At 39.3% G+C, this 124,875-nt stretch overlaps 12 protein-coding genes and 3 long non-coding RNA genes across 26 annotated transcripts; 8 read left to right on the top strand and 7 right to left on the bottom strand.

Annotated features, from left to right (window-relative positions):
* The first annotated feature begins 1,261 nt into the window (after positions 1-1,261).
* On the top strand, positions 1,262-1,943 carry LOC111567747 (histone H1-like). The gene has a single exon (XM_023269041.3). The coding sequence runs from the start codon at positions 1,288-1,290 to the stop codon at positions 1,891-1,893; it is 606 nt and encodes a 201-aa protein (XP_023124809.2). The 5' UTR covers positions 1,262-1,287; the 3' UTR covers positions 1,894-1,943.
* Positions 1,944-3,519: 1,576 nt separating this feature from the next.
* Positions 3,520-3,971, bottom strand: LOC111567749 (histone H2B). Its single transcript, XM_023269043.3, has one exon. It carries the CDS (start codon positions 3,927-3,929, stop codon positions 3,555-3,557), a length of 375 nt encoding a protein of 124 aa, XP_023124811.1. The 5' UTR covers positions 3,930-3,971; the 3' UTR covers positions 3,520-3,554.
* Positions 3,972-5,465: 1,494 nt separating this feature from the next.
* On the bottom strand, positions 5,466-8,476 carry LOC118470200 (histone H1-like). The gene has a single exon (XM_055010312.1). The coding sequence runs from the start codon at positions 8,444-8,446 to the stop codon at positions 7,841-7,843; it is 606 nt and encodes a 201-aa protein (XP_054866287.1). The 5' UTR covers positions 8,447-8,476; the 3' UTR covers positions 5,466-7,840.
* A 1,720-nt stretch (positions 8,477-10,196) lies between these two features.
* On the bottom strand, positions 10,197-11,232 carry LOC118470201 (histone H4). The gene has a single exon (XM_035947588.2). It carries the CDS (start codon positions 11,218-11,220, stop codon positions 10,909-10,911), a length of 312 nt encoding a protein of 103 aa, XP_035803481.1. The 5' UTR covers positions 11,221-11,232; the 3' UTR covers positions 10,197-10,908.
* A 3,130-nt stretch (positions 11,233-14,362) lies between these two features.
* Positions 14,363-14,878, bottom strand: LOC111567742 (histone H2B). Its single transcript, XM_023263121.3, has one exon. The coding sequence runs from the start codon at positions 14,852-14,854 to the stop codon at positions 14,480-14,482; it is 375 nt and encodes a 124-aa protein (XP_023118889.1). The 5' UTR covers positions 14,855-14,878; the 3' UTR covers positions 14,363-14,479.
* A 1,133-nt stretch (positions 14,879-16,011) lies between these two features.
* On the top strand, positions 16,012-16,356 carry LOC111567741 (snaclec VP12 subunit B-like). Its single transcript, XM_023269034.2, has one exon. The coding sequence runs from the start codon at positions 16,012-16,014 to the stop codon at positions 16,354-16,356; it is 345 nt and encodes a 114-aa protein (XP_023124802.2).
* Positions 16,357-22,050: 5,694 nt separating this feature from the next.
* Positions 22,051-29,318, bottom strand: spcs3 (signal peptidase complex subunit 3). Its single transcript, XM_023263124.3, has 5 exons — positions 29,056-29,318; positions 27,004-27,077; positions 26,444-26,520; positions 25,320-25,435; positions 22,051-22,307 (listed from the first exon to the last, which is right to left on the bottom strand). The coding sequence occupies exons 1-5, from the start codon at positions 29,196-29,198 to the stop codon at positions 22,175-22,177; spliced, it is 543 nt and encodes a 180-aa protein (XP_023118892.1). The 5' UTR covers positions 29,199-29,318; the 3' UTR covers positions 22,051-22,174.
* A 7,289-nt stretch (positions 29,319-36,607) lies between these two features.
* Positions 36,608-45,804, top strand: LOC111563849 (ankyrin repeat and SOCS box protein 5-like). The gene is made up of 7 exons (XM_023263117.3): positions 36,608-36,776; positions 38,507-38,586; positions 42,395-42,502; positions 42,626-42,779; positions 42,934-43,068; positions 44,300-44,491; positions 44,602-45,804. The coding sequence occupies exons 1-7, from the start codon at positions 36,656-36,658 to the stop codon at positions 44,730-44,732; spliced, it is 921 nt and encodes a 306-aa protein (XP_023118885.1). The 5' UTR covers positions 36,608-36,655; the 3' UTR covers positions 44,733-45,804.
* A 151-nt stretch (positions 45,805-45,955) lies between these two features.
* Positions 45,956-72,267, top strand: galnt7 (UDP-N-acetyl-alpha-D-galactosamine: polypeptide N-acetylgalactosaminyltransferase 7). Of its 3 annotated transcripts, XM_023263114.3 has the most exons (16): positions 45,956-46,630; positions 48,858-48,969; positions 49,382-49,700; positions 52,522-52,688; positions 55,547-55,677; positions 55,894-55,973; positions 59,567-59,749; positions 59,991-60,173; positions 63,242-63,359; positions 63,462-63,584; positions 65,578-65,693; positions 66,729-66,831; positions 66,931-67,029; positions 67,524-67,649; positions 67,835-67,865; positions 70,546-72,267. In XM_023263114.3, the coding sequence occupies exons 1-16, from the start codon at positions 46,508-46,510 to the stop codon at positions 70,650-70,652; spliced, it is 2,121 nt and encodes a 706-aa protein (XP_023118882.1). In that variant the 5' UTR covers positions 45,956-46,507; the 3' UTR covers positions 70,653-72,267. The 3 variants fall into 3 exon arrangements, with proteins under 3 accessions (XP_023118882.1, XP_023118883.1, XP_023118884.1); XM_023263115.3 differs by lacking the exon at positions 59,567-59,749; XM_023263116.3 differs by lacking the exon at positions 59,991-60,173.
* Positions 72,268-77,263: 4,996 nt separating this feature from the next.
* saraf (store-operated calcium entry-associated regulatory factor) lies at positions 77,264-87,921 on the top strand. Its single transcript, XM_055009617.1, has 7 exons — positions 77,264-77,423; positions 80,224-80,398; positions 82,280-82,478; positions 83,912-84,181; positions 84,327-84,474; positions 84,598-84,692; positions 85,627-87,921. The coding sequence occupies exons 1-7, from the start codon at positions 77,353-77,355 to the stop codon at positions 85,650-85,652; spliced, it is 984 nt and encodes a 327-aa protein (XP_054865592.1). The 5' UTR covers positions 77,264-77,352; the 3' UTR covers positions 85,653-87,921.
* Positions 87,922-89,550: 1,629 nt separating this feature from the next.
* On the bottom strand, positions 89,551-97,185 carry c4h4orf47 (chromosome 4 C4orf47 homolog). 2 transcript variants are annotated; one of them, XM_023263132.3, is made up of 8 exons: positions 97,115-97,185; positions 96,888-96,987; positions 94,649-94,868; positions 93,742-93,879; positions 93,221-93,296; positions 91,369-91,554; positions 91,082-91,245; positions 89,551-89,851 (listed from the first exon to the last, which is right to left on the bottom strand). In XM_023263132.3, exons 2-8 carry the CDS (start codon positions 96,985-96,987, stop codon positions 89,797-89,799), a joined length of 939 nt encoding a protein of 312 aa, XP_023118900.2. In that variant the 5' UTR covers positions 97,115-97,185; the 3' UTR covers positions 89,551-89,796. The 2 variants fall into 2 exon arrangements, with proteins under 2 accessions (XP_023118900.2, XP_054865594.1); XM_055009619.1 differs by lacking the exon at positions 97,115-97,185 and having other exon boundaries at positions 96,888-97,087.
* A 387-nt stretch (positions 97,186-97,572) lies between these two features.
* Positions 97,573-109,746, top strand: LOC111563859 (zinc finger protein 239-like). 9 transcript variants are annotated; one of them, XM_055009614.1, is made up of 7 exons: positions 97,579-98,102; positions 99,232-99,336; positions 101,129-101,195; positions 101,484-101,568; positions 103,662-103,722; positions 104,097-104,371; positions 108,124-109,746. In XM_055009614.1, the coding sequence occupies exons 6-7, from the start codon at positions 104,366-104,368 to the stop codon at positions 109,231-109,233; spliced, it is 1,116 nt and encodes a 371-aa protein (XP_054865589.1). In that variant the 5' UTR covers positions 97,579-98,102; positions 99,232-99,336; positions 101,129-101,195; positions 101,484-101,568; positions 103,662-103,722; positions 104,097-104,365; the 3' UTR covers positions 109,234-109,746. The 9 variants fall into 9 exon arrangements, 8 of the variants coding, with proteins under 8 accessions (XP_054865589.1, XP_054865587.1, XP_054865588.1 ...); XM_055009612.1 differs by having other exon boundaries at positions 103,040-103,722; XM_055009613.1 differs by having other exon boundaries at positions 101,484-103,231.
* A 1,609-nt stretch (positions 109,747-111,355) lies between these two features.
* Positions 111,356-115,212, top strand: LOC118469799 (uncharacterized). Its single transcript, XR_004846766.2, has 3 exons — positions 111,356-111,627; positions 112,399-112,460; positions 112,980-115,212. It is a non-coding gene; the product is annotated as an uncharacterized LOC118469799 (long non-coding RNA).
* Positions 115,213-115,617: 405 nt separating this feature from the next.
* On the top strand, positions 115,618-117,213 carry LOC129348684 (uncharacterized). Its single transcript, XR_008601319.1, has 2 exons — positions 115,618-116,932; positions 117,037-117,213. It is a non-coding gene; the product is annotated as an uncharacterized LOC129348684 (long non-coding RNA).
* A 2,797-nt stretch (positions 117,214-120,010) lies between these two features.
* LOC129348685 (uncharacterized) lies at positions 120,011-124,863 on the bottom strand. The gene is made up of 2 exons (XR_008601320.1): positions 124,723-124,863; positions 120,011-120,087 (listed from the first exon to the last, which is right to left on the bottom strand). It is a non-coding gene; the product is annotated as an uncharacterized LOC129348685 (long non-coding RNA).
* Positions 124,864-124,875: the final 12 nt, after the last annotated feature.

Below are 124,875 nucleotides of genomic sequence, written 5' to 3'. Positions count from 1 at the left end.
GACCTTTTTTCGTTCCTGTTTCTGACTGATTTTATTTTTTGTTTATTCTAAATATAAAATAAAAGTCAAAGCATTTTTAAAATTTCGTACATCCGTTTTTGATCATGAAGGGAAAAACGCCTTGTATTACAATTTTAATTTTTGTACTTTAAAATGAAGATCAAATAACCAATTGATTTTTGTTTTTTAATACCCGTTTCAGAACTGAAAATCCAATTGCCAGATAAATACACGGACTTATGTGCCATTATTTTTTAAAAATTTATTTTTATTTTTTATTTTATTTGTTTATTCATTTTTTTTTTTTTTTACAGTTTCCGCTCATTGTATTCAGTCGATTAATAGTTTCTTGCATCGCTTCACAAAACCAGCCCACAATAACTAAATGTGTCGATCAGGATTAATAGAAAATTAGTAACTGTAAATTAACAGGAAATCTCAGTGTCAGTAATTCCATACAAGATCTATATATTATGTGGTCCCTCATAAATGTATGGAAGAAACATGAATGTAACTAAAAGATTTCCGAATCCATGTATTTAAACATACAAATGATACCATAAGACGATTTCTACACTTTATAATATATACACACATTTAGAAAGACAACGTGGATCTGAATACAGAATACAACAAAAAACTTCTAAAAAATCCTAAATATTCAGAGAGAAGATGTAACGTTAGTTATATCAGAGATTTATTTAAGTGTCGGTGCTTCTATAATCCAGCATTTAGTCCAGACAGAGTTTCAGCGGATCATTCAGACACCAGCAGACCCCGAGCACCGGCAGCGTCCGTGTGTTTACCGGCGGCCGAAACTCTCCGTTTCCAGGCTAACAAAACAGCGCAGCGCCGCCGTTTTCCTTCCACTGTGTCCTCACATGTTTCTGCTAAACGGAACACCGATGTTCCACCGGAGACGAAGAGCTTTTAGTCGTTTTAGGAGCACAAATGTGCAGAAAAGTGTCAACGAGCCGCCCTCGGTCACCGTGTGTCCGACAGCTTGGAAGCCTCCTGGAAGCGAGAGACAAAGAGCTGGAAGCCGAACATGAGCCGAGTGTGGAGGGACACGCGTGTCGTCGGCGTGGCAGCGACCGTGGAGTGTGAAAAGATGATTTTGTGCGTCTTTTGTGTCCAAAACGTAACGGAGAAAACACAAATGTGGCCACGTTTGAGGAGGCGGCAGCCCGGTGTGGTGTGTTGCCTCTTTATGGTTCTCATGGTGTTTATAAGTCCCGCCTCCTGTCTGCAGCTCGAACACTTTGAGACAAACAGGGACAGAGAAACATGGCAGAAGAAGCTCCAGCAGCTGCACCGGCTAAAGCCCCGGCCAAATCCCCGAAGAAGAAGGCGGTCCGGTCCAAGACGGACGGACCCAGCCTCCCGAAGCTGATCGTCGCCGCTGTGGCCGAGTCCAAGGAGCGGAAGGGGATCTCACTGGCTGCGATCAAGAAGGTGCTGGCGGCCAAGAAAGTGGATGTGGCGAAGTCCAACAAACGCATCAACACCGCCGTCACCAAGATGGTCACCAATGGGGTTTTGATCCAGACTAAGGGTACCGGAGCCTCCGGTTCCTTCAAGCTCGCCAAGACGGAGCCCAAAGTCTCCAAACCGGCCAAGAAGGTGATCAAGAAGAAGGCTCCCGCTAAAGCCAAGAAACCCGCCGCCTCCGCCAAAGCTAAGAAACCTGCCGCGGCCAAGAAGGCAGCAGCTAAGAAGACAGCGGTCAAGAAGTCCCCGAAGAAGGCAACGGCCAAGAAAGTCGTCAAGAAGACGCCGAAGAAGAGCCCCAAGAAGCCTGCCGCTAAGAAGCCCAAAGCTGCAACCAAGAAACCCGCAGCCAAGAAAAGTGCAGCCAAGAAGCCTGCAGCTAAGAAAGCTGCAAAGAAGTGAAGCTGCTTCATCTCCACTCACTCATCAGCAAAGGCTCTTTTCAGAGCCACCACAGCCTCCACTAAAGAGCTGCTGCCTCACTCATCACTACATCAGCACTCTCACAATACATTGATTACATTTATGGATCAACCTTTAGTCACAGAAAACATAATACATTTTTGTGAAAATTTAGTCGTATTAAGTATACAAAATAGGAACCAGACAGATGCTCATTGAGAGTTTGCCCAAATCGCTTTCCAGGCTGATTTTAAACTAAATAAATGGTGACTATCACCATGGATGCTGAGCTCTGCTAGTGAACGTGTGTGGCTCTGAAAAGAGCCGTTGTGCCAGGTGTAAAGTGAGTGCTGTGGGTCTAAGCTCTCTCTCCACGAATGCGGCGGGCCAGCTGGATGTCTTTGGGCATGATGGTGACCCTCTTGGCGTGGATGGCGCACAGGTTGGTGTCCTCGAAGAGACCGACCAGGTAAGCCTCGCTGGCCTCCTGCAGAGCCATGACAGCGGAGCTCTGGAAGCGCAGGTCCGTCTTGAAGTCCTGAGCGATCTCTCTGACGAGGCGCTGGAAGGGCAGCTTGCGGATCAGCAGCTCTGTGGATTTCTGGTAGCGACGGATCTCTCTCAGAGCCACGGTACCGGGACGGTAACGGTGAGGCTTCTTCACGCCGCCGGTGGCCGGCGCGCTCTTACGGGCAGCCTTGGTGGCCAGCTGCTTCCTGGGAGCTTTTCCTCCGGTGGATTTACGAGCGGTCTGCTTGGTTCTGGCCATTCTGCTTCCTCTGTCTTCACTGGTTCAACAATAAAATACAAGTGGAGACTGAGCGGCAACAGCGAGCTTATATGGAGAGCGGCGGAGCAACGGAGGCTCTGATTGGTCCAGAGGGGTGCAGCACGTACAGTATCCGAGCGTGTATTGGATGGAATGAATGTGACGTTTGAAATAAACTCCTCCTCCACAGCAGCCGCCATGTTTCATAAATCCTGATTTACACTCGTCTCTTATTTTATACTGAATAATTTGAATGTATTTTATTTGTTCGAATATTTTATTCTATTTTCCTTTGAAAAAATAACTCACTGTGGAAATTTTCTTGGCTCATAGAAAACAAGATAAAGACAACGATAAAGAAGGAAGTCTGTGTTTAAAGGAAAGTAGTTTTGTAAAAACGGGAATATTCAAATCAATGTCTAAAGTTTTGCTGCATAAAGGAGCTTTAGTGTGGTGTGTAGTGAAATCCTGTGTGCTTATACTAGCTTGTTGCTTTTTGTGTGAAATGCTTCATGCTAGTAGAACAAGGAATAGTTTCAAGTTTGGTCGTAAAAGAAAACAATAGTAAAATACACATATAATCAGCTATCAAATACGTATTTAGTAATTAAGTATTGGAAGTACTAGTATTGGAGTTAACACTGCTGTCTTTCAGATTTCAGTTATTGATGTTTTCTGAAGAAGATGTGTGTAATGAAAAACCAAGACATCTGTCTGCTTATATTTATTTGTTCTTCTGAAAGATAATTTAACGGAGAAAGAAATGATTCAGACCATTATGTTTAGTTCTATAGATCACATAGTGTGGACACAGCTGAAAGTGGATCTAAAGCTCTGCAGATCAAGTGTGTGGCTCTTAAAAGAGCCGTTGTGTGTTGGATGATGAAGGTGTTTACTTGGAGCTGGTGTACTTGGTGACGGCCTTGGTCCCCTCAGACACGGCGTGCTTGGCCAGCTCACCGGGCAGCAGCAGTCTGACGGCGGTCTGGATCTCCCTGGAGGTGATGGTGGAGCGCTTGTTGTAGTGAGCCAGGCGGGAGGCCTCGCCGGCGATACGCTCGAAGATGTCGCTGACGAACGAGTTCATGATGCCCATGGCCTTGGACGAGATGCCGGTGTCGGGATGGACCTGCTTCAACACCTTGTACACGTAGATGGCGTAGCTCTCCTTCCTGCTTCTCTTCCTCTTCTTGCCGCCCTTTCCGGCGCTCTTGGTCACCGCTTTCTTGGAGCCCTTCTTCGGGGCGGACTTGGCTGGTTCTGGCATCTTTCTCCGTCACTGTAATAACAACTGAAGTAGAGAGCAGAGAGAGGCTCTTCTTATACAGGCCGCATGGAAATACGACTACGCAGCCCCCCGTCTGTCATTGGCTGATCTGCTCAGCTGGTTGGAGTCTGGTTTCCATGGAAACGACACAGAAAGCTGGAGACCTCTGGCAGTTTCAATGTAGTTCTTCAGATGTGACCACTGTTCCCTCTAAGCTGCGCACTGCTGACACGGTCTCCGCGCACAGAATATCTGCGCTGCGCACAAAAAAAATCCAACCTAAATTGAAAATAAAATAAACACATAATTCATCCTGTGCTATTTTTCAGTGTGAGTCAGTGAGTGATCGGTGACTGGCTGCTCCAGCCAATGATGTGATTTACATCCGTATTTTTGCAGCTAATCAACGTCATTTACAGGCGTATGTGCAGCCACCATTGTTCTAGCTAGCAGAGCGGTGTGGCTGATGTGGAGTGAAGGCCGCTAATGACGCTAAGTGCTGCTTCTGACCCTTTATAATAATGGCAAAACGAACTGGCAGTGGCACATCCCCTCACCAAGCCAAAAAAAAAAGAAATGTGGTTCTTTTAAGATGGAATGGCTGTGAGAGTTAGAGTTGCAACCAGTCCCTTAAAATATGGAATTGTTCTTTATTTGACAATTAATTGGTCCGTGTTTTCATAAATGTCCCATACATGTCTGTCACACACTCATCAAAACTGTGTAATGAACAAACTAAAAGAGGAAATATTAAGACCCGGAATATCACACCCGGAACTCCACCACGTCCAAAGAAGCAAACACATTTAGAAAATTACAGACATGAGTGGGAAGAGTTGAACCCCTGGTAATAGGTACAGGGCAAACTGTGTTTTCTGTTGCTCATGGACTGGCTGAAGTAAGGCAGCATCAGGAGACCAACATGTAAGAAACATGAGAACAGAGAGAACCCAAACAGCAGGTCACAGTTTATCATCCTCAATCATCTCCTGAAGTCGATACGGTAAGGGACATCAGTATCTGGTTGTTAATTTACTAGACAATGCTTTTAATCATGCTGATGTGGTCCAAGACGCAATTTAATGATTTTAATGACTTTAAAGACTCTACAGCAATTTAGAGACTCAATAAATGCCTAAGTTGTTGTTTTGTTGTTGTTGTTGTTGTTGTTGTTTTTTAAATGCTTTTTAGTTTTTAATAAACATTTTTAATAGCCTATATGTGATCAATAAATGGCCTTTGCCTATCTAAAGAAAAACTCACTCAGAACTCTATGTTAACAGTACTAAATAAATCAATAAATACATGCATACACACATATATAAGTTAATACATTAATTGTGTGAAGATAAGATTTAGATTTAGATGAAAAAAAGTCTGTCGAGAATTTCTTTGTACAGTATTCTGCATCCAGTTTTTTATGTTTTTGCAGAATCCAGTATTGTTCACTGGTTGGTCATTACATTTTATTAGTATGGTTTCATTGTTTAAAATGAGGCCACTTCTTTTCAGACAGAACATGTGATCATAAAACAATACAAAATTGTTAGTTCCATGTTAATAAAGCACTTAAAGCTTTAAGTATGGCTAAATGCTTTTTTCAAAATTAAATATATCACTCCTTAGGTGGTAGTGGCCCCAAGTTCAGTAAAGTTGGAAAGATATTCACAGATTCGGACTTCCAGCATCAATAACTCATTAGATATAGGTTGTCAAAACATAAACGGTGCCTCTTTCCCATTGTTGCAAGGCAGACAATGTGCTACAAGCCCAGTTTTATCAAAAGTAGCTGTCTTTCAAGCTACAGGAATAACATTGGTGTCTACGGAGTGAACAGGGTCCGTCTGCAATTTGCAAAACCGCTGCAACAGTAAAGAGAGACAAATATTCAATAACTTCACTCTTATACATTGTAGTGTCACTAAAATCACTGCAGCCTTCAACTGGCTCCTGTTGACAAAGTGTTTTAACAGAAATATAAATGCTGTAATTTGATTCTTTTAATGAACCATGTAACTTGAATGGATGTGATGCTGGTGTGACCACAGTGCACACGTCTGATGTTGCTCACAGTGGTCCAAGGGACGCTCAGGGAGTTTGTGTGTTTGCTCAGACTCATGAAAAGTTAGAGGGAACATTGTTTATAAGATACATAAAGATACCATGGCAATGCATACTGAAGAGAACTAAAACTGACAACATTACAATTACTGCATTTCACAGTCTCATAAAACAGTTCAATAACCGTAGAGCTAAGACTGTTTGATCTTACAAAATAAGAACTGACCGTAGTTTAGAAAAATAAGATAAATTCACACTGTGGCAGTAGCTTAGATTGACTATTTACTGACCACTAACATCATGACCAGAAGATGAGTGTACATAATGCTTTCATGCACCCGATAACTGTTTTGTGCATGGAATCATCTTGTGAACACCTTTAGAGTTAGAGGATACATCAGCAGGAACAAATCAACAAGGTCTGCTTTAGTTTGTTTCATGCAGTTTGCTGCAGTTCCTCCATAGGTCACAAAATCTGGTTTATTGGATGTGGCTGGTCATTGTGATATTTTAAAAACCCTGTTCCTATTTTGCTTATTTTAAAGGGTAGTTATTGTGTTGGTCTAGACTTATCAGGTGAACATCTTCATCTTCCTCCAGATTGGTCACCTCTGCTTCACCATTCAGGAGTCTATCAGACAAATGGCCTGTTTCTCCTCGGTACCTGGTACTCTCTATCTGAGTGGTCACTATCAGTCAACTTTAACTGCATCTTTTTATACTGTAGGAATGACTGTGATGTAGCACATATCAGTTTGGGGATCTTTTAAGTCTAGATGATTCAAAACCTCTGATAGTTTTAAACTGTTTAGAAAAAAAAGAAACATAGGATAAATTGGATAAACAGCCAAAACCTTTGACAAATAGCGTGACACTATGACTATGTATTATGCTAGCAGCAACAAATGTTGTCATGCTTACATTTACTCTCCTTATGATCAAAAGATGCATGCAGGGAGAAAATTCTCATTATATATCAGTAGTAGACCCTTTTAAAAATGTATGTACAAAATATCTCAGTTACATCTGTTAATTAAGGTATTTAAATTCTTCTTGTACAAGTTTGAGGCAGACATCTCCTTCCATCGGTGCAGGCAGGAAGTAAAGAGGCCTAGTCATGTGACCATTCACACTAGTTACATGATGTTGATGCAATTTAGAGGAGACAACCTATTCTTTGATTTTAAAACTTGCATGAACTGTCCAATGCCAAAGCAGCACTTTTAGAGAATAAAAATTAAAAGAAAACTGAGCAGCAACAACTGTTGCCAGTGGGATTAAATGGGATAAGTTTGGACTAATTGTTTAATAGTAATCCAAAGATAATTTTTTTTTTTAAGTTCAGCTTATATTAGTACGCATTTACAGTGTGATAGTGCTGTTGAAAACATGTAGTCAAATTTATTTCTGCTATTTTGACATTTTTTTCTTTCCATTTTTCTTTTTTAGGTTATTGTTCTTTTTGACAAAGACAAATAAACTAGGAGGTAACAGTACCTTCTGAGATGGGAAGAGCTCAGTCCTGCTCCTTTAAAATGGTGAAGATTATTATAAAAGGCATAAGTATTTAACGCAACATAATGGAATTGCAAGTTATTTTTAATTTAGCATATTTAAGTGCTGCTCCTTTAAAAGCCAGCATGTTTTTCACGTTTAACAGACTGATTTATAGTAATTTAGAATTTAATAGTTTAGAGCTGAATGTAGAGTTTCCACCTTGTTGAGCTTTAAAATGTGAGCAGTGATGTTGAGTGCTGATGTAGTGATGAGTGAGGCAGCAGCTCTTTGGTGGAGACTGTGGTGGCTCTGAAAAGAGCCTTTGCTGATGAGTGAGTGGAGATGAAGCAGCTTCACTTCTTTGCAGCTTTCTTAGCTGCAGGCTTCTTGGCTGCACTTTTCTTGGCTGTGGGCTTTTTGGTTGCAGCTTTGGGCTTCTTAGCGGCAGGCTTCTTGGGGCTCTTCTTCGGCGTCTTCTTGACGACTTTCTTGGCCGTTGCCTTCTTCGGGGACTTCTTGACCGCTGTCTTTTTAGCTGCTGCCTTCTTGGCCGCGGCAGGTTTCTTAGCTTTGGCGGAGGCGGCGGGTTTCTTGGCTTTAGCGGGAGCCTTCTTCTTGATCACCTTCTTGGCCGGTTTGGAGGCTTTGGGCTCCTTCTTGGCGAGCTTGAAGGAACCGGAGGCTCCGGTACCCTTAGTCTGGGTCAGAACCCCCTTGGTGACCATCTTGGTGACGGCGGTGTTGATGCGTTTGTTGGACTTCGCCACATCCACTTTCTTGGCCGCCAGCACCTTCTTGATCGCAGCCAGTGAGATCCCCTTCCGCTCCTTGGACTCGGCCACAGCGGCGACGATCAGCTTCGGGAGGCTGGGTCCGTCCGTCTTGGACCGGACCGCCTTCTTCTTCGGGGCTTTGGCCGGGGCTTTAGCCGGTGCAGCTGCTGGAGCTTCTTCTGCCATGTTTCTCTGTCCCTGTTTGTCTCAAAGTGTTCGAGCTGCAGACAGGAGGCGGGACTTATAAACACCATGAGAACCATAAAGAGGCAACACATCGCACCGGGCTGCCGCCTCCTCAAACGTGGCCACATTTGTGTTTTCTCCGATACGTTTTGGACACAAAAGACGCACAAAATCATCTTTTCACACTCCACGGTCGCTGCCACGCCGACGACACGCGTGTCCCTCCACACTCGGCTCATGTTCGGCTTCCAGCTCTTTGTCTCTCGCTTCCAGGAGGCTTCCAAGCTGTCGGACACACGGTGACCGAGGGCGGCTCGTTGACACTTTTCTGTACATTTGTGCTCCTAAAACGACTAAAAGCTCTTCGTCTCCGGTGGAACATCGGTGTTCCGTTTAGCAGAAACATGTGAGGACACAGTGGAAGGAAAACGGCGGCGCTGCGCTGTTTTGTTGGCCTGGAAGCGGAGAGTTTCGGCCGCCGGTAAACACACGGACGCTGCCGGTGCTCGGGGTCTGCTGGTGTCTGAATGATCCGCTGAAACTCTGTCTGGACGAAATGCTGGATTATAGAAGCACCGACACTTAAATAAATCTCTGATATAACTAACGTTACATCTTGTCTCTGAATATTTAGGATTTTTAAAGTTTTTTGTTGTATTCTGTATTCAGAGCCATGTCCCAACTCTTTCTAAATGTGTGTATATATTATAATAAAATGTAGAAATCGTCTTATGGTATCATTTGTATGTTTAGATACACGTATTAATCATCTTTTAGTTGTATTAACGTTTTTCACATTTATTCTTAATCACATAGATCTTGTTTGCAGTTACTGATACTGAATTCCCCTGTTAGATTACAATTAAACTAACTTTTTATTCATTCTGATCAACACATTTATTTATTGTGGGCTGGTGTGGGAAACTATGCAAGAAACTGAAACTGTAAAATTAATTAATTAATTAATAGCACAAGAATTATTTACATCCAGACTGGAACTACATGAGAGGCTCAAATCCTACTGAAATATAATTTACAAAACATTCTGAATCATCTAACATCAGCCTGTTTTTGCTGAGTGGTTAAGAAATCAATGACTTTAATAGAAACAGCAACATGCAGCTGTCACTAAAATAATTTTTGTATCAAAACAGAAAATTCCTTTGTTAATTAAGTATCTTGGCTACATGATAAGATTTTTTTGAAAGTTTGATGAAGACAAAGACTATTAAGAGCTTTATTAACCAATTAAATGATCTGAAAAACAATTCTAAAACAGACAAGTAACCAGATCAGAGACTTTAAAACTTGAGTTTTCCTCCTGGTCTTAGAACCTGTGCTGCCAAGTTTTGAAGTCGTTGGAAAAGAATTATGGTCTTTTTTGGGTTTTCTTTTTAGTAGTTTTACAGAGGACTTATCGCAGTCGGGCAGGATTTTTAAGTGTTAAAATACTTAATTTGGTAGCAATCTTGATCAGCTTGTTAACATTCAGAGTTCAGTTTTTTTTTTCACTTTTCTCTCCTACTTGCTCTTCCTGAGTCACTTTCACTCTGTATTTCTTTAATATCATAGTTTTGTCATCTGATACCAAAATACTCAATTTCAGAGCATTTTTTTTTTACCTCAATAAGTGGTCATTAATACAATTAAGCTGCAGGCTGCTGCTCTGTACACAGATTTATGTAAATACAATAACTGGATACACAGATATGACGTTAAAAATCACACTTCTAGCAACAACTTCACATTAAACATCCTGTAATCAATCAAAATTATTCATGTATTTATAACTGATCAATCTAAGCTTAATAAGAACAGAGAAGCAGATTTAATGAAAACCAAAGTAATATTTTGGAGCATGTTGGTTATTATCAGATAAACATTTTTTGATCCCACAGTGAGGAAAGTCAGACTGGATGGGGAGAGACCAGTATCATGTGTTGAAATTCAAATTGAACTTATTGATCCAGGCTCCATCACCAGGTTCAGGTTCCCTGTTTTTCCCATTGACCTGATTAGGTCTGGACTCCTCTCCAGGTCTCGTTTACTTGTTAGTCATCCACTTTCTTCCAATAGTTGGCCTTGCACTCACTAATCTTTCATTTGCACCCTCCTCAGTTCTGTCCTTGACCTTTTCTCTAGCAGCAAACACAACAGGAATAAATGTGTGCAGAAGAGACTATTATTTAAAAAAAAAATAAATAAATAAATAAATAAAAAGGAGACAGACTATAAACAAAGTTGAAGCTACTGTAACTGACATAGCCGTCACACACGATACTTGCTTGAGTAGCGGAGTTATACTTCATATACATCGTTACTAAACACCAAATGTATTTTGGCAATTTTTTAAAAACGTCCAATCAGATCTATAACGTTGTTGAGGAGCATCAGGCTGCTGCTCTGTAGAGAAGATGTGTGGCCCTGAAAAGGACCTTTGTTTTGCTACATCATCGCTGACTTTAACCTCCAAAGCCGTACAGAGTGCGGCCCTGCCTCTTCAGAGCGTACACCACATCCATGGCGGTCACCGTCTTCCTCTTGGCGTGCTCGGTGTAGGTGACGGCATCACGGATGACGTTCTCCAAGAACACCTTCAACACACCGCGGGTCTCCTCGTAGATCAGACCCGAGATACGCTTGACTCCACCACGGCGAGCCAGACGGCGGATAGCGGGCTTGGTGATTCCCTGGATGTTATCCCGGAGAACTTTACGGTGACGCTTGGCGCCTCCTTTACCGAGTCCTTTTCCTCCTTTGCCTCTTCCAGACATGGTTATTCTTCTGGAGTTTTCTGTTCAATGAAGCCGCTACTGGATTCACGGACATTTAACTCTCCACTGAGGACGTGATAGAAGACAGAGGCGGACCTCCTCCTCTTCTTCTGTGGATTTTCCTGTTGCTTAATAATAAAACTTCTTTGCTCCATCAGCGCCACCAACTGACCAACAGCAGGATAAGCAGCTGCTATTTTTAAGGATCTTTCAGCAGGAAATTCACACATTACAGCAGCTCAGAAGATACAAGGATTGTGTTTAAAACATGAGCACTGTCACCATATAGCACACACAAAACAAGACAACATAAAATAATGTTAACAAGAAAATAAACTACACTATATGACTTAGACACTGATTGTAAAACATGAATCTAGCATGTCATATTAGACAGTAAATGTGTTCAGTTACTGGATCAGATTAGATATTAACATTCATTGTGGTCAGCAGAAGAAATTTTAGTTTTGGTAAAAACAAACATTTCAAAAGCAATTTTTGGTGAAAAATCAACTTGTGGTATTGTGCACAGTGACAGTTGCTCTTAATGGAGCCTAATTTATTTGTTTTACTGATCAATGCAGGGGCATAATTTCTCACCGACAGCTGCACAATAGAACTATTTAACTTTAAACTGTACATATTAAAACATGGAATGTACTGAAGTGCATTTAGGTCTGACAGTGTCCCATAATGCAGGATATTCCTTTAATTTGTCCACAAATCAAAGTGAAATTAATGCTACTGATTGAATATTGTCTGAAATAAATACCAACAGAATAATCTGTTTTCTAATCTGTATTCTACTAGATGATTGACTTGTTCTTGTGTAAAATGCTTCAAATTAACAGAATAAGGAATTATTTGCAGTTTGGTCACAGCTAAAAGTGGATGAGCAGCTCTGTAGTTTTATTTAGTTACTACTTGCGTATGAATATCGTCAGTCATTCATCTGTCGTTACTGAGCCACTTGGTGAGTAACTCTGATATGTGATTTACTAGGTGTAACTAGTCGCAGATCTGCAGTGATTTTTGAAGTGTTTGTACTTTTTACAGTTATGGTATTGCTGACCAAAAGCTGGACACTGTTCACGTTCAGCTGGGTGTGCCTCCACAGTTCTTGCAGCTTGTTATAGTTTTCAGGGCTTCTGCCTTTGTTGCATAGTTTGGCTTGCTTTTGAATTTGTTGCTGTGTTTTATCTGTACAGCGTTGAACACAAGGGAAAATAATCTTTGCTTTACTATTAAGCAATTATTCCAAGCATAAATGTTCTGATTAGGAATTGTTTAGGTCTGAACTGCAAACGTAAGAGAGGACAGTTGGTGGCGGTTTGACTGGGCTGAATCAAACTGACAAACTTTCATTACCGAAACTAACATGTTCCAATAACTGCACAGGTTTACTCTAATAAGGCATGCTAGATTTATGTATTAAAATTAGTGTCAAACTGATCTGCTTGACAAAGTGTAACCGTCCAGCCAGAGCAGGGCTTTGGTCTGCTGCACAGTTTAAAATGAAACAGGTTAACTGCAGTTTAGTGAAACATGGTTTTAGTTTACTTCAAATAGAAACATGACTGGATAGGAACACAAATATATGTAATAGAATAAATCATAGTTAAATTTTAATTGAAGTTTAATCCTGGGTGTTGAAAAAAATACTGTATTTTTCATCATTTCACTATTTAAGTTAAAACATTTTCTGAATGTCAAGTTTATCATCTGTATTCCCTGAAAATCTTGATGACTTACAATAAACATAATGAAAATATTTGGCTTCAGTCACTTCGTGCATGTGTATATTTTATAAATATTCTAGCAGAGCAGCAGAAATAAATCAAGTAAAATACAAAATCAGCTGTTTTCAGCTCCTCTATGAATATGTATAAAACCATTAAACATCTATCAGCAGAGTCTTACTCTCTGGAATCATTACATATAAATAAATATTGTTTAGATTAATCGTAATTACACTGATTGGTCAGTGTTTCATCATTTATCAGTGAGAGTGGAGTGTTCACTGATCAGAAAAGAGGTCACTATTTATTTTACTTTATCAAACATGAAAATACAACTGTAATGAATGAAAGTAAGTACATAACCGCAATCACCATGGATGCTGAGCTCTGCTAGTGAACGTGTGTGGCTCTGAAAAGAGCCGTTGTGCCAGGTGTAAAGTGAGTGCTGTGGGTCTAAGCTCTCTCTCCACGAATGCGGCGGGCCAGCTGGATGTCTTTGGGCATGATGGTGACCCTCTTGGCGTGGATGGCGCACAGGTTGGTGTCCTCGAAGAGACCGACCAGGTAAGCCTCGCTGGCCTCCTGCAGAGCCATGACAGCGGAGCTCTGGAAGCGCAGGTCCGTCTTGAAGTCCTGAGCGATCTCTCTGACGAGGCGCTGGAAGGGCAGCTTGCGGATCAGCAGCTCCGTGGATTTCTGGTAGCGACGGATCTCTCTCAAAGCCACGGTACCGGGACGGTAACGGTGAGGCTTCTTCACGCCGCCGGTGGCCGGGGCGCTCTTACGGGCAGCCTTGGTGGCCAGCTGCTTCCTGGGAGCTTTTCCTCCGGTGGATTTCCGGGCGGTCTGCTTGGTTCTGGCCATTCTGCTTTCTCTGTCTTCACCGGTCCAACAGTAAAACACAAGTGGACACTGAGCGGCAACAGCGAGCTTATATGGAGAGCGGCGGAGCAACGGAGGCTCTGATTGGTCCAGAGGGGTGCACGCGGGGAATATCCGAGCGTGTATTGGATGGAATGAATGTGACGTTTGAAATAAACTCCTCCTCCACAGCAGCCGCCATGTTTCATAAATCCTGATTTACACTCGTCTCTTATTTTATACTGAATGGTTTAAATGTATTTTATTTGTTCGAATATTCTATTCTTTGAAAAAATAACATACTGTGGAAAGCTTCTTGGTTCATAGAAAACAAGATTAACAAAGAATGATAAAGTAAGACGGAAGTCTTTTAATGTATTTAAGTACTGAGGAAAGTAGTTTTGGAAAAAGACGAATATTGACATTTAGTATCTGAAGTTCTGCTGCATAAAGGAGCTTTACGGTGCGGTGTGTAGTGAAATCCTGTGTGTGCTTATATTGAGTTTTGCGTGAAACGCTTTATGCTAGTAGAATAAGGAATTGTTTCAAGTTTGGTCGTACCAATGACAGTGTGGACACAGCTGAAAGTGGATCTAGAGCTCTGCAGATTAAGTGTGTGGCTCTTAAAAGAGCCGTTGTGTGTTGGATGATGAAGGAGTTTACTTGGAGCTGGTGTACTTGGTGACGGCCTTGGTCCCCTCAGACACGGCGTGCTTGGCCAGCTCACCGGGCAGCAGCAGTCTGACGGCGGTCTGGATCTCCCTGGAGGTGATGGTGGAGCGCTTGTTGTAGTGAGCCAGGCGGGAGGCCTCGCCGGCGATACGCTCGAAGATGTCACTGACGAACGAGTTCATGATGCCCATGGCTTTGGATGAGATGCCGGTGTCGGGATGGACCTGCTTCAGCACCTTGTACACGTAGATGGCGTAGCTCTCCTTCCTGCTCCTCTTCCTCTTCTTGCCGCCCTTTCCGGCGCTCTTCGTCACCGCTTTCTTGGAGCCCTTCTTCGGGGCGGACTTGGCTGGTTCTGGCATCTTTCTCCGTCACTGTAGTAACAACTGAAGCAGAGAGCAGAGAGAGGCTCTTCTTATACAGGCCGCATGGAAATACGACTGCGCAGCCCCCCGTCTGTCATTGGCTGATCTGCTCAGCTGGTTGGAGTCTGGTTTCCATGGAGCTGACACAGAACGCTTTGACAGTGTTGTTAGAACTAAACAGAACAGGATATTTCACTTGTGGCTACTGCAGAGAACACTGACTGTTCAAAAGCAGAACAGCAACATATTGCATTACATTCATTTACAGAGGATATTCTTGGGAGTCTAAAAGAAATATTGAACAAGTGTTCACAAAATCATGGACTGAACTTTTAAAAGAAATGTAACAATGCACAAAATGACAAAAAAAAAAAACCCTTGTCAAGCTCAGTAGATAGGATTTCTCCAGTACACTACAATGATGGAAGTTCATTGTCTTTTAGTTTAGTTCACTGCAGCACTGACACACAACAACCACAACTATCCATAGATTGAAACAACTACAAGCACTAGATGAGAGAATATCATCGTAAATCTGTTTAAGATAAAATATAATTCAATCCATTGTTTCCATTTTACTGTTCTCTCATCTTCTTCAGTGAGTCAGTTGTTTTTCTTTTTTGGTTTAAAAATGCAAAAAAATTGGTCTCATTTGTATATACAAAATATATTCATGCAAAGTTCTACCCTAAAGTGATTTAAATGACATCTAGAACAGCAGCCACAGAAATCAGCCTCAGCTTCAGCTACAGAGTCATGACCATGGAAAAATATCATCCTCTTTGTTTTTCTTTATGTTGCTGTTGAGGGAGATATAGGAAAACACGTTTATATCTCTAACAATTTAAACTGGCCTAAAGCTCAGGCTTACTGTCGACAGCATCACACTGATCTTTCTTTTTTTTAACAGCTGGAGTGAGATAGACAAGCTTCCCAAAGCTGCAGGTGGAAAGATTGCTGGTGGATGGATCGGCCTTCAGAGAGATCCCAACAACAAGACTGCTTGGAAGTGGTCAGGAGGAGGACACATTACATACCAGAACTGGAAGGATGGAGAACCAGATAATTATTGTGACAATGAGAACAATGGAGGAATCATTTGGGAGGGAAAATGGTCTGATACCTTGGGCACAAAGTTCCACTATTTTTATTGCATGGATGTGACTGTGGAGGAGGAGAAGATTTCCTGGGAGGATGCTCTGAGCCACTGCAGAGAGAAACAAACTCATCTCCCCAGTCTGCTTTCTGAGACCGATCAGCTTCTGGCCCAGACTGAGATCAAGCCCAACAACATCAGTGAGCAGATGTGGATCAGCCTGTGTTTCCTGGGTGACTGCTGGATGTGGGTGAACAGTGACCCTCTGGAATATGAGACCTGGTCCAGACAAGGAGATCAGGACCACCAGTGTCCAATCAGGAAATGCTGTGGAGCTTTAACCAAAGACGGACTGTGGGAGAACTGGGACTGTCAAGACAAACTGAACTTTATCTGCATCTGACACATTCTGTAGATATACCGCCATATTTGTACTGTAGAGGTAAATCTAAACTGTCGTCTTCTATTTCTTTTTCTGCTGTGATGTGATATTCATTAATTATTTTATGGCTCTTATCCAGGTTGTTTTCTCCTGACTAGACTGTGTTTATCTTAAATGCACAGCACAACAAGGGGCTGCTTGTGATTCGTAATCACTATTGGTAATTAAAACGCTATGTCATTATAATAATTACAGTAATACAATAACTTATTACAATAACACTTCCTCTACTGCCGGAAGTGATACCACTGCATCTAAAAGCATTAGTGCTATTCATGGTACTATTACTACTATTACTACTACTACTACTGTTCAAAAGTTTGGGGTCACTTAGAAATTTCTTTATTTTTGAAAGAAAAGCATTTTTTTCAATGAAGACAACATTAAATGAATGATAAATCAAGTCTAGACATCATTAAAGTGGTAAATGACTATTCTAGCTGGACACAGCTGATTTTTAATGGAATATCTCCATAGGGGTACAGAGGAACATTTCCAGCAACCATCACTCCTGTGTTCTAATGCTACATTGTGTTAGCTAATGGTGTTGAAAGGCTAATGGATGATTAGAAAACCCTTGTGCAATTATATTAGTACATGAATAAAAATGTTAGTTTTCATGGAAAGCATGAAGTTGTCAAACTTTTGGAAGATAGTGTGATGTATCTGCTGCAGATGGATCCTGGAAAGTAGCACTTAAAAACGCACAAAATCTTTCATATGTTTGTCTATTGAACCTGGCTACTGTATGCATAAAAACCTGAAAGATTAGTTTCAAAAATTCTCTTGACGTTCATCAGCTATGGGTGCTCAGGGTAGACTTTTTGTTTCACTGTTCATAGAATATAAAGTGAACCACAGTCAAATAAGTGTTGAACCCAAACAGTGAAGAAGTGAAATGTATTTTGAAACCAAATAACCTGACCAGCAGTAGGAACACAGACTCTTTTTTACTACAGCTGCTTTTACTGCTGTTATAACTAACACTACAACAATTATGAACTACAGCTGTTGTCCTCATCTGGATAAACTCCACAGAGCTCTAATTCATCTTCACCCATGCATACACAGTGGTTTTACATTTTAAAGAGATCCCAGAGGTCTTCCACTGCAACTTCCACTGTAATGTTCCCAACCCACAGAGAGCGACAGCTTCTGGTAGATGGGAAGAGGAGAAGGAGAAGAGGAATAGAGACAAGTGGGTGTGAACACAAAGAGACAAAATAAAGCAAAGATCACAAGAGAAAAATGTGACTGTTCAACAGGTGCTTCTCATACAAAACAAACAAATGTTTTTTTCTTGTGGTTTTCTTACATTTGCATATATTTTACATTATTTCACATGTTCTTAAATGTTATTTCACATCAAATTTGCATAAAGTAGAAGTCCAGTCTATTTTATGCAAATGAGCTGCTGCCCGCTCCAGGTAAACACACCGGATCACAGCTCGAAACACACCGCATGTTGCATGCTGGTCCGGTTGCGGTGCCTTTCCAGTGTTCTTTATTCTAGTGTTTTTATTCTAACTTGCCTTTCAAGATGAAATGTCTGTTCTTGGTCTCAGATTCTGTAAAATAAATTTCCCAAAAAATGTGACTTATGGTCCAGTGCGACTTATATATTATTATTATTATATATGTTTTTTTCTTATTCATGATGCATTTTTTTGACTGGCGCGACTTATACTCCGGAGCGACTTACAGTTCGAAAAATACGATACCTTGAATTTGTTTTAAACTTCTCACATTACACAAGCGAATTGTAGTATTTTTTTTAAGTGCACTTGTCTTTTTAAACCCTCTGTGACGGCACAAGATACTTTGACCACATTTTTACTCAAGGAAGTAAAAAAACTGTTTTAATAGGATTTTGTTAAATCCTGATTTATTATTCTGTTTATTCCCAACCACATTTTATTAGTTCCAATATTCAATGAGATGCATTCAAATTTAGCCTATGTATGTAGCTTAAATATTCTGTCAGAAAACACACAAGCCTTGTATGAAATTAGCACTAGCTGTAAGGATGCTAAAAATGCTCATTCTGAACACACGAATGAGTGTAACCCTGAAATTGTTTTCCAGAAGAAAGAAAGCAGCTGGTAAGGATCTCCTCAATGTTAGGGTTAGGATAGTGTGAAGCAGGGTTTAACCAGGAGAAAACATTTTAACAAGGCCAAAAATGAGACCTGTGGGTCACTCGTAAGTAAAAAAAAAAGTTGTCATTGAAGAATTTACCCACTATGTTTCACAAAGTTATTTTAATTTCATTTTATCCACTCAAGCTTCACACGTCTTCTCGAAAACTACACTAAAACTTTGTCATAGGACAAAACACCATGCATCAATGGAAAGGACTTGGCTAGCGGAGTAAGATTATGTCAGTCTGGAAGTTGCTACTGCTCAGTGATATTGACCTTTGACTTTGGTGCCTCTTTTAAAGCTTCGAATTCAACAATGAAAGAGGCTAGAATTAGGGGACCAACTGTTATACAAAGCTCTTGACTTCTACTACCATGTAGGCTGTGGCTTGAAGTTATCACCAGCAGGGGGCATCACAAAATGTGGTAAAAGTTTGATTTCACCCATATACATCAATTTCATTTGTAAATTCAGTCCAGATGAAGTGTCCCTCATCAATTTAAACCCCCAAAATGCTCTTAAAGTTTTATATTTCACTCTTTCATTGAGGAAAAACAGCCATTTTGAAGAAAGAACTAGAACTTCCAATAGTGTCACAATACAATGTGATTGGGCATGCCATGAAATATGTAGTTCTTCTTGGGGTTTACAAACTAGGGCTGTGTTTTTGTATTAATTAACTAAAATTAACGGAATGAAGTACTGACAAATGTCATACTGTTAAAGTGTAATACGTGTCGCATGAAATAAATGTTAAAGAGCACATAGTATTGTGGCAATTTTTGTGTTTTTGTTACACCAGAAGTGTTTTGGGGGAAATTTACGCTCATTGCTCAGGCAACCCTGTTAGCATCGGTAGCATAGCGTAGCCTTGCCTTGTGTCGCCTTGTGAGGACAGAAACGTCATAAAAATGCTAGTCCCTCCTATTATCCATAAAGAGTGGTGGAGGAAGGACTGTTGCTCAGTACTTCAGTAAAAGTACAGATAACCAGCAAAATATATAATTAAGTAAAAGTAGAAATGCTACATTAACAATCCTACTTAAGTAAAAGTAAATAAGTACTGACTTTTAAATGTAAAAATGTCAAAAGTAAAAGCACTCACTATGGGTTGTCTCTTAATGTCCAGGCCTATATTTCAATTAAAAAAAAAAAAAAAAACATAGTAACCAAAAGAATTATAAAAAAATAGAGTGTGAAATGTATCACAGAGGGTAAGCATAACCTTTCCAATAAACCAAAGTTGTTGCTGTGGCATCCGCAGAGGTATAACAATTACTAGTAGAAACATTTGCATTTTCTAATATCATTCGGCAAAACCAGTAAATAAGACGGTTATACCTTCAAATCATTTACTTTATTGAAAATCTATTCAAAGCACAACATTAGACTCTGTTGGCTGCAGTACAGAAAAAAAAAGTGTATCCAGGGTTGACATGGCAAAAAATAGGCTAGTAACTGACTAGGCTTTTAATCAATGACAATTTTAGTACTGGCAATTAGTTTGACTAATTAGTTTGTGACATTTTAAAAAATAATTCCTCATTGACAGGTAGCTAAATATCTCAGTGCAATAAGAAAACAGAATTTGGGGACATAATGTAAAGCTTTGGACGAGACAGATCATGTCACATTTTTCAGTCATTTATCTGATCAAATAAGGAAAGCTGGGAGATTAGGATTTTGCACTTTTTTAAATTCACAATCACAATGCTACAGTCAAAGTCATTCACTGACAATAATCAGTCTCTGTCCAGGGCAGAAGGGAAAGTTTGGGGAAGCTGCCACTGCCAACATCTCTTCAGGTCCATCATCCAAGCTTACACCAAAAAATGTCCCCAACTCTGGTCAGGTCTGTTTTGATACAGAATTGCTTCACACATAACACTAATTACCTTAATATATGTATATGTGTATACCTGTATGTAGTATAAAATGCAGAATGAAAGGAACATTGTTTATTGAGGTTTTTTTTTTTTTTTTTTTTTTTTTTAAATAAAGCACCACAAATTAAAGTCCAGTCACGCTTTGTCCTTGGGTCTGTCTCTGGACAGACACTATTAGTCCATGCATAACTAATGAAATGTCACAGGAACCTACACCTGAACTCTACAGGTGCAACAGTATGGAAGCAAATGAGACTTGTCAGATTTTGAATTTTAAAAGCTACTTCTACCTTTGAATTTTGTTGCATTGAAATTATGTGTATAATGTTTTTATGTACGATTTTAGCTCACATAACATTTTAACAACTGGTTTTCCCTTTTGTTTTTCAATACTTACAAATTCAAAGTCAAAATTTCAGGTATAAAAATTCAAATCATAAAAACTCAAAGTGCTCAAATTCGACATTTTTTTCTTTTTATCATTAGCATTAACATGAACTCCACGCAATTATCTGACAATACATGATGACTGCAGCTTTTGAGCCTTAATGTTTATAAATGTGTTTTTTGGTTCAAAGTGTCTTCCGATGTGACCAATATGAAGGCAAAAGCAGTTTTAATTCATTTTGTGTGAGGAAATTGACAGGGTAAACCATTTTGCAAAAGTGGACGTTTCAGGCTGCAAAACACTGTTTAAGGTCATAAAATTCATTAAGACTTAGGTTTCTGAACATAAATGCAACCATGTTTTGGCTTCAGAGTATCCTCAGATATGATAAATATAAATGAAAAAGCGGTTTCAATTCATTTTTAGCACTTCCTGTTTCATGGCAAAACATCAAAACTCTGGGCACTGCCCCTAGCTTTCCACTTCTGCAGAAGATTTTAATAACTTTTGATCACTAATAATAATAATTCCTTGCATTCCAAGAGGATTCTCGCACCAATGGTGCTCGGACCCTAATTGTCTTTACTACTGCTCTTGGTCCTCACAATATAAGAGACAGAGGGGATTGTGCTGCCTCACTCAGAAGGTATCGGGCTTTTTTTCCTCAATCATCATTCTGCTAATTTCACACCAAACCAACATTTCTGATATACACCATGAATCCACTCACTCGGATGTCGCTAACAAAAACAACAAACACAGATGTGTGGGACAATGTAAAGGTCCATTGTTAAAAACTGCTCTTTCCAAGTGTACAGTTGACATAACTATTAAACCTGTATTAATCTAAACTTCTCACACACAAACGATATGAGCACAGATTACGAATGTCCATTTTTTTTCAACCTTAACATTGATGGTAAAGCTTTTTCAGTGATTAAACTTGGTATTTCTATGACTATACGTTATACAGGAAATAATGATGCACTTGTACAGTGTCTGCATGTGGGTGATATATTTATCTGTCAACATTTCAACATCAACATCTTTGCACTTTTAAACTTTATTTTTATTTTTTCTGTTAAAAAATTTTTTTCACCCTTGTATATATTGTAAATAAAAGCTGCTGTAACAACGTAAATTTCCCCTGGAGTGGGGAGAAATAAAGAACTTTATCTTTATCTTATCTTATCTTATTTCAACTGCTATTGTGATGTAAAAATCATTAAGACACGGCAATTTCAGTCTCAACTTTTATTACAAACAAAAAACTCATTTACAACACTAGTGCGTGTCTGTGCTAATCTTGTTTTATCAGTCTGAGTGTACAGTTTGTTGAAGCAAGTTGGATGTGTGTGTCTGTCTAGTAACTCTTGGTGGTCTCGTATGCATCCGGAAAAGGTAGGCTGACATGTCCACTTCCAGCCACCAGGGGCAGGATTCCCGCGTTGGGAACAACATTCCAGGACAGCGTTAGAGTGATATTCTTATTGGCCCTGCAGACAAGACAGATAGGACAGTCAGCCAATCATATTCCATAACACATCAACAACATGCAGACCACAAAAATTAGCCCCACTGATTTTAGAATGGTATTAAAGAGCTGTGTGTTTGAAATATGTAGAAAAGGAGCTCTCATTAAGGATGGGAATGAGCTGACTTATGGGAAATGTAAGCTCCTGTACTCAGTGCTGTAATGTGTCAACGTCTGATGCATTGATTCTTATCTTTATAAAATGGTAATACTAAATTGCTGGATATGTCAGGCAGATCATTGAAATCAGAGTTATATTTCTGGAGGTAAAGAATTCTTAAAATTGCTTTCTAGTAAAGATGGTTTTTGGGTTGGTGAAACTTTGACACCGACACCTGCAGAGCTACCTGCAGATGCTGTGAAGAAAGTTTGGGGTTCTTTGAAACTTTATGTTTTTTGCACAAACTGCTCTGCCCCTGGCCTGAATTGACTAGTGTAGCCAGTCTGAGAAAAATACTCATTTTATGAATTTGAAGAACTAAAAAATAAATACCTTTTCCATATGACTGATGTGCTTTTTATTTGTGTAAATGTTTAATACAAAATGTTTATTCTATGTAATTATTTGTTTGATTAGGTCATTGTTATCTGTAGATTCTGTTTCAAGGAGGATAACATGTCCGTTTTTCAAATGATGCTTAAAGATGAATGACAAAAGATGCTGAAAAAGTGCATGTAAACGAATGGAATCCCTCGAGGCTGCAACCTGATTTAATCTGAGGACAGTTTAAGAAGTTAAGAGTTATGCTGTTGATCATGGAGCAAAAAAACATGAGCTAAGAGTGTACACTAAGTGCAATTAGTTTGAAAAGAGTCAGAAAATGTTCTAATACCAGATTTGTTCAAGATGAAACTGAGTATCCACGTGTTGTTTTCTACCAGCAGAGAAAACTGTAAGCGAGTGTGTTCCATCTTTTATGAGCAGAGCCCATTTTTAAATGTAAAGGCCACAGTTCACTGTTTTCATGTAGTGGTTAGAAGCTAAAATCATAATTGTGATTAATAATTATTTCATTTTGCAGCCCTGCTACTGCGCCAGTGGTGACACAAAGAGGGGGTGTGGCCAAATTCAAATTCATACACTGAAATGCCGGTGTCAAAGTTTTATAAATAGTAGCTACGTTGTCTGAGTGCAAGTGAAGGCAGCACTGTAGCAGCAGCTGGTCAGCAGTGCGGCCCAAACATAGGGTGCTGCCAGACCATCAACGGGTAAGTAAGTCATACTGTACTTACTGAGTAGACTTTGTGTCGAACCACCTGCTGGCTTGTCTATGTTGGTGAGCTGATATTAATTAGCTGATATTATGAGCAGCTATTGTTGGATCACTGGCCTCGATTAGTAACTGTGCAGTGGTGCTATGTCACTTTGCAGGCAATGAGGAGAAAGTCCATGGACATGCATTCTTTGTTTAAGAAGAAAAGTAGTGCATGGGAGACGCAGCAGAGGTTTGACATTAGTGAGGACAGAGGAGCAGCATCAGAAACACAGAACAGTCAACTAAACAAACAGCAGAACATGCAGCAACAACTGTCCCAGAGGTTGACCACCAAGCAAAGCAGGACACAGCTATTCAAGCTACTCCTGGACCAACAGGTTATCACAGTGTCCCCCTGATAATGAAATGCTTGGCCAGAGAGTAACTTTACCTGGATAAATGTATGTTCATGACGTTTCAACACCGAGCTATGAACCCTCACATAACAACAGAAAGCTTTTCATTCATGTTTACTGATGGGTGAGTTTGAATAGTCTGAACAGAACTGACTGACAAGAGGGAGCTACTCATGTTGTTGCTACCATTTTAAATTTTGAAGAACTTATTTTCCTCATGTTTTATCATACCCTGGTCAAGAGCAGAGTGAGCCTAAACAGCTTCATATGAACTGGAATCCTCCCAGTTTAACATGTTGGTTTACAGCTGAATAATGCTGGATTGAAACTAATCAGAGACCTCTGTGTGGTGCTTTGAAATTGTTTCCAGTAACTGTTTTGTTCGTATAATATAATGTAATATTAAAGCTGCATATTTGTCTTTTAAAGAAATGGACAACTACCCTATAAGAACAATTCAAAGTCTAACTCATACATAATCAGATACTAAATAAAACAGGCTTGTTGTGGAAGTCAGTATGTTAACACTATCTGTCAAGTAAAAACCTAAGCATACGATTCCATCTGTTACAGCAACGCTTAACAAAAGGCCAAGGTGATCTGAGTGATCTGGTGATCAAGGTGAAAATATACTTAAATGTTGAACAGTGTTTTTGTAGAATGTGTGGGTTTTTTTGTTGTTGTTTTTTTGTACTGTCCTGTCCATGTAAATCAAGCAGAATAGTGCTGTGGAAAAGAATTTCCCCACAGGGACAATAAAGTCAAAGTCTGAGTCAAGTCATAAGTACACGATTCCTTAACTCTCATATTTACAACAGCTTTTCTTTTTGAAACTCTGGCAGGAACAGACTGACAGAGTCAAGGAGGAAATAAAACTTATACTTTCCACCACTATGGCTAACGCACTAGCTGCCTGTGTTGGTTATAGTGACAACGGCTACATGATCATCATTCACTCCAACGAATGTGACCACTTGAAATTTAAACTCCCACACTTTCTAGTCGCAATCTGAAATCCTGCCAGAATAAATAGTGCAGGTGTGGAAATATACATGGAGATGTACGAACAAAGGGAAAGGACCTGAGGCTGGCTGGCAGAGGGGTGTTTAGCAACTTAAAGTTCACTGTCTTGCCTTAGGACACCTAAGAATGGGAAGGACCGAGCATCGAACTGCCAATCTTACAATTAGTGGACAACTAAAAGTGCCCTATTTTCAGTCCAAAGGTGGCTGATTTATACACCCTGCCTTGGTGGAAAGAAACTGATGATGTGAGCCTAATGGTAGGGATGGAAATGAATGTAAAGTCAGTGTAATGTCTTCTGAAGTGATGGAAACACAACCGTGCGAATGTCTATCAAACCTGAGTCCATTCCCATCATCAAAGAAGAAGTATTTGGACTTCATGTCTCGGAGGTTCAGTTTGGTGTTTTCGCCTCGAAGAACAATCTTATCCCACAGCACCACCTGGTTCAGAGACTGAAACACACACACACGCACACACATATAGTCACTTCAGGTTTATTTGTCCTTGTTATTGTGCATTGATCAGCGGACAAACCGTAAATTCCCGATCCGCACAAATATTCAAATTGTTTCTCACTACTCATTTTCTCTTTTTCTCTGGTCTTCCCTGACCCTAACCAGTAGAGGCAGTTGGTTTCCCTCCCAGAACCTGGTTGTGTTGGAGCTTTTGTCCTGCTAAAAGACATTTTTTTCTTTCCACGTTGGCCAAGTGCTGTTTGAGTGGGAATTCCTGGGTTTCTTTCAATAATATACTAAGGCCTTGACCTTAACATGTACTCTGAGATGACTAACATTAGGATTTGGTGCTAAATAATAAACTTGATAAAACAACATAAAATAACATTTCTTATACAATAAAATACATTTGTTAAATGAATATATCCTAACATATAATACATATTGCATTATTTAATATACACTCAGTGGCCACTTAAATAGGTAAATAATAATCAGTGTAGCCTGCTGCTGTGGTCGTTTAACTGTATGTTTACTAGTAAGGTTGCAGTTTGCTTGGTACTGAACTGAACTGTATTGTACCGAGAGGTGTTCCTAACGTTACACTCAAGGTAATTACAAAACAATATTAGAAACACTTTTCAAAATGACTGCAGTTCAGAAAAACAGCACCACAAACTAGAAGTGCAAAACTAAACTAAAATGAATAGGTGTCTCCAAAAAAATTTCTATGGACAACTTAACTTTTGTTGGCCACCGTTCACTATGAATCACAACATGCACAAGAAACCACTTTCCAAATGAAGATATGCACAGAGGATGACAAAATCAAAAGGTAGTTTCAACTGAATCTTTTTCAGAAGCCAGATGATTTCCATCATAATTTCAAGGCAATGTTTTCTTCTGATACTACTGATCCCAGTCACTCAAGCACAGACAGAATTACCTAACCTGCTTTAATGTGCTCTTCTTAATAAAATAACATTTCCGTTGATTTTTACTTACATTGCTCTTTGTGGCATACTCAGCAGACAGATAGAGAAACAGCTGTTTAACATTCCAGTCAAAAATTGGCTGCAAATGTGGCAAAAGTTAAAGAACAAACGAAGAGGCCTGTTTCATGAGTTTAGTTTTTTTAAATAATTCTGTTGAATAACAGTTCAAAAGCAATGTCTGATTTTCATTGGTTAATTTTCATAGAATTTTTATTTATTATTACTTTTGTCAGATTCAAATTATTTCTGTGACCATTGTGGGTTTTTCTTTCATTAACCGAGGGGTACCAACAATTTTGTCCATGTGTGTATGTTTGTTGAAAGGCAGTGCTACATCTGATACGAATTCTTTCAATTGAAGGCAACGGGGAGGAAATTAAGAGAGCTTTTCACCACATTTCAGACTATGTGCATGCATTTACTCAATTTTTGGTTCAAATAACTAACCCTTGATGTACTACAAAACAAAACATACTAGATAAGGGTTTTTGAAACTGAAGTCACATTTGTTTTTTTCACCTTACATGTACTGTTCACCATGTGTAAAAGAGGAGCTATTGCAAAGGATATCAGCAGAGAGGTCAAAGGTAATAAAACCAAGATCACTGCGTTCTCTGGGTCCAGTAAAGTCATCAACGTTCTTCCTGTTAAAAAGACAAAGAAAGGAGATAGAGGAAGAGAAGTTACACAGTTTGCTGCCATTTTATGCAGCACAAATTACATGCATAAAAAGATAGTTTCAGTTCAGTAATAACCTGTAAATTCAAGAAATGTCAAAAAGTCTGTCACATGCACTACGGTTAAGTATTTCACTTGCTAAAATCAGTAGCATTTTTGTTACTTTAAAGGATGCATTACTAGGGTGCAGATTTACTATTTCATTGAGCTGTAAGTTTACACAACAACAAAGGATATGAATCTGCCATGAGAGGAGTGACTCAAGATGTTTATGACGGCGAGAGTTTCTGAGAAGAGATCTAATCACTGCGTTCTAGGTGCTTGATGAGTGGTGTTGCAGATCCCCTCCTCTGTTTAGGTATGGTTATTCTAGTTGACGTAGATGGCTTTCTTCAGGCCTCTCTTCAATCATCTTTAGTCTGTCCAGATGAGCTGCTCTCCTGCGTTGTGCCATGCGCTCTCCGAGATGTTGTTTAGTCTCCCATATATACAAGTGTGTGGACTACTTGCTGCACTGGACTGCACATAAAACACTGCACCACTCCACATCCTCAATGTGGAGTTTGCCCACTGTAGGTGACGCTGAAGAGTCCATTGCACAGCCATACTTCTGTCTCTAGAAACATTTGTCATATTAAGTGAGTGAGTGGTGGTCAGGCAGGGATCCAGGGGAGTCGATGGCTTTCAATTTTTTGGACTGCTGTAAGCAGTCTATGACCTTCTTTTTGTTGCTGTTTGTAGCATCACGTCTCAGGGCCTCACTGGTAGTATTGTTGCTAAGCAATGTTGTGATTTTAGTCTCGTAGTCAGCTGAGTTAACACAGTGATAATGTTGCCTTCACTTAGAGACGCTACTGTCTTCCTTTCATGGGATGTAAAGTTAGAAGGAAGTACTTTAGCATTGCAGAGAGCTGCTGATACCTTCAACCTGGTCCACCACTGGTAAATGCTGCAGCAACATGGCAAAGTCCAGTGTGTTAATGGGCCATTAGCCATGTGAGTTGGAGTCCCTATAAACATCTGAAACTCCCCATCATTCAGTTAGAACTCATGAAGTACTTTGTCTGAGAGATAAAACGTCTTTAACCTTACTCCTGAAAATATTTACTGTTAAACACAGTTGTCTGCGCATGCAACAGGGTTTCTGTAGAAATCAGCCAGTCAAATTTAATGCTTTTTAATGCCATCTTAATGCTATACTGTAAAAATGTTAATGCCATGACCATGAACACGACAAATTACACAGTTTGTTTTTTTGTAAAAGATGATTTTTATATGAAAACTGTCCCTACATTTCACTCTTTCTTAGTCTGACCACCCACTGGCTGTAGTCATTCTCTGAATTCCACGTTTTCTAGCCATTTTTGCTGGAATTTGCATTTCCCCATTCACCACTATCCTCCACCTGGTCCAACCTGCCACCACTTTCCAAACATGCAGTTTTTGACAATTGGACCCGACCGGCCGGAACAATTATCACAATGCTTCCGCATGTTTACGCAGATGCGCATATGTGACGAATCGCAGTCTATAATTACATATTATTATATTATTATTATCAAATAGTTTTCTTGAAAACTGCAGAAAGAATTTTTAATGCGACTGAGAATCAAATTTAATGATTTTTAATGCCATTTAAGGCCTTAATTTTCACAAAATCAATCTAATGACTATCAATGCTTTTTGCAGAAACCCTGTGCAATGTAGGAGAACCTATTGAAAACAACCAACATGTCATATCCGCATATATACTGTGACATTTAAGCAAACAGCAGCTGAAGGCTTCCCAGACACGAGCTAGCTTGAAACACACCTAGCATTAGATAGCTTTGCGCTGTTTCACACTGCATTCTAGTACTCGGTTCATCGCAACGAAGCCGGGATACAGTGCAAAACTAACTGCGAAACCACGTACTGCAAACAGCAGTTACAAATGAACCTTACAGCATGACTTTGGAGACGTGGATGTCCACAGGAACTCTTCGGTCTTTGAAAGCTGTAGTGATAAAGCAGCCGAACGTCAAGGCCGCCATGACGCTCAGGGAGAAAGCGAACAAAGAGTTAGCTCTCGACAGAACAGTATTCATTTTTAGACAACAGCTACAGCTACTGAGAATGCCGAGATCAACAGCAATTCACTAACACACGTATGGCATAAACTGTGCGCGGACGGTGGGTACAAAATCCCGGAAGCCTACGTTTTGCGGAACAAACATACATTTCCCGTTTACACTTTTCAAAATAAAAGTAAACGAGAATCTCAGTTATGTAATGACTGAACACGTGCGCATTAATATACAGACTGTAACATGAACTATTGAAGGTGACACGGATATAATAACTATGACGTCTTAATAATTAAAGTGACATTTTTCTAACTCACTGTCTCAGCCAGTCTCTCCCTGTCTGACGGGTGAAACAGTCCATTCAGCAAGAGATCTGACACATAACAGAAAAAGAAAAGAAACAGTCCACTGCATTTAAGCACAATGGCTACCGTAGTGCTAAGGCTGCAAAATTAACAAATATTAGAAGCGATCACAAATTTGGCTCCCTAACAACACGACAGTGGTATTAAACATCTAAAATGTGTTCAATTCGTAAAAAAAAAAAAATCACGTTGTTTCAAGATGGACTAGTTGAATATTAGAACACCTTGTTTTTATTCCTTTTTCAACTTTTGGTGACTCGCCTGTCTGAGTCATTGACTGTAAGAAAGAAAATGTTTCTACGGTAGTCTGCATGCGAGATGTTTAGGGGACTTCAGTACATTGTAATGTCTACGATCTACCCTGTCTCCACAAAATTACGTCCTCAGACAACTAGAATGCATTATCTATTACGCTGCAACAGAAACGTAATTTGTCCGCCGCTACGTTGATCTGTAACGTATTAGAAATACGTTTGTATTCAACGTAATCCTGCCTTTCATTTTCTTGCCTTCCTCGACCAATACACACGCAGATAGATAGGTAGTTAGATAGACAGACAGACAGACAGACAGACAGACAGACAGACAGACAGACAGACAGATAGATAGATAGATACCTCTCACTTTATATGTGGATGAGGGGTGTTGTGGAGCTAATGTTTGCTTCGTGATCTATTCTAGCAAATCTGCCTTTGTTGTTTTTCTGCGTTGCTCATTTTAATTAATGGATTTATTAAGAATGTGTGTCTATTTTCTTTCTGAGCTATTTGAACAGCCATCCGCAGTTGCCGGGGATAAGTATTAATTTATTTTTTAAAAGATTTTAATTTTTATATGGATGTTGCAGTCACATGTTTGGTCGTGTAATGTCTTATGTCAAGATCCATAATAAAGGAAAGGAAAATAATCCTCCCCTTGCAAGTCCTCGGTGTGTTTTAATAATAATTCTCCTGTGCGGTGTTTTATTGTGACAGTGATATGGCTGTTTCCTTCCATGATATGGTTCCGCTAGCGTTTTTTTACATGACTAAATATACGGAATAATAAGTTTGACATGAAACGAGAAAACTGGAATGAATGTTGCCTCAGTATTCCTCAGTATTTTTCCCCTAGCTGTCATGTCATTCATACTTTAACACTGCGATTTTGGAATAGCCTCTTGGAGACTTCATTCCAGCTACACGGCAGCGGTTTGGATTTCTCATTTACTTTGTGTGTTGCTAACCGGGAACGTTTTCATGTAGGACCGGAAGTTCGTGACTTGACTCCGCTTCCGTCGTTCTTTAGCCAATCAGAGCGTGGCTAAAAACATTAAAGATGTGCAGCAGTGACCAGACAGAACAGCGACATTTCAGTGTAGTGTGTCTACATTGAAATGACATGTTGCTTCTTGAAAACCTGGAGAGCAAAGCTCACGGTGACAGATTTATTCAACCTTCTCAATACGCTTTCTCAAATACGTTTTAGATGCAGTTTGCAGATGTTTAAAACAAGTTTGATTCAGAGACTTCAGCACTTTAAAATTGATCATGTAATCTTTAATAACAATACTAAAGAGTTTTTAAGAACAATTATTTAAGATTTTTAACATAAAAGGATAGTAAAAGTTATACAGAATTAAAACACATCCTATAAGAACTCAAATCAATCAATCAAGCAATCAATCAAGATTTATTTATAGAGCACTTTACAACACTGAAAGGTGACCAAAGTGTTAAAATCAAACAATAAAATTATAATAAAAGCAAATTAAAAGAAAGGAACAATAGAACGCATGTCAACAAATAAAATCAAATAAAATGAGATAAAATAAAATAAAAACAAAATAATAAACAAAATAATCTAGACAAGGAAGAGTTTCCTTCCAGTCAAGGCACCTGAAGTAGATGAATCACTATGTACATCAATTTTGACATTTAGAACATCATCAAATACACCTGTAAATCAAAGTCCAGACAGAACAAAGAGTTCAGGCCTAGCAGCGAAAGATTTTGATAAGCGTGCTTTATTGCAAAATAACATAGTTCATGAACAGCAGGTTTCAATCATGTTCGTCACTGCCACCGAGGTCCTCAAGACTTTCCTGTAGACAAGAGCATTAACTTTTATCATGGTTTGTATCCACGTTTTCAGTCCTTTTATGTGCTGGCAGCAATATAATGTTTGACAATAGACAAGCCTGTATTGTATAATTTCCAACAATATTATACATATTATACAATTAGCAAGGCATGTTGAGACTAAAGTCAGTTTTCAGGGTCACAAAGGTGGCTCTCAATTTAACCTGGTTGGGAGCAGATTATGTTCAGTGTTTGGGATTTAAATCGACTAGACGAAGCGTCTCCCATTAACTGAAGCATTTACTGACAATTCTCTACAAGCAATACAGATTCTCAGCTGAGGATCTATATTTGATGTTGTACCTGCAAACCTGATGAGCTGTATGTCACTAAAGCCACTGAACGAAACCGTGAAGTTACAGTTTCTCACACTGTATGCATTGCATTGTCATAGAAACCCAACGTATATTTAGTTGGTGATGCAGAAATCACATATATTTTTAGGTTTTGTCCTGATTTGCTGCCAAAAGTCTACTGGTATATATTACCAATAATATTTAATCAATAACATTAATTTCACTTTGATTTGACCGATAACTACAGTGACTTCCTGCATTATCAGACCACCCCTGACCAAAGTGCACTTCTTCAATATAATGTCTCAATACATGAAGTTTAAATTTAACATATTTAATGTGCAGTAGCCAGTTAAAAAAAAAAAAGTGGCTACATTGATCAGTAAAATAAATTCTTCACACACGTTTAAGAGTTTTCTACCAGCATTCCTGTCTTGCATCATTTGCAGTACCAGCTTTAAACCATCATAATTTTTCATATTCCTCATAGCTATTTATTACAACAACCTGTTGACTGAAGCAGCCGGCGCATGATAGTTCCATTTTGTGTTAAACGCCCCCTTTTTTGTGACTCACACAGAATCTGAAGCAGAAAGTCTGAGATAATAAAGAAACCTGACAACCACCTTTGTGATACCCATTAACTCTGACTGAGGCTTTAGTTTTTGTCGAGCCGATATACACAAAGTAAGCCTGGCATGTTGAACTTGTGACTCTCTTCAGATGTCAGAGCTCTTCAACCTGTCTCTAAGGCTGAGCCCAGTCACCTTGGGGAGGAAACTCATTTCAATCGATGTATCCATGATCTCTTTCTTTCAGTCACTGCCCAGAGCTTGTGCATAGGCAAGGGTTGGAATGTAGGTCAAGCAGTAAATTGTACATACATAAGAGAATTCAATTCAATGTCAATTCAGTTTTATTTACATAGCGCAGATTCACAACATATGTCATCTCACAGCACTTAGCGTAGTGAGGTACAGACAATACAAGTTATAAACAAAGAAAACTCAACAATTTGCAGAGTCTGCAGAGCCGGAGGCTGCACTGCCAGGGCTGCACAGAGAGGACTGCACTTCTAGCGCTCCACATTCTCCTACAGCAGCATGTTTAGAGGACGTTTTTATAGACAGCGCTAACTAGATGATCACTAAAGTGCACATCTTACGGTTTAAATACACAATTTACGGTTTAAAGGCACAACTTAAGGTTTTAAAGGATGATAACACTCAAAATATACTTAGAATTAAAAGGGTTATTCAAGTTTTCCATTTTCATTTTGGCCCCAGTAAGCATGTCTACAGCGCCGGGGGCTGCATTTTAAGGACCACACCGGGTATTCCACACAAAGTACTACTTCATGTCCTACTTAAGATTTTAAAGGTTTAATTGACCTAAATAATACTTATTACAATACCATAACTTGGTTGCTAAGACTCACATTTGGACAAATTGTGTAATCATTAGGTAAAATAATAAGGGAATCACATGCAATGTGTTAGGTTTTATTTTTTAAGGCACTGCTTGCTGAACACTGGCATTGATATCACAAATGAGTATAACAATATTGATATGAATAACCATTTATTGTGTAATTAATGTATGAATTGTGTTGACCCGAATAGAGGGAGAGCATTAACCTATACAGTCTATGGCTCTGAAAGGTTAAATACATGATGGATACAGACAGGTGAAGCTGGAAATTTACAGCTGCATGCACAGACACACACATCAGTACAAAGAGTTTTCACACATACACACACTAAAAAGATAGAAGGATGGGCTTTGCTTCACAGAATATTCCTATTTCCTTATAAGGTAGGATGAATTGTATGCCAAGAGATATGGACATATCTGTGCACCTGCTAATGGGAGAATTAAGTCTAAACCACGGTTTATTCCCACCTTTAGCCAATCATATTTCAATATTTGAATTACATGTTTGTGTTCTATAACCAATCACATTTCACCATGCTGTATAAAATGCACTGTTCAGATCAGACTTTATCTTTTTCTGGGAGGCTGCTCCAGACAGAAAACATCCTTGATCAAGCTCTTTGAGACACTGATATTAGAAAATAAACAGCTTAATTGGAGAGAAGTAGTTTGTCTTCTATCCAAAAAAAAAAACAAACAAAAACACACTCAACAAATGGCCTTTATGGTGTCTAGATCTCAAACAACACAGTCGGATAGGTTGAAAAACAGGCAATCTCTGATCTCACTACCTCCTGAGAGAGACACACAGAGATAGACATTAACATACACAAGTAGATATAGCACTGATATATCTGATAAACTGTACATATTTCACTTTTTTTACCTTGGTAAAATATGTTTTTAACATTTCATGCCACTAACCCCTTTGTGAAATGAGCAACACCTCCTGACTGAATTGTCTTCTGTCTTTCTTCAGCTGTTTTTCCAGCCCTCTAACAAAATTCTTTCACTTCACTGAAATGGTGGACAGGCAACAAACATCTTTTATGTGTGTGTGTGTGTGTTTGTTAGAGAAGAACCCTGAGAGTGCAGCCGCCGAGTCTGCAGACACATACTTTTGGTTGGACTGGGAATGACAGTTTAGCAGGTGGTGACGACAACTGCTGTAGATTAGGGATGTGTAGCTCCAGATCCAGAGACATCCGTGGAGAGAACAAGCACAGGACTTCAGGGGAAACACAGTTAGTAACATGTAATAGTGATATAAAACAGTACAGAAAAGGTAGAAGAGAGGAGCTTAGTGCATCATGGGAATCCTCTAGCAGTACAAACCTATAGCAACATAACTAAGGGTCAGCTCGGGTGATCCTGAGCAGGCCAAACTATAAAGTTTATCAAAGAGGAAGGTTTTAAGCAGAATCTTTAAAGTAGAGAGGGTGTCTGCCTCCCGAACCCAAACTGGGAGCTGATTCCACAACAGAGGAGCTGATAACTGAAGGCTCTACCTGCCATTCCACTTCTGGAAACTCTGGGACCCACAAGTAAATCTGCAGTCTAAGAACAAAGAACTCTGTTAGGATGATATTGTACAATAAGATCTTTAAGATAAGATGGAGTTTGGTCAAGAGTTTTTTTGATTATAAATTCTACCCTCGATTTTATAGGGAGCCAATAATGAGTAGCTATTATTGGAGAAATATGATCTGTCTTACTGGTTCCTGTCAGTACTTTGGCTGCTGAATTTTGTATGGGCTGGAGCTTTTTAAGAGAATTATCATGACATTCCAATAATAGGTGATTACCACAACATAGGGAATTACATTAATTTCGCTTTGATTGTGCCAAAAACTATGTGATTGCCACTCGTTCTTTATTATTAGACATTGCCAGACCCAGATGCGCTTCTTCATTATCCAGTTTAAATGTATGAAGTTTAAAGTTTAACAGCTCTAAAGCACCACTGTCAAAAACTAGAAAAGCGACTCCGCCAAGGCTGCTCAGTCGTATCATTTCCGACAGCTGAAATCTTTTTTTTTTTTTTTTAAAGTGTATCCAGACTATAAGCTGCATCACCGCAAAGGTCTAATCAATTGGTCCTTATGTCATTTCTGACCTTCCGTGAAAATTTCATCCAAATCCGTGAATCCATTTTTGAGTAATGTTGCTAACAGACAGACAGACAGACAAACCAATGCAGAGCTTCACATAACTCCACCGAGGCTCCGCTGCCTTGGCGAAATAATAAGTAGCTGAATGGTGAAAAATAAATGACTTGCTTGATTAACAGCTTTCTAGCATCATTCCCACATTGCATAACTTGCAGGAACTGTGTGTTGTTTTTTTTTTTTTACAGTAATAAATATTCCCCATTGCACTCCATTGTAACAACCTGTTTCTCTTGACTGAAGTAGGTGGTAGACGATCTGTAACATTCCACTCAGGGGTCATTTTTCCAATGGGAGGTATCTGTTCCTCACCGCAGATACCTCCCACTGTACAGGTGAAAGCCATCATATGCACATGATATTTGTCATTCATGCAAGATTAAGACGCACGAAGAACACCAAATAGCTCAGGACTGATGGAAGAGTTATCCGTCTCCACCATGCTGTTTCTTCTTAGAAAAGTGGCTTCCATCAGGACATAAGTGTTTCACAAATGTGGTCACTCAGCCTTAACCTCAACCCAAGTCAACAAACTGAGCAAATTGAAAGTTGTAGGCTAAGAAAGAAATATAGCATGTGCCTCAACAACTATAGCAGGTGGTGGTTTAGAGTTTTGTTAAATTTCACAAGGAAAACATTATTGGGAGACGGTGCAAACTGAATAAACGAAGACTAACTGATAACAACACTCAAATTTTGAGCACATATTGCCAATGAGTGGATTGTGTCTCCACAAAGAAACAGCTCCTTGTAAGCCATCTTACCCTTGATGATGTGGCACTCAAATGTATTTATTCTGTTTTCATTTAATTACGTAACCCATGCACATCTAACTAAATACATCTCAGCATTGCCAGATATCTTTAACACCTATGCCAGGTTGCGCACAGACCAAAATATAACCTCTCTTCCCACCACACATGGCCGCGCATGTGAGGTGGTGACGTGCCGTGGACGCAACAACAACAAAGCTTTTCAGCCAATCAGAGCAAGCCCAGCACCCTCACACCCCCACCCCCTCTCCGCGAGTTGCGGCTCTGCAGTTCGTGCAGTGCTGTTTGAACAGGAGAGCACCTGAACCACAGCGGAGACAACATGCCAGACGTTCCGTCCGAAGCTCCGGAGGTGTCCCGGAAAAGAGGAGCTGATCCGGGCCCGCTGATCAAGCACGCACCGGAGAGGAAGAGGGCCTGCTGGGGAATACTGACCAGCCAAGGTCGGTGCTGTTGTGCTGTGTTTACAATCACAGGTTCTTCAGGCATTTGTCAAACCTTGGAAAAATAGGACATTCTTGTCAAAAGTCGCAATCAATTAATGTATTCGAATTAATGTAACGGTCCGACCAACGTTACATTTCATACAAGGTCGTAGTCGCAATGTTATATACAACTGGTACTTGATCCTGGGGTCTTTCAGTAATTTGAATCACTATATTTACAACTCCTGGCAGAAGTATTTAGTCCTTGGCTTCCGGTTACTTTGACCACGGCATCGGGGTGTGCTGTGCTACTTGCGGTTAACATAGCGTGCAAAGAAGTGGGTCCAACTGACGGTAACTCCGGTCACATCAATTTGGAGTGGAAAAGTAAAAATAGAACGAATGGGAACAATTTTAGTTAAGGATGACAGTTGGAAACGTCAGACCTGTGCAGAGCAATAAGGACACAGCGACCGTCTTCTAAGTTATACATGAAACAGACATGTTTTATTTTCGTTTTGTTTTCTAATTCCGTTTTCACCATTACAGATTTCTTTTCATAGAGCTGTTTCTCTTCAATTTACGACAAATGAAGAACTCGCATTCATTGTAAAATACTATATAGTACTGAGTTTTCGGGTAGAGAAGAAGCCTCTTGGATGAGAGGTGAAATGTTTTCAAGATACTGAAAAAGTAGTCCATTTGCATTTTACTGAAGCTGTATGATAATTCCTCCCCTGATCAGTTCAGAACTGTGTTGACTTCCAAAATGTTCCAAAGTTGGGAGGATGTTTCGAAATTTGGAGCTTCTGTTGGAAACTACTGTGAACACGGAGTGTTAAATATTTGTTATTCAGACTTCATAGCACCTACATGTCAGGCCCAGGTAGATGTTGGTGGGCATTTTAAAAATTATAAGTCAATATGAATTTCTTTTACGTGAAAATAACACAGGCATTTCAGAAAAAAAAAAGAAAAATGACAATTATTATGAAAACATGCACTATCTGGCCAATAATTTTTATTTTAATATGATTTGCTGCCTCCATCACTGTCTTTCTAAAAACAGATTAGATGAGAAGTATGTTGAATTAAAAAAAAATAAAAATTCTTGGTAGTTAATAGATATCAGTGGTTAAATCACTCAGAAACAATGAATCAGCTGCTTAATAGGTGAATTTGCTTGATACAAATGCAATGAAAATAGTGCTGTGCCTGTGGCAGAAGCGGCCCATCAGTTAACCAGCCAGTTATTCAATGTGTTAGTGAGCTAGATAGTGTTTATTTTTAGTGTTTGCAGTCAGTTGTCAACGTTCAGTGTAGATGGTAAGACGATCCACAATCCGGAACACTCCAGTAAGGTGTGTTGTGCAGTAAGGACAACCAGAGGGAGTGGAGGTCCTTTCACTTCCATCTAATTCAACATGCCATATGTGTACCAGTGGTTGGATGTGCCTTGGGGAGACGGAGATATGGGTATGTTAACGATAAGACTGTATGCATTTATGAGTGGTATGCTGCTTTGCAGTTATTTTTGCTACAGCTGCTGAGAAAGAGCGAACTATCACTAAATATAACTGCACGGAGCAATGCTGAACCGACAGATTGGGTTTCAAGTGGATATTTTTCTTACATTCAAAACAAGTGTGTGTGTGTGTGTGTGTGTGTGTGTGTGTGTGTGTGTGTGTGTGTGTGTGTGTGTGTGTGTGTGTGTGTGTGTGTGTGTGTGTGTGTGTGTGTGTGTTCAGGGTCATGGGCAGATCGTTCTCCTCTCCATGAAGCAGCCTCTCAGGGTAGACTGCTTGCCCTGCGCACCTTGCTGGCCCAGGTAATACCATCACGCACACACTGTGTTCTTTTCATCAATGAGCAACAGACAAATTCATCCCCTAATGACAGAAATCTGAAAATATGAGAAATGTACTCCAGTTACTGTCATTTACTCATAACTGATCAGAGATACTCAAACTCAAGCACATGCAGATTTATTTAAATCATAATACAAAATAGGCACTAGGTTTGCATTTATTTCTGTTTTAAACTGTATTTATTCACTCATTATGTAATTGTTAATATACATAATACTAAAGGAGTAATTGTTAGTAAGGGCTCCACAGTGGTGGGTGGTTAGCACTGTTGCCTTGCAGCTAGAAGATCCCCGGTTTGCGTCTCAGCCTGGGCCTGCATGGAGCTTGCATGTTCTCTGCCTGTGCATGTGTGGGTTTTCTCAGGGTACTCCAGCTTCCACAGTCCAAAAACATACTCAGGTTAATTTGTAATTGTTAGAAAAATTTGGAGGTACGTGACACGGAAATTTTCTGTTTGAGGGGGCGTGACTGCTAAAATCACGTAATTCGTCTGCACAGACCTAGCAGACACATCAAGCATAAAACAAGCCTAAATCAGCTGATGAATCCCCTCGCCAAGAGACTGTGTTGCCCGAGTCTGCTGACAAATACCCTGGCTTAGCGGCTGTCCTGTCAGAGCCAGCAGACAAATTCCCAGGCAAAGAGACTTTTCTGTTAAAGTCAAATGACACATCCCATGTAGGGCCTGACCGATATGGATTTTTTGAGTCCGATGTGGATTCCGATATTTGGCACAAAAAAATTCCAACAACCAATTAATCATCCGATTAATTTAAAAAATAAATAATGAATAAAATAACTTCTTTTTTGGTTCGTTAATGCTTAACAAAGATATGAATTCCAGGCAGAACATTTTACTGTTTTATAATAATTTTTCCTTTAATGTTTGTCTTGCTTTACAACAGAGAGGAATTTTCAAGTACGACACATGCAACAAAGCATTAAACCTCTGTAAAATTATATTACCTTAAAAAAGAGTCAATCTATAAATGAGTTATGAAATACATCCCGTCTTGTACTTTGTGTTGCTGCAAATTAGATGTAGGTTACAGTTCAGGTAGAAAAACTTCTTAAAAACGTTGTAAACAGTTAATTGTGAAGGGAAAGCAACAAAAACACTCAGGTAACATTCGCTTCACAAGCCTCTTTTGTTTTTCTACTCTACAACTTTCAAGAACAAAGAACTTTCAAGTACAAAATAATGTGCAAAACTGCCATAAACATCTGCAAAATAAAATAAAATAACCATATTTTTAAAATGTAAATATATAGATGATTTATGAACTCTGCCTCGTCACATCTACCTTTCAGTCCTAGAGTCTTCTCATTAGTGCAATCAGAAGTAATTTTCAGTGCAGGTAGAACAATTTCTTTTTTAAAAAAATTATAAACATGGGATAATGTGTGTGAGGAACTCAACATATTTTCAATAGTAAAATAAGATTCTTTTCTGAAGCCCCCTGTAGTATTTTTGTATGATTTTCAAGAACAAGAGCAAAAAGCTTTCAAGTATAAAATTATGAACAAAGTTGCATTAAATCACTGGGGAAAAGATAAATAACTGTGCTTTAAAAAAAAGTGTAAATCTGTAAAAGTTATGAAATAAATCTTGAAACATTTGCCCTTCAGTCTTAGAGGCTTTATTGCTGCAAATCAAAGAGATAGATTATAGGACAGGCAGGACACCTTTAAAATGTAAATATGAGGTAGCTTGTATGGGGAAGCAACATATGAACAATACTAAAATAAAACTCTTTTGACAAGCCCCCTTTAGTTTCAGAGTTATTCTTAATACTGCCACTTCAAGGTTGTAGGTGGGTTGTAGTGCAGGAAGCACAGCTTCTCTGAATTCTCTGCTTTGAGAGAGCTGCGCCTTTCCTCGTGTATGTTGCCAATAGCGCTGAACACCCTCACAGAGGAAGTTGGACAGCAGAGGTACTTCCTGTCCAGGGCTGACAGTCCATTGAAGCGGCAACTGTTACTCTTCCACCACTCCAGTGGGTTCCCTTTTTTTCTTTCTATCATAGGCTCCCTAAAGTACCACTCCAGCTCTTCAAGGACCCCTTGAGGTGCCTTGTCCTAACTTGTTAAAGGAAGTATGTTGTCGTAAAGACTGTGGAGTTCGCTGGGATTCTGGCCTCCTCCACCCTTGGTTTTTTGGTCATTATCATCACTAGCAGTTTGTGCTGGCATTGTGTCTGCTTGCACTGCTGCAGGTGTAGTCTCGATCTCTTCGCTGGGCCAGGCTTTAGCTTTGGCCAGTGTCTCTGGTGAGAAGGGCCGCTCCTTGTAGTGCGGATCAAGGAGACATGCCAGCACCACCTCTTTTGTCTTTTGCACATGGGAGAATCTTTTCTCCAGGCTCTCCAGCATGTTCTTCCTCAGTGTTTTGATTCCTCTGCTGCTTGGTCCCTCTGACTCAAGCAGACGCCTGAGCTCTGCTACACATGGTATGATGTAGGAGGCAGAGGAAGCTTCTTTACTCATTCTGCATGTTATTTCTGGTGATGTCAGTGTCTCACCAGCTTGGCAGCCATATCCTGCTCCTCTGCAGTCACAAGACTAGGCTGTGACAGCTCCCTTTTGCTCCAACATCCTGGCAAGCACATGAAGTGTCGAATTCCATCTGGTTGGAACGGCCTGGATGACAGAATGGCGAGAAACACCAACCTTCTCCGGAATAACAGACAGTCACCGCTGTGCTACAACTGAGTGGTTAAAGTGCATGGCTATTCTCTTCGTTTTGGCCAATAAACGTGGACAGTGTGGCCCTATTAGTGTGACAGGTTCACAGTGAGTTGGTCAAGCGTCAGAGAACTGGTTACTGATTGCAGAGACTTTGTCCGTGAAGAGCCGAATACGTTTGCAGTGAGCAGAGTGGAGAGTGGGGGAGGAGGTGGGTGGAGGAGTGAGTTATAAGCAGAAAATATTTTTTGAGCATCTGATGTGACACGGACCTTGTTCTGCTAGAACTTGGTGTTAGTAGTTTTTAAACTGGAAGAGAATAATGTTAGTAGATTTTGATAGTCACTGAGGTCAGTGGGCTCTCTGGATTTGCACCATACTCTCTGATGTGAGCAGATTTTGATGTTTGAGGGCAGAGATTGTTCAAAGGGGAGGGAGTGAAGAGAATATGTTATAAGGAGGCACAGAGGCCAAGACCTCATCAGAAAGCTGAGTTGGTGTGAGGGACCAAAGATTGCAGCAGAAGGAGACCATTTGCAGAAGAACAGGAAAATCTTCCGGTAAGGAGACAGTGAATAGAATAAAATAGCAGTCTGACAGATGAAATGGAGTGATACTCATTTGTTGTGGAGCAGTTTTCAAAAGCAGAAGCTCTCAATTTGGAGTGCCTCTAAAATCTCTCAATGAATTGTCACTCTATCAAGATTTCAGTTCACATTACATCCACATCATCTGTGTTGCATTTGTTAGATTAATGTTTGCACACCTTTTCTATAAATGTTGGTTGTTTCCTGCTGACGTGTGCAATTCCACAGATGCTGCACTCAGGTAGACTTTAATAACAGTGTTGCTGGGTCAGTGCAGCAGCTACATCATAGTGTTATCTATCTATAGTGTTGTCTATGGAAATGAGATAGAGGCCTCCTGGGTTACATTTTGTAATTTGTTATATTTACCCACATTCATGGACATTTTGCAGTTGACACACAGCTTTATTTTGACGTTAAGCCTTGTTCAAACAAGGCAGTGTACAATGCACCTTAAACAAATGTAAGTACAATGTCTATGCTTTTATTTTTTTAGGGTTATTCCGCTAACATTGTGACCATTGATCATGTGACCCCTCTCCATGAAGCTTGCTTGTCGGGACATGTGGCATCTGTGAGATTATTAATAAATGCTGGAGCTAATGTAAGTATTGTTTATTCCATTATCTTTGATCACTGCATGTCCAACCTTTTACATGTCAATGTGTTTGTGTGTTAGGATATATAGCAGCTGTTTTGTACTGCTCTCATTTGTGTTTGTGTCTAGGTAAATGCAGCAACCATCGATGGTGTCACTCCTCTGTATAACAGCTGTGCCTCTGGCAGTGTTGGTTGTATGGAACTGCTGCTGCAAAATGGCGCACACACACGCTCGCCACATACGCACTATCCCTCAGCTTTGCATGAAGCCTGCAAGAGAGGTAAATATGGCCGTAATACGCATACGGCAGTTAAATACTGCGCCTATAAAATAAAGACGTTAGTATAATGTAAATTTAATTAAAAGCAACAGGTGCAATTTGTAATCTATTGTTTAACGTTAGGTTTACGCATGTTGTGTCTGTATTTGTGCAGGAAACAGCCAGTGTGTAGAGTCCCTGCTCGCTAATGGAGCAGATCCTAACTATGAAGTGTCTCACTTGGGCTCTCCCCTCTATGTGAGCTGTCTATACCAGCATACGGCCTGCTCAAAGATTCTGCTGCACAGAGGTGTGTTTCAGTTACTGCAGCTTTCAAATTTCAACCAATACTGTACCTGTGTGACTTCCTGTTCTGTTAGCAGGTGTCCATGGCTTTATGACCTGTTTTGATCCAGAAAAAGAGTAGCGTCACCTAATGTGAATTACTGCAGAGTGGGTTATGATTCTCAATATGTGGTACTAACAAGCCTTTCACATAAAAAATGCTGTATAGTACTGAATGGTCAGCATGATGAATGAAATACACATAATACTAAGCTGATAGTTTTCCTCCTGGCTTGTTCCTTCTTAAAATTTAGCAATGTTTATTTGTTACCTCTCATCACAGGCTGTGGCTTCATTGTGGATGTGAATTGTCAGCAGCATTTGAATTAAAACTTACAGAGATATGTATTTTTATTAACTTTATATATCTTAAAAGATGAACCAAACTTTTGTCACACATCAGGAGCATGGAATTTTCCATCCCATTTATAACGACATCTAGATGTAAAGTGCAATGAACTTTTATGTGAAAGCTATTTTTAAAACATTCATTAGTCACTGCAAATTTGTGAAAATATATTTTGATTTAAAAAATTGATTGACTTATGTAATAAACATAGATTGACATGTTGAATTTTGTTTGCCACCTGTTGATAAGACTGACTGACGGTTTGAGACAACTGCTGAAAATAGGTTCTTAAGAAAATGGAAAAACAATAAGAAAAAAATGAAAAATTGGAACTGAAGACCGATCAAGTAAAGATGCAGATAAATTGAGAGATTAAATTGATTGTAGAATTTTGAAGATGATTATGAAAATGTAAATTTCATTATTAAAGCAGCACCTTGAGGTCAGTGAGTACTATTTATATCTAAATAGGTTGTAAAATTTCAAAGCCACTGGATGCTTCTTGAGGTCTTGAGGTTTTGCTGCAAAAACACTTTTAGTGGAGGAAAAATTGTATTGATAAAAGAAGAATGATAAAAATTACTATTTCCACCATTTTTGCTAATCAAACCTCTAATTACAGTAAAGTTAGAAACTTATGTTTGTGCAACAGAAGTACTTGTTTTTTCTTCCATATCTCTGTGATTATCTTGTGACCCCTCTGAATTATCTCGGGACCCCTGCATGGAGGGCAAATGAATAATGTTTTAGTTTGTTGTGCTATATCTAGACTTTGACTACATTCAATACATTAGAATTTATTGCGTTTTACTCTCCTGTCCATTCTACTTGTCCTTGCCTTGTCTAGGAGCCAATGTTAATGTGGGCAGAGGAGGTGACAGTCCTCTGCATGCAGCTGTCAGACAAGGCAGTGCAGATCAGGTGTCAGAGTTACTGGACTATGGAGCGGATATAAACCTCAGAGACGGTAACAGTCAGCGGCCAGTGGAGCTAGCACCTCTTGGTGGAAAAACACAACAGCTGCTTCTAGCATTTGAAGGTATTGCAATATCTTTTGCTGTAATTACTATCAATATAGATACATGAAACCGCTTGAAATTCAAGCAGAGCTATATTGCAACAGTAAGAACCCGCGCTATATCTCTCCAGTTTCTCCAAGGAGTCTCTGCCAGTTGTGTCGTCTCCGAATCAGGAAGCTGCTTGGACAATCCAGACTGACGTTGCTCCCCCTCCTTCCTCTTCCTTCCAGGATTACTCACTATCTGGAGCACATAGGATGACGGGCACATGCTTTGTGTGAAATTATGCCATTTCTTTAACCTTTTGAGTTTGTACATACTGTACCTTGTTGTTGTTTGTATGCACGTTCCTGTATTAACGACATTTTATGCTAAAGTGTCACTATAGTTACGTTGCTTGAAGGAGTTTGGCCACCACATCTTTACATCAAAGTACTCTAAATATACTACTCTGCCGCACGCTTGATTACATAATATGTTCCCTTTGTATTGCCACAGATACCACACGTAATTGACACAGTCTGTCTTTATTTTAAGTGTTTGTGCAATAGGAGTTCTTCTGTGAGATGATTACCTGTTTGACAGTGACAGCTGAGCCAGACTTTTAACTCACTTTGTCTCTATGTGTTGGTTAAGCAGAAAATGCCATTTTGTGTATATTGGAATGTAATTTTCATTGGAAAGAAAGGTCTTTCAGGTACTTGTATGCACTTGTAAATAACAGTTAATGATATCCTCGGTGTCCAGCCAACCACAGTGAGCATGGAAAGTCCCTTTGTTGGTTCACTTTGTTCACTAAAGAAAGAAAGAAGCCTTGATTTGAAAAAATAAAATTCTCTTTTTGGCATATCCCAGCTTTTTAGGTAGGTGGAGACAGAGTGCAGGGTCAGTCCTGATGAGGAGCCTGGGAGCAGATAGGTTTAAAGGCCTTGACAGCACTGCGCTGAATTAGACTAGAATGGGAATTCCTTGATGAGTCGCAAATGTGGTTGCTGAAAGCTGGTGCACTTGGCTTCCAGTTACAATACCTGCAAGCCTATGACTGAAGGCCAGCCTGCTCTACCGACTAAGCCACAGCCACCACTAAAACAAAATATGGAACCAGTAGATTTTTTGTTTGAAGGCATTTCATTCTGTTGTAACATTTTTTTGCGTATTATATCCGTATGTATTTCCTTCAGTTAAAGAAAGTCTGAATGTTTTAACATTTCCCCTGTACACCCATGACCCATGTTCTAAGTTGGTGTGAAACTAACAATGGCAACACTTTACCATAATGTATTTATTATTCGTAATGCTTTGTTGTTTTTTAAATTAGTACTTCTGTCTGTTACTGGCTACTAGCTGCTTATTCTTATTTTATAATCAGTTATATTTATATTACAAGTGTCAGTCTGTCTTGTTCTCTCTCTCCTCTTTGAGAATCACTGAGGAGTTTTTATCTTGCATATGACCTAGGCATTGCAACAAATGAGCCACAGCCTTTTGCCTACAATAACTCACCTAACCAGACCTTTCTCTCCACACCCAGTAATACCTGCTTTGAACCACCGAGTCCATGTTCAAGTCCTTTTTCTGCACACAAGAACTGGGACTGGTTGAACAGTTTAAAATGGGATGTTAGGAAAAACAGTGGAATATAAGACAACACATAATATGTCAGGCGACAATTTTCATTTGTGTGGCAACTCTCCACAACGTTAGACCGCTGCAGCGTGTACCTTCAGCTGGGCAGAGCCAGTGCGCGGGGGCGGAGTAGCAGCGCCAAGACTCAGAAGCAGCGGTTCAGACAGAGATAACCGTCAAGGAGGAGACGGAAAAAGGAACAGGATAGGAGAACCTTTTCCCAACAGGGTGGAATACAAAAGACAGTTTTATCAGAAATCCGCGTTGAGTCCTTGAGTTAATACCAGCCTCGTCCAACTTGGAACATTAGGAGCTAACGGACTGTTAGCTACCTAGCTATCCTAGCAGCCGACTAGCAGCTAACGTAGCCCAGCTGGTGGCAGCCTGGCTGCCGGGGAAAAGCTTCCAAGATGAGGTTGAAAGTAGGATTTATTCTACGGAGTTTGCTTGTCATTGGGACGTTTCTCGGCTTGGTGGTGCTCTGGTCCTCTCTGTCGCCCAAACTCAACGATGAGAACCCTTTTGGAAAAAGGGTAAGTTAACAGTAGCAAACCAGGTGACCATAGTGTGCAGTACAGGGAATTGCACACACGGTCACCAGTGCTAGCATAACTCGTACCAACATGGCACAGTGCACAGTACGTTGAGCAGTGTAAATTAAGGTGTAGGTGGATGTTGCACAAGTGTGTGTGTGTGTGTGTGTGTGTGTGTGTGTGTGTGTGTGTGGTTCTTATATTGTAAAGCATCACTCCTAACGTGCAAGTGTTGAAACACGGGCTGATTGTACTGTTTAATGTCCCTAGGTCGCTGTACAGAGTAGCTGTAGTGGAACTTGAGCCGTGGCTCCTGTTGATGTACAGCTGAGTCCTCCCTTATATTTATAGCTTCTGTTCCGAGTTGTCATAAGTTCATTCCAGGATGTATATCCGCATAAGTCACACGTTTGATTCATGCCTCTCTCGGACACGGACACGGAACTGAGTTGACGAAGTTAAGAGTTACCCTTGGATTGTTGTCATGTTGTACCATAGTGTTTATATTGAGTATTAAAGGTACTCGGGAATGATGGATATACTAATATGATTCTCATTAGTACACAATTAGCGTTTCATTCTTGCTTTTGCTTGAGGGGAAGCTCATTTTTAACTTCTGTATGGAGCTAATGATCATTTTCTGCTGATGAACTTTTTTTCACAGAATGGCGAGAAATGTTTTCACCGTTAACCAATGCCCAAAGTAACACTAACATATAAAGATAATTTTGTTAATTCAACAGTCAGTCTAAACTGCATTTGAAATTAGCAGGGACAAAAGGTAAATGCGTCAATTTTTACAGCCGCATTGTTGGGTTGCACAGTGAAGTCTGTTTTGACAACTTGTAGCTACTATTCAGTGATTCTGTGAAACCACTAAGGCTGTGGCTGCAGTGTGTTAGAACCACAATCATGAAATCATGGTATTGACTAGTAGCAGGAGATCTGAATGTGACATTATCCCCAAAACCAGAGCTTTTGGTAAATGCACATAGATAAAGCTGATTAATATTATTCTGATAGTTTTGGTGGTGATTTCCATTCCAGGAAATTACAGTGCCACAGCAGTTTCAGAACAGGCACAACACCACACATTTCCTCAAATAGCTTCCATACTAAGTAAGTCAAATAAAAACAATGAATAAATACTAAAAAAAAAATGCAATTTGTTATATTTGTGCATTGTAAAACCTTATAGCAGTTGGTATTAAATACTTCCTGAACCTCTCAGATGTGTGCACTGGTGCAATCAGTCTCTGACTGCTTCAAGTTGGAGATTACTGTACGCATTTTAGTCTGGGCTCATTTCACATAAAAAACAGCAACTTTATGCACCAACATTATCCAAAAGTTGCCCCACCCTGAGTATTGTCAAAATTTGCTACACTGGTCCAAACCTCAAAATTCCAATAAAAAATTGAAGCTATGGAAAACTTACAGGTAAAGGTGGCAAATCTTTGCATTTGAAAAATTAAAAAAGTAAAAATTAAAAATTAAAATCAAAGCACATCACAGGCCCTTGCAGCAGTGTCAATACCATAAATCTCAAACATCATGCAGAGCAGCTTGACTACAGTCACCTTTTCTCTTATGTTGCTTAACTGTACAGTGGATGTGTTTGCCACACATCTTCCAGCAATGCCCTCAACAGGGAGAAATGATGATGGATATGAGGTGTCTGTTCCCTTCAAGTTCCAAACAAGAAAATCTGATCTTAATAAATGTGTGCACCCCTCATGTAGAAGAACCAGGATTTTTTTTACAAATCTCTTTGTTACTCTGAACATATTTAGGGTAACATACACTGATCAGGCATAACATTATGACCACTGACAGGTGAAGTGAATAACACCGATCTTCATAATGGCACCTGTTTGTGTGTTGGATATATTAGACAGCAAGTGCACATTTTTTCCTCAAAGTTGATATGTTAGAACTTTTCTGCTTCTGGGCAAGCGTAAGGATTTAAACCAGTTTGACAAGGGCGAATTGTGATGGCTAGACGACTGGGCCGGAACATCTCCAAAACTGCAGCTCTTGTAGGGTGTTCCCAGTCTGCAGTGGTCAGTATCTATCAAAACTGTTAGCCCAAGGCAAATGTGTTGTATCCTCCTGCTCACTGTCACTCTGGCGAAAGTTGTTCTGTAACTGTATTTGACTGTACAGTTTTGTTATTTTTCATTGATCTCTGTATCTGCACAATTCATTGTACCCTCCATTAATGCAGGAGGACGCTTTGCTGCCCAAAGGAGACCTAGCTGATCAGTTTAAGCCTGTAGTGCCTTGGCCTCATGTGGAAGGGGTGGAAGTCGACCTCAACTCCATCAGACTCCAGCATGGTGAGACTCGCTGAGCTCCATTTGTAAACATCCCATATTCAAACTTAGCCTCCACATACTTTGGAAAAAGACTCAGGCTTTTGTTGACTGGTGTAGCTAAAACAGGTGTAGAGATGACTGACCATTTCCCAAGTTTTGACACGTATGTACAGTACAGGTTGTATAAGTACAAGTTTTAACTGGTTTTAAACCTCTGTCTTCAATAAATGTATACACTTTAAAATATTGTTGATACCTTGGCAGGTGTGACTGATAAAACAGATCTTAGATTGCATAGTTTATAGTATTGTTATTGTCTTAAATATAACATTTTCTCCTGGAAAAAGACAGCAAGCACCAAAAAGGGCACTTTTGTACGCATTTGTGTGTCGTACTACTGTGTCATCTTTTGGCTTTTGGTTCTTGTCACCAGGAAGGCCCAATCATGCCCAAGACTTTAACCAACAGCCCAACCAGAGGCAGGTAATCCAGCAGCAGTATGTCACATTTAGACCTCACACTCATGCCTATGCCAGCCCTGTCCTGAAGAACGGTGTCCTGGGAAACTTTGAGCCGAAGGAACCTGAACCACCAGGGGTTCCCGATGGTCCTGGAGAGGGAGCCAAGCCATTTGTTCTGGGCCCAGAGTACAAAGACTCCATCCAGGCTTCCATCAAAGAGTTTGGATTCAACATGGTAGCTAGTGATATGATTTCACTGGATAGAACGATCAGTGACATACGCCATGAAGAGTAAGTGTTACTCTTTACACTCTGCTCATGTCTGCCATATGCTTTACTCATTTTATTGCTTTTGTTAACTTTAGAATCAGAATCAGAAAGTATTTATTACCAAGAATGTTTTCACATACAAAGAATTTGACTTGGTGTTTTTGTGCGTAACAGTAAAACAGTAACATATAGATTAAAAAGTTTTGCCAGTTATAGGTATTACATGTAACAAGATAAATAAAAAGCGGTCTTGTCAGTCAAATTAGCAGTAAGTGTAATCAAAGGTTTGAATGCTAAATACAAACAAGGTTGCATAGTATGTAATTTAAACAAGAGCTTGATATGCACAACAATAATAATAATAGTAATCCAATTTAAAAGCTGTGAATTAATGCAACACTCAATGTCTCTGGTGGGGGAAGACGGGTAATGTCACAGGGGGTGTCTCTGGACTTACTGAAGAGGGCTACTGTTCCTGTGTTGCGAGGTTATGGTCCTGATGAACAGCAACCTCCTGCCAGAAAGGAGAGACTCTAACAATGTTAAAATGTCCAAGGTGGGAGTGGTCAGCCATAATCTTCCCAGCACATTTTAAGGTCTTGGAGGTGTACAAGTACTAGAAGGTCAGGAGATTACAGCCCTTCACCTTTTCGGCTGAGCAGATGATATGCTGCAGTCTGGTCTTCTCCTTGGCATTGGCAGCATCATACCAGACTGCGATGGAGGAGGTGAGGACAGACTCAGTGATGGAAGAGTAGAAGTGAACCATCAATGTGTTTGGCAGGTTAAACTTCTTCAGCTGCCACAGGAAGTACATCCTCTGCTGAGCCTTTTTGATGAGGGAGCTGATGTTCAGCTCCCACTTGAAGTCCTGGGTGATGATGGTGCCCAGGGAGCAGCAGTGCTCCACAGTGTTCGGTGGGGAGTCACTCAGGGTGATGGGGAGAGTGGGGCTGGGTCTTTCCTGAAGTCGACAATCCTCTCCATTGTCTTTAGAGTGTTGAGCTCCAAGTTGTTCTATGTGCACCAGGTCACCAGATAGTCAATCTCCCAGAGGTAGGCAGACTAATCCCCACCAGAGATGAATCCAATGAGGGTGGTACCATCTTCAAACTTCCGGAACTTGACAGACTGGTGACTGAAGGTGCAGCTGTTCATGTACAGGGTCAGGAGCAGAGGGGAAAGGATGCAGCCTTGTGGTGATCCTGTGCTGATTGATTGAGAGGTGGCGATGGTCTCCTCTGCCCCCTCTGGAGAACATCGCCACCTCCCGCTACATCAGCAGAGCAAAAAAGATCTGGGCAGACAGCACACACCCTGGCCAGAAGCTGTTCAGCCTGTTGCCTTCAGGGAAGAGACTGAGATCCACTGCTTTGATGTTCTCACAAGAGGTTTAGAGAGTTGTAATTCCTGTATGTGGGAATCAGATTGTTTCACATTGTATTCAAGTCCTGTATTGTTTGACTCATGGGATACTGACTGCGTGTACAAGACTGCAATTGGCCATTCATTTTAGGTGTTTGTCCTTTTCTTCTGCTATCTGCATGCTACTGTTTTTAAAATTCTCTGTAACTATGGAGAACGACAACAACCTCCAGGCTAACAACCTACTAGACTGAAATTTTCAAATTGTGCTGAGAATTTAGATTGTGGAGTCAGGAAGCCCTGTGCTCACCTCCTTTTGCGTAAATTAATCAATTTTGAGGGAACATTCGAGCTACATTCCTCGCTTAGCTCTGCCCAAGACCATTTTAGTTGGTTTAAAGAAATGCTAACAAGCCAGTTTTCTTCTATAGCAATAATAGTAAGGTGCAGCTAGACCATTAAGTACAACAGAAAGGACTAGCTAAGCCAGTCTATGCCCTACATTATTGTTATTGGATCACTTAACCAATAAATGATAAATTGCCATACAAATAATTTTTGACTAATGTTTTAATCATCTTTTTCTGTTCATTCTATGCTTCAGTTAGTTTTAAAATGGTTGTATTTGCACCTTTAACAGCCACCCTTTTACTAACTGCTTCCTCCAAACTGTTGGGCACTTCTTTTTCATGTGGCTTAAAATGAAAATGTGCTCAGAGTGGTGTCTTGGTATTTGGTTTTGCAACTAGATCGAGTAGGTGCCATTACACATGGCAGGAGAAAGGGATGCAAACTCTGGAAAACAACTTGGAAATAGTGATTAAAGTATGACATTTCTGTTAGTTTCATCCAGCTGTTTTATACAGGTGAATGGAAATGATTCCAATGTTTTTGCAAATTGGTTGTGGTCAGTTAAAATAACTATGTCAGGCAATTATGTAGTCACTGTGACAGACCTAAATGTTCCATTAGCACTGCACTTGCCAACATTTGTATAGATTGTAGGGTTAGGGTAAATTGAATCACCTTGTTTAGTTTAAGTAATTTAACGCAGCCATTGTCTGAATACTAAACCAGTGTTAATTTTTTGAAAAAGAAGTGGTTTAATATTTATTTTTTGTTTTTCCTGTAACAAAAACGTACTGAAGCATGACTTCAAAAATGAAGTCCATATCTGATCGTGTTTTTCTGTGCTGTGACACCTCTTCTTTATAATGCATACATTTTTGTAATGCTAGAAATGTTATTATTAGTTATTCCTCCTTCTAAACAACTTAGTTATAATGCGTACAAGATATGTACTGTAGTTGTTCATTAACTAGATGCTGCCGTGTTGGCCCAAGTGAGACTCTAATCATAATTGCACAGCAATTTGAAGTTGCATTAGAGAAAAAGGAGCAAGATTCCTTATATAGCCTGTACCATTTCTGAATGAAAACAACTGACATGAGCTTTGCCCTCTGTCTCACCTCTACAGGTGTAAGTATTGGCATTATGATGACAGACTGATGACATCCAGTGTGGTGATAGTCTTTCATAATGAAGGCTGGTCTACATTGATGAGAACCGTCCACAGTGTCATCAAGAGGACTCCTAGGAAATACCTTGCTGAGATCGTCATGATTGATGACTTTAGCAACAAAGGTAGGCTTTCCTTTCTTACAGTGTTGTGTATGGACAAAGACAGATGGATTGGACAAAAGCCATACATATGCCAGCATTGTTAAATTGCAATCAGGTAGGTAGCTTTCATTTTAACTATGCCGGGTCTTGCCAGATGGCAGCATGGCACACAGTCCATGGTGACGGTGGGTGAGGTCATTAATGATGTTTGTAGCCTTCGCCAAGCAGCGTTAGTGTGCAATGTCCTGGATGGATGGAAGCGAGGTCCCAGTGATTTTCTCTGCTGTCTTCACCGGTCTCTGCATGGACTTCCACTCTGAGGCTTTGCAGGCTCCAAACAAGATAGAGATGCAGCTAGTCAGAAAGCTCTCTATGGTGCGAATATTCGGATCTCAAAATAAATATTCGGATACCACCGCCGCGACCGAATATTCGGATATCCGGGTCCAGCCCTTAATCCTACACAGTTAAACAACTACAGACCCATTTCCAAACTCTGTTCTTGAAAGGCTGGTGAATGATCAGATCAAGGAATTCTTGACTTTAAACAGTGTTTTATCTCCTCATCAGTCTGGTTTTAGGAAGCAACGTAGTGCAGTAACTGCTTCAATGAACGTTTTAAATGATGCTGTGGAAGCCTTTGACAGCAAGAATTATTATGCTGCTCTCTTCATTGATTTGTCAGAGGCATTTGATACCGTTGACCATGACATTTTATGTCGGAGACTGTCAGATAAAGCCGTATCAGACCAAGCTGTTGGCTGGTTCTCAAATTATCTCACCAGTCGTAAGCAATGTGTGCAGCTCAGTGGTCTGTCCTCCAGCTTTCTTGGTGTCACAAAATGTGTGCCACAAGGTTCTATGTTAGGTCCCACTGTCTTTACTATTTATGTCAATATGTGGGTCAAAACATGAATGCGTCTGTTCATCTTTATGCTGATGACAATCATTTGCTGTTGCGCGAACACTGTTGCCCTTGTGTTAAAATATCTTCAGTCAGCATTTGACATCATTCAGTCACATCTGTTAAACCTTAGACTAGTGTTCAGTGCTGACAAAACAAAAGTTATGTTATTTTGTTTTCTGGTAAAAAGAAGGTGTCAGAAGTTGTCCCTGGTAATACAACTGCACAAGGCACCCATATCGAGTTAGTGGCCTCTTACAAATACCTCGGCATTGCAATTGATTAAAGCCTCTGTTTTAAATCCACATCGAAAATCTTTTGAAGAAATTTAAACTGAAATTGGGTTTCCTTTTCAGGAACAAATCCTGTTTTTCTTTCAATGTCAGGAAACGGCTTGCTGCTGCCACCTTCTTGCCTGTACACGATTATGGAGATATTGTTTACATGAATGCCTCCACCCGCTTTCTCAAACTGTTGGATGCTGTTTATCATGGCGCAGCTAGTCTTATAATGGGCTGTAAATGTCTCACACACCACTGCATTTTGTATTACTTGGTTAACTGGTCATCACTGTTCATGTGCAGACTTCTCCACTGGTGTAATTTCATTTACAAATCCATCCTTGGTCTGCTGCCCACATATTTATCCTTCTTCAGCCATAGTCTATGTTCCCCGGACTTCATTACTTTCATCCTCCCCTCAGTCCACACAGAGCTTGGCAAAATAGCTTTTTCTTACTCTGCTCCCTCAACCTGGAAGTTACTACAGCAGAATCTGAGGCTGTCCAACTTGATTCCCCTGCGGGACTTCAAACGTGTTTTAAATAATATGGAAATATCATCTCTTAGGACTTGTTCTTAGTGTTTTTATTTTTTAACTTTAGTGCTTGGCGCTTTTGCATATCCATTTTGTGTTGTGTTTTGTCATGAACTTGTCTGTCTGTAACTCAGTGTTAGATTGTATTATTATATTGTCTAGTACGGGTCCCTTAGTGTTAGTCAGTGACTCAATGTTGTTTTGTTATTTGAGAAACAGGTCTCTCAAGAATGAGGTTCCATGTCTCAATGAGAATACCTGTATAAATAAAGGTTAAATAAATAAAATTTAAAAATAAAAATGCTGCATCTTATTGGATTTCATCTTAAAGTTATGATGGACTGTCGTTTCTCTGTACTGAGCTGAGTGGTTCTTGCCATCCTATGGATTCCAGCAGTAGTCAAATAGGGCTATCCACTGTGCACTAAACACATAGAAAATAATTTAAATAAATAAAAATCATTGAATGAGAAGGTGTGTCCAAACTTTTAACTAGTACTATATCACCATAATATATGTATCCAATGTAAAATATAAATACTTTATGTTAAAAATAAATAGTATAAAATAAGATGCAATGCCCAAATAGCTTCAACTGGTTGAGCGAGCGACCAATGTACGCAGCGGCCAGGGTGCGATTCCAGCTCATGGCCCTTTTCTGCATGTCTTCCTCCCATTCTTCTCGCTTCTTTCCTGTCTGCCTCTCGACTGTGCAAAAGATAAAATGAAAAGTTGTGCTGGAAGATTTCTCAAGCTGAAATCTTGCCATACTGCCTATGTCTCTGTAAGTGCACTGTCAGGTCAGCTGAGGTGTAAGTCGGGGCGCGCCTCCACCTCTAAAGTTCTCTCAGCAGCATGGGATGAAACTTAACAAGCAACCAAACTCTATTCCAAAGAAACTTCAAAATCAGCTTTTCTCATTCATGATTAGGTGACTCATTGCCTTAAAATGTCAAAATATTCAAATCACAGTATAGTTATCTAGATATTCTATAAAATTGTATGCTTTATAAGTTAGCGTATTTTTCATAAATATCAAAATATATCAGTGTAATATATATATCTGATCTGAATTCAAAATAACATAGCATAATATGACGTGTGTGTGTGTGTGTGTGTGTGTGTGTGTGTGTGTGTGTGTGTGTGTGTGTGTGTGTAGTCCATCTGAAGGAACGTTTAGAAGAGTATGTCAAGCAATGGAACGGCCTTGTGAAACTCTTCAGAAATGAGAAGAGAGAAGGACTCATACAGGCCAGGAGTATTGGAGCCAAGAAGGCTACGAAAGGACAGGTATTGTCTTAATGCCACTGTTTTTCTGCTGCTGTTGATGCCACTACAGCAACTACTCAACTGCAGCTTTGCAGACACAGTTTCTAATTTTGGGCTATCGACTTAAATTAGGTGTGAAATGCCTACTAATAACTGTTAATAGGAGAGATTAAGCTAATCAAATTGTTATTAAACAGACAGGACAGGAACACAGATATCAAAGTGTCTGTTTTTTAGGTGCTGATATACCTTGATGCACATTGTGAGGTTGGAATCAACTGGTATGCTCCACTGGTTTCTCCTATTTCCAAAGACAGGTAACACATGCATCTGTTCAGCTTCTTATCTATGATAGCTGTCAAAGTTTGTTTTTATAAGAAGTGGCTTTTATTTAACAGAGCCAACTTATTAAGCCATAAATTTCATTTTCAGCACGTTTCTATCAGATAATATCTGCAAGCATTGTGCAGTTTTTTAGTAATGTTGATGTTCACTGACATATTTTTACACATGCCTAACTATATTTGTCTTCAAGCCCATAGAGTAAAAGGTCGCTATACAGCTTTCTATTAATAGGCATTGTGATTGCAATGCTACATAGAGATTTTGTCCTTTTCATACTTATAACATTGCCGACTTCATCGATTGATCTGTTTTGTCAATCTGTCATTCAGACATTGGTCACTTATATGCTAATGTTCCTTGCGGCTTAATTCAATCATCACAAGACATGCACAATATTTTCCATATGTTTGCGATTTAATAATCAAGTGATGTATAATGCGTGAGGAAAGGGATTTTTTACTATAACATGACGGACAAGCATAAATGTATTCCAGAAGAATGATTTCTTAATATTTTTAATGCTTAAGGCTGGGTTATACTTTCCGCACGAACAAGCCGTGCGAGACGTGTGTGCATTTGTACTCCATGTGGCGTCTGCTCCCAAACTGCAGGGGGCAGTGTATCGCCAACACACGTCTACCTGGTCTACTCTGGTACTAAACTAGAGTAGAAGAAGTTTGCCATTGTTTACACCACTTACAACATGGCATTTTACCGAGTAGTTGCATTTCAGCAGTTAGTTATAATTTCACAACATGAATTGTTCATAACCTGGTTGTCACGGTGATCTCTGGGTGATGAATCGTATAAGTGTACGTATTTCTAGACTTCAGCTACGAGTAGGTCCTGGTCCTCTGGCATGTTTTTTCCGTGCGGCTCCGTCCGCGTAGTCAGAAATAATGTGGAGGTGCACGGCACGGAAATTTTCCGCATGAGAAGGGCCGCTCGAGGGAGTGTGGCTGCTAAAATGATGCAATTTTTTCGCACGGAGTCGCACAGACCTCGTGGGCGTGGAAAGCATAAAACAGGTTTTAGGGTACTCTCAAATAATATTTTCATTTGTGAGCACTCGTTGCATACACTGGGATCACGTCAAAGCTTTTAAAGCGTCACTTTCTCGACTGCGTGTTGTCCGTCATACAGAAATGTTTCCTATGTCAGTATGTTGTGATCTTAAGTGCTCCTGTTTGTTAATGTGACAGCTTGCTATTTAAAATTGTGCCATGCTGAAAGTGATACTAAATGTTCCAAGCTCTAACTTAGATAGATTGCAGTTGTGACAGGGTGCTCATTCCAGCATGAATCTGATTCATTCAGATTTTCTTCAGATTAATGAAAAGGCATGCATGTCTGAAAGTGGCTTATTTCCTCAGATGTTTTGTTCAGATTAAGATTTTGGGTTTGTGCTCATTCTTATCTCTGCATAAAATCTGTTGTTGCTTTTCTCCTCTAAAACTTGAAAGGAGCTTTAGAAAAAGTCTATGTGGGTGGCATACCTGTTGCGCTACAGTGTATTTTTACACTTCAGGAATCTGTACCATGCGTACAGTATAAATTTTGCAAGTAAGGTCTGGACTCAGCTGCAAGTATCTTTCAATACCACGTCACAGAGTACAATATTGAAAATAATCATGTGAATTAAGTATCTATCTGTCTAGCTATCTATCCGTCTCTGTCTGCCTGTCTGTCTGTCTTGTCTGTCTAATCTATATCTTCCATTTTCATGATGTCTTCCAGCGTATACAAACCACCCTATGGACATGTTAATGAGGCCATAAATGTGATTTTCACCGGAGAGTAGTTGTAGTAGCAACTGTTCACAGTAAAAGAAACTTGGTGGTGTGCAAACCTTTGCATGCCAATGTATACAGTGCTGTGAAAAAGTATTCTTATTCTTGTAAGAAAAAAAACTTATTTTTTTGCATATTTTCCACACTTGAATGTTAAAGATCATCAAATAAATGTATAGTAAATATCAGACAAAGATAACCCAAGTAAACACAAAATGCAGTTTTTAAATGATGATTTTATTTATTAAGGGATTTTTTTAAACCTCCCTGGCCTGTGTGAAAAACTGAAATCAAGCATTTTCTATAACTGGCAATAAATCTTTCACATCTCTGTGGAGATATTTTGGCCCACTCTTCTTTGCAGAATTGATTTAATTTAGCAACACTGGAGGGACTTCGAGAAAGAACAGTCTTTTTTATCCCTTTAACACCCAAGGGTCAGACAGGTCATGCCACAGCATTTCAATCAGATTGAAGTCTGGACTTTGACTAGGCCACTCCAAAACCCTCATTTAGTTTTTCTCAACTTGCTGGCGTGTTTTGGATCATTGTCCTTCTGCAGAACCCAAGTGAGCTTCAGCTTGAGGTCATGAACTGATAGCTGAACATTTTCCTTCAGGATTTTCTGGTAGAGAGCAGAATTCATGGTTCCATCAATCACAGCAAGTTGTCCAGGTTCTGAAGCAGCAAAGCAGCCTCAGACCATCACACTTCCACCACCATGTTTGACTGTTGGTGTAATGTTGTTTTTCTGAAATGCTGTGTTACTTTTACGCCAGATGTAACACGACACACACCTTTCAGAATGTTCAACTTTCGTCTCGTCAGTCCATAGAATATTCTCCCAAAAGTCTTGGGGATCATTCAGATGTTTGTTTGCAAAAGTAAGACTAGCCTTTATGCTTTTTATGGTCAGCAGTGGTTTTCACCTTTTAACTCTGCCATGGATGCCATTTTTACCCAATCGCTTCCTTATTGTTGAGTCATGAACACTGACCTGAACTGAGGCCAGGGAGGCCTGCAGTTCTTTAGACGATGTCCTGGGTTCCTTTATGACGTCCTGGATGAGTCGTCGCTTTGCTCTTGGGGTACTTTTGGTAGGCGGGCTGCTCCTGGGAAGGTTCACCACTGCTCCATGTTTTCTACATTTGTATATGATGGCTATCACTGTGGTTCTCTGGAGTTCTAAAGCTTTAGAAATGGGTTTGTAACCTTTTCCAGACTGATAGATGTCAATTACTTCATTTCTCATCTGTTCTTGAATTTCTATGGATTGTCGCATTTATTGCAGCTTTTTGAGATCTTTTTCCCGACTTCATTTTGTCAGACAGGTTCTACTTAAGTGATTTCTGGATTGAACAGGTCTGTAATCAGGCTTGGGTGTGGTCAGTGAAATTGAACTTGCTTTGCAAAAAATGTGATTAACCACAGTTGATTCACGATTTAACAGGGGGAGCAATTACTCTGTAACACAGGGCCAGGTAGTTTGGGATAGCTTTTTTTCCCTTCAGACATTAAATGTCATCATTTAAAAACTGCATTTTGTGTTTACTTTGGTTATCTTTGTCTAATATTTAAATTTGTTTGATGGTGTTAAACATGTAAGTGGGGGAAATATGTGAAGAAACAAATAAGAATCTGAGACAGGGGTAAATACTTTTTCATTGCACTGTATATCAGTGGAACACCACATCTCAATACAGAGGTTTGTGTGTGTGTGTGTGTGTGTGTGTGTGTGTGTGTGTGTGTGTGTGTGTGTGTGTGTCTGTATGTAGGACCGTATGCACAGTGCCACTGATAGACTATATAGATGGTAATGAGTACAGTATGGAGCCCCAGCAGGGTGGAGATGAGGATGGCCTGGCTAGAGGAGCCTGGGATTGGAGCCTGCTCTGGAAGAGAGTACCACTTGGCCAGAGAGAGAAGGCCAAGAGAAAACATACCACCCAGCCTTACCGGTATATGTAAAATGCATTCAGCATGTTAAATCTTGTCCCTGTTCTTTTGTGTTTCTCTCTCCCACCCCTTAATCCCACCTGTTCCATCCTACACTGTGTGATGCTCTGTCTTGGTCTGCAACACCCTACCCCATCTGTGCTTTCACTGGCACTGCTGTCTGTATTTCCCCTTCATGTGCTTCACCCCTACACCTCTTCTCCCTGTGTTTCTTGTATGCATGGTCCTCACATACTATGTCAGAACGATCTGTACAGTGCCTCTGATCGACTCCATCCACGGCCAGAGCTTCACCATTCAGCCCCAGGGTGGAGGAGACAGCGATGGTTTTGCTAGAGGAGCCTGGGATTGGAGCATGCTCTGGAAGAGAGTTCCTCTCGGAGACAGAGAAAAAAAACTCAGAAAAACTCAGACTGAGCCATATAGGTACAGAAAACCAATGCTTCCTCACTAATCTGAACACTGTCAACACTGCTGGTGAATATATCCCTACTAACTAGAACCATTTCTTATGATATGTCTGGCATTACAGTTTTTATCAGTCGCTTTGGTACATTTCTCAGATCAGAATTGAAATTCTCAGAGCTGCTTGTTCAATCTTCACATCATTGTGTCGCTTGTGCAAAAAAGCAGTTTCTCATTTCTTTGAACAAGTTGGAAATACTTTGGTAAATCCATGCAAATGAAGGGAAACGTGTGATGGGTTAGGATTTTCTGAAATCGCTCAAAGATGCAAGAGAAGATGTTCATGATGTGGATGAGAATTTGTGGCCCAACAGACAGGAACATCAGGAGGTGTAGGAAGACTGCACTGTAATTCCTACAACACTGTATGTACAGTTTTCCCTGAGGAGATTGTCCTATGTTCACATTTCTGCGTTTTTGTTTTGTTTTTTTTGTGCCATGTAGCGCTGTTTTCCTTTCTGTATCTCAATGACGTGGTCCATCAACAAATTACAACACAAACAGTAAAAGCGTGAATATAAATCTTGTCCAGTCTCCTGCAATCAATCTCCCGCGTACACTAAGGTGTAACTTACAAATTACAATAATTGTCATCAAAGTTCAGCCATAGTTTCCATCAGAACATCCTCCAGAGAACACTGTTAGAATGACAACATGACTAAGCAGTCTGACTGTCTTATCCACACAATAACACAAAGACTTGTCATTCTGATGGCACTGACATGTTCATTGACACAGATATTTACTTTTGAAAGATGAACTAAGGATTTTGAGCAAGAGACTGGCTTTTGCATGTAATCCATGGTGTTTTGCTATTTGTACAAAAAATTTTGAGAAATGCACTTACTGTTTTGCAAATGTCGAGGATGATTCGAGAAATGTACCAAAGCCACTGAGAAAAACTGTAAGACTTGTGCTTTATTGACTAATTTATGAAAAAATGCTTATCTGAAACCAAATCAACTCAGAACTGCTTAACATAACTCAAAAAATAGAAATGTCAAGACCTAAGGCATGTACTGCATAGCAGGACTTGAGGTTATCTAGGTAACTTCAGTTTTAACTGTGGAGTTTCAATACTGCGACAGTGATTCAGTACTTACTGGGGTACATCTCCATGGGACATTGCACTGAATGGCTAACCTGCTCCAGTGCAGGTTATGTTCCAGATAAGAGATCAGCGCCTATATAAGCACTTCCTATTTACCAGTCAGTTCCCTTGATCAATTCACCTCAGAAGGTCCAGCAGAGCTCAGTGCACGGACACTGAGAGAAAAAACTATGACTTTTAGAGAGGCAGTAATCCTAAAACAAATACTGTTCAGAGAACAGTAAAGCCTTATAACCCACTGTTGGCCTTAAAATATTGACAATAACCCTATTTGTCAATTTGAATTAGGATTTTACATTTGTTCTTTAATTGCTCCCAAAACAGTTCAAGCAGCTGAAAAATAAGACTAAAAGTGTCTTACAGCCAAACAAATAAGACTTAATGTGAAGCTACTGAATTCATCCATTTAGGCTGCAGCAGTTATGCTTTTTAGCCTGAATTACATATATATACAGTTACTTTCATAGCCATCTAAACAATATGAGTTAGCCTACTTATCATTTTTTTAAAATATGCTTTCATGTTAATTTTTTATTCACTGTCAGACTGTTTAACACTGTAGGGTTGCAGCTGAAGCAATATAACTGTTACACACTAGAAGAACACATCTAAGCAACATGTTCATTCATCAAAATACATATATTATAGCCAGATCTACTCGTGCCCTAATAAATTGGTGGTGATAGTAATATGCCTGTTCATATTCACACAGTCTGCGGTAGCTTGCTGCTTTCCTTCTGCTTTATCTTCTTCAGCTGTGTTACTTTCAGTCTGTACTATTAGTTTAAAATCTTGGTATTTCTCTAATATTTGCTCTTTGTGAAATATGTCACTCTGGTGCCAGTAGACCTGTCCATGTCTGTGATTGGCCACCTTTTGCCAGCTCTACCTTTTTCATGTGAACACACGTTTAGAAAGATTCACAAACCCTGAGTTAACATATTGAGCTGATAACCAGCTTAGTAAGACTGCTTATACCGATTACAATTGTTTGGTTGAATGAAGCCAGATAACAAAAAGATACCCTGGGTTTGTTTCACTCACTTTGTAGTACGGCCTCTGCTGCCGGGCTGTCAACTGCTATTGATTACAAATTACAAACTCTTCATTTATTCAAATTTGAAAAACTTAAATTATACAACACCAATTTACCGCATATTACAACTAACCAACTAAACCAAAGCTATCTCCCTTTGATAGGGGTTCATTACTTCCCAAACCACTGGTTGCACCTGTTGCTTTCTACTGTTAGAAGTAAATAGTTTTCACCACAGTGTTGTTACACCTCATTTGTTCAGTCTATGGGATTCACACTCAAACGTCTACTACTCTTACTGTGAACTTACTTACATTTCAACCCTCTTGAACTGCAGGGACTTTAAAGGGCTCTGGGGACATGACTGCAATGCTTTGAGTGAGAGATAATTAGATCCTAAACCAAAAGCCATGGAAGTTTATGTTGGGACATTTTGTCAGGTTGACAGGTTAGCTTCTGGTGTGAATCGGGTTCGGACTGGGGCACCATCATCCCCACTTTCCCCCAACCACTTTTTCATTTATCATGCATTGCTGTCACACTTCTCCTTCCTTTGCTTTCACTAATTTTTTCATTTTGCTTTAGGTGTTTCTCTGCCAGTCTGATTGTCTGCTCCCTGGTTTCTCATTATTAATACACATGACTGTGCTTAATGACTGTGTAGATGCCAGTTTTAAGACAGAAATGGACTGAAATTGTTATTGTAGTGTCTCATGTTCAGACCAGTTTGATGGAGTAGATGATGTGATCCATTCATTTTCACTAATAGCTGGAACTCCTGCTAACTTTCAGTGTGAATAATGTCGAGCTGTGCAGTGATGCACCTGTTTGAATGTTTGTATGTCTGCTTGTGGATGTGTGTGTCTGTCTTTATACCTGTAGGTCTCCAGCCATGGCAGGAGGTCTCTTTGCAATAGAGAGAGACTTCTTCTTTGAGCTGGGTCTGTATGACCCAGGGCTTCAGATATGGGGAGGAGAGAATTTTGAAATATCATACAAGGTAGACATAAAATAGTCCAGTTCGTACACACTGATGGCTTCCCACACATCATTCAAATGCTTTAGGGTTTTTTGTTTAATTTTTTTTTCTCTGTTTATGTAGATTTGGCAGTGTGGTGGCCAACTACTCTTTGTACCATGTTCTCGTGTCGGCCATATCTACAGACTTCAGGGATGGCAAGGCAACCCCCCGCCTGCACATGTTGGATCCTCACCCACTCTGAAGGTAAAAGAGTTTCCTTTTTGAAATACCATGAGCCAGATACATAACACTGTGCAGACTTACAACTAAAAATATGTACACAAAAATGCAGAAACATCATTGTCATCACAATTACAGAGCTATGAATAAGCCTGACACTTATACTGGAACTGGATGTACGGACACAAGTCTGACGACTCGTTACTGCTGCCACAGCTGACAACAGAATGTATCATGGTATCATTGTGGGGAAAAATGGCAAAAAGTACAACGGAGAAGTACAATTTTGCAGCACAACAGCATTGCTAGGGCACGCACACACACACACACACACACACAAAGGGCAAAGGAACAAAGTACCTATGGAAAATCAGCTATACTACAACAGCAACAGTAATCCAAGAGATGCTGGCTATAAGACGAACACCATAAACCATAAGAAACGGCATACCTGTGGAGTATAGAACCCAAGTGAAGGTGCACAGAGCAGGCTGAGACTGGTCAAGGTACGAGGTTCAGATTTATTACAAATAATATAAGCAAAACAGAACCAGAGTGGGGAGTAATTGTTAACAGAACTAACTAGGGGCGAAAATAGGGTTAATTAAGAATTTAACGATCTAAATTAACAGTAAGCCTGAATAACTAAGGGAATAAAGGGGAAATAAACTAACTCACAAATGGGAAGGGAGGGGGGTGGCAGGCTTCCGGAGACTGGCAGTCCGGGAGGACACACTGTGACGCTGCAGGCTGCTGGCAGAACTGAGGCAGGCAGGGAGGTTCAGAGGCAGAGACAGAAATTCCACTGACGATCCGGTCCAGTGGGCAGAGGCAGAGCTGGGCAGAGCGGCCAGCAGAACTGTGGCAAGCGAAACAGGACTTAGACAGAGTTCGCATGAAACACACATCAGAATGTGTATAGAGCCAAGCACTAACTGCAGGAGCAGAAGCTACGATCTGGTATGGAGTGGAGTAAAGAGCCGACCTTTATGGCAGAGGTGATCAGACAGGTGTTCTGCGCCACAGCTGCCCAGAGTTTCTGCTCTTTGATTAGAAAGTGGTTACAGCCACATGAAAGAGCAGCACAGATTAGAGCAAGAGCTGAGCGGAGGGGGTAGAGGGATGGAAATACGAGGAAAAAGGAGGGATAGAGTCAGGTGGTTGCAGATGACGGGACCGGGGATAGGACCTTGACAATCCCCATGGAGGACGAAACTGGTGGCCAAGATCAAGGCAACAAGGAGGGAAATTAGCCAGCCTTCAGAACTACAGAAAAATGTGATGAAGAAAGGACTACCCAGGAAATATAACAAGCAAACAAAGGCTCACAACTCTGGCCATCCATCTGAAGAGGTACCCTAGAAAAACAGAAGCCATAATGATCAACAGGATGTTGTTACAATCCAAACTCTCAGGGGGAGGGAAATGAGATGAGAACAGACCCACTCAGGGCTGTGACTGAACAGTACTGGAAAAGTATATGAGAGAAGGAGACTGCATAATGAAAACATTTCCCACAGATCATCGGTTATGATAAAAGAAGAATATATATGTATATATATATATATATATGCGTCATTGTTAGTATATGGGTGTCTATGAGGGTTGGGCACACTTGTGCGCAGGACATGAAAATAGTAAAAGCAATCAATCATTTTTTGTGAGATGAAATTAGACCTACTGCATCCTCATTATGTTTTAGCTTCAAATGCAAAATAATTTCATGTGATTTGATGCATAGTGGTTTAGTTAATCAGCTGTAGATTTCATGGATGATATTTAAAAACCTTTAATCTCATACACAGAGAGGAGAAGTTTTATTTAATGGTTTCATTGTTTTCCATGACTTTTTAGAAATTCATGAAAGCTGTCCTCAAAAATCCAGGAAAGCAATCTATAAATAAATTGTGTCATGATAATTAGATGTATTATTCCATATTATTAGCTAATTTCTATCTGTAGGTAGACACATTTAGTCAGCTAATACTTTTGTGTTACTTTTTGTGTATATGTACAGAACTATGTTCGTGTGGTGGAGGTTTGGTGGGATGAATATAAGGACTACTTCTATGCTAGCCGTCCTGAAACTCTCACGCTGGCCTATGGAGACATAGGTGATCTTAAACGCTTCAGGTACTTACATACTCTTTTTCTTTTGTTTCACTTGATTAATTTGATCCATTGCACATCTACAGTCTGCTGTTCACTGCCATTTTGAAGACTCGGTCTCAGACAGAAAATTACAAAAGAGAGAGCACCGTTTAAGAAACCTCTGCCAATCTAGAGCTTTGGCAACCAAAATCAGTTTGCATCCAAATTCTGACAGTGTAATGAGGTTATAAACAGCCAGTCAGAATATTGCATTAAATGACTGGTGAGCTAGTGCATTGCTTCTGTAAATAACATGTTTATCTCAAACTTGTTTTGCAAAATGTGCTGTCTGTGTTGCCCTATTTTTCCTGCATCGAGGCTCTGAGCTTTCCTCATGCCCGTCAATCTTTCATAGTGAAGAGAACAACTACAAGAGCTGCTTGTTCTACAGAACAACAGACAGATGACATGTTTTGATGATGTGTCTTTGCTTATTTTATTTTTTTTTAAATCTATTTGTATTGTAGTACGATGATTTATGACTATCTGACGAGAAGCAACATGAATGTTGTGCATTCTGACAGACAGTCAACAAAATTATGCTGGAGCCTCTTGTTGGCAAAGAATGAACCTGGAAATTTGTTTTTACACTGTATAGGCTCCACGCAAGGAAAGTTTTAATTGGTAATTGATTTTAAGTGCACTGTAAAAAACAGAAGACTGTCTGCACTGACATTTGAGTATCTACAGTTAATTATTAACTGTCAGGATTGTGTCAAAACATCTAAATTATCATAAGAGAAATGCAGTTTTTGTAGTTCATTTGATTCTCCTGTTCATGTTGGTTGTGAAAATGGTGAAAGTGTACAATATATCCTGTTCAAATTGGCCTTTAGGCGAACTAAAGATTTTCAACATGAGCTGAAACATTCTTACAATTTCTTTCAATATGCAATATTTTTAGAAGTGGCTAAATAATTGATATTGTTAGCTCACTGTGAAAATGTAAGTTCATTGGTTATGAATGAATTGCTTGCTGTTTGTTGGCTGATTTTTTTAATTTTTATTTTTTTTCAGGGAGGAGCATCGATGCAAAAGTTTCCAGTGGTTCATGGAGGAAATAGCATATGACATTCCACTGCACTACCCTCTTCCTCCTAAAAATGTAGAGTGGGGGGAGGTAGGTGCAAACAAGCACATACAAACAGACACACACTTTTACTGTGTCTTATCATTTCCAGACAGTTCATTCTAACGATTACCTTTCTGCTATGTTCAGATTCGGGCCTTTGAGACAAGTTACTGTATTGACAGTATGGGACACACAAATGGAGGAAACGTGGAAATTGGCCCATGCCACAGGATGGGAGGCAACCAGGTAATTTCTCAGTGCCTCATGCAGTGTGTTGCTTTGTGCACTGTAGTTTAGCTAAGTCCTGGTGGAGATGGTCTTGACGTGGTTTGTCACTGTGAGACAGACAGTAGCTGTAGTTTTTACAAAACAGTGACTATGATCATCTTTACAAAGCTGGCCGAATTCTGAGTTTAAACTTGGGTTAAACCGTCACTGAAGACATTCACTCTGTGTTAAAGGTACAATATGGTGAAAATTCACTTTTGTGGTGTATTATCATTATTATTGTGACACAGGTTTTACTTATCCAATGAGCAAAGTCTTCGAGGGGTCTAAGGACCCCCTGAAAATGTAACCAAATGGAGAGGATGAGGAGTTGTCTAGATTCCTGTAGTTTGTGGTAAAGTTTGGCCTCAGGGCATCTAATACGTTGCAAGTCTATGAGATGACATTTGTGGTTCTACATGATTGTGTGTGTGTGCGTGCGTGCGTGCGTGCGTGCGTGCGTGTGTGTGTAGTTGTTCCGTATTAATGAAGCCAACCAGCTGATGCAGTATGACCAATGCCTGACCAGAGGAGATAATTCAGCTGTCATCATCACACACTGTGATCAGAACCAGCACACTGAGTGGAAATACTTCAAGGTGAGACCCAGAGAAGTTCTAACAATCTGACTGCTTGTGTTTGGATGTTGCACTGCTTACCAATGTGTGTGGACACAAAGTGATGAGAGTACACTAATTAGTGTGAGACAAAAAAACAGTAAACTTTTAGCAGTGAAAAATAACTCACTTGCTTTCCCTTTTCCTCTTTGTTCCCCTCTGTCCAGGATCTCCACCGATTTACTCATGTGCCAACAGGTAAATATCTATACTGTTTTTTTTCCCCCCAAAAAAATATTTTACTGTATTTACAAGACTAAATTCTGGTCATCACTGATAACCATTGTGACACCAGTAGAAGGAAGATTAATTTTAATGCTTTATCAAAATTTTGAAAGGGCCACAAGTAGCTTGTGCGCTAATGATTTTCCGAGGCTAGCAGCTGTTTTATAAAGTGAAAGCTTCATTTCTGTTGCGCTGCTGAATACACACACACACACCTGTGATGTAGTTAGATACTTTACATCACAGGTTGAGGACAGAACATACAGTGACAAATATAGTCAGGTCCATAAATATTTGGACATTGACACAATTTTCAGCATTTTGGCTCTGTACATCACCCCAATGGATTTGAAATGAAACAGATGTTTCAAAGATGTAGATAAATTAGATAGATTAAACCTTTATTGGTCCCGCAGCAGAGAAATTTTCAGTGTTACAGCAGCAGATAGAAAAAAAAAACAGTACAAAGAAAAGAGCAGCACTCACTGCCCACAGTGCACAAACATACAAACTTTCTTCTTATAGAACAAATATAAATGTTTTTGTACTTGAAGTGCAGACTTTCAGCTTTAATTTGAGGGTATTATATCCAAATCAAGTGAACAGTGTAGGAATTACAACACATTTTATATGTGCCCTCCACCTTATTAATGGATCAAAAGTAAACTATCATAAACATAAATCAAATTGCCACTTTTAGTATGTGGTTGCAAATCCTTTGTGGTTAATGACAGCCTGAAGTCTGTAACCCATAGACGACATCGCCAGATGCTGGGTTTGGTCCCTGGAGATGCTCTCCCAGGCCTCTACTGCTGCTGTCTTCACTTCCTGCTTGTTTTGAGGCATTTTCCCTTCAGTTTTGTCTTTAGCAAGTGAATTGCATGCTCGATTGAATTCATGTCAGGTAATTGACTTGGCCCATGCAGAACATTCCAACTCTTTGCTGTGAAAATACTCTTTTCTTTCGCAGTATGCTTCAGGTCAATGCTATCTGCACTGTAAAGCACCGTACAATGAGTTCTGAAGCATTCAGTTGAATATGAGCAGATAATATTGCCCGAAACACTTTATAGTTCATCCTGCTGCTTTTGTCAGAAATCACATCATCAATAAATATAAGAGAACCATCTTCACTGGCAGCCATACATACCCACAACATTACACTACCATGAGATGAGGTCGTCTGTTTTATATCTTGAGCAGTTTCTTCTCTTCTCCATACTCTTCTCTTCCCATCGTTCTGGTACAAGTTGATCTTTGCCTCATCTGTCTATAGGATGTTGTTCCAGAACTGCACAGACTCTTTTGCTTGTTTTTTGGTAAACTCTAACCTGGCCTTCCTGTTTTTGAGGCTCAACCAATGGTTCACACCTTGTGATGAACCCTCTGTATTCACTCTGGTGAAGTCTTTTACCTCCTGGAGAGTGTTCTTGATCTGACCAACTGTTGGGAAGGGCTTTTTCTTGACCAGGGAATGGATTCTTCTGTCATCCACCACACTTGTTTTCTGTGGCCTTCCAGGTCTTTTGGCATTGTTGAGCTCTTCAGGTCGTTCTTTCTTTTTAAGAATGTACCAAACAGTTGATTTGGTCATACCTAATGTTTTTGCTATCCCTCTTAACAGGTTTGTTTTGATTTTTCAGCCTAATGATGACTTCCTTCACTGATAGTGACAGCTCTTTGGACTTCATATTGAGAGTTGACCTCACCAGATTTCAAATATGCAATGCAGATACTACACTTGAAATAAACTCTATATCTTTTAACTGCTGTATGTTGTAAATGACATAATGAAGAAGTAACACACACCTGGCCATGGAACAGCTGAGCAGCCAATTGTCCAATTACTTTTGGTCCCTTAAAAAAGGTGGAGGGCACATATACAATGTGTTATAATTCCTACACTGTTCACCTGATTTGAATGTAAATACCTTCAAATTACAGCTGAAAGTCTGCATTTAAAGCACATCTTGATTGTTTCATTTCAATCCGTTGTGGTGGTGGTGTACAGAGCCAAAATGCTGAAAACTGTGTCAATGTACAAATATTTATAGACCTAACTGTAGATGGTAGGTCAGGCAAGGTTTTCAAGCCAGTTTGATTAGTTTAAATCCCTAAAATAGTTAAAATTTTATCCTTGTTGCTTAACTCAAGACTGCTGAAAATGAAACAACCATATCGCGTAATGTTATGGCCACCAATTGTAAATTTATGTCCTTCATTTGGCCTGTCTAAACAGTACAGTACCATGAGGCTTATTTGCTGTTGCTGCCAGAAGCAACAGAATTTTAAAGTGAACTAATTTTAAGATGCAGGTTGTGTTATCAGTTTTCTTGGATGTCTGAGTTTCACTGTGAAGATTGGTGTTTATTCTGAGTTTGACATAACGCAGGTTTTCAATTCTTCTGATGAAAGTAGTTTCTCTGAGCTCCCCCTAAAATCTGATCTGAAGGCATGCACCAGCAGGTTGCAAAAGCAATGCTGACGAAAATTATTATTCAAAGCAGATCATCATAAAAAGCGCTGGACGCTGACATCTATTGCACTTACTACTGTGAAGTAGCATGGTGCAAACAGCTTACTATTTAATGATGCTGTGCTTCTGAATCCCTGTAGCAAACAGGAGTAATGTTCATCTTTGTTCTCCTTACAGGGAAATGTCTGGACCGCTCTGACCTGCTTCACAAAGTCTTCATATCAGATTGTGACACTAGCAAAACCACTCAAAGATGGGAAATGAACAACATAGTGGCTGTGTGAGGGTGCACGGCCGGATTCACTTGCACTGAGAAATAGATCCATACCATAAGTTTACAGAAAAAAGTTTTGAAATGAGCCAGAGTCAGTGCACCTCCAACATAATAGGGTAGTTTAACTGTTGCAATCAGCCAAAACATGCCTTTTTCAATTTTGGGTCAATATAGTCCTGGATTCTGCTGACACTTAGACACTCCAGATGGTAGAAGAACAGGTTGATATAGAGGCTGAAGTTCCTGGTCCTCAGAGTGGCCTTCTGGGTAAACATTGAAATGGAAACATGTTGGGCTCTGTCTCTACTCTATGCTGGTTTTGTTTACAAGGCATCTTTCTATCTGTTTTTTGGGGCTCTCAGGTCTTTTCTAAACCACTACATGGATTTATGAATTTATTACATCAATCAAACTATTTAATGGTCATACTCTTATTAGATCGTTTCAATCAGCTGATTAGCTCACTTACCAAAGAGTCCTATTTCTTAATGGGGGGTTTAATTGCATCATTTGTGTGTTTAGCCAGGTGCAGTGGTTGTACATACATTGGATGGCGCAATGCTTTTTTTTTTAATTGGATATCAAATACAGAACAGTCAGGTGTGAAGCAGGTCTGTTTCAAAAGCAAGAAATGAATAGAAAACGGCAAGGAGATCCACGTGTGAAAATGGGGAGTCTTTGGCAGTGTTGAACTGATGATATTGTGGTAGTGTTCACAAACAAAATTGACCAACGATCAGTATTCTTTTTCTTTCTGTTTTTGTAAAGCGCTAATAGACCGGTATTGTCATTTCGGTGATATACGTTCACCGTCCTCTGGGACACATGCTGAACAGGTTAAAAAGAACATGAAGACTGAATTGTATTTGTTTTTTCTTTGCACTCAGGAGTCTGTAAAAAGCATTTTACATATGAAGAGCCACCTCTAGCTTAAAGCTAATATAGTAATCTATTAGGCAGACTTTGGTTCAACAAGCAGAATTCAATTGATCACATGGTATCAAAAGCCAAACCGTGACTTAAAAAATAGAACACTCCTACATAAAACTTTATCAGCATTTATTTACTACTACTGTCTCCTAGACCAGTTTTGATTCTTCATGTCTGAAAGCACCTTTACTATAATATGCTGCACAACAGCGCAAGTAAAACTAACACACACGCTTTGTTTCCGTTCGCCTTTTTCATTTATTTTCAGAAACTTCTACAGACACTGAGATGCTTCAGTGGACTGATGGTCTGCCTGCCCTGTGACAGACTTAAGGGTTTTAGTAGCCGACCAGTTTACTGTGACCTAGTAACACTGTCTGAAAATGAAAAAAAAAAAAAAGAGGGTGGTTGGGTTAGGAAGGATACTTATGAGAAATAAATAACTTCTGGTGGGGAAAACAAATGAAATAATGAAAACATGACTGCTGTTTTGTTTATTGGGAAAGAGGGTGAAGTGTATTGGTTATAATGTATGCAATGTTTTGTATAATGTAAATAGACTCATTTCTAAAGATGATCATGTTGCATTTTCTGAAGGCCCTTGACTGATGTAAATATCTAACTTATAGCAGAGATTTAATAATATGATTTGAACAGTGGGTGACTGAGGGAATAAAAGCAGATTTTTACAACTACTTCTGTGTTCTCTCTCTTTATATGAGTAAGGTGATACTGCAGTGGTGTTGAACACTCACCAAAGTCTTAAAACAATGAACAAACACTTTTGGTATCCGAAAGCGAGATGGTGGGGAAAGTTTTTGTTGTTGAGTTTTAAAACAACAAAATTGCTAAAATATTCTGAATGTGAAGGTATGACTGTGAGGCCTGACACTTAGAAATGTTCGCTCTGAAGAGCTACACGATAAAAAAAAAACATTAACAAAGTAAATGCACTGAAAGAGCTAAAGATTTAAAAAAAAAAACAGTGTTACATAATGAAGATTGTTGCACCTGAAAGGCTGTGAAGAGAAAAACTTAAAATATATTATTGCCGTGACATGGACATGTTAACCCTCATCAGTACATGTGGCAAAACCTACTTAATCCATACACTTGAGGTCCAGCTGGACCCCAGTTGTATTTAATCTTTTTCACATTTCTGTATCTGTCCATATCCTCTCAATATATATTTTCCTAAAACATGTCTAGAGATACAAATATGAAAGAAACAATGAAATTACTATTGATGATTACTGATGTGTATTGCTTACAATATTAGTGTAAGAACTCCTGAACTGAAATGAAACAAAATGCAACTGAAGCAGTCATCACAAGAGCAACATAACACAAACACACATTAATAAAAGATACACAGTCTGGCTGGGGTCTGGCTGGGGTCCGCATGTACCCCAAATGATTTTTCTATATATACACCACAAACCTGGTTGGAATCTAATCAGCTTTGGTGTATGTGATGGCAACTATGTGGGTGAGAACTACCTAAAGGGACTGAAAAATCCAACTTAAAAATCAAAAAAATATGACAAATTATATGCCTCTGGGGTCTACATGGGCCCCAGGTGTACTGATGAGGGTTAAACAGTCGGACTGCGGAGTGAACAAAGGCCCTGCAGTAACGTTTTTTCCTGTAGCAGTCTCTTGCTGAAAGAGCTGTTTAAGATCCCCACAGTCTCCTGCAGGGCGTGAGAGTTGTCCATGATGGATGTCAGCTTCTCTAACATCCTCCTCTCACCCATGTACTCAGTCGAGTCCAGAGGACAGTCCAGCACAAAACTGGCCCTCCTGATTAGTTTGTTTAATTTTCTTCAGTCCCTATCTGCAGTTCCATATCCTTCGCAGATCACTGTAGCACAAGATTGCAGAAGCAACCACAGTGTCATAGAAGGTCTTTAACAGTGTCCTGCAAACTCCAAAGGACCTCGGTCTCATCAGCAGGTGGAGACGACTTTGGCCCTTCTTATATGGGACATCTGTGTTATGCTTATTATTAGTGTCTGATAAGAGGCATTGGACACCCCTTCTGTTTATAGATGGCTGTTTCAGTTTTTAAAAAATGGATTCCTTAATTCATCTCTCAAACTTTTGAGCCTGGTGCAACACAGGAGAGCTTGCTTCTCAAGTCAAGGTGCATTAGTCCACCTACTTCTGCAGGATAAGAGAACATTTCTGAAGGTTGTGTAAAGGTTTCACAAAGTTACAACGAACCTTCAAGAAATTTTTAGGAAACGTTTCCTGAAGGTGTTTGCTCTGAGTAAAGTGAGTGTTAAATTACACAACAATTACACTGTTGCATACCCTCTCTTCTTGTGTTTTTCTCCTTCATTCCTCTCTTTACTCCTCCCATGCTCTCAGGTGCTCCTCTCCCCAGTAACAGACTGGTGGTTCTGAGCCTTTCTGCTGCCTCAGTTCTCTGATACTTGTTTATTTTTTCCTGCTTCCTTTTGATGATGGCAGTCTCTATGGTTTTGTTTGTTAGGTTAGACAGTTTACTTTTTCAATAGGAATAGCTCATCAGCAAGGAGTTTGTGGAGAACAAGAACTTCATTCATTAGAGACCTGTGGACAAAGTTAATTAGCAGTCTTGTCAGACATGGCGACAAAATGGCTTATTTTGTTGTAACATTTGTATGCAGTGAGACAAGCACTGTCATTGAAATAGATCAATCACTGGTAAAAACAGATTGACTGGCTTACTGCATGATCCATATCTGCATCAAAATTTTAAATTCCCAGCGTGCTGGACTGGCAGCCCAGAACTTGTTGTTTCTTGTAGTCAAGGGGATGTTGAAATTATACTCATTCGAGGTGAGCTGTGCCATGTCTGGAGAGTGGACGAGAACAGCTGGCAGCAGGGAGAGGAGATAAAAGTCCACATTCAAAGACAGATAGTTTCCAGCAGCATTTAGTCTGAAGGGAATCTCACAGAAACAAACTGATTTATTCAAAAATTCTCAGACATACATATGGCACTGTACACAGTGTAAAATAGTTTAAATTATGACAGGGCAGCTTTAAAAAATGCTGTACAGGCGATTTGTGAGCTTTGTTCATTTTATCTAAATTCTCCTGTAAATTAGCATCAGATTAGTTTGGCACTGTACATAAATCAGAAGACCAAACCTGCCCCTCTGAAAACTATGTAAACACAGAGAAAACACTGAAAAAAATGCAAATACAATAGTATAGTATATTAGTATACTAGACAACAGTGTCTATTACTGATCCATCAGATATTCAGACTGTCAGGGCTGAAACTTCTGGACAGGTGTTATTTTAAAGAATTAAATGTGTTTCTATGCTTGAACTACATTTTGTCTGCTGTTTATCATGTGTAATCTGGATGTGTTAGACTCTCTGACTAATAAACATCACCATCAGTCACATGTGTAGAATAAACCTTAAAAGCCAACATATATGAAATTAAAATATCTGTAAAACAACCTAAAGAAAACATTTGTCTCAAGCACCAATCCGCTGTCAGAGAGCCAGATGTTTTCCCATCATACCCTAAAGCCGTGCAGTCATTGGAGAGCAACTGCAGCATTTCATGATATTATTGCTGCTTACGTGTAGAGGGAGATAGACGTTAAGTTAGCTCTCTGTGAGGCAAGGAAAACAGGATCCAGACCTGGGAATTTTACAGCCTGGTGTCTGAAACTTTTGTTTGTTGCAATAGCCTGGACTGCGTGAGGTCTCTGTGAAGACTTCTACCGCCAGGAGTGACCGTGGCTGTGGGCTACTAATGTGGATTCTCCATTCTCAGGCAGGATTGCATGCCTTTCTACACCAGTAAGATTTTTCCATCACGTGTGACTGGGAAGACAACTTCTGAAAGTGACATTGGGCTGAGCTATTGTGCACAACTAAATTAAGGGACTAAAGCTGCAACAAACCTTTTATTCTGGCCAGATTTTTTTTTTATGTTTTTCTTTTTGGGGGGAAATTGAAAAAAATGTATGTGCATTTGGAACATCTCAATAATAATTTTGGTATAACGGAATAGTTGGTTTGAGTCTGTTTGTTATTCTCAGTGTGAAGTCACTCATTTTCTACTGCCTAAGACTAATAAGTTATTCTGTTTAAATATATGGTCTTCACCCTCGAACCAGGACATCACCAACTAACTATGGTAATCCCAGACCTTGAGGTTTATTTTTGCAGTTTTGTAGAGACCCGGTTACACATAGCTAGCCGAAAGAGATTAGTAGTGGGAAATAAGTGATCATCTACAGCATACCTGCATGTGATCCCTTATCTCTTTTCACTCATTGCAGATGAATAAAGTAGTGTTGATTAGAAGGCATAGTATGGTATGTAGTGAAATGAGATGAGCCTCGGAGGGTCAAAGACTCTAATTCAAAACATCTCATTATATTCTGACATGACAGGATTCCAGTTTGAGATATTTTAAGCATCAGTTTAACTTTCCATATTCCAGAAGCAGAATGGGAGGTAGAGACTTCAGTTATCAGCTCCTCTGTTGTGGAATCAGCTCCCAGTTTGGGTTCAGGAGGCGGACACCCTCTCTGCTTTTAAGATTAGGCTTAAAACTTTCCTCTTTGATAAAGCCAATAGTTAGGGCTGCTCAGGATCAGCTGAGCTGCCCCTTTGTTATGCTGCTATAGGTTTAGACTGCTGGGGGATTCCCATGATGCACTGGGCTCCTCTCCTCTACTCTGTCTATACTGTTAAATATCACCATCACATGTCACTAACTCTGTGATTCCCCTGAGGTCTGGAGCTACACATTCCGGATCTACAGCTGCAGCCCTCACCACCTGCCAACCTGCCATTCCCTCCAACACCTCATGATATCCCCACCCCGCTCATTCCTGCTCTCACCCTACCGGTTGAGGCAGATGGCCAGCTTTTTTGTTCTCTGTCTATAGTTCATAAGATGTGTACCTTAGTATGCTCAGCGCTGTGAGATGACATGTGTTGTGAATCTGCACTATGTAAACTGAACTGGATTTGTTATGATTTTAGTTAAAGATATCTACAATGTCATTGTGACTCGTTCAAACTTCAAGTCATAATTCAGATATCTGCAATTCACACTGTGGATACCAGCAGCAGAATCGTAGATATGTGTGACACAAATGATCTTCATAACAAGAATGCTGTGGATATTTGAAATGTTCTTTTTGACTAGGACAACCCGAATTGTGGTTATTTGCCACACCTGTTTAGTCTTGCTGTTAAATGTTAAAGCGGGCATAGTGGCTTGGTAGCATCGTCTCCTCGCAGCTCCAGGATCCCTGGTTTGTGTCCCAGCCCGGGACTGCGTGAAGATTGCATGTTCTCCCTCTGCATGCGTGGGTTTTCCAAAAACATGCTGAGGTGAATTTGTAATTCTAAACTGTCTGTAGGTGTGAATGTGAGTGTGCTTGTTTGTCTCCATGTGCAGCCCTGTGATAGACTGGTGACCTGTCCAGAGTGTTCACTGAATTCGCTATAAGTCAGCTGGGATAGACTCCAACCCCCCACGACCCTAATGAGGACTAAGCGGTGTATAGATAGTGGGTGGATGGATGGATAAATGTTACAGCATACATTTTGTCTCTGCTGCCACCTGCGGTCCAGACCGGGTTTCATATATAGAGCTTGTTCGTGCTGCAATCGTGCATGTTCTCCATTGGTCAACGGCAGCAAAACAGTTGACGTAATACGGAAGTCAAACCGTCTTCTTGTTCTCGCGTAATGACGCAGAGAGAAGACGGACGGATGTCAAAGCCGCACCAGAAATACACAGCAAAGACATGAAAATGTTTATTACAGCTGTGTTACAGCTTTGTTTGTTGGGGTGCGTCAGGAGCTGGGATGACGGTAGGTTTTGTTTCCGTTAACTGTGTTTGTACCTTTTGCGTGTGATGGCTGGAGTTTAAGAAATGCTGCAAACAGCCCGGCGACTTCCGTTCACAGCCTTTAAAATGTATTAAAGTATATTTTAGCTGACCCAATAAATGCCAAAAACGAAATACCAATTTTCAAAAACGAGAAACATCCCGTTTTTAGATTTTCCAGTGCCCATTAACATTGAGAATCAACAGAAACAAAGTAGTTTTGTTTTGAATCCGTGTATGGTTCGCTCATTCGTTTTTCCGTTTCAAAATAAAATCTGAAAACCCAAGAAACCGCCTTGTTTTTTTGTTTTTCAATTTTTAAAACCTAAATGTAGAAATGTATTATTTAACTGATTAAAAAAATACACTGTTGGATTTTTGCTCTAGCTTTTTAAGCCCGAAATACTAAATACGGCGTTTTTTTTGTTTGTTTTTTTTTCTGTTCCAACACCAGAAGTCAACGCAGAAGAACAATTTAGAGCTGGTCGCAAAACCCACGCAGAAATCAACAACAGTTTGCGTTGCCGTGGAGCTCCACGTTGCTCTATCATGAGTGTCAGGACGTTCTGCATAGAGAACAGTTTAAGAAGATCAATCATGAGTCCGATGCTGATTTGGAGAGAGCTGTAATTTGTTCTGTTAACCAGATATGTTGTTTTCAGTGCCATACTTTATTAAGTGTAGAAAGTCACGTTTCACTTTTGTGTGTTTTACAGTCAGGTCCGAACGGTGAGAGGAAAAGATATATATATGTGTGTGTGTGTGTGTGTGTGTGTGTGTGTGTGTGTGTGTGTGTGTGTGTGTGTGTGTGTGTATATATATAAGTGGTGGGACGTGATTAAAAATGTATCTAATTAATTACAGGCTTTGCAATTAATTAATTGTGATTAATCATCTTTGTCAAATAGCAGTATTTGACACAATAAGCAAAGTTTTTTCATATCAAATACATTTTTGTTGACAACTGAATTGAATAGACATATACATGAACTTAAACAACAAAAATGTTTTTGTTTCATTTATATTTCTTTTGTCTATACCAGGACTGTCATAGCTAAAGGTCATGTCTATAGGATCCGTCAATTTGTTGCATCTCATTTATTGTCTGTGTGAAACACACCGTGTTGCATGCTGGTTGCGTTACGGTGCGTTTCGAGCTGCGTTCTGGTGCGTCTCCCTGGAGCTCCTTTGCATAAAGTAGACTTGTCTTCTGCTTTTGCAAATTCGGTGCAGAGAGTGCACGTCCAACACACCGTGAAACTTTCGTTAAACATCTAAACTATCCATCCATTACCTATACAACGCTTAATCCTCATTAGGGTCATGGGGGGACTGGAGCCTATCCCAGCTGACATGAGGCGAAGGCAGGGGACACAATGGACCGGTTGCCAGTCTGAGGCAGGGCTACATATACAAACAGTCACACTCATACCTATGGGCAATTTAGAATAATCACTTAACCTCAGCATATTTTTGGACTGAAAACCCACACATAGGCAGAACATGCAAACTCCATGTAGAAAGATCCTGGGAAGGCCAGGATGCGAACCAGGGATCTTCTCGCTGCAAGGCACAAATGCTAACCACTACTGCACTGTGCAGCCCCACATCTAAACTAACTGTCATTAAACCAAAACAAGGACAGATTCAGAAATTTATTTCCTTAAATGCTTTCAGAAATACATTTTGTTTAACAATTTTCGTAATAAAAGAGAAATCAGGGCCGTTTTTCTTGCGGTACTTTTCCATGCAAGAAAAAACGGCCCTGTGGACACGTAACTTTAGCTGTGGTGCTTGCAGCAACATGTTTTGCATTGAGGTGATACCGTCGGCTTTATATGCTGCAGTGATAAGGAAACTCTTTGTAGTACAGTTTGCACACAACCACACTTTTATCCAAGCTGCCATCGGGAAGATTTTTAAAAGAAAACTTTCTGCCCAGCAAGCCAAGCAATGCGGTCTTGTCTTCCTTCATTGTTCACCAAACTTTCTTGTTCACGGATTCACTCATCTTGTGTATCTTCATCGTGGCTGACAAACAGACTTCAGGTGCATTACTGTCACCTACATGTTGCCGGTGTGCCACAAATGAGGGAACTGAGAAAGGTGCGATTAAATGCGTTATTTTTTAAACTAATTATTTTTATAATTGCTAATTTTGTAACTTATTTTTTTCTGTAATAAATTAATTGAAATTAACGTGTTAAAGTCCCAGCCCCAGTTGTTACATTTTAACATGATCATAGAATCAAACTGTTACTGTGTACATGAAATGGCTATATATAGGCATTTTGGCTTGTCAAAATAGCAAAAATCTGGAACTTTAGCTTGCCATAAATCAAATTCTACTCATGTTAAAGGCTAGTACCACCTTTGTTTGAAAACTTTGTAATTTCTTCAATTTTCAACGGCCAGTAACTAAACATGTGCCTCTGCTGGAGCCATTAACACATTTGGTTTTACTGGAAACATTTTTGCCCGTCTCCTCACCAAATTTATTGATTATGGGAGTTATACTTTTGGAGATTGAACCCTTAAAATGCTTTCCCAGGTAAGGTGTTTCTGGGTGGAAAAAATATGGTCTGAAAACATATGAAGTTTTCTAAATTCAGTCAAAAATATTTTGTAGTACTTAGTCCTGGGCTCCAAATAACATATACATAAACGCTGAACAAAATCTGGGACAGTGCAGAAACATATTTCGGAGTTATGTCAGAATTGACACAGACTAATGCATATTTTTTGTGATGAAAAGCAATCTTTTTCTTCTTTCTCCATCATAGGTAGTGTGCTGCTGCGGGACGTTCAGGCATTGACTCTGTACAGGAATCGCTACACTACAGCGAGGCGTTCCAGCCCAATTCTTCAGCTGAAGTGTATCGGAGGCTCAGCAGGCTGTCAGGCCTTCATCCCACAAGTGGTCCAGTGTCTGAACAAAGGCTGGGATGGGGTGGATGTACAGGTAAGAAAGGAGGTGCTGATGGGCACCAAGGTCCGAGAGATGAGGCGTATTTAGTGTAACATTTGCTAAAAGTAGGGCTGCAACTTTTGGTTTACTGTAGTGGTGAGACACGATTAAAAAAATTTGTCTTATTAGTTACAGATTTTGGAAGTAATTTATTGTGATTAATCACATTTTTGTCAAATAGCAGTATTTGACACAATAAGCAATGTTTTCCAATTCAAATACATTTTGGTTGACTACTGAATCAATGAATAGACATACGTGAACTTAAACAACAAAAACGTTCGTTTCATTTATCTGTGCATTTTTCATCTGTCTGCTGCATTCACAGATTACTGCAAACTTGAAGTCCAATTATAGCAATTACATTCAGCCTTTTAAGACTTTTGGTAACTCTGCATTGTTTGCCAGTACCAGGACTGTCATAGCTAATGTATGGTGTGTCTCTGTAAAGGTCATTTGCATAAAGTAGTTTCATTTATGCTAATGAGGTGCGGGGAGTGGAGGTCTGACACATCACAAAACTTTCACTAAACCTCTAAACTAGCTGTCGAACTAAAACGAGGACAGTTTCAGCAACTTATTTCTCGCCTCAAATACTTTCAGAAACACTTTTTGCTGAACAGTTTTTGTAATAAAAGAGAAATTCTGTGACCGAGCCGCCATGTTGGTGTGACGCATCTACCGAACTGAAAGTCTGAAGGGCTGTCATGTGATCACCTAGTGGCCCAATGCCAACCAAGCGGGTGACATTCATATGCGGCACGTTTATGTGAGAAAAAAAATGGCCCTATAGACACGTAGCTTTAGCTCTGGTGTCCGTGCTCTCAGCAGCATGTTTTGCATTGAGGTGATACCGTCAGCTTGAAATGCTGCAGTGATAAGAAAACTCTTTGTTGAACAATTTGCACACATCCACGCTTTTATCCAAGCTGCCATCAGGAAGTTTTTTAAAAGAAAACTTTGTGCCCAACAGGCTCAGTGCGATCTCATCTTCCGTCACTGTTCACCAAACTTTCTTGTGCGCTGACATCACTCAGTGTGTCCTGTGTATCTTATTCGCGGCTGGCGAACAGTTTAAAACAGAGTTTAGATGCATTACCGCCACCTACTGGACTTGAGTGTGCATCAGTGTTACAGGTGTGCCAGAAATTAGGGAACTGAGAAAGGTGTGATTAAATGCATGATTTTGTCTGTAATTAATTGATCTTAATTAACACATTAAAGTCCCTGCCCTAATTTACTGGCAATTTTTTTTTTTGGACAGTAAATCAAGTCGTTCAATTCAGCTCAGATTTATTTATATTGTGCAAAATAATTACATAGTCTACATCAGCGGTGTCCAAACTTTTTTCGTGAGGGCCACATACCCGAAAATTTACAAAGGACTGAATCACTCACTAGAGGTGAAGCATACTGCCTCACTTCTAACGCATTAATGGTAATAAAATCAATCAAATGTAAATAAATCATGTTTGAAAATTTAACATGTTTCAAGAAAAAACCCTACATCAAAGCTCTCCATTAATGGATTTTCATTGTATTTTTATTTATTTGTTTTTTTTTACAATGAAATGACCTGCCAGAAAGGTTGCCAAGTCATTCTCTTAGTGACAGCTGATGGTGATCCCCCTTCATAGTCCTGTATGAAGGGAGAGACAAGAAGAGAAATAAGGAATGAGGATATTTCGAGCTTGTTAAGCAAATAAATTATTGGGCTTGTTAACACATCAACTTATGTTTGTTAAAATTCTAAATTTATTAAGCAATTGTGTTTATGAACACATGAAAAGTGTGTATATTTTTAACTCACCTGCAATGGAAAGTGTGTTACGCTCAGTGGGAGCAGGTTTTAATTTTGCTTCCTTCCCATCACAGTGGGAGTGCAAGACTGATATGGACAACATGTACCGGTTTGGTCACACTGAGGTGAGCTGTGAGGGCTACAGTCACCCTGCTGATGCCTACATACTGAAAGGCTCCTGTGGACTCGAGTACACCCTGGAACTGACTGAAGAGGCTAAGAGGAGGGCTCAAGGCAGCTGGGGTTCCAACGGTGAATCCAGAGGATTTAGAGGTAGGAGGATGGAGATGATAATAAGAACTGATGATGGATAAGACATTTTTTTTTATCTTCCCACAGGGACTAGATATTTGTGGAATTGCTGTGAAAGCGCAACCTAAGCAGCAGTCTGCAGGGTTTAAAAATGTAGCCAATGCAGAAGTGCCAAAAACCAGAGTTCTACTTATGGCTGGCTCCAAAAGTGAGTCAATCACCATAGAGCCCCACGTTAAAACAGCCAACTTTACAGGAGAAATAAAAGTGTTTACAGCAAGAAACGAGTTTGGCTACAAACACATATGTAGCTGAACAGATTTTATGCAAGAATAAATATACAGAAAGCTCCACCCTGCAAGTTTGTCAGGATTGGTTCATTAGGTTCATCAGGTTCAGGATTGGTGGTGACTGCAAATTTTACTCCTGATTCCAGCTTTCTCTGAGACACATGGACAGTTAATGATCAACACGTGTATATTGTCTCCAACTCTAGAAGTTTTTATTTGAGTCTTCCTATAGTTTTCTCCTTAACTTGCCCTCATTCTGACTCATTCCCTACTAGTTAGTGTGCTTTAAGACTGAAGCAATCTGTTTGCTCTGTGGTCACTACGTTGCCCATGCATCTCCCCCACTTCCTTAGCCTCCTCCTGCCTTAGCAAAAAAAATGATAAGAACAGTAATATTAAGAGTAATAAAGCAAGACAGTAATAAGATGAAATTAAGATAAAGTGCTAGATAAAAATGAAGACAACAGATGCAAAAATACAAAATGTATTGTCATATAAAGAAACACAAAAAATAAAAGCATTGAAAAGTATTATAAAGACAACATAATTCAAAAGCAATTTCAGAAAAATAAGTTTTGAAACATGGTTTAATGCAGGTCAGTGAATCTGCAATTTATTTTCAGGCGCATAGTTCCAAAGCTGAGAGGCCCCGATGGTAAAAGCACAATCACCTTTATATTTTAGCCTCAACCTTTGATTAGTCAGGTGGGCCCTACCTGAAGTGAGCCCCACATAAAGATCTAAGGCTGCAAGCTGGCTCACATGGGGTCAACATATCTGCAATGTGGCTTGGGACCAAACTCAAACGAGCTTTAAAGTATCTGATCAGTAAAACCTTGAAGTCATGAAAAAGTGATTAGCAAAATTCTTAAAATCAGTTCTAAAATGAACAAGGAGCAGATGGATAGAAGCCAGAACTGAGGTGATGTAATAAAACCAGTAAGAAGAAACAAACTTTTGTGTTTATATTGTGTTTATTTTATCTATCTGTTTTATCCACTATTCATCTGTCTGTCTGTCCATCTAACTGTCTAGAGGTCTGTCTGTCTTTCTGTCTGTCAGTCTGTAGCATCAAACAGTATGATACAAAGGACAAAGGATGATAGCAGCAGCAATTCCTCCACAATTTCCCCCCGAAATTCTTTTTCTCTTCATCTGACTCAGGTCTTGGTGGATTTGCCTCCTGGGTCTTTAATGGTTTTTCTGGAAATGGGCATCAGCATCAGAGCTCAAACCGCCCAGGCAGTGAGGACCCTGGAAGCCTCCTCGTTGTTGCAGTGCTTCTGCTCTTAGCCTTTGGCATCTACAAGCTGTTCCTCAGTGACAACACAGCCAGGCCGATGCAAGGTGGTGAACAGGCAGGGTATACCAGAGAGGGTCATCACGGCTCCATGGCAGGACCACCCCCCCCAGGTTTCAAACCTGACTTCACAGGTAGCTGATGCAGAATTTTGTATGGTAGGACTTTCACGACTGTCACCTTTTCTTTCATCCATCTAGTATTGGTGTAGTACAAAATAAGATATCAACTCCCTTACCCAAATCTCAAATCTTGGGTGTATTCTTGTTTTGTGTTCAGACTATCCTGGTGCCAACCCAGACTACGGTTTCCACAGTAGTTACAAACAACAGTACCCAGGAAGTCAGGCTGCTCCCAGCACAGGTGGGGGCTTCTGGACTGGTCTTGGAACAGGAGGGGTGCTGGGATATCTTTTTGGTCGGCAGAGGTTAGTAAAGCAGTGGAGGGAGAAAGAAGAGTGGAAAATAGAGAAAATATAGATGTAACTCTAACATATTCCACTTATATTTTACTCCGACTCTTAAAGTGACTTGCACTGCTTGTTTTGCAGAAGCCAGCCCTACAACTATAACTGCTCCAGTTATACTGACAGCAGTCGTCCTCTTGCTAGGGACCCATCCTCCTCTGGGACACGCATCACCTCAGGTAACAGGAGTCCCCTGTCAGATAACAGACAAGACAAGACTGTCAGTTTGCATGTATCTTCAACCTTTTCTGCGACCACTGATATAATATTATATAGCTACACTGACTAGATATTGATAAAAGGATTGAAATTGATGTTTGTTATTATTTAGTTGACGTTTTGCCACTTTGTCTGAAGGAAACCTACGTTGGCCAGGATGTGATGTGATGATTATTACTATGACTTTTACAGTTGGACGATATAGCAGTATACCCTCTGAGACCATAGACATTTGTTGACTGAAATGGATTTTGTTTTAACATTAAAGTGCATACAATTAAGGATGTTCATATCACCCTTTCCAAATGAACGTTATTATTAAAGCCTCCCATGTTGCGTTTGCTGTTGTATAAAGCTGTTTCAGAGGCATTTACACATTCACAACAACTTTTAGCTGAAAACTACTGAAAAATAGCGGTCATTTTATAAGTATCACTTCTTGCTAACTGGTGTTAAAGGTACAGTATCTGTTTCTGTGATGACTTGAAAGTTGTGCTGGAGACTGACAAGGGGTCCGCTAAAACATGATTGGCCCTCCCAGGACACCTTCCTCTACTGGAGACACCAATAGACATAATAGATTATTGGCTTGTCATATTAAATAATGAAAACCATGCAAAACATCGATGAAGGGTGTCAAGGTGTATTTACACATCATATAAATACTCTGTTAAAAAAAAAAAACGCTATTGTAGTAAGGAAGGAAAATAACTTAATGGGATTGTAGAAGTCGAAATGTGACAGTTAAGATTAAGTGCCCTGCATTGAGGGTTGTTGATCCTGTTGGGACCTGGTGGTTGAATAAGGCATACATGTGGATCAGGCAGTGTTGACAGCCTCTCATAAAAGTTAGCTCTTAGTTAGCTCTAACACCTCTGTTTGTTTGGTTGTCAGGTTTTGGGGGAACCAAGAGAAGATAGAGGCTGTGGAAGAGGACACTTCCTCTGTGATGGATGACAATGACAGAATTCGAACTGGTACACAAAACAAAGTTGAGCTCAGTGTTTGCTAGTTGCATCAGAAGAACCCATCTTTATTTAAACTGGCAAATAAGTAAACACTCATGTCAAAGAAGACACAATGTTTTTTACATTCTTTTGTCTCAGTGTTTTAATTGCCTTTATTTACTAGCCCCCATACCTTTGCTTTCAATATTCTCTAATTACATCAGTTTAAATGTGTATTTAAACAGTAAACATGCTTTTTCTCGACAGTTCATTCATGAGATCATCTTCTGAGGGGAAAGGAGTAAAAGAAAGTGTCTTTTTTTGTTCAGATTTTCCGTATTTTTACTCTTCATTGTAATTGAAAACTGAAGCACATTCATAATGCTGAAGTGCTCATTGTCAGATATGTGTGTGGTGAAGCAGCAGCAGCGCTCTCCGCTGTCCACAAACTGAAATGTAAAGCTTACAGCCTTTTTCCAGGGTGTCACCTATCCAAGTTCCAACCAAGCCCAACCCCGCTCCACCCATTTAAAAAGTTTTCAATTCAATTATGCAGATGACCACTGATGGTCAGAACAACATGCATATTCATTTTGCAGTCATATGGATCACAATGCACAACTTAAAAAGACAATGATAAAGCCAAACTTTATTCATTCAGAGTGATGATTTTTGTACATTTGTTACAATTGATACAGTTGATACATGTAAGAGACAGGCCGTTAATCCAAGAAAGATCCAGTTGCATTCAGTTCTCTTATGGCTCTGGGTTAGAAGCTGTTTTTCTTATGTGACTGCCTGACGGTAGTGGGTCAAACAGATGGTGTTCACTATGAGATTGGTCCTTAGCAGTGTTTGCTGCTCTACTAAGGCAGCAAGAGCTACATATGTCCACTAAAGACGGTAGTGAACTGCCGATGATCATCTGGCCGATGCTGACGTTCCTTTGAAGGGCTCTAATGTCTGCTGCTGGTGAACCACACAATGATACTCCCACCTGGGAGAAAACAGCAACAAGTCGTAAACACAATCCATTATCCACTGAGTGGCACCTCTAGAAAGTTTTGTAGGGGCAGGCAGATTGGGCCATAGAAAATCTTTGGGTCATGAATCAACAAAAGCCATTGTTGAATTTCAGGAATTCTACTTTGTTGAATTCTACTTTGTTCTACTTGTTGTCTAGTGGCTTGTTACAGAACAAAAACAAAATTGCATATTGTGGTATCTTATTATACAGTTAATGTTATTGGACCTGATGTGGATAGATCAATACTGTTTCAGTTAATATTTTAGTTATTTGGGTGACAATGCTTTAGAATCGCCTACGAAAATGCTGCAGTTCATTTGACTTCACCTATATGGAAACATTTCCACAGTTTGTTGAAGTTTTCTTAAACAATGAAAATTCTGTCCATATATGATGGTAACTGATCTTACTATAGCCACTTACGATGCTATTTTCATTGTTAGTAAGCTACCTGTTACCATAGTTTCATAGGTACTGTAATGATTACAGACAGCACATTCTATAATGAACCCACATGCCCTGTAATGTTCTTGCTGTGAATGTCCTGCTGTGAAATGGAAAATGCTAAATGAAGTTTGTTTTAGTGTCTAAACATCTGGCTTTGTTGGGCGCTATGGTTGAGAAATACATGCCAAATGCTTTTATGAGAGTACTGGCTTGTTTTTTTAAATATATTTTTTATTCAGATTTTCATTTTTTAAACAGAAAACACACACACACAAGAAAAAAAAACACTGCCAGTTCACATTCACATAAAGTGCAAACAGTTTACATATAAGCCATATGATGCACATTGAAGGTTCCAGTGGTCCAGAATGAGTTCACTTCAGTCTTTTGAGGATATAGGCTGACTCCTCCTATTCTTTATGTGCTCCATAAATGGTCCCCAGATTTTAAGAAATTTGTCATGATTGTCAGACAATTTATATCGAATCTCCTCCAAATACAAACAAGATGTCATGTCGTTAAGCCACTTATAATAGCTGGGCAGAGTACTGGCTTGTTTAGATAATAAAGTACACCACGTTGTCTGCAACTTTACTGGTTTGAATGTAACTTTACCAGTAACCTCTGTGGTGTCAGCGCTAACAGTTACCTGAATAATTTCTTTTGGGTTTTTAGTACTATCTGCAACTGAGAGAGAAATAACATCAGACTGTTTTACCAGTGCCCTGCTCCTGCAAATAAACGGCAGATTTGGTGCCAAAGAGTGAATACTCCGAGCGTGATTCTTCACACAACGCAAGAGAGAGAGTACACAACAGCTACAACAGCATAAAATGTAAAGTCAGACTACATAATACTGATACTGTTAGCATGTAGCTGATTTTAGGTACATTCCAGGATTAATATAACCTCCATTTGTATTAAGGGTCTACATTATTCTTTAGTTGTACTTGCAAGTAAATTAGTAACCCTATCCCTAACCCTAACCTGTAAGTTTTGAACCAAACTTGAAATTTAACACCTGAACACAAATTGCACACTACAGGCAGAGCCATATGGCTTTGAACAGTGCCGCAGTAATTTTTTTCGTCTTTTCTTCTTCCCCCCTCTTCTCCCTGTCCTCACCTTTTCCCTTCATTATACAGACAAATGATTCCCGGGTATGGTGGAGCAGGTAGAGCGGAGGACTGTAGGTGGAAGATGAGTTAATGTTAGGCTGCTGATTCAACTCTGTCTTGAAAGAAGACCTTATATATGTGATTATTTAGACTTATTAAGAGGCATCTTGAGTCACACATGTAACTGTTGGCAAAGCAGATTCTGAATTAATGAAAGATCTCAACAGAAGACTCAACATTAAAGGAACTTTAATTTTACATACAACTGCCTATATTAGTTTGTATGTCTTTATAATGTGAGTCATTCATAACAAACTCATACAAGGCCAAGGGTCAAATTTGTGTGGTTGTTATAAATGCTTGCATTTTTGATTTGCAAAGACTAAACATTAAGAGCTTCAAGAGGACGGGTTGTCAAGGAAGACAAGAAATTACATGGGTAATGCCAGCAAGAGTGTTTTATTAAATAAATAATACCAATAATAATGATAATGTGAAATGTGTAAATCAGTGGTGTTGCTGTGGATTTGTGGTCAGAATGTGGTGCACCAAACGATACCAAATGAGACTGTGGCCACAGCCACAAGCAATGTGGAGAGAGAGAGTGAGAGAGCTGACAGGTTGGACCTTCTATGGCCAAGGAGCACTGGGCCAGACAGGAACGCCCACTCAGACTCCAGGATCTTAGTGACTTGAGAAACTGGACCATAACAGAGAATACATAAAATCTGCCCAAACAGTGTTCTAGGTGGGGCCGTAACAACACTCAAATATCAATGTCAGTCGAGCTGCCGTGCAAGGGGCTAGCCTGCCACTGGACCCTGCTTGGGGTTCAGTGTCTTGCCCATGACATTTCAACATGTGAAGGGATCACCTTTCTGATTAGTGCATGCCTCTGTAGCAACTAATGGGTGCACCAAACCCTGTTCTTCTTTTCATCATGTCCATTTGAACTACTGAGCTGGACTAATAAATTAATTTTTAATTAAATTCATTTAAATGTATGATGTAAGGGCAGCTTGACCACATAAAATCATTCACCAGAGTCAGAGACTCCAGAAACAGTGACTTTGCTTCACTAGGTGAATTATTTAGTGTTTACCTGGGGTAGTTATATTGCAATGTCTACTTTTCTCCAATTATGATCAGATAACAAGCTATTCTCAATGCAGCAATAGAGATTCAGTGACTATTGTGTTAGTGATCTGTAAGATGTCAGCTAGAGATCAAGTAACAACACCACCAACAACAACAAAAACAAACAAAAAAACCACCATAATGGAAAACAAATGTAACTATTCTTTATTTGAGTTTGTTACTGCCTGTGTAACATCCAGAACATCTTAAAAATGTCCTCTAAAGACAAAAAGAAACAAGGAAATGTAAAAAGAAAAGCTTCAATAATTAAGCCACTGAAGATGGCAAAGGTTTTGAAAGCGTCCTGTCTCTGAGAATTTCATGGCTGCAATACACAACAGATAGAAATAATAGAAGTAAGCCAAGGTTGGCAGTATGGCTAATGTAGTCAGATGGTCCTCACTGTTGGGATGGTGGAAAGGTAGTTTGCAGAGTGCACGTTCCTGAAACAAGAAAAAACAAATGAGTATAAAATGTAATTTATTTTATTATGCAGACTTTCTGCTAACATTTTTTTCAAAAAGCTAAATAAGAGTACAAGAGGCTGTATGGAGGGAACCAAGAAGGTTGTTGCATTTGTTGAGTCAGTTCACCTGTCAAATTGTACAATGTTGATGGTGATATTTGAGAGGAGCAGACTGCTACTTTGAGAACTCATTGTGAAATCACAGAAAAAATGGTATTTGCTGTTCCTTCAGTTTACCAAATCACTGTCAAAGTTCACACAGCAGTTTTCCAGGCCTGCTAAGAAGTCCCTTGCCCGAAATAGGTACTTTTTTCTCCCTTAAAGACAGGCATGAAATATGTTCTACAGGAGTTCTTGTGGTTGGAACAGGCTCAAAGCTCCTCCAGCTGAAAAACTGCAGAACAGTGTAGCCACAGGAATATGATTAGGATTTACTGTATTGACACATTTTGGTTTGCATTGAGCCTTAATTATACTCCCTTGTGGAGGCGTAGAAGAACAGGTTTGCTGCAAGGACACCTAGCTGTTGTTACTACACTGCCTTTCTTATGTGCTTGTCTGCTACTGGAAGGACTCAATTCATATCTAGGTATTCTGTGCATTTACACTACTGCCCTTGTAGTGTAGTTGTCATCCACAGAGGGGTCTGGACATGGGGAGGTGATGAAGTTTATGTCATGCAGACCGTTGCTTATTCATGGACGTAGAACATATTCCACCAATCACATGAAAGTGCAAACTGAACTAGTAAGTAAAAGACAAAACTGACCTAAAAGAAAGATGAGCAATCCTTGCACAGTACTTCTCATGGAATGCTAATGGTACTCATTAGCATTGGCTCAAAATCAGCTTCTTAAGCTGCTTCACTGTCTCCAGTGGGAAGCATTTGTCTCAAACATTAACCTGCACACCAAGATGTCAATTGTATGCTTAAATAAGCAACTCTTTACAACAGTTTGTTGCACAGTCACTCAAAGTGGGGAAAAAATAGTTAATACAGATTCACACAAAAGCTTCATCTGTGTCTGACATTGAGTCTCACTGTTTCAAATTCTCAGGTTCTTGCATAGAAATGCTAATCCTAATATGATGCTTCACTAAACTGGGGACTGTTTCAACAAATAAGAAGTCATGATGACCTCCAGTGGGAGGTTTATGCCACCTCCAAGTCAGGACAGACAAAGGGAATAATAGACAGGAATCAAACCTGTTCACATTGACAGTAATGATACTCTTGACAGGCGTGCTTTTCGGACCAGGAGCAGGACGGAAAATTGGCTCTTGATTGTCTGGTTTGGACAGCCGAATGACATATGGATCAGTAGAATGTGAGGGATATTTGTCAAATGTCCCTGCTTTCATTCCTCCAATCTAACACAAGAAAGAGTCACACAAACAGAGAAACCATTGAAAATATATGCCAGACAAATAGCATCATATCAGACATGTGACATATTTTCCTCTAATGCTGATACATCGAGCAGAAAGAGTCACCCGTTTGCTTGGGGATGAAGGCTTGAAGGGAACTGGAGAGTCTTTCTGTGCAGGTGGGAGGGGTTTGTGTGCAGGCAGGAGTGGCTTGTCACTGCGGTATGGATTGCCTTGAAAATAATCTCTGGGGTAAAGGTTGAGCTTGAACGGTCCATCTCTTAATCTCGAGCGATGGATTGCTGCCTCCTTCTGTATCACACATACATACACACATATTTCAAACTGTATATTTCGTTTTGAATTAAAAATATTAGGTAAGACAATGTAATAAGTTGTAAGTATTGACCTTAAAGCTGCAGTTAATGATTTTCTGGCTACCTGGGGGCAGAGCTATGAACACAAACATAAACCCCATATATCACTTGTGCAAAGAAGTTATGCTTTTTTTGTTGTTGTTGGGCAACCTCTAGAGATCATGTGAGACAGCATCAGTCATTTCAGCAACTGCTGCAGTCACATTTAAGTGACAGCACCCTGTAGTTTAAGGGTGTCAAACATACGGCCTGCAGGCCAAAACTGACCCGCCAGAGGATCCAAATCCAACCAATGGGATGACTTTACAATGTGCAAATATTACAGAGACGACATTAACTGCAATTTTCAATTGAAGTCACTGCTCTTTTAAATTTGTCCACTGTACTGCCACAGCTTTTTTGTATTTTTTAATGCATAAATTGGATACATTTACAAGGCAGGGAGATCATTTTACCTTCTTCCTTAATAGTTCCTACTTTAGTTGATATGGTGTGGTGTATGAGTTCAGGTGGTCAGGATTTCTACAAAGATGTGGAAATGAATTTGTAGATCTTGACAAGTTGTTTTGATCATAAAGTAAAATACTGCATTTTTCCGTTTCAGATGCCTGTGACTAAATGTTTTGTGCCTTTGTAGATATACTGTGATCTGTAAGTTGTAATGCACATGTGTAAATGATAAACTGAGGCATAACATTGTTGAAATTTGCACTTATTTTTTTAAAAGAAATTACATACAACATACTTATGTCATCTCATAGTACTTCACATAGTAAGGTGAAGACCTTACAAATTTGGATGAAGTCAGATGACAGATATAGAACCACAAAGCCTTTGTAGGAAGGTGGGTAGGGTAGTTAGATATGATGAAAAAACACTGTACCAATGTTTGTTTCCTCTTTCAGATCAGTAGTTGATGTTTTTGTGTGCACAAGCTCCCAACAGTTGTGTCAGAGGGGAGGGACAAATGGCTTTGTATGGTAGCTTAGGAACCTACTACAACTACTGGAAAATTTATTGCAACACAGACATATGATTACCTAATTAGGTTAAGTTGAAACTGTGAACAATTCACGAGGAGTTAGCCACCTGTCTGCCTAACAATATGAAGGACAGTTCATGGTTTCTGCATAACTAATGTGAACTTTGAAAGTGAAGAATGTGACTTTGCACTTTTTAGATAAAATAGCAGTTAGTTATTGATTAGGCTGTCATTAGGACGCCATGTTGCATCAGTGATAATTCTTGGGGTGTGTTGATCAGTGGATGGACATAGCACAGCATTCCTGGAAGACACACTTCCTACTGTGTTTGGGCTCCGTTAATAGAATGCATGTACAAATCAAAGCACCTCCATAGTGCTGCAATGACTATTTCTGTTAAAGCTGTTTTAATTCTTAATTTTTGAAAGCGTGAGTAACAGAGAATCTCATCTCTCATAATAATTATTGTATGAACCACATTGGTTTTCCTGGTGCAGTCAGAGGCATTTGCAGTACAGACATTCTGCATGGTCACAATTTTTGGGCTGCACGGTGATGTCTGCAGACTGTCCAGTTGGGCTTCATGGACTTAGTGGAATAAAGAAATTTCAGTGTTACCTTCAGTACTTCTTTGGCTCTGTCATATGGATCTGATGCATACAGCTTCACTTTGGACAAGGTTACACTGGGATAGCTGCGGGAGATAACATATTGGTTACTGCAGCTGTATGAATAAAGAACTCTGTCACTTTGCATTACTGGCGTGAGCTCCATAGTACCTTAAAAAAGAACAAATAATAGAGCAAGTTCCTCTCTAGTGGTCTCATGAATAATTTTAAGCAGCATTGTCAGCCAAATAGGTTAATTACATAATGTGTGTTGTAACTGCTGTCGGACACTCCTTATTTCAGTGGGATTATGGCACAGTTTGTTAACATGTCGACACACATTCATCTGAGCAGAAAAGCTTTAATTTCTGATTTATGCTAATTTTCTATAAACAAACAAACAGACAAACACGCTGTCCCCAAAACAGCTGCCCCAAGTTTTGTGAAATCTTCTCTAAAACTGTAATTATTCCAAATGAATAGTTGAAAGTATGCTTGCTGAGCAGTGAACTATTTTTGCATGCCATGAACCTGTAACCGCTGCCTTTCTTCGGGGGTGAGATGGTGATGTTGCGTCCTGGTGAGCGATGAGCTTTCTGGGTGACTGACAGTGGACTCATGGCTTCGATGGGTCCTGACAGAGTCCCATAGTAACTACCTGAACCACAGCTGATTGCAGATGGAGATCAGCATATAGTGAGAAACGACAGTAAATAGAACAACGAAATAAACATGAGTGTACTTTGCTCAATGTGCAGAGATTCCTTTTTGGTTCAAAAGCTTTGTATCATTTTTTTAAACTGAGTCCCCTGCTTTAAGATGTTATTACTCCACCAAGGAACGTGGCGGAGTTATGTGACTGTCAGCGTACGTTTGTCTGTCTGTGCACAACATTACTCAAAAATGGACCAACGGATTTGGATGGAATTTTCAGTAAAGGTCAGAAATGACACAAGGGCCACCTGATTAGATTTTGGCAGCGATGTGGCTTATAGTCTGGATTCACGGTTTTATTAAAAATTTCTGTATCATTGTGAGATAGCGGCACAACGTCACTGTAACTATGACAACAAGTGAACGCTACATCAGCTGCCTGCTGATAATCACATAATTGCAATCCTACTACAAATCCACTGCTGCGGAGTTATCAGGACTTATCTGTCGGAAATCATACGACTGAGCAGCCTTGGTGAAGTACTGCGCTCTCTGAGTGCTTTGCTTGTTTTTAAACGTGTTGTTCTAATAGGAGATGGTATTCATTTCACAGCGGTATTTTATGTCTTGTCAGGACAGAAATATATTGTTAGATGGTTGTTACCATCTAAGACTCCAGGATAAACTGTTAATTTCTTAATATTTGTATGAGAGTAATGAGCACTAGGATTCTTTCATACAAAATTTTTACAATTTTTGTGTAAGTTTGTGTGTGTTGTCTCACGGCCTCTTGACCCCGTTGCAGGGCAGGAAGGCCTTGCCCAGATTCTTCCTGGCCTGCTGGATGCGGTGCTGTCGGGCTAGTTTCATTGGATCATTCAGTGCCTCGCGTTCAAAAATCCGCTTGAAGGACTTGTCAAAAAAGCCGCTCTGCAGGGCACATTGTTGTTTCGTGAAACCGGCCTGCATCTGGCGGCTACGATATGCTGATTCATGGAATGGGCCTAAATTCAGAATAAAGAAGTGACATGTTTACATGCACCCAGCAACATTTTTGACATTGATCTGGAGAGTGGGAAACATCTTTGCCATTAAATCATCAAAAAGTCAGTCCATCCACTTCACAAATAAAATACATACAGTGGATATAAAAAGTCTACACACTCCTGTTCAAATGGCAGGTTTTGACACCAAGATAAATAATTTCACAACTTTTTCCACCTTTAATGTGACCTATAACCTGTACAACGCAATTGAAAAACAAGCTGAAACCTTTAAAGGGGAAAAATAAAAAGCAAAAAGCTTTAAACAACCTTAAACTAATACTTGCGAGGGCATCTCCTGTGCACAGCCCTCTTCAGATCACCCCAGAGTTGTTCAATTGGATTCAGGTCTGGACTCTGGCTGGGCCATTCCAAAACCTTAATCTTATTCTGGTGAAGCCATTCTTTTGTTGATCTGGATGTGTGCTTTGGGTAATTGTGCTGAAAGATGAAATTCCTCTTCATCTTCATCTTTCTAACAGAAGCCAACACTTACTGGTATTTGGAACTGTTCATTATTCCCTCCACCCTGACTAAGACCCCAGTTCCAGCTGAAGAAAAACAGCCACAAAGCATGATGCTGCCACCACCATGCTTCACTGTAGGTATGATGTTCTTTTGGTGATGAGCAGTATTGTTTTTACGCCAAATATACCTTTTGGAATTCTGGCCAAAAAGTTCAATCTTGGTTTCATCGGACCATAACACATTTTCCCACATGCGTTTGTGAGATTTCAAATGTGTTTTTGCAAAATGAAGCTGGGCTTGGATGTTTCTCTTCATAAGATAAGGCTTCCATCTTGCCACCCTACCCCATAGCCCAGACATATGAAGAAGACAGGAGATTGTTGTCACGTACTACACAGCCAGTACTAATTCCTGCAGCTCCTTCAATGTTGCTGTCGGCCTCTTGGCAGCCTCCCTGACCAGTTTTCTTCTGGTCTTATCATCAATTTTGGACGGACGTCCTGTTCTTGGTAATGTCACTGTTGTGCCATATTTTCTCCACTTGATGATGACTGTCTTCACTGTGTTCCATGATATATTTAATTCCTTGGAAATTCTTTTGTACCCTTCACCTGACTGATATCTTTGAACAATGAGATCCGTCTGATGCTTTGGAAGCTCTCTGTGGACCATGGTTTGTGCTGGAAGATGTGGATCCAAAATTGTCAAGAAAAGCCTGCTAGAGCAGCTGAACTTTGTTGGGGGTTAATCAGAGGCACTTTAAATGGTGACAGGTGTGTGCTGACTCCAATTTGACATGAGTTTGAATGTAATTGGTTAAATCTGGACACAGTCACATTCCCAGTTATAAGAGGGTGTGCACACTTGTGCAACCTCATTATCTCAGTTGTTTATTTTTATTTCACCTCCCTGAAAGGTTTCAGTTTGTTTTTCAAATGCATTGTACGGGTCATAGGTCACATTAAAGGTGGAAAAAGTTGTGAAATTATTTATCTTTGTGTCATTTTTTTACATCACAAAAACCTGGCATTTGAACGGGGGTGTGTATACTTTTTATAGCCACTGTACATTGCTATGTGTGGAGTGACATCTTTTGTATGCTGCAATTTGTTTTATCAAAATCATTTCATTGCAGATCTATTAAGTCAATCAGACTTGCGTATCACCCTATTACAATAACATTGTGCTGATCAAAGTGGTTCAGGTCTTTACACATGCTCATTTCTCACAAATCCAATTTGTTGAATATGAGAACTGTGTAAGGTTACAGTCTAATACAGTCCAAACTTCATCAAATGGCATTGTAATGACATCATCAAGAAATGACCCACACGTAAAATTTCTTGGAATCACATCTTTGTATTTAATCGGTTCTGTGTTGATCATTTTTGCTTTTTAACAATCCAGCCTGGTGCATGGACATTTTAGTGTTCTGAAAACTGGTCTCCATGACATTGGCAATTGGCAACATATAGTTTATAATTTAGAGAGAGAGACAGAGAGTATGCTTACAGTTAGTGGGTGGAGCATACTTGTCTCCAAGAGAGATGTAGCTCATCTCCTTAAAGACACCCAGACGCTCCATATCACTCTTCCCCTCACCTGATGGCATCTTTACACACCGGAAACATGCATAAACCTATGTAAGAACTTTAAAAAGCGCTATTGAAAACAATGTGCATACCTTGAAGATGAGGTTGAATTATATTTCAAGTAGATTGATGTAGGTCTAGACATACCTGTGGTTGATTTTGACATGGAGGTTAACCCTACTGGATGTCAGAACACTGTGTTTGTGTATACACGATGGTTGCTGTGGAGATGAGGACGTGAAAACACTTTGTAAAGCTGGAAAGATCCCATGTGGAAGTAAGGCAAGGTTGCCTTCAAAATGAAAGCATAAGATTTGCTTGATGAATCACAAATTTGTACCTCTAAAAACTATGTAGGCATTTCATAATAAAACATCAGACAATGGGATGTGTTGTATATAACATGCACAATGAATTCTTTTAGAACAAAATGTTTTACTTGTATCACTACAGTCAAAACCCTTTAAATGATGTGTCTCTATACATGTTACGATCCCTGCTCCGGCCCCTGTCCTCCTCACTCTTTTTCTCTTTCTCCCCTCCTTCTTCCTGTCATCTGTCTCTCCCTCTTCTCTCTCAGACAGGTCGCTAGTCTCCAGCGGGACTAAGAATCACCAATTGATCTCTGCATGTTTGACTGTGGGAAGAAGCTGGTGAAAACCCACACATGCACAGGGAGAACATGCAAACTCCACACAGAAAGATTCCTGGCGGGGCCGGGATGCGAACCGGGGACCTTCGAGCTGTGAGGCAACTGTGCTCACCACCAAGTCACTGTGCAGCCCCATGCCCAATTCAATACAGAAAATCATTCTCGAACTGACTAATCTTGAAGCAAGGCGTTTTGTCCCCTTGATAATGAAAGGAATGGAATTCTAGTTTAGTTTTTGAAAAAAACTGGACTGATCAAAATAACACAGTGTTTGTTCAGACAAGCATGGGGAAGTATTATTTTTCAAAGATGCTAGATGGCTGGCCACACTCCCACACTGTAGGGGGCGGTAATGGAGGTTAGTTCTGCCTTTACGCTGGTTTCCACCAAGAAGAGGAGCGAGAACGTCATAGTGACGTCACTCAGTTGGACGGCTGTGTGCGTGGCGGTACTGGCAGAAGACAGGCAGCGGAGACGAAGAGGGTATCTGTTCTAGTTTGTATCTATGGATTTTTTTTTGTGTCATTGTTTGGGATTACTGTGAACACACCAACTGTCAGGCCCGAAGCGAGTCTTTTAGCATCTCGATGCTATCTTGTGTTGCTTTGATGTGTTTTGTTGGGCCGCTATTGTGGTAAATTAGCCATCTACTGGATGAGCCTGGTGGTTGTTTATTGTAGCGAAGCAGGCTATGTTGTGTTCAGCATCTATAATTTTGGCATTTTAGTTATCCACACTATAAATCGACTTTTTCATTTTAAGCGCAGAAGACCTGAAATGTTATTTTACGTCTGTCAGTCCTTGTGGATGGACTGACAGACGTACTTGGTCACCTTGAGGTCCCCCCTACCCTCCACAACCCCCGCACATGTCGTTTGCTGTATAGCTTTACTTAGGATTTAGATTCGCGTCTTTGGTCAAATTGAACGACTCACTGAAATTCTGTTGTGTGAATATAAGTGGCCTCCGCGGTAAACACATGCATTCCACTGCCAGTTAACACAGCTGTACCACGTCATTCGTAATCTTACAACTTGAACGAATTTAAACAGATGCTTCTCTGTATTTATTAAAATTAAATCAGTGTATTGGCTAGTGTTGGCTTTTTTCCATATCGCCTTTGTATATGGTAGCCAATAACTATGAACAAATTGTGGTTTAGAAAACTCTAATTAAATTTGAGGTATTATAGAAGCAGCTAATTCCATAGTTTCAACAGGCTGGTTATTCACATGTAAAATGTCCTGCTTAGCATCTATTTTGGTCACAATTCTTTTGAGATTATACGTAGTTTTTAGTGATTCTGTTATTTTCAGTGAACATTGAAACAATTGTAAAACTGGCCAGTAATTTCATTAACTTTTAAAGACTCAAATATTTATGGCTGGTGTTTGTTGGAATGTTTTTGAGCAGTTTTCAAGAACACAAGTTGCACACGATGTCATTTAAGCTTGCCCCCAGGAATTATCCTGATTCCAAATTAAAAAAGGTTTTAGTTCAACCTAGACAACATGACTGAAGAGTGTGTGGAGGCAGATGCTGCTTTAGAGCACCAATATTTCTTATTTAAGTTAACTTTACTTACTTTGTATTATCTGTTTTCTTTTGACAGACTTGCCTAACTACACCAGTTTCTCCTGCCTAGCCACTGGTTTATTGGCACTGCAAAAACATCAACACAAATGCACTGGAATGCAGTCTAGATCTGAATAAGCAGGTATGGCTCTGTAACAACAACTTGGTCATATTTGTGCGTGCACTGTGACATTTTAAAGTTAGTGAGTATAACCGTGTCATCAACTAATTGCAGGAAGATAAGAATTTTTTGTAGCTACTTCTCTAATTTTTGTTTTTCTTTAGTAGGGATCAACCAATTATCAGCATGACTGGGCAATATTTGTCATTTGATCGATAAGTTGGTATTGCTATTTTTACTTAAATGTTATTGCTAAATCACTTAAATTAACTGCCTCTCTGTCTCCATCTCTCTTGACACTCACTCTTTGGCCTCAAGCAGTGTCCTGCCTGAAGCACTTTGTGATGGCGGTTCCAGGTCACAAGTACCAATTTTAAATCTTCAAAATCTAGAAAATCAATATGTGGCAGGTCGTCAAAAGTAACTCAATGTATGGGAGAGAATAAAGCGTAAGCATATATTCTGTTCATCATGTAATGTGGCTGGACAAATCGCACTGTGGTGTCCCACCATCACCTCATTTATAATCTGAATTAGCTTTGCAGTGTAAACTTATTATCTGGCAGCGTAATGTGTATTTTCATTGTTGCAATCAGTAGTGCTGTCACGATACATATTAGACATCGACCAAAAAGTTTTTTTTTAGGGCTGATGCTGATATTGATTACTGGTGATCAAGAAGGGCTAGTAATTGATATTTGGAATCAGTATATATTAAAAGTTACTGATTAACAGCATGTGATAATGGGATCTATCATTTATTCCTGGGTTTGCTGATTAATAAGAATGACTTTTAATGAATTTACACTTGCAGCTGGTCAGATTTCTGTCCGACTTGATCCAGACTTGCTCCGAAGTTTGGCCAACATAAGCAGCAATAATATTGTGAGATCTAAACGGGTGAAGTTTGCAGAGCCAGAATCTGCAGTTGCTCTGTAGCAGCTGCATGACAGGGAACATCTGGCTCTCATCTGATCTAACATGATTGGTTTAGATGTTGATGCAATAATGGACTTAAGATAGAAACTTTCCATTTTAGTTGATTTACAGAAACATTACTTTCATGTATGCTGTTGAAGGTTTACAGTGCCTATAAAAAAAGAATTCATCCCCCCTTGGATGTTTCACCCTTTTGTTGCTTTTGCATGACATCATGGGCAATATAATTACATTTATGGACAAGAATGGACCAAAAAACAAAACAAACAAAAAAAACTAGCAAAGTGAAAAGAGATTTTTACAAAATCATGTCAATTAAAATTAAACAAGTTTCTTTTTTTCTGCAAATGCTTGTCAAAAACACTAATTACACTGATGTCATGTATAAAAGCAACAAAAGGGTGAAACATCCAAGGGAGGTGAATACTTTTTATAGCTACTCTATTCTGCATTTGTGGTTGATGGTGATGTTTATCAGTCAGAGAGGCTGAACACTTCCAGATTACACATGATAAATTGCAGACAATGTGTAGTTCAAGTATATGAACACTGGTCTGATTCAGTGCTTTAAATATTTAACCAACACCAGCATTTCTGTTAAGGAATGTTAAGATTGTTAAAATACATCTGTCCAGAAGTTTCAGCACTGACAGTCTGAATATCTGATGGATCAGTAATCAACAGAGTTGCCTAGTATGCTAATATACTCTGCTGTTGTATTTGCCTTTTTATCAGTGTTTACATAGTTTTCCAAGGGACAGGTTTGGTCTCAGTTTGTTTCAGTGAGTTTCCCTTTTGAATGAATGCTGCTGGAAACTATCTGTCTTGAATGTGGACTTTTATCTCCTCTCCCTGTTGCTGCTGTCTGCTCTAGTTCACTTTCCAGACGAAGCAGATGATCACTTTTTGGCACAGCACCTGTCTCTAAACAAAGACTACTGGTGAGTGACTGTTTCTTGTGACATGTAACAGCCAATCAAACAGAGCTGTGGGTGGGACATTGCTTGAGACAGAGAGAAAGAAAGCTGTGTTCGCCGAAGTAGTATGTTCATCGTATTTTGCAATAGTCAGTCAATAAAAACAAAAACAAAAATAAAAACACACAATATCAATAATCCTAAAAATGCCAAATGATCGCTCAGGCTGATAATTGGTTGATCCCTAGTACCTTTTCTTTTTATTCCACTAGGTATGTGTTCTGAACATTATTTGTTTTCATTTGCTTTTAGATCTGAAACGTGTTGACAGGAAGAAAAGCCTTTGGAGGACATGAACCTTTGCCAGTGATCTAGGGAAATGAGTTCTCCAGAAGAGGTGAGCTCAAAGATATATTAACAAAATTGTTGTGATTGTGATCAAAACAAACTATTTTGGCCACCACATAGGCATCAGATTTTTTTTTTAACTTATGCAGATTCCAGTAATACTGTAGTACCAATGGATCATTTTTTTTTAATAGCAGACATTTTGACTTGTAGCAGGTAAAGAAGATGTGTTCAATTAAGTTGACCTAGTTCCAGTATCCTTTTATTGTGTCATAGCCCTGTGCGTAAATTAAGGCTGGAGGATCAATGGACTTTAGAAAATGGGAAACTCACATCACTGTTAGTGGTATAGCACATTTTGAACAAGCATTGAGCAAAAGTGCTTTCCAATAGAGGAACAGTGTGACATTACAAATTTATTCCCCAAGTTTAAATAGCAAAGTCAGTTAACAACCATATTAGTTATTATATGAATTTACCTCACTAATTTAAATAATAATGCTGGAATCCTTATAATTATTATAATACAAATTTACTGGACTAATGTAAGCAATTAAAATTAGGACCCAACATTTATATATATAATACAAATTTAAATTAGAAATTTAAAATTAGAATTTAATGCTTTCCTATTTATTGCATCATAAACCTTATTTTGCACAGTTCATCACACCAGATCTGTTCCTAAGTAGCCTATAAATGCTTTTTCTCTATTCGTGATCCAGACGATAGATCTCTCTCACTGAGCCTGTGTATCAGGGGCTCTCTGTCATTCTGCAGCATGCTGCATTACACACACATACACACACTTCAGCCAGGTTCACACTGCAGGAGTTTTTAAAATCAGAATACATTTTGAAAATGGGTTGCATCACACGCATAAAAAAATTCCCAAATATTCTTTTCTCTAAGCTTTAATCAGGACTGGAAAATAATGGTGCGTCACACAGTACAGGATATTTTTAGGATTATTGTGCCTTAGGGAGCAGCTGAGGAGCAGTGGACTACATCATGGGATCTCATGTGGTTGAAGATGTAACCAAAATAGAGACTGTGGTTTATTAACTTGCTGTAATGCTAATGATACTTTGCAATGACAAAAAAAAAGCAAAAGCAGAAGGTCAAGCTCATCAGGATGAGAAAATGTTTGATAAAATGAATTCAGAACAGTGATTAAGAGTGGATTGTTAAACCTTTCACATTTCCAACATTTGTTTAGAGCAAGGTTCCAGGCCACATTTCAGAGAGTGAAACAGGTAAATCATCCCAAAAGCTCTTGTGGCCTGAGCCAAGCCTTAAACGCACACACACATATATACCTTGCTCAAGTTGCAGTGATGGAGAGAACTAAGCTTTAGAAAGCACAGTGACACTTGAGTAGCGGTGAGGCTGACAGTGCTTGTTGCCTGCCTTGCATGTAAGAGCCATACACTACATAAAAACGATGCACATAGCCACCGTGATGTTACATGTTGGTTTGCGGATTGATAAAGTGAAGCCCAGAGTTTGCTACTTCCCAGTCACCATCTTGGAATTTTTGGAGCCAGAAGAGACCATATTTGAAAAAGAGGGCGGACTAGGATAGCAGCGAGGGGCGAGGCGAACACTCTTCCTGTCCACCTTTATTGGACTGACTGCTGCTGCATTTTGCAATACCGGTGCTAACAAAGTCAAGGCCACTTAGCCTTCATAAGTAGAGGGTATCTCCACAGGTGAGTGTTAAAGTAATCTTGTAGCTGAAGCTACTGTGTGTAAGTCAGTATTATACTGTGTGTAATCACTTATGGTAGAACATGTTCTAACATTCGGTTTAAAGTTCGCGCTATAATGTAAGGTTATATTTCCTAATTCCTACTTGGTTAACTATTAGCTGTAACTCCATGTTGTGTGAGTTGTAGTTAATCAGTCATAACAAATTCATGATGTTATCACAATTTCTAACTGTTGCCATCTTTAAATGCTGTTTTATGTTCATGATCAGCAGACAGACATTAGCTAAGTTAATGTTACACCACAGAACATTGATTGATGTGTGTTCTCCTAGTTCAATAAATGAAGCACAAGTCAGTTATGTGTGTCCTAATGTTACTGTTAAGAATCTGATGGGACAAACATCTGTTGAAATGATTCCTTCTCTTTCAGAAAAAGCAATGTTACTGAGGGCTGGTCACCATGCCATGAGCATCTACGCTGAAGCACAGAGGTGAGGAATGGTTACTTCTGTGAAATGGTGCACAGGGTGTTTTTCTGCACCACAGCTGGGGGAACAATGTATTGTCAGATAACTGTGTGAAGCTCTTCTAATAAGACTGCTGTTTCTTTCCCATTTTCTTTATAACCTACATTGTGATACATTGGAATAGAATAAAAGAGAATAAACTATTTTGTCCAGCTAAGGCAGGAAAATTGTCTTTGGTCACAGGAAGGATAGCACACTGACTTGCATCAGATAAAAAAAACAACAACAAAGATTAAAACACATATTTCTGTTGTAATTTTGCAGTAGTTTGTTATTAATTGCAATCAAAAATAAAGAACCTTGTAATTTTTTTCTCACTGGTACAATGTCTTTTCCAGCTTGATCTGGATCATTAGGGACGGCTGTGTCCAGTGTGGGCTACAGAGGACATGAACATTCAGCTGTAGCTGTCTCAAGTGGAACAGGCTTCTCCCTTTCTTCATCCAGTCCCTGTGAGGAAGATCAGCACTTATGTCCTCCTCATCCACTGCTATAGGAATGATGTGACAATTGTCTCAACCCTCACAGCAGCAATGATGAATAACCTTCACCACTTACACCTGGAGTATCCAGACATGAACCTCATCTTCTCTGGCACCACGTGGAGATGCAGGTTGGTGTTTATTTAGGGGAGACTGACAGAGGTCACAGGTGTGTGAACAGTGTTATGGCTGCATATATTCACAGTTTTTGTGGCAGTTTTATTCAATACCTTCTCATAAGGTTTGACCCTCATGGGCTATTTTTGCATCATGGAGTCCATTTCATCATGTCAGAAAATGTTTTTTAAACTTTTCTAAACTTTTTCTGAGTTTATTTAGGGCCAACTTCAACAGCAGTGAAGTGTTCATGTCTGGCAGTTAGTTTACCGTTGAAGTTAAATCCTAATGGATTTTTTAGCCCTGACTGCAGTGTAGTGTCCTATGTGATGAATATTATTTTGTTTTTCTAGGTTTTTAGTTTTTTATTTTACATTTGTGACCATAATGAGTCATAGTTCATGTTGTTCTTAGTTACTGCAGTCAGTATTAGTTTGCAGTAACAGCAGCATCACTTTTTTTAGAGAGATTGTTACTGCAGCAAATTTACATTTGAATACTCATATTCAGACTGTCTTTGTCTATTTCAAATTGACTTGAGTAAACCCATAAGCTGCAAGCCATATATGAAGCATTGTTTTTATTTTGTGGTTTCCCGTGTCATACCATTTATGCTGTAATCTGTACTTTTTTTTTTTTTTTAGCAAAAATTATGTTGTACTGTTCACCTTTCAAATTTCATAATATAGATTTGTTTTCATGGTAAGCTATGCATTATACTATTTATTTAATCCATTTATTACATACTTTAACAAATCTTTCCAGTTCAAAATGGTTGAAACTAATGTAGTTTTGAATGAGAGTAATACAAGTATTAATAAAGGTCTTGCCCAAATTCTGTTGATGTTTCTTATATTGCACATCTGCCATGAATTTTAACAAGATCAACATGTACTGTATTGTAATGAGACAAGCACACACTGGAGATTTTGCCAGAATTTCAAACTAAATACAAGGCATCTGCAATGTTCGCTTTATCCATCAACATATAAAATAGTGAGAAAAATGGAGGCTGAAACTTAATAACTGAACTCTGTACACACAGCAGTTGATCCCATGGGTTGTCAGGCATAGCCTGACAACCCATGGGATCCAAAGGGTCTCTGGTCATTGTACATGTACCATAAAAAAACAGAACAGAGGTCACGTGTCCATTGTCAGATGGGTCAGAGCTGTTTTTACATCATGAAGGGGACTGACATAATACTTGGCAAGTCGTTTTAATGTTGTATATGTTTTCATGCTCAAACTTCCTAGTTTAGATGATGTTGGCCTGTAATGGATCCCAATGAGTCGGTGTAACAATTACACAACACAATAAACAGCTGGTTAGTAGCTCAGAGATAATTTACCATTAAGCTAAAAGAGCTTGTGCTTGTCATTTGCAGACAACAGGCAGTGTATTGGATGTGGAAGATTCAACAGTTATGCAGATTTTGGTTCACATAAATAGCCATGGCTATATTAACATAGCAGCTAGTACATAGCAGTCAGACTGTTTCAGATAAAACAATTTAGCCACCTACTGTTGTCAGTGATGCTTGGTAACTTAAAAACAACCATATATAGGGGACAAATCTGTGTCATGCTCCCTGTTTTGACCAGGGCTGTGGAGAGACCTTTGGAGGGGCAGGTGCTCAAAGTTAAAAGAAACATACCTTACAATATAACTGGTTGAATTGTAGCAACCCATATTCATAAAGAATGGAACATGAAACATGGAAAAGGTCACTTCCTGCCTGTGAGATCACAGACAGGTAAACAGGAAATAAAACTTGACCCGGTTGTAAATATTGTTAATAGAACAGAATTATTTCTATGTTTAAGCAGTGTTGACAACCTTAACGTGTCTTTGAAAATGTAATGTAAACTATCTAGCTTTTCCAAAAACTAACTAACAGTGGAATTTGACTTGCAAATACAAACACATTAAATGCAAATATTAATCATGTAAAAATATATATGCACCACCATATTCAGCAAACAAAGATATACTGATATTTATCAGGTTATTACATGTAAAAGACTGTGGTTTTGTCATATTTGATGTCTGTCTTTCAAAATGAAATGCCTAGTAAAATTTTCACTGACATTGATGCAGAGTTGCATTTTTATTTTCATTATGACCTGAATATTGCTTGCCTAAGTGAAAAATTACTTTCAATATTGTTTATTGTACATATTAATTTCCAAATTTGAATTAAGTTTTCAATGTTTTTTGCAAACTAGATTACCGCATTTTCATTTTTCTTAAACCACATATACATGTGTGGAACAATTTAATGCAGTTGTGGAATTAAAGTTAAGTTTATTAAAGTTTACACTGTAACTTTAATAAAGTCTACTACATTCTTCCATAGTCATTCCTAAAAGCAGAAACAAGAAATCAACTCATACAAAGAGACTCTGGAGATCCAAAGAATGTCTTAAAAGTGTAATTGCTTACCAACAGACAAAAAGATGAAAGAGACACCATTGAACAATATCTACTAGTGCATCTCAAAAAATTACATTGTGAAAACCATTTTCCATCAGTAATTTAAGAAAGTGAAATTTTTATATATTCTAGGCTCATTACATGTACAGTGAAGTAGCCGTTTTTTTTGTTTGTTTTTTTTTAGAATTGTGATAATTATCACTTGAAACTCATGAAAATCAAAAATCCAGTATCTCAAAATATAAGAACATATAATTTTGAGTTTGAGTAAATTACTATTCAAACAATATGAATACGGTGTATTTCTCAGTCTAAGTCAGGTCAAGCAACCACAATGGGGAAAACTCCTGACTTAAAAATTCTCCAAGGACGATCATCGACACCCTCCACAAGGAACGTTGGCCACAGAACGTCATTGGTGAAAGTAGAGTGCTATATTAAGACATATTAATGGAAAGTTAACTGGAACGGTAGAACGCATGGGAAAAGGTGCACAAGCAGCAGGCATAATGCAGCCTTAAGAGTATGATCAAGCAAAAGCAATTTGAGAACCTAGGACAGCTTCACAAGGTGTGGACTGAGGCTGATGTCAGTTTATCAAAAGCCACCAAGCAACGGCGTCTTCAAGAAAGGAGCTACAGCTGTCACATTCCTAATATCAAACCAGTCCGGAACCAGAGACAACGTCAGTTGTGTCTTTCTTGGGCTAAGGAGAAAAATAACTTTTTCATTTCATGAACTGTAGGCCATAATCATCAAAAATAAAAATTAATTCTTGAAATATTGCAATACTTCATGTGCAACGAGTCTGGAATGTATTATATTTTCACTTGCTTACGTAACTGATGGAAACTAATAAACCTTTTAACAATGTTGTAATTTTTTGGGAGTCACTGGTTTGACATCCCAGGTCTGAATTTTATCCTGTCTAACGCTGTAGTTAAATAAATAAATAAATAAATCTAAAAGTAAAAGCTAGAAATTGGCTACTGTGAAGGCCTGGGCAAGCTTCACCAGGGAAGGTACAAAGCCTCTCTGATTTTATTGGATCTATGTAATGACTTTTAGTGCTGTTAACATGAAGGTTGACTCGTAAATGTAGTATACATAATTTCATCTTAAGTTGAAAGTGCTAAAAGAGTCTGAAGAACAAAAAATGTGTAACTGCCCTACAAACTGAATTCCTGACTGCATCTGAGAATCCACAGTATATTGTTTATTATGTAAGAGTCTTACATGTGTATTACACCAATTTATCTAGCTACTAATGGCTAGCATTACTTATTCAAGTTCTCCACTCTGAACTTTACTTTTGTCTCTTTCTCTTAGTTGAAATCAACAGACTCAGACAGAAGCAGACCTCATCAGTGTCAGGAGTGTGGGAAATCTTTCAGTCGAATCTGCAGCCTAAGAAGACATGAAGTAACTCATACTACGGCAAAACTATACCACTGTGAACAATGTGGCAGCAGTTTCAGCCAACTAAATGCTTACAAGCTGCACTTGTATACTCACCCTGAGGAAACATCATACGGCTGTGACCAGTGTGGAAAGGATTTTAGCGATCAGAGTTCATACAGGAGACACCTTCGTGACCACACTGGACCATACAAGTGTGACCAATGTGAAAAGAGTTTCAGTTACTACAGTATTTACAAGATACACATGCGTGTGCACACTAAAGAAAAGCCATACTTGTGTGACCAGTGTCCCAAAAGTTTCAGTTTTTTAAGTTCATACAAGCGACACCAGCTTAGCCACAGTGGAGAAAAGCCATACCAGTGTGATTTTTGTGGAAAGAGTTTTACCCAATCTGGACATTTCAGTCTGCATCTGCGGAACCACACTGGTGAGAAACCATATGAGTGTAACCAGTGTGACAAGAGCTTTAGTGACCTAAGTAGTTACAAAATACATTTACGTGTCCACACAGGAGAGAAACCATACTGCTGTGACCAATGCGGCAGGAGTTTTTCTCAGTTAGGTAATTATAAATCACACTTGCGTATCCACACAGGAGAAAAACCTTTCCAGTGCGAATTGTGCAAGAAAAGTTTCTCTATTTCTAAAACTTATAAACAGCATGTGCACACTCACACTGGAGAGAAACCACATAAGTGTAAAGATTGTGGGAAAGGTTTTGGTCGTCTGAGCAACTACATGCGCCACCTTCGTATCCATACTGGAGAGCAACCATTCTGCTGTAATCAGTGTGGGAAATGTTTCAATAGTTCCTACAGTTACAGCCGTCACCTGCGGGTTCACACTGGAGAAAAACCATACTGGTGTTCACTGTGTAAGAGACTATTTACCCGATCACAGTCCTTGAAGAAGCACCGATGCATTGAAACAGATGAAGAGAGTTTGACCATGAGTAACAAAGACATGCGAGTGAGCTGCTTGCCAACAGCCAACAGCAACCAACAACCATCAGCATAAGCTAGGAAGAGGACATGCTGTTGATTGTTTTCAATACACGAAAGAATTCATCAGGTATTGGGTAGACAAGATGAGTCATTGTAGGATTATTTCACTGTTGAATTTGGTCTTGATTCTCTGAATTCTTGAACATTAGAGAATTCTTAATCTTGTAGTCATTCCGTAGACATCGTTATATAAAATAGGCAATTGTAGAATTTCAGCAACTAATTACTTTATTGAAAAAGGTTCTGGGGTTCCATCTGTTGGTCATTTCAAGAATGGCATTGTGACAGATGGCTGTCATTACACCACTAGGAACCAGAATTGTCATTCTGGGTGTTTGGGTGTATTGGAATACTTGTGTTTAATTGTGGCCGTGAGAAAGAAAAATGCTCATGACATGCTCACAAAAAGTCATCGGTCACAAATGTCTGCATCTCAGACAGAAACCACTGTTATTGATCCTGCTCACTCTGGCCTTTTGTGTATCTGACAAAGATCAGGCATTGAATAAATGATTGGGATTGGTTATTCTAAGTTTTAAGGAATATTCACTTTACCCATCTATGGGCATGCATTTTTCTGTGCAGGTTTTGAGGTATGGGTTGTTAACAGTTCCCCCCACAGGTACCTCAGAGAATATAAAAAACATATTTTGAAAAATCTAAGCAGAAAAACACCATGTGTCAAACCTCACTGTGGCCTGTGTTTAACATTGTCTTGTGTATTTCTGTTATTTTGTCCACTGCATGTGTGATTTGTTAAAATGTTAATTTAGGAGAGTAATTAGTTTATAGGCACTTGTTTAATACAGGTTGTTCCAAAATATATAGCTCACAACTGGAGACCTTTGAGCCAGTGCATGGATTACTAATGTGATGAAAAATCAAAGTGTGATTGACTACGTAAATGTAAAAAAAGCAAATCTGAAATATGGAATTCTGGTAAGTCAGAACAAAAGGTTTGAATGTGTAAATGTTGGAATCCCATAACAAAGTCAACCCTAATAAATGGTTTATGCGCACCTGTGTATTAGTGAGACAGGTGGTCCTGCACTATACAGCAGCAATATTCTACAATCAGCTGCCACATGGCAAAGTATGTGAGGAGCAGGTGGGTTGTTGATTCGAAAATATACATCATGGACACTGTACACAAGCATCTGGAACAATCCAACAGCACAGCCAGACTCCTGTTTGCAGACTTCTCTGCATTCAGCACTCTACAACCACACATCCTGGTGGAGAAACTGTTCTCCCACTTCCACCTGGAGGACCACCTAATTCGGTGGATCGTAGACTTCCTGACTAACAGGTCACAGAGAGTGCCAGTCAATAACACCTTTTCCGACCTCTCCTTCCCCTGCACTGGCTCCCTTCAAGGCTGCATCCTCTCACCTTTGCTCTTTGCTCCACCCAGACCTTCATGTGATTAAGTACACAGATGAAATGGACTTCCTCTCCCTGCTCTCAGGCCAATCACACCGTCACAACTCAGCATTCCATGAGTTTGTAGAGTGGTGTGATAACTCTTCCCTGGTGCTAAACGTGGAAAAAACTGGAGTTGGTGGTGACCTCCAGCAAGCAGAGGGAGCAACAGCTGTCAGCACAATCCATGGGACGTTGGTAGAGATAGTGGATGAACACAAATATCTGGGCACTTTTTTTTTTTTTTTTTTTTTTTATAACACAATCAAATTTGCTCCAACACTGAGGAGATCCTCAGAAAATGCCAGCAGCAGCAGTATCTACTGAGGAAGCTCAACACTTTTGGTGTCAGCAGGAGCATTGTGTGGGCATTTTGTTTCTTTCATTGAGCGTATCATTACATTCTCTACAACCTGCTGGTTACTACGGAGCCCCTCTGGTGACATGGTAAAAAAAAATAATAAATCGTGGCCACAATATAGCTATAACGTGCGCACGAAATACTAATTCGTGGCCACGAATTAGGTACACGTGCGCACGAAATACTGATTTGTGGCCACGAAGTAGGTATAATGTGCGCACGAAATGGTACCTAATACTATTAATATCATTCCTGGACAGCTGGGTAAGCAAATCGAGCGCACCGTCTCTACAACCTGCAATAATCTGTGTACGGGGTCCCGCACCCTGCGTGATGTTGCTAAAGTGAGTATCTTTTCTTAGCTGTTTTAGTCAATATGTTGTTATCCCGCATTTAGGCAGTTATTTATTTAGGCCTGTGTTTGATACTTTGTTGCAACGGGTAGCTATCTGCTGACGTGTCACTCCATTTACAAACTTTTATCCTCATCCTGTTACGACACGTTGTTTTGTTGTGCTAATATGTAGCCGTAAACTCATTGGTGTCTGTAGGAGCTGCAGCCCTGCACACATATCAGGACACTTTTCAAGAACAGCTGAGAGGTGTAGGCTACTACTAAGCGAGGTATGTTGAGCATAAAACCAGAGTTTTCTGTGTTAGGAAGGCGTGTCTGTTTTAACCTGGCTGGATCACCGTGCTAACTTATGCTGCAGACCTAACCTGGTCCGGACCACATTCTGTTCAGAGCTTCAGCTTGAAATCATCTTAAAAAGTGCCTTTTTCACTGATCATTGCCTTTGAAAGTAGCATCACGTGTGTCAGACTCTCAGCTGAGGGAATACAGAGGCGATAAGAACCGCAGCGTTTAATGATTCTACCGGACGAAACCGTGCAGTTACGGTAGCGCTCACTATACGTTCCCAAGGGAACCTGTAGCCTCAGTGATAACAATCTAATTTGTATTACTTTGCAGGTTGTTGTTGCTCTGATTGAACTACATGAATGTGTCTGTAGTGTCCTCTGGACATTTGTCCTTCAGTAAAATCACAGAAACCAATTAAACCATTATGTTAACATTTTCCCTAACATATTCCACTTCGATTTGACAAAGGCTAAAGTGATTTCACAGGACAGTGTCAGAGCTTGAGTATAATGTTTAAATCAGCTCTACAATGTGCAGCTGTCACCAGAAATAAACAGGAGGCATTGAGAGTGCACCGAGTGGTAAAATAAATATATTAATTTACACTGTATTTGCAGAAACAGTGTTGCTTTTTGCAACATAATAGCAGGGACATGGGGCAATATGTGATTTGGAATTATAGATCCAGAATCTGGAAAATCTACTGCTTGGTAAGGCTACTTGTTAATTAATTTTGCTTTCCTGTGGTTTAGAGGTCAACTATGGATACTCGGCTGTGAGAATTTTTGATGGAGCGAAACTTGAAGATGAGAATGTAAGTCACTGCACCTGCCGTCTTTGCTTGCCTTGTGTGTGTGTGTGTGTGTGTGTGTGTGTGTGTGTGTGTGTGTGTGTGTGTGTGTGTGTGTGTGTGTGTGTGTGTGTGTGTTTTTTTCCAAACAGAAGATTAATATTTACTGAAAGTTTGCGTAGAACATGATCACACCAGAACAGATAGGCTCAATGCACAAATCCAGATGCACAATCTTAAAATGTTATATGTTTTAATTTTTAATGTAATCAAATACATCAACTGTGTTTACAGAATAATTTTAAATAATTCTTGATCATCTTAAGTTGGAAAAATATTTGCATCGTATTTGCACCAAAAGTAAATGTTATCAAAAGTAGGCTGCATAAAATGAAAAACTAATGATGTGAATAACTCCACCCTTATACCATCAATACAGCTATATTCTTAACTTCCTTTAGATATCCATTGGCATTCTATTTTATGCATTTGTACGTATCAATTCATTTATTTATTGACTTGGGGTGTCTTTTATTTTTTCAGATTGATGAAACTGTCATTCCGTTAATGACAGACAGTGACCTGGCAAAGTACATCCCCAAAGTTGGAGATAGAGTCTCCACTGTGGCTTTCTGCCGACAAGCATCACTGTCACAAAACTCACAATCCAGGAAAGAATCCATACTCTCAAGGCGACGACAAAGACTGTCTTGAGCTGAGGGGATGCCACCAAAAAAGAGAACATCTAAGTGGGCAGGAAATACAAATGCCAAATGGAAGGTGAGATGAATTGAGGTTGGCTGGATGGATTTTGATGAGGAGGAGGAGAGGTTCAAACAGGTGAAGTCTGTAAGTGGTGGAGGGACGAGGCATCTCTCGATTGACAAAGACGAAACAGTGGCAAATATCAAACTTATGGCTGAAAATCTTTTTTCCCCAAAGGCCTTTCAAAAAAAAGCAGAAGTCTTTCACACTTCAACTCATATTGAGAGCTCACAGATACATGTTGATATGTCCAATACAGTAGACCAGTTGTATAATCAAAGCAAGGTCAAAATTCTGCGACTTTATCTGTGCACCAAAAAGAAAACAGGACAGCAGCCCTCAGGAGTTGAGGTGATCACGCATCAAGCCAGCCCTCAGTGGTAGATCTCACTAACAATGAACAGAAACAGTGAATCACAGTGAAGGAGCTTCTAAACTTTCCAGAGGAGATGACAGCAGCCCAGTCAACAGTTTGTCGTTACCTGAAAAGGTACATTGGGGAAATTGATAGCAACAAGCTTCAGCTTTTCCTGCGGTTTTGTACAGGATCTGATCTGTTGGATAAGGCTATACTAATTGAGTTCATAGAAACCACAGATTTTCTCCGCAGACCACAATCCCACACATGTGGATGTGTACTAAAGCTGCCATTGGTTACTACAGCTATCCAGATTTCCACAGCGAATTTAACAGCATTCTCACAAGCTTAATGCGGATATGGGATGTGGTGTAGGTAATAATACAAACAATAACATGAAGGATGTGACAGCTCCTTGCTAGACTGGATGTTTTTGTTATGTAGCCCGTTGTTCCTTTTGTATGTGCAGCATTTTAATTCATCTGCTTTTAAAGTGGTCGATTTGTTCTTTCCCAGTCAAATGGTAAGCTTAAAGGGATAGTTCAGTGGGGCTGTAGGAGATACGTTTGCTTAGTCAGTGTATTACCTGTAGTAGACAGCACTCAGCACTCTCCGGGTTTGTAGAAGCAGAGGAGTGCTGGGACAGAAGCAGAGCAATGCATTGCTGGGCATGGGGACAGCAACACAGCAACAAACATATTTTAGTCACCTAAAACAAGTCCCACCTCAAAAGAATACACCAGGTTATCTGTACACTGTATTAGGAATATTTTCAGTGCTTCACCTGGTGGGAAAACTGTTGTTTCCTTTGACACTAACCATAAAACTCCCATATGCCTACGCCTAAAGTGCATCTGTGCCTGATGCACACTGTATTACTCCAGTTAGTGCCAAAAGAAACAACTACTTTATGAGCAGTCGTACAGCTCCACTTCAAATACCAAAAGCCAATTGATTAAGCATGTTTTATATTATTATTACAGTTGTTTGTAGCAACCCCAGTAGAAACAAGAATGTGAGCCTTAGCTGATGTTTCAAAGGTGTTGAAAAATAATTCAGTTGTTTACAGAAGTTGTTTACACTTTAAATAAGTTTAAATAACATTATTTTGTACCTATCACTATGATACTGGCTAACAGGAGGATTGAAAACTGTTCTTATCCTGTTATGTGCAAAATACAACCTGTTCTGTTTTTGACTAGGGTGTATTTTAAGAAAAAAAAAGACCAGTAAAGCATTCAAGTTTGTACAAAATGTTGATGTCCTGTCTCTCTTATATTCTATACATCTTTACTTATTTCACACCTCACTCTCTAGTGTTATAAATGTGCTGTGATTTGTTATGAAAGACACAGTTCTTTATCAAACATTGGATTCTTTTAATCTCTTCCACAAAAACAAAAACAGGCTCAGGAAACATATGGAGCATTGATGATACACTATACAGTAGCCTACTTGGTCTTCTTGTCTAATTGATCATAACATTAGGTTTATGATATCATTGCCAGTCTATGTTGTTGCTGCATCGTTTATGTTTTGACCAGTGTTGCCAACTCCTCAGTAAGGAAAGTAGCTATTGGCTGTCCTAAAAGTCGCTAGAAGTCGCTAAATGATGTCATCGTCTAATTTGCATAATTTCCCGTTTGCATGTAATTGTAATCAACATTGTGGGAGAGACAAAAAGTGAGTTTAAAATACCCAAAATATGTTTCTGAACTAGAGGCTAAATGCAGTGATTTATTTTAGTGTGACAGTGAAGAAACATTTTCATTTCCATCCTGCTCTGTAAGCAGGATGGTATCTGCAGAGACTTTGATTCATCTGCCGTCTGGACATGGAGTGATGTGGGTCTCCTCTAATCAGACAGTGGGATGCTGCAGGTCACTAGACTGACCTCCTGTGCTTTGGGAAGGGGAGGAGCTCACAGCGCCACCTGCTGCTCGTTGAGGACAGTAACTGCAGAACAATCCCAGCTTTCATGTCAGACAGGGGCGGATCCAGATTAATTTTTGTGGGGGGGGTACAACAGATATTTGGGGGGGGGTGGGGGGGGGGTAAGAAAAAATGAAAGCTGCTACCGACCTCTCACTTTTACAAAGTTTTTTTCATGTTTTTTTTTTTTTTTTGGCTCTTTAACCCAATAGCAAAGCTGTATATGACCTTTTCACTTTGGACTGTTAACATTAAAATTATGATGGACTTGTTTCATTGTTTATGTGAATTACAACATCATGAGCAGCAACATCTGCCTGTTCTGTAAAACTGGTAGCTCAACGACAGCATCCTGAGGGCAATTAAGTGACAAATATTGTGCAAGAACAGCACTATTACAACCCTGTCAATTTCCACTTCTTAAAATGTTTACTGCCAATTATCACACATAAAACAAGAAAAAATAATCTGTACTAATACTTCTGTACTACCCAATACACAGTGAATAAATATTATCTGAAAGTCGGGTTATTGTTGTTTATCAGCACAATACAAAAATATTAATGTTAGAAATATTCCAGTTAAGACTCTAGAATATCATGATTTATGTAAATTTACCTCAATAATATGAATGTTCAGGTTAAGATTGTGCAGTGATATTTATTATGTAAGTTTAGCTGATTAAAGTTTATGACTCTATACTAAAATATTATTTAAATTGACATCATTATTATAATATTTAGGGTCAGACCCTACAGTATTGAAATTAAGAAATCAAATATTCTATAAAATGTAAATACACTGAACTCATTTGGAGATATTTAAGTGAGACTCTACAATATTCTTTGACACAAATCTATCTAAATCAAAATTTTAATAATTTTCACGCCAAACATTTACTGGACTGATTTAAATGTTAAAATCACTCCTTTCTAATCCTCTGCTGTATGTTCAAACCTGAGGCCTTAAATAGAAACACACAAGTATCTGTTTGAAGGAACTTCTGTAGAGTCCTGGTTCCAGAACATGATGATAGAATTATAGACAAACTTTAACAAAAGCTGCCTGAGAGTTTACAGGTTTTTATGTTGGATTTCTTCAGTAATTTAATGAGCGTTATCAGCAAAAATCAAGTGTTCATTTGATGAACTTCATTTCCTAAAACATCCAGAATTGGAGCTCATATCTTTGGCAGCTGTAAAATTTCTGCTCCTTCAAAGTTCACAACACAATGAATTAATTCCTAAAACACTCTCAATGCTGCAGAGCGTTTGTGATGCTGAAGCAGTGACCAGTTTTTCTGTTTCTTCTCTGGAGATGCACAATGAGGGACGTCTGCAGAGACTGAGAAAGAGTCTCACCACATCCTGACATGAGGAAAAAGACTTTATTGAAGACTACAATGAGAAAAACTATCAGACAGCAGACGGCTGCATTCAAGGTGAGCTCTGAACATTTGATCTGGAACAGGAATTCAATAACGGCAGCATGAGCTTCATTTCGGTCTGTAGCTGCTGAATTCATGGATGAGTCATCTGGCACTAGAGAAGAAGACCATCAAACATCCACATCAGCTGATGGAGGTCCAAGAGTCTCACCGAACAACCAACCTACAGAGTGAAGACCTCGAATCTGATTGGACGGCCTCCTATTCAGCCACATGTGTGAACAAATGCCTCTAAGCTGATTTGTTTTCTAAAATAAATCTAGTTTGAGTCCTAATCTATGCCTGTGTGTTTGCTTCTTTACACCGCTGTTAACAGTTTAGGCTGTTAGATTGTTCCAGATAAGACAAGTAAAAGATTCTTCAGAGCCGTTCTACCACGAGCCTGACAGGAAGAACTCCAACAGCTACTGAATGTTCCTGTGGTTCCCTCAAGGCTACAGGAGGAGCCCTACGAGGACGAGCCGGTCCACCTGATGGCGGCCAGTCGCTGCGGTTCAAAGCCAACACCGACTACGTGGACTACTACTGGACCACACAGAGGCCTTCAAACCGGACCAACAAGTTCAGCGACTCCCCGACTCGTGGGTCTGAGGACGTCGCCGAGCCTCGGTCCAGCCGGCCTCCTGTCTGTGGGTGTTTGAGTGCTCAGAGGTTTGTGGATGCATGTGAACATGTCTGTGTTGAAACAGCAGCTTTTCACTCAGTAACGCCGGGAAAAACCAAGAGCTCCTTTATTTGTGACTTCCACTAAAAAAAACTGATGAAAATAAGTTTGCCAGGGTTCTGACTGATAACAGATTATTAAATAATGAAAATAATCATTTAAATATTCCTTTAAACAATCCTTTTAGGTCTACATTTCCTTTACACTGACTTCTTGGTATATGTACAAGTATTTTGGGTGGAATATACCATTAAGCCCAATGTTCAAGGGTTCTTCTGGGAATATACCATTAAACCAACCTTTTAGGTAAATGTTCCAGGATGTTGGGTAGAATATACCATCAGATAAACCTTTTAGGTCTACACTGGAAGATTTTAGAGTAGAATATTACTCCAAACCATCCTTTAGCTCTACATTTAAGGTGGAATACTCCTTTACACCAAGATTTTTTGGTCTACATTGAAGGATTTTGGGTGGAATATTCCTTTGAGCCAACTTTTTAAGTTTATGTTCAAGGATGTTGGGTGGAATATACCATCAGACCAACCTCCAAGGTCTACAGTAGTGAATTTTAGGTGGAATATACCATTAAACTCACCTTTTAGGTCTACATTTTAGGATTTTAGGTGGAATTTTCTTCCAAACCGTCTTTTAGTCTACATTTAAGGATGTTTAGGATGGTATATTGTTCCGAACCAATTTCTCAGGTCTACATTTCAGGTGGAATATTCCTCCATACTAACTTTTTGGTCTACATTGAAGGATCTTTTCTAAACCACTCTTTCGGGTCTATATTTGAGGTTTTAGGTGGAATATTCCTTTTAACCAGCCCCTCAGGTCTCTGAGGATTTTGGATGGAATACTCTATAAACCAACATTTTAAGTGCATGTCCAAGGACTTTTGGTGGAATGTTCCTTTAAGGTGGATGTTTGAGGACCTTGTAGGTGGAATACTTCCTGAAACCAACCTTTTAGGTCAAAATTCAAAGATTTAAGGTGGAATATTCCTTTAAACCAACCTAAATTTCATGTTTTGATCATTATCAAGTGAGAAACCTCAATCCAGACTCCTCATAATGATATTTGAGATTTATGCTGCTGTTATTTGTTTAGTCCAGACGAAATGACAGAAATCCACAACTGTAATTTTATTTCAGGACTCGGTTATTAAATGTCAAAACAATCCATGTGACTCTAAAAACTCAACAGCTTCACAAACTCTAAGATTAAACTCTCCACAAGGATCCAAAATAACTTTACTTCTACATGAGAGCTTTAATTATTCTTCATCTACTTCCTGAAAAGTTTGGTCAATAAAAAAGACAAAAACTAGTATTTTCAGCTGAACTAAAGACAGACTTTGTGATTTTTCTGCTCACATGTTGTGTTGTTGTAAACTTCCTCTTTCAAATAAATAGCCGCCTAACCCCCTGGAAACCAGCATTTGTCCTGTTTTTGTGTTGCTCCTCAGTGACCCTAGACAGCCGGGTCGTAATGTTTTTTGAGCAACACACCATACTATGACGTTTTTACAATGATGGTTCTACTATGAAACCAGTTTGACATGTTCAGGCGTTCTTTGTGTGAAAACTCAGAGATTTCAGGTATCAGAAGGTGGTTTTCAGCTTTCTTTGTTAACTTTCTGCCTCAACTTTAATCTAAATTTCCTTCACTAACCCAGCCCTCTGGACTTCCAGTAAGCTGTGTTCCTATTGGCTGTCCCAGTGGCTGCTAGGTATTATCAGGAACACCTGAGCAGCTCAGTGTCTTCCTGCTTTATTTAGCAGCAGACAAACATTTCCTCTGCTTCTCTTCACCAGTGAACCGGGTTTAGCTCCATTGCTTTAGTTTGTTCTTTAGGCGTTGGCTTGCAGCTTCCAGCAGTAAAATTGTCTTTAATGTGTTTCTTGGTGTGTTTTAGGGCTTTGTACTGGATAGTTGTCTTGGTAAATGTGGTTCTTTAGCCACAGTTAGCACATGGTGTTAATGTGTGCAGTGATTAGTGGATTTGATGCAGCTGAGTTGTGTCTTTGTCTTGGCTGTAGAGAGTCTTCAGAGGTTTTTGGTCAGACACATTCTGTATTCTTGTTTGTGAACCAACGTTGGTTGTCCAGAAGGTAAGAGTTCCTGTCCTGACTCTCTGTTCTCAGAGGTTCTCTGGTAGGCTGCAGGAGACTTGAGCGTTTGGGTTGTGTTAGTTTGGTTTTTGTATGGTTTCATTTGGATGACTATCTTGAGGCTCCTCCATGTGGTTTAGTGAGGTTTTCTGCAACAGTTCTACAAAGCAACCTGCAGCAGAAGAGCCTTTGAGAGTTTTTAGGAAGTTCTGGAGACCAGACTTTAGAGCAGCAGAAACATTTGTCAGCAGTTTGAGCAGGAGAAGGTGAGCTTCAGAGTAGAAAGAGAAGGAAACCTTCTTGACCCGTGTGGTGAGGTACTGTACCAAGAGTTTGAGCAGGTTGTGAAGAGTCTGTAGTTCTTTGGTCTGAAAGCACAAGAAGAATCGACTCATTAAAGGAGAAAAAAGGAGATATTGTTGGTTCTTCTGTCATTCTGCAGTTTCCAGTTTCCTTAGACTGAATATCAAGTTTATATTTTAAATGATTTACCATGTGAGCCCAAGAAGACTTCAATAAACTCCCTCCATCCCCTGAACACAACATATTTTATTACCATGTTAAATCATTTTTTAAAAATGTTTTTGAGTTTTAATCATAGTTTTAGCATAGCTTTTTCTATTTGCTTGTTTAGTTTTGTCATCTGTGTGAAAGGTGCTAAACAAATAAAGTTGAATTGATAAACTGAATAATTGACTAACTCATGATTGTGACAACAGAAGTGTTTTCTTTGTGATTTAAGGGTTTATTTCATTTTTTAGGTTGGGGTTAAAATCTTGACAGAAAAAGAAGATTAAAGAAATAAACTACATAACAAAAAGCAATTAAATCAAAGGGGGAAAAAATTATTACAATAAAACTTTTAAAAAAAGTTTAAAAAAGTATTTTTATATGTTTAATATAATTCTTGTTTAAAAAGTATTATTTTTTAAATGTTTAATATCATACTTGTTTAAAAAGTATTATTTTTTTAAATGTGTGATTATCTGAAGTATTTTCTCTGTAATTTTTAATAATGTTACTTTAAAAAATTTGTTTAATTTCATACTTACATGTTTTGTGTTTTTTTTGTATTTGTGTTTGATTATCTAATTCAATATTTTGTCTGTTTAATAAAATGAAACATTAAATACAATTAGATGATATTAAACAGACAAAATATTGAATTAGATAATCAAACACAAATACAAAAAAATACAAAACGTAAGTATGAAATTAAACAAAATTTTTAAAATAACATTATTAAAAATTACAGAGAAAATACTTCAGATAATCACACATTTAAAAAATTATACTTTTTAAACAAGAATTATATTAAACATTTTAAAAAAATACAAAAGATTTAATCAGATTATTAAACCTTTAAAAAGACAAAACAATTAATAAAAAAATTCAATGTTTCATTAGAAAATTAAATCTTAAACACAATAAAACTTCAAATAGGAATTAAACAGAAAATACAATGAAGCATTTAAAAAGAAAATTAAACATTAAAAGGTGGTAAAACATTTGACAAAGATTTAAGCAAAAAATTTAATATTGGGAAAGAAAAATAAATTCAAACATGCCGATAAAACATTTGAAACAACAATTAAAAAAAGACAAAACATTTCTAAATCAAATCAGACATTAGAAAAGAATAAAAAGTGAGAAAAGAGCAAAACTAAACGTTTAAGAAGAATCAAACTAAAGACAAAACATTTGAAAAGACACCAGTTAAACTTTAGAAGATCAAATTAAACAGAAGAGACAATAAAACGATGAAAAAGAGCAAAAACAGATAAAAGTTTTAAAGCATTTTCTAGTCTGAAATGAAAACATCGAGTTATTTCTTCAAACATTTCCTCTTTCTATGTTCTTGTTTTGATTGTGGACAGATTTACTAAGAACTCATTTCAGAAAACTGCTTTCCAGATAAAGTCTACTAGTAGTTGAAGGCACTGATCAAACTAATGTTACCTTCTGATCTCCACAAACTTTACTGTTCAGTGAAGAGAATCAAAGTTTGTTCAGGATTTGTAAAAATCCACAGGTGAAGGTCTGAGAAGAACTCGGATGGTCTAAATGTGAAATCAAGACTCATGGTCACAAGTTTTAAGGCTTCTGTTAACCATAAAGTTCAAACTAACAGAGAAGTACTGAGAAACTTTTAAGATTTCAGTCCTCAGACTGTCTGAAGGTTCAAACTAACAGAGAACTACTCAAGAACTTAGAAGATATCAGTCCTTGGACTGTCTGAAAGTTCAATCTAACAGAGATCTACTGTGGGACTTCGAAAATTTCAGCCCTCAGACTGTGTGAAAGCTCAGGTCCTGAGGACTCGGAGGGTCTCGAGGCTTTGGAAAGTCTTGGAACTGAGGGTTCAACCCTCCAGCACAAAGGCTGAAGTCCAACCCACCGAGAAAAACAGTCGAGTCGAGACTCGAGTTAAAAAAAAAAAAAAAAAAACTCGAAAATGACAAAAAATAGATGATAAATGCACAAAAACCAGAAGATTTAGTATCTGAGCGGATAGCTCAGGGGGATAAGAAGAGAGACTACAGAGTGGAAGGTCGCAGGTTCAAGACCCGCCACTGGCCCTTTTCTTTGTTTGTCTTTGTCAGAATTTTGAGAAAATTTAAGAAGGGACTGGTCTTGAACCAGCGACCTGCAGCTCCATAGGCAAATCCTTAACTCACTGAGCTACAGATCAGATGAAAAGAAATAATTTCGTCGTCCCTTTGGCATCGTAGTTTCTGAAGTCACCACATGGGTGGAGCCAAGGCGGAGTCTGGGTGGAGTCAGGGCGGAGAGTAGGTGGGGAGGTGGGTGGCGGCCTCCCCCCTCTCCTCCCCCACCTCCCGCCACCACCCACCACACCTTCCCCCGCCTGACGAGTTCTTCGAGTCTCCATGGGTTTTCCCGAGTTTCTAGAGTTTCCACGAGATCAGAGGCAGAACAAGTTGTCATGAAGAGGTGCTGAAGACGTCCAGGATGGAGTGACTTTTTACAGTGACTAGAAGGAAGATGACTAGAAGAGCAGGTCTTTAACCACCATCCATAAAATCCATGGAGTCGCTCCAGAGAAATGAAGGGAGGTCAACTTTTATCAACCTCCATCCAGACGTTCAACTTGATATCTTTACTTGGAGATTTTTAGCACCACAAACCTTTAGTATCACACTTTATTATCATTTATTAGGACTTTCATGGAATCCACCAGCAGATTTAGTTTTTGTTGACAAACTTTATTCTTGTCGTCGTGGGACTGAAGTATTTAAAACTGTTCCTTCTATTTGACCTCATGTTTATTAGTTTTAATGGAGAAAGTTATTTTAATTGTCAGTGTCTCAAAAACCAAATAATAAATTGGATTAGTCAAGAGGTTGAAATTTCTTACTTTGTCATATTTTAAATATGACAAAAAAATATAAAAATAAAGCGTCTTGAGACAATTTGACCTGTAATTGGCGTTACATAAATAAAATTGAATTCAAATTGTATGTATCTTGTAATGTTGGAGTAATTCAGCCATATATGTTGGAAAACACATTTTCTTTGTCCATTAATCTGTTGATTGTTTTCTCCAGTAATTCATTTCTTGTTTTGGTTTATAAAATGTCAAACCCAAATATATTCAGTTTACTGTCATAAAAACCAAAAAGATTTACATTCATGATGCAGGAATCAGGCAGTTTTTCACTTTTTATCTTAGTTTAATCAGAAAGATAGTTGATAATGTGTGAATTGTTGCAGCTTGTGAGCCGGAAAAGGTTTTAATCTTTGGGGCCGAGTGTCAGAAAACATTTAGAAACCAACATCAACAAAACACTTAAAGACTTGAACATCATTAAAGGGAAATCCAATTTTTCTCTGACAATGTCTAATTAAAGGACATTTATTTAAAAATGTAAATGTGTGATATTCATCCTCTGGAGCTTTCTCTTCACATCGTCTTCCACCTGGACTGGTTTGGTCGGGAGCATGTGCAACAAACATTTGAAAAACTGCACTTTAACATCAATGAATGACACTGAAGTTTAATCTCTACATAAATGAGACTGAGTCTGGATGTGCTGCTCTGTCATTAACTCCTAAGTTTAGGGAAAGTTCAAACAAAAGAGGACAGTTTAGACAAGACTTGAGAATGAGCTTATTTTGAACAAACATCTCAGACTTTCTGAACTTCAGCACCTACAGCAAGATATTTTAACAACAAGCAACTCAAGAGATCCAGAAGTTGGAGAGAGTTAGCTTTAGCTGAGCCAAAGAACATGTGGGACGCAAACCTAGCAAACATTTCAGACTTTTCTCTGTGAATTCTGAGAAATAATTTCCTATTTAATGACAGAGCTACACATCTTAACTCAGTCTCATTAAAACAGACTCTAATTCAGTGTCATCCATCCATATTAAAGTGCAGTTACCCAAAATGTTTGTTGCATGAGCTCCAACAAAACCTGTCCAGGTAGAAGGCCACTTTGACAAACAGGAAGTGGTCGATTCCAAGCAGATTTATAGAAGGGGGGACCGGACTGTACAAAGTGTGGTCGAGTATAGAGGGGTGTTTTGTGGGTTTTTAAGGCTGATAATGATTATTAGTGAGACATTTGGAGTCGATATTCATTTGCAGTAAATGAAAATATTTAAAATCTTGGAGTTAAACTTACAAGAACACAAACTTTAACAGAAAACTTTGTTGATACGTTTTTGTTTTGTTTACAGATGTTAAGTTAAAGGAGTTTTATTCGTGACGTATAACCAATCAAATCACTCCAGAAGACAGAGCGACCACAGGTAGATTAAGGTTCAGAGCCAAAGTAGCACCATTTTTAAGTTGATTTATTACCATAAATCAGTAAAAAATAAAATACTGATAATCAGTAAATCAGTCAGCCCACAATTACTACAACTCTACAATGTATGTCTCTTTCTTTTGACTTGTTATTTGTACAATATACAATGTATATGATGGCATTTTTTCATTCCAAAAGCTATACTATGATGTTTTCTAAGAGACATACGATGCTATTCTGTGTGTTCTGGCACTGGGCTGCTGCACTCCTCCTCTGTTGTTTTCTGGATTGTACTCAGCTGCATGCCTTCGTCCACCCGGCCTCCGTTGACTCGTCCCGCCTGCCGTCTCTGGTGCTGAAGCTGGATTGGAACAGACAAAG

Source organism: Amphiprion ocellaris, chromosome 4 (genome assembly GCF_022539595.1).
Source record: "Amphiprion ocellaris isolate individual 3 ecotype Okinawa chromosome 4, ASM2253959v1, whole genome shotgun sequence".
NCBI lineage: Eukaryota > Metazoa > Chordata > Actinopteri > Pomacentridae > Amphiprion > Amphiprion ocellaris.
The sequence above is the reverse complement of the archived record's forward strand: the minus strand, read 5'-3'. Positions and strand labels throughout refer to the sequence as shown.

What these genes read in the sequence shown, in the direction of transcription:
- LOC111567747 (XM_023269041.3), top strand. Translation starts at nt 1,288, where the DNA reads ATGGCAGAAGAAGCTCCAGCAGCTGCACCGGCTAAAGCCCCGGCCAAA.
- LOC111567749 (XM_023269043.3), bottom strand. Translation starts at nt 3,929, where the DNA reads ATGCCAGAACCAGCCAAGTCCGCCCCGAAGAAGGGCTCCAAGAAAGCG.
- LOC118470200 (XM_055010312.1), bottom strand. Translation starts at nt 8,446, where the DNA reads ATGGCAGAAGAAGCTCCAGCAGCTGCACCGGCTAAAGCCCCGGCCAAA.
- LOC118470201 (XM_035947588.2), bottom strand. Translation starts at nt 11,220, where the DNA reads ATGTCTGGAAGAGGCAAAGGAGGAAAAGGACTCGGTAAAGGAGGCGCC.
- LOC111567742 (XM_023263121.3), bottom strand. Translation starts at nt 14,854, where the DNA reads ATGCCAGAACCAGCCAAGTCCGCCCCGAAGAAGGGCTCCAAGAAAGCG.
- LOC111567741 (XM_023269034.2), top strand. Translation starts at nt 16,012, where the DNA reads ATGGATGTGACTGTGGAGGAGGAGAAGATTTCCTGGGAGGATGCTCTG.
- spcs3 (XM_023263124.3), bottom strand. Translation starts at nt 29,198, where the DNA reads ATGAATACTGTTCTGTCGAGAGCTAACTCTTTGTTCGCTTTCTCCCTG. An exon ending in TACCTTTGACCTCTCTGCTG is followed by an intron (nt 26,521 to 27,003) that starts ATATCCTTTGCA and finishes AACTTTTGCCAC; the next exon opens with ATTTGCAGCCAATTTTTGAC. An exon ending in GATGATGGGAATGGACTCAG is followed by an intron (nt 22,308 to 25,319) that starts GTTTGATAGACA and finishes TCTTGTCTGCAG; the next exon opens with GGCCAATAAGAATATCACTC.
- LOC111563849 (XM_023263117.3), top strand. Translation starts at nt 36,656, where the DNA reads ATGCCAGACGTTCCGTCCGAAGCTCCGGAGGTGTCCCGGAAAAGAGGA. An exon ending in TGCGCACCTTGCTGGCCCAG is followed by an intron (nt 38,587 to 42,394) that starts GTAATACCATCA and finishes TTATTTTTTTAG; the next exon opens with GGTTATTCCGCTAACATTGT. An exon ending in GCTGCTTCTAGCATTTGAAG is followed by an intron (nt 44,492 to 44,601) that starts GTATTGCAATAT and finishes ATATCTCTCCAG; the next exon opens with TTTCTCCAAGGAGTCTCTGC.
- galnt7 (XM_023263114.3), top strand. Translation starts at nt 46,508, where the DNA reads ATGAGGTTGAAAGTAGGATTTATTCTACGGAGTTTGCTTGTCATTGGG. An exon ending in AGTGACATACGCCATGAAGA is followed by an intron (nt 49,701 to 52,521) that starts GTAAGTGTTACT and finishes TCACCTCTACAG; the next exon opens with GTGTAAGTATTGGCATTATG. An exon ending in GATCCTCACCCACTCTGAAG is followed by an intron (nt 63,585 to 65,577) that starts GTAAAAGAGTTT and finishes GTATATGTACAG; the next exon opens with AACTATGTTCGTGTGGTGGA.
- saraf (XM_055009617.1), top strand. Translation starts at nt 77,353, where the DNA reads ATGAAAATGTTTATTACAGCTGTGTTACAGCTTTGTTTGTTGGGGTGC. An exon ending in TTTCAAACCTGACTTCACAG is followed by an intron (nt 84,182 to 84,326) that starts GTAGCTGATGCA and finishes TTTTGTGTTCAG; the next exon opens with ACTATCCTGGTGCCAACCCA. An exon ending in TATCTTTTTGGTCGGCAGAG is followed by an intron (nt 84,475 to 84,597) that starts GTTAGTAAAGCA and finishes CTTGTTTTGCAG; the next exon opens with AAGCCAGCCCTACAACTATA.
- c4h4orf47 (XM_023263132.3), bottom strand. Translation starts at nt 96,987, where the DNA reads ATGCCATCAGGTGAGGGGAAGAGTGATATGGAGCGTCTGGGTGTCTTT. An exon ending in TGCAACGGGGTCAAGAGGCC is followed by an intron (nt 93,880 to 94,648) that starts GTGAGACAACAC and finishes ATCTGCAATCAG; the next exon opens with CTGTGGTTCAGGTAGTTACT. An exon ending in CTTCATCCCCAAGCAAACGG is followed by an intron (nt 91,246 to 91,368) that starts GTGACTCTTTCT and finishes TTCTTGTGTTAG; the next exon opens with ATTGGAGGAATGAAAGCAGG.